The 120,769-nt window shown below is 39.3% G+C and overlaps 2 protein-coding genes and 1 pseudogene across 2 annotated transcripts; 2 read left to right on the plus strand and 1 right to left on the minus strand.

Annotated features, from left to right (window-relative positions):
* Positions 1–9,335: 9,335 nt before the first annotated feature.
* On the plus strand, positions 9,336–107,930 carry CD96 (CD96 molecule). Its single transcript, XM_055570266.1, has 14 exons — positions 9,336–9,430; positions 11,382–11,738; positions 24,465–24,589; positions 37,493–37,700; positions 41,367–41,422; positions 53,171–53,261; positions 55,192–55,380; positions 64,663–64,755; positions 91,485–91,562; positions 92,085–92,156; positions 101,695–101,760; positions 102,544–102,627; positions 105,785–105,908; positions 107,822–107,930. Exons 1-14 carry the CDS (start codon positions 9,370–9,372, stop codon positions 107,928–107,930), a joined length of 1,713 nt encoding a protein of 570 aa, XP_055426241.1. The 5' UTR covers positions 9,336–9,369.
* Positions 47,762–48,415, minus strand: ZBED2 (zinc finger BED-type containing 2). Its single transcript, XM_055570267.1, has one exon. It carries the CDS (start codon positions 48,413–48,415, stop codon positions 47,762–47,764), a length of 654 nt encoding a protein of 217 aa, XP_055426242.1.
* Positions 97,843–98,722, plus strand: LOC129644833 (cytosolic 5'-nucleotidase 3A-like; annotated as a pseudogene).
* Positions 107,931–120,769: the final 12,839 nt, after the last annotated feature.

Below are 120,769 nucleotides of genomic sequence, written 5' to 3' on the forward strand. Positions count from 1 at the left end.
GGTGGTATCATTTGCATATCTGAGGTTATTGATATTTCTCCTGGCAATCTTGATTCCAGCTTGTGCTTCTTCTAGCCCAGCGTTTCTCATGATATACTCTGCATATAAGTTAAATAAGCAGGGTGACAGTATACAGCCTTGACGTACTCCTTTTCCTATTTGGAACCAGTCTGTTGTTCCATGTCCAGTTCTAACTGTTGCTTCCTGACCTGCATATAGGTTTCTCAAGAGGCAGGTCAGGTAGTCTGGTATTCCCATCTCTTTCAGAATTTTCCACAGTTTATTGTGATCCACACAGTCAAAGGCTTTGGCATAGTCAATAAAGCAGAAATAAAGGTCATAACTCGTGGTAGATCTGGTGGGGGTCCTTACAGTAGTCACCCCTCTCCTTGGTAATGCTGAAGACACATCAGGGAAGAGAAAAGGTCCTATATCTTTGTTCTGTAGATCAGTCCTAGTGCCGGACAGAGCTGGAGCCCAATATTTGATGAGATGCTAATCAAAGTGAAGGCTGTATCTTATTTTTAGGACACCTTTACTAGCTTATTTCAGATTTCTGCACGTTGTAAGATGAATATGCAATATTGTCCTCATTGATGGGAAATGATGTTTCTTAGTCAAGAGAGTTTCACCTACCTAGAAGCATTCATATAGTTTCCATGGGGGCTGGAGAAAGAGCAGGGAGTAGGGAGACAGACTGTCTCCAAAAGCACAACTGAGATTTGGGCCTTCTTAGTTACTTGAGGATGATATTCTCTGGAACAGGAATTGGGGACTGAAAAAAATATCATAAAGAAGAAGGAAAAGGCAGTTCAAGGGTGTATTATTAAACAACTGACATGGTGGACAAATGTGTCTGCGTCCCTCTGGGTGCCTTCTGAAGAGTCGGGTAGAACATTTTCATGTGAAAATCACCCAAATGAGCGTCAAAAGAGGAGGGATTTATGCAGCAGCTCCTGCTCCCCCTGGTCATGTCCCCCGACCCCCTGCCTTGGGGCATTAACTCCCTGTACTTTCAACATTGTGCATGTGTCAGAGGGGATGAGGCCCTGTATCTCTTCCCAAGAGATGCCCAAGTCAGAAAGTAAGAGGTGTTCAGAGAAGCTGGGGAAGGGTGCCTTCAGGCTGCAGATGGTAGCTGCTGGTTGCCTCCACAACAGCTGGAGGTCAAAGGTGGAGAGAAAGGATGTTTGACAAGGCACAGATTCCCTGTACTCACAGAGCTTACACATACTAATGCAAAGTGATGGTGTATTATACCAATAAGAAAGTCAGAAACTTAACTTACAGTGATGGGCATGACAAAGGAAATACAGCTTTTGGTGTGGCAGAGACCCACGGTGGGAGGAGGTGGGGGAGGCTTAGTCACAGAGGTCAGAAAAGGCCTCATGGAGGAAAGGGCACTTGAACAGCCCCAGAAATTGGAGAAGACTCTTGAGAGTCCCTCGGACTGCAAGGAGATCCAACCAGTCCATTCTGAAGGAGATCAGACCTGGGTGTTCTTTGGAAGGAATGATGCTAAAGCTGAAACTCCAGTACTTTGGCCACCTCATGAGAAAAGTTGACTCATTGGAAAAGACTGATGCTAGGAGGGATTAGGGGCAGGAGGAGAAGGGGACGACAGAGGATGAGATGGCTGGATGGCATCACTGACTCAATGGCCGTGAGTCTGAGTGAACTCCGGGAGTTGGTGATGGACAGGGAGGCCTGGCATGCTGCGATTCATGGGGTCGCAAAGAGTCGGACACGACTGAGCGACTGAACTGAACTGAACTGAAGGATCTCGTGGAAGGGTGTTCAAAGCAGAGAAAATGGCAAATACAAACACCTTGGGGCTCAGTGAACATGGAGAGCCTGAGAGACAGAAAGGAAAGAGTGGGCAGGACTGTGGTGAGAGAGGGAGTGTGGAGTTGGTGGGGGGGAGCCTTGGTGAGCTGCTGTGTGTCTGACCTAGGGTATATGCGGAAAGGAGCTTGGACATTCACAGAGCTGACAGTTGAGGTCTGCACCTCTCTCAAGTATCTCTTGGAGTCTCTGAGCAGTTGTCCATCACAAAGGCACACATCTGAGATATGTGTGCTGTGAGGCTGATATGGCAGGGGGTGAATTGCTTTGTTGGGGGCTGAGTTTGGTTGACAACCCAGCACCCACATTTCAGCCTGCTTCTGTTGTCCTTCACTCCTGGCCTCATACATAGCAACATCTGTCATATGATTGATCCTTCCTTCTGTGGAGAAAATAAAGTAGCCCAAGGTAAAGCCAAACCCTTGAGTTCAATATTTACAGTATAAATAACTCTTGTGACCTCAGGTTCATCATTTCCCTTCCCTGGACACCAGAGTCCTTATTTTTAAAATAAGGGAGCTGATTCTTCTGAGGTTTCTTGGTTCTATAACTGTGCTTACAGTGTGAAATTGATACAAATACTTCTAATTCCAAGTAGACTCTAACTTTCTCAGAAGCAATGAGCCATGATTCTCTTTTAAGGGGAAAGAAGGTTTTCTAACATTCTCAAAAGTGACAAAACATGATTTTGTTTTAGGGAAAAAAAAAAAAGGCCTTGAGGATTTTCAGCTTGTTACGGAGGACTCTCCACACACAGCATTTTCTTTGTCGTTTTGTTTACACCAACATCTCATGCTCCCAGAGATGTGCCTTCCCAGCCAGGTGCTGGGTTCCCCACTCAGCTCTAATTGTGGGTACTGGGGATAAAGGGGAGACAGAAAAGAGAAAAAGAATTGCTTGGAATTGTAAATAAGAGACCTATGATGCCTTCTCTGAGCAAAACCAGAGGGGAAAAAAGATAAATGACTAAAGAACAGTGAAAATAGGATAAAACTGATGCTGAGTTATAAACACCCGGGTGAGGTTAATTCAATAACTTCCATTAAAATATAGCATGCCTGGTTTCACCCAAAGAAATAGTCAGAATTCCTCCAGGAAATTAACTTGAAAAGCAAGCAAGCAAATGCACAAACAGAAATTTTTCAACAAGTATATATACATGTGTTTACATATGTTGAGTATGACTATATAAATATACCTGTACATATACAAATCTATACATATAAATCACTCACTGTTGTTTCCTCTGTAACATACAAGTGCAGGTTAGTAGAGAAAAATGTCATAGGAATTTTTTAAAAACCTATGTTTTCTAGATTATTGCTTCATTGTCAAGATACTGAAGGCAATTTGCATGTTAACTTGAAGAATGGTTATTTTCAACTATTGAAAACATAAAACTGAATTTTTTAATAGTGTTGAGATAAGACCCAGGTAGCGCTAGTGGTAAAGAACCTGCCTACCAATGCACCAGACCTAAGAGATGCAGGTGTGATCCCTGGGTTGGAAAGATCCCCTGCAGGAGGAAATAGCAACCCACTCCAGTATTCTTGCCTGAAGAATCCCATGGACAGAGGAGGCTGGCAGGCTACAGTTCATAGGGTCATAAAGAATCAGACACAACTGAAGCAACTCAGTATAGCAAGTAGTATAGAATTCTTTATAAAAAAATCTTTGACCTTGGGCAAGACAATCTTATCTTTTGTGCCTCAATTTTTTTATCTGTAAGATGAAGTGTTCTGTCTATACCAGATAATCATACAATTGCTTCTAGCTCCAACATTCTCTAGATCTTATCAGAAAATATTCATGTTTTGTGTGCAAACACATTTGTGCCTCTATTTTTGACCCTTCCACAAAAGACAAATCTTTGAAAAGTTAGAGTTTTCTGGAAGTAGGGAGTATGTTTATTCACAACTATCCTCTATGTTCTTTTGTTCCACTCTGGGGTCTGAGGTTTAAAACAATATTCCTGGTCTCTGTAAGAACCTGAGTCACCAAATAAAATGAAATAATGTTCATTACAAGGTTTTTATTGATCCAGAAATGAGAAGAAATACCTTTTAAAAAGATGTTCAGCAATGAGGACTTTCTCTCTGACCATTTCCTCTCCTCCTTACAATCCTTCCTCCTCCAGGGGAAAAAAAAAAAAAATTGGTTTAGCTCTCAGTTACCCTAGAAATCTATTAATCACATCTCCTATTTCCTTATAGCATTATTTAATTAACTTTGCATTAGGTTCACTACAAGAAAGAGAGAAGGAAGGAAGAAAGAAAGAAGAAAAAGAAAACTGACATGGTCTCTTTTTCTCTCTTTACCTTTCTCACTTACTCTCAAACTTAGAGCTTCATTTAAAGCAAATTATTGGGGAAAAAGAAAAGGGGAATTACTGACAAAAGTCAGATCCAGTGCTTGGCAGACTTTCCCTAGTCTATTGTTTTTACAGAGTGTAGTAGCACAGTATCTCTATGTGAATCTGTAGCTTGTAAAAAGATAATGTGGCTAAGAGTTTGTTTGTAGCAGTCTACAAGAGCTGACTCATTGAAAAAGACCCTGATGCTGGAAAAGATTGAAGGCAAGAGGAGAAGGGGACAACAGAGGATGAGATGATTGGATGGCATCACCGACTCAATGGACATGAGTTTGAGCAAACTCCAAGAGATGGTGAAGGACAGGGAAGCCTAGCATGCTGCGGGCACGGACTTGCAAAGAGTCGGACATTACTGAGTGCCCGAACAACAACAACAAAAGGATCAGGGTGTGTGATTTTGTTTCACGCTTTTTTTTTTTACGCTTTAAGATCAATTGAACACTTCTCAATTTTTCAAGGTGTTTTAAAATTTCTCCATTGAATGTGAAGAGACATTTGAAATAAATTTCATTGCTTTGAAACCAGATAGAATGTAGAATTTAAAATATTTCTTCTAATTCTGTTTATGCCAACTTCTACAAAAGTCAAAATTATTGAGTTATTGAATCATTAGCTTCCCAGGGGTTTGGAAAAATCAGGAACCATCTCTCTCTCTCTCTCTCATTCTCTCTCCCTCTCTTTATTTCAACTTGCCACTGAAAAGAAATATCCAAAGATTAGTTATTATAATAATTCAACTGAACTTTGTAATTCTGTTTCTCAAAATGAAAAATATTTTAATTTTTACTTAAAAACAGTTTCTGGACTTCTGTAGAATAATATATTATGCAACTATTTTAAAAAGAATAAGTTTATTTTTGTTGTATAACATATATCTGTGTCTGCAATATAGTATGATGTAAAAAAAGCACAGGTTAGAGTGCATGTAGTAAAGTGCATAGAGAGCACCCATTTTCTTAATATATACATATTTATGTGATTGTCTAGAAGAATATAAGACAAAATATAAGTACTTCAGTTTGTCTTTGGGTGCTTAGAATGCCAACTGATTTTTATTTATTTATTTTTATCCTTTTAAAGTGTTTTCTTATAATGAGCAGTTGTCATTGGAAAAACGGATTACATTAAAACTAGTCCTCAACAGATGGATTGAGCATGATAGAAATGATGGTGATAAAACAGATTGTTGTGTGAAAAGTCTCATGAAATTCTTTCTCCTCTATTAGATGATAATTCTCAAGATTCAAAAAATTTGAGTGAAAACCAAAAGGAGGACCTTCATTCTCATGGAGGCAGGGCCACTACCTGTACCTAACTGGTTCACTTCCAGTTGGAAGTCCAGTGATCCCTTGATGATTACTCCTGGGGAGGGCAAGGGAGTAGGACCCATTCTTCCAGCAGGAATCCAACTGTAGGTGGTTTTTCTTTCCTTGTATTCGGGTGCATGAAAATTCAGAGGAGATTTTATTCCATGTGCAATTGGATACCAAGCCTTACCTCCTCTTTCTTTGTAATGTCCACACCCCCATCACACGGTAGTAAGTCAACTGCGAGGAAAGCTCTCATCCTGAGGTGCCTACGGAAGTACAAAATTCCTAAGAGATCTCCTGCCTTTTTTTTTTTTTTTTTGCCTTCTTTTTTCAGTCTACACATGTCTACCTACTAATTCACTTGATTTATCCTACTAAAATGCTACTCTTAAGTACAATACTCTTTTGTTGAAGATCCAGTAACTCTCTCTGACATGAAGGAAAAAATCTATAACCTAGAATTCAAAGCTCTCCAGAACTTAAAACTCATCCTAGTATGACTTTGCTTCAACACCCCCAAGAAAGCCTTTGCTTCATGATAACAGCTAACTCATTGCATTGACCTTGAAATTCAATACTCCCAAGTGTTGGCTCTTCCTGTTTTCTCTCTATGGAATGACTTACCTCATGCTTTCCCCCAGATTCACTTCTACAATATAAAGCCAAGTTAAGATTCACACTTGATATGTTCCTAGCCCACTGATCTCTAAGAGATCACTCCCTTTTCTAAAGACCTGTGCCACCTACTCATTCACTTCTGTGCTTTATGTTACTTGACTTCTTTGGTGAGTGTGGAAGTTTTCTCCCCAGCAAAATGATTAGTTGTCTGAAAGACGTGGGCAGCATTTTATCATCTGTATTTTAAAATCACCTAGAACTATGCCTCTTCAGTAGTAATCCCTTAAGAGTTGGCACTAAATATATGTTTTTTTGATGGACTGAAGCATTAATTAGACTGTGTTCTAAGCATTTGGGTAAAGAAACTGCACATTCCTGTTTTTTTATGTAAGTAGTTAAAGGGTGAAATCTAAGACTAATCAGTCATATTTTGAGTTAACCTCAGTGAAAACCACAAGAGGAAGATTATCTTTTGCTCAGTTCCTATTTCTGAAAATGTCCTTATCTTGTTGAGGGTTAATGTTTAGATGAAGCAGTTAAAAACTTTGTCCAAAACACACAATTATGGCTTGCCTCTAGCAGAAATAATGGGTGCCCCCACTTCTCTCTGTCAATAATTGAATTTGCCTCTGAAGTTCAAGAAGTTCAAGATTTCCTTTTGTGTGTAAAACTGGCTGCTTCTGTTTTCTCGGTATATGCAGCAGACCCAAATCTAAAGCAGAAGAAACACTGCAGTGGGGATTTGTGAGCAGGGACGATAATAGAAGAGATTGACATGACTTCACAGAAGAGTTATTTTTAAGTGGAGAGAATGCCTATCCTTATGCTGAAAGGGCCTTTAGAAAATATTCCTGGGATTGAAAAGCAGGGTGGGGGCAATTCCCAGCACCGGGCTAGCAGTGTTGGTCTGCGGGGTGTTGCTGCCACCTGCTGCATGCAAACAGCCACGGAGGGGCTGATGCAGGGCTGGCAACTGCCGGATGCCAGGCGTGCACAGTTAATGTTCTGTGGGCATCCAAAATTTTTCTTCTCTTAGAGCCTGATTGAGTCTTAAAGGAAAACCTGTCCAATCTGTTGACTCTGGGCCACAGAAGTATAAAACAACACCCAGGAGGGAGCTTTGCCCGGTAGCCACTATATGGGAACCCTGGGCATCCCAACCCCAATGAGAGGCAAATATTTCATTAACAGTGAGTGTGTAGCTCTGGAAAATAAATGAGAATTTCCCTTTTTCTGAATGAGGGATTTTTTTTTAAAGAGTTGCTTCACTTTACAACATTAAGAGATAGGAGACCTCTAGAAACATTAAGGGGAGGATATTTTTCTTAGAGAATTCAATAAATTTAGATTCTTATTGGCATCCAGTTAGGTAGATTTCTCTTAATATGAAAAGTAGAGCAGGTAGCTGAAATCCCTCCCCAGGCTTGTAATGCGTCTCAGTTTAATAGGGACACTACCCTACAGATCAGGGTCTTCGTACTGTATTTTCTGTTTTTGCTACTATACTCCATCACTGTGATTTACTGGAATTTCTAGGAGAAAAAGGGCAGAGATGAAGGCATCAAGATCAGTTATATTTCTTCCTGCCTTTCATTCAAAGACTTTTAACTCCCTATCCCTCCCTGAAAATACCTGTCAGCCCCACCTGACCCAACAACTCCAGGGACCTGAGACTTACTGATGAGTTGAGAGTGGGGAGTAAGAATAGAAGTCTGGGAGTCCTGGACTAGGAAATCAGTAACTCTGTTGTCTGGCCTTTGCAGGAAACATCATTAGCTGAGTAGTAATGAGTAAGTATGACAGTCGTCATAGCAAATGTTTGTAGTGGTGCTGTAGGGGGTAGCCTGGACGTCCAGGAAGACAGTAGCCCTATTTCATCATGTGAAAAATCTCTTCTCCCAGGTAATTCTAAAATCTCCTGAATGGCAGGAGTGATGCTCTATATCTTAGCATCATCCATATCCCCCTAAATCCTTGCATGGGACAGATCAGTACATGCATAATAATAGGATACTTGATGACAACCTAGTCAGAATTATCTCCGCCTGACCTCAAAAGAGAAACCATTAAGAACACAACTCAGCCTCCTCATTTGTCTTTAGGCTTGCTGGGTGTTTCCTACATTTCAGTAATCAGATTAGGGTCACAGAATATTTCACCAATTGTTCATAAGATGGTATAATTTTTATTCTAGGTTCATTAAACTCATTCTGTAATTCCAGCCTAACATTTCTTAATGTTGGAAGGTAAAGACATCCTATTTTACCCCAAGCTAGAAACCCAGTACAGTTGTATCTGGCAGGGAACAGTCATCATGTCCTTCTGTGAAAAACCACACGTCTTTACCAAGGAGTCATTTCCCTGAAATCTAGTCTCTGTCCTCTGTAAATGGAAGTTAGTGGGTGGATGTTAACAGGCCTGGGAGCCAGTTGAGGTGGGAGATACTCGGCCTTTGGATTCTGATTTTTTTTCTCTGTTTCTGTATGGTGTTTGCTGAAGCACAGACATGCTTTTCTGTCATCATCAAAGCAGACCTCCTGCCCTCATGGTGGGAGACTTTCCTCCCTGACCACCAGCCTGTCCTGGATGGAGTGGAAAAGGAGCCTTCACTTCTCCACCTTCAGGGAATGTGGGTTTCCCTGAAAGAAAGGAGATGTTAAAATTCCGTTTCCTAGCAGGAGCTGACCTCTGTTACTTTTCAGATTTTATTAAAATTAAATGTGTTAATTCTTTGTCCTTTCACCCTGAAGTAATTCTGGAAAGAAAACATATTTTAAAATTGAATAGAAAGACTATTATGAAAGACGGTGAGCTCACATTTGTTAAACGACTTTGTGCTCTTGCAAAGAAATGCATGAAAAGCACATTATGAACTGCTCTGCATGATTTCCTTTGTTTGGATTTTAGAAGCAGTTTGACTGACACAGAGATCCTGAAGGAGAGAATCTTTGGATACTGAAAATGCTTTTAACGAAGGTGATGCACAAGACTTCAGAGAACAATTTCAACATTGTTCTGTTGAAGGTTATACTTAGCTGTGAACCACATTACTTTCCTGTTGACGTCTCATTTCCTGGGGTCTTGCCAAGTGATAAACAGACACAGGCGTGTGGTGGGTGTGGGGTTTTTCAGCACGAATAGGGTGTCTGGAGTTTTCTTAGTTAAAGGTGTCTATTGACTTCCGTGATCATTATGAAAATGCTGGTGTGAGGCCTTCAGGAGACAATGGAGAAAAAATGGACATACTGTGCTGTCTATTCCATCATCCAGATGCATTTGGTCAGGGGTAAGGCTTCTGGTTGTCCTTTCTTGTCACACTGGCTGCTTTAGGGAGGGAACGGGGCCTCTGGTCATTGAAAATGCCTTGTGACTACTGCTGGAATTGATCACCAAAGGCAGATTGTTACTAAAGTTTTCAGTTATGTATTTAAGTGGCAGCTCTCAGAGAGATGTAAGGATCTAGAAATGATTACAAATGAGCACTAAAAACAAGAAAGGAATGGGTGGTTTGTGCCACTGCTCTGAGACATTTTCACCCATTTCCTTCCTAAGAGGGTCTCTGGAGTAACTGGAAAACTATGCTTCTTGAAAATGAAATGCTCTCCAAGTGGTTGTCAGAACAACTCCAGAACACTTTAAAAAAAAAGAAAAAATCACAATGCCATCAAGGCTCAGAGCTTCTTGCTCAACTTTTTCTCTCTCTCAAATACTTTCTCTTTTGGATTTAACAAGCATTTCTCCTCCAAATACTCAGATCTTTGGGAGTTGAACATATGCTGAATTTTAATGAGGCATGTATAGGTATGGACCTGGAAGACAAAGTAGACTCCTTGTGACAGCAGGGACCAGCGCCTAAAGGGCCTGTTTAAAATAGCAGGAAGAAAGGTTCATTCTGCATTCCCTAACATGAGGGTATTACTGTGAGCCTGAGTGTCTTAAGAATTAACTGTGCTTTTCAGATATAGCTACAAAGATTTTAAAGAGGATTTCTAAATCAAAGGAGACATTGGAATATAATGCTTTAGATAGGATAAGAGGTGTATTATCAGGCAAAGCCGAGCTTACAGGCAGCTACATTAAACTGCACTAACCTCTGCCTACCCAAACTTCTGCATCCATAAAAGTGTAGTAATTCCCATTTGTCCCCTTTTTACCTTTGAGAGCCTGGTTTTTTCTCAGTTGCTTGTCATCTTTTTATCTTTTTCCTTTGTGAGCTTCAGTGGTACTTGTCACAATAATAGATCATGCCTGAAACAGTATTCCATGTTAATTCTAAAACTGAGACCTACTATGAAAGGCATGTCAAAGGCTTAACATGTCTGAAGTGTCTTGTACCATTTGGTCAAAGAACTGATGAGAGGGAATCTTCTTTCATGTCTAGTATCTCAGGGTTGATTATAGATGATGCTGCTCAATGGTTTGTTTTTAGTGGAAACCTCTACCACCGTTTTCCCCCTTTTTACCTCAGAAATCCTAACTATAGGGAGATGATGGCCCTTTTGACTCTCTTATATTGAATGTCAAATTTCTTATTCTTCTCAACCAATTTGGAAGGGAGTTTGAAGGTCCTGAAGGTTATAGAAAGAGTGCAGACCCTAGACAACTGAATTCATGTTCTTTCACTGAAGTGTGACTTTAAGCAAATCACTTAGTCTCTCTGTGCCTTAGTTTCCTCTTTGATGAATAGTGTTAACAGCATTACGCTTTGATGTGTGTGGAGGATTAAACAAGATAACCTATATGTAAAAGCCACCTGTAAACATGTATTTTTTAAAATTGTTATATGCTCATTAGTTACTTTTCAGCTTCAGAAAATAATATTTGGTGTTATTGTGTGTTATGTGCTATTAACTCATAAACAAAAAAGCCAATTATATTCATTGTAGGAATAGCTGTCATAATAAATTTACTAGTGGACTTCAATCTTCAAATAGGCTTAATTTTTTTCATAGGTATTCAGAGACCTTAAGTTGTGTTTTGGACAGACCAATAGACCAAGAGATATTCAAATTTTACTAACTTCTTCTAGTGTCTTTAAGCAAATGTCTTCTCATTTCTGTTTGAGTTTTATGCTTCTCTCTCTGAATCTGGCACAAGTTCCCTCCAAATGCTAAGGCAGCCAGGAAAGAAAGTTCCAGCTGCTCCCTCAGTTGCTTACCAGAGTAACCAAGGTCTTTCACCAAGGAATTCCTCTCTGTGAATCATGCAAACTGATGGCTCACACCCTTCCTTTTCAGGAGTAGTGGAAGAAACATTTGGTGCAGAAGAACACGTTTACGCTTCACCTGGCTCTGATGTCAACCTGACCTGCCAAACACAGAAGAAAGGCATCTTGGTGCAGATGCAGTGGTCCAAGGTCACTGATAAGGTGGACTTGCTTGCAGTTTATCATCCCCAACATGGCTTCTACTGTGATAGCAAGAGTGCCTGTAGATCACTGGTGGCTTTCAGAGAACCTCCTGGGAATGTGTTTGAGTGGACTCTGTTCTTGAGGAATGTTTCCTCCTCGACCACCGGGAAGTATGAGTGTAGCTTCACTCTGTATCCAGAGGGCATTCAGACGAAAATCTACAGCCTAAAGATCCAGACAAATGGTAAGTATGACTGCAAGTGGGAAGGAAGCATGTGTTGAAAGCATTCAGCTTTCAACAAGTATCTATTCTGAGCCAGCCGTGTGCCAGGCACAGTGCCTAAGTACAGAAAGATTGAGTGGAAAGAGGTATTGCCTGGAAATGAAGACAGAAATTGATCAAATAATGCCATGAATAAATGTTAAATTGAAGCAGTGATAAGTGATAAAGGCTAGAGTGGTTTTGTGAGAGTATGTGATAGAAGCCACGGAAATGGACTCTGAGAAAATGGCACCTGAGCCAAGGTCTGAAGACTGTGTAGATATTAACACTATTTGGGAGGCGGGAGATTTATGACGGATCCAGAGACAGGAAACTGCTGTTGTGAAGGGCTATGCAGTGTTTGAGGACATGGGGAAATGCCAGTGGGACTGCAGTGCAGAATTAAGGGATGAAGTGGGAAATACAGTAAGGACCAGATCATACTGAACCTTGTCAACCATGTTCAAGGCTTTGATATTTATCTAAGCACCTTGGGAAGACATCGAAGTATTTTCATCCAAAGGATGGCATAACATTTAAAGCCTGATTGAATTTATGTTATGAAAAGATGGTGCTGGCTTCACCAGCACCAGTATGAGAATGAAGTGAAAGGGGATGAGAAGAAAAGGTGGAGAGAACTAAGGGAACAACCCCAGTAAAGTAATGCAGAGGAGACAGAGTGGTTGTTTGGATAGATATAGAAAGAAGATGACAAATTTGATGCTTTGGGCATTAAACAGGTAGGACTTCATAATAGAGTGGATCTAGGACAATGGCAATGGCACCCCACTCCAGTACTCTTGCCTGGAAAATCCCATGGATGGAGGAGCCTGGTAGGCTTCAGTCCATGGGGTCACTAAGAGTCGGGCACGACTGAGCGACTTTACTTTCACTTTTCACTTTCATGCATTGGAGAAGGCAATGGCAACCCACTCCAGTGTTCTTGCCTGGAGAATCCCAGGGATGGGGGAGCCTGGTGGGCTGTCGTCTATGGGGTCACACAGAGTCGGACATGACTGAAGTGACTTAGCAGTAGCAGCAGGACAATGGCAGTGTGAGTGAAGGAGAGAGAAAACATGCATGTGTCTGGCATGTACACCTGAACGGTGGTGCCATTCACCAAGATGGGAGACTAAGGGATCATAGCAGATTTGTGGGGGGAATTTATCAAAGTGGCTTTGGATATATTTCTTATAAGGCAGGGAAAAGTACCAAGGAGGCTGCTGAATGTGTAGCATTCACTCATACTTGCTTTATAGGGCCACCTTTGGAGGCAGGACTCCTAGGTTGAAGTTCTAATTCCTTTCTGGCTGGAACTGAATTTCACCTGGGGATTGGCATGTATGCTGTCTGAGCCCATCTGGAAAATGATGATAATAATGGCTACCCTAAATTAGTTGGTCCTAAAGTAAATGATCTCTATACTAGTGGAAAAAATGAAAACGAAAGTCAACAAATGGCAAATGCATACAAAATGGAATGTTTTAACTTAGGGGCAAAGTGACCTGGTGGTATAAGGAAAAAAACACAACAAAAACTAACTCACAAAGGCCATGCTTAAATAAGGCAAGGAGCTGCCCAGGACAAACAACACACATGGATTTATTATCTCCTCTCCACTTCTCATCAAGAGATAAGACCATGGTGTCGGCAGTCCAGCTACAGAGCAGGACCTCCTCTACCTCTGCCTTAACAGTGCCCCAATTCCCATTGCTGTTTTCCAGGAAAAATACTTCATTTGGGGATGGATTGGGGTGATAAGGTAGAATGAAGAGAAATGAGAAGATCTGTATAGAGTTTATCTGCATAATATATATTTTGGAGTTAGGTAGTCTGGATTTGAGGAGAAGACAACAGCACCCCACTCCAGTACTCTTGCCTGGAAAATCCCATGGACGGAGGAGCCTGGTGGGCTGCAGTCGAGGGAGTCACTAAGAGTCGGACACGACTGAGCGACTTCACTTTCACTTTTCACTTTCCTGCATTGGAGAAGGAAATGGCAACACAGTCCAGTCAGTGTTCTTGCCTGGAGAATCCCAGGGACGGCAGAGCCTGGTGGGCTGCCGTCTCTGGGATTGCACAGAGTCGGACACGACTGAAGTGACTTAGCAGCAGTAGCAGCAGCAGTCTGGATTTGAATGTTGGCTCTTTCATTCATTATATATTTCATCTTTACCATCTTATTCTAAGTCCCTAAGTTTCTGTTTCCTAATGTAACACATACAGATAATTATAGGACCTCCTTCATAGGTACCATGATTTTGATGATTAGATGAGGTAATCGCTGTAAAACACTTAGCATAGTTCCTGCCAAAGAGTAAGAGTTTGGAAAGTGGTAGTTTTTATTATGAATAGTAAATATAATCATAATGAGTGAGCTCTATTTCTCAAGTCTTATTAAAAAATTAGTCCATCCCCCTCTCTTTTTGTATTTGCCTAATAAGGGTGGCTCAGATGGTAAAGCGTTTGCCTGCAATGTAGGAGACCCAGGTTCGATCCCTGGGTTGGCAAGACCCTCTGGAGAAGGAAATGGCAACCCACTCCAGTATTCTTGCCTGGAAAATTCCTGGTAGGCTACAGTCCATGGGGTCGCAAAGAGTCAGACAGGACTGAACGATTTCACTTTCTTTCTTTCTTTCTTTTCTTTAATATGGAGCCCAACAGAACATTTGCCATACTTTAGCACAAGTACATGTTGAACTTCACTTTAGACAAAGATTTTTTTATCTTCTTCTTAGAACTGTAAACTATGCTGCTATATATCTGAGAACCTAATGTTTATTCCATGGAGAATTGACAACATGGATAGGAAATAGGAGGTGGGAATGACTCGACATAAAGACAGCCAATGGAAAGGAGATACTGTGTCATTCAGAAAGGAGAGTGGTGCTGTCTTGGAGGGGAAATGTATTTCTTAAAGGGCCAAGCTTCTAGCTGCTAAAAACAGCAAATCACTGGGAAGAGAGAAGTCATGTATACATGCTTTGTGCTTGTCAGTTCCCAATTGTCTGATTATAATTTGCTGTTCATCAGCTGGACCAGAGAGGAGGAAAATGGCATCAGTGTTAAAAAAATGTTCTGGTGCTGTGTATCTGGGTATAAAGGGAGAAAAATAGGAAAGAAAAAAAAAGGCGGGGGGGGGGGGGTACTCTTTCACCATGCAGTGATCAAAGATGCGTGTGCTCAGTCCCTCAGTTGTGTCTGACTCTTTTCAATTCCATGGACTGTAGCCCATCAGGCTCCTCTGTCCATGGGATTTCCCAGGCAAAAATACTGGAGAGGGTTGCCATTTCCTCCTGGGACTGAACCAGTTGTCTCTTACATCTCTTACATCTCCTTCATTGGCGAGGAGGCTTTTTACCACTAGTGCCACCTGATCAAAGATGTGAGCCTGGTATTTGAGCCTTAGGTTTCTAAGGGACAGATACTTAGATGGGGCCTCTTGTTACTCAAAAGCCCTGTCAAATTCCCCCAGATCAGATCAGATCAGTCGCTCAGTCGTGTCCGACTCTTTGCGACCCCATGAATCGCAGCACGCCAGGCCTCCCTGTCCATCACCAACTCCCGGAGTTCCCTCAGACTCATGTCCATCGAGTTAGTGATGCCATCCAGCCATCTCATCCTCTGTCGGCCCCTTCTCCTCCTGCCCCCCATCCCTCCCAGCGTCAGAGTCTTTTCCAATGAGTCAACTCTTCGCATGAGGTGACCAAAGTACTGGAGCTTCAGCCTCAGCATCATTCCCTTCAAAGAAATCCCAGGGCTGATCTCCTTCAGAATGGACTGGTTGGATCTCCTTGCAGTCCAAGGGACTCTCAAGAGTCTTCTCCAACACCACAGTTCAAAAGCATTAATTCTTCGGCGCTCAGCCTTCTTCACAGTCCAACTCTAACATCCATACATGACCAAAGGAAAAACCATAGCCTTGACTAGATGAACCTTTGTTGGCAATTTGCTCACTTCTCCTCTCACTTGTGCCACTTCCCTCTCACATCCCTGGGAGACCTTCAACAGGTTGGTTGGGTCGGCAAAGCACACATGAGTGCAAGTATGGGCAGTAGGTGAACAAATACAAATTGAAGTGGTGTGTAAGAATCTAAATATGAAAATGCTGAGGGACCAGAGGTGGTTGTGACCGCTTTCCGTTTCCTCTCTGTCATTTGTGGGGTCAGTCTCCTCCCTGGCTGTTCACAAAACAGTGTGAAGCCTGCCCACCTGCCCACGTTCCTGGAGCCTTTGAGGGAAAAGCTGAGAAGCTGAGGGAAAATGCTTTGAGAGAAAAGCTGAGAAGGGACTCTTCTAACTGTACCTGTTCCTTTGTATGAACTAGTGCTCTGAGGCTGTGGAAGAGGGCAGAAATGTTACACACTGTTTGGCATTTGCTTCTTTTTTCATTTTCATTTGACAGAGCTTCCTTTTAGATTAGCATTTGATTTATTCCAAGAAACACAATTCTTTGAGTCAAGCCTTGGTTGATTGTAATCCAGGTTTCCTTCATTTGATGCTATTGGATCACACAATGCTTCAGACTATTAAGACTAATGCGTTTAAAATACATAGTTTTTAGGACATACACATGTGGCTTTAATTTCCCAGATTACAGCAAAAGTCTTAGGGGGGAGGGGTATTCATGCTTTTAGAAGCATTAGTAGGAGAAAAAGGAGGAATGGTAGAAGGAGGAGGAGGTGTGGGAATAAAGTAGTATAGACTATAATAACAGAGGGGTAGTACTGGTAATAGAAAGGAATAATCTTGATATATAATCTTGAAAATCTTAGTCTAACTGCATGCTGTTACCCTGCCTAAAGGCATAATTCATTCTTCAACCTTTTTCCCCAGTTTCATTGAGATATAATTGACATGTAACTTTGTATTCACTTTAGGTATACAACATGATGATCTTATGTGTGTGTGTGTGTGTGTGTGTGTGTGTGTGTGAAGTGATCATCACAGTAAGTTCAGTTAACATCCATCGCCTCACACAGTTACAAATTTTTTTTTTTTATGATGAAGACCTTTAAGATGTACTTTCTGTAGCAACTTTTAAACATGAGGTATGGTTTTTCACTTTAATCACTATGCTCTACATAACATCTGCAGAATTTATCTATCTTGTAACTGGAACTTTACACCTTTTTATCATCTTCATTCATTTTGCCCACTTCCCACCCCCTGCCTCTGACCAGTCTATTCTCTTTTAATCTGAAGGCTGTCTGACATTTCTTATTTTTCTTTGCCAGTGCATCTGTTGAGCAAATTTGATTATTTGTCTTGTATAATTACCCACAGCCTGGATTTTGCTTTTACATCTCATGGTATCTCCATGTTCTTCTTTCACCTTTTAGTTAGGTATACATATTTGATCACATTTATTTTTATCTTCTGGTAAGAATATTTCATAGATGATGTTGTGTAGTTACATCAGCACTATATAATGTCTGGTTGTGTGATGTTAACAGCCATTGATGGGTATTGCCTTAGATCCATTCATTCATTATTGGCTGCTGGATAGTGATGTTCTAATTTTTCATTCCTTCATTTATCAGCTGAAATGTTCTTATAAAGAGAAACTTCCTCTCATGAACCAATTGTTTATTAGATATACAATTTGTTAAAAAAAAAAACACAGAAAAGACACTTGATTCTTTCCCTTTACCAGTTTTAAAAATGAGTTTGTTCACTAGCATTTTTAGGTGACAAATAAGTATTTGTGTTCAGTATCAAGAATCTATATGAACTTAAGCATATTAGTGACTTTTAATTCATTATCGTTATTATCGTTATTAGGCTGAAAATATACTATATATAAAATCTATTAACCTTTTGTGATATTAATTGCAAATATTTTCTCAGTTTTTCATCTATCCATACTTTCTTATGGTATTGTTTCCAGTGCAGCATAATTCTTACTTTTTGAAATAAAATCTATCACTTTTTCCTTAATGGTTCTAATTTTGAGTCATACTTAAGAAAAATTTTCCCCATTCCTAGATTATACAGAAATTCACTCTTTATTTCTAACACTTCTATGTTTTTAAAATTAGTATTTAAACTTTTGATGTTAAGTTTCTAGTGTTAAATATTATATCAAAACATATTTTTATTATTTCTAGTACTTTTTTGGTATTTCCTACTTCTTTTCCTCTTTGTGGTTCAGTTTGGAAATTTTCTATTGACGTATTTAACACTTAACAAATAGTGTTTTTCTTGATACACAGTAATTTTTCAATCTCATCAAATTCATTCTTAATTTCTGATATTATATTTTACAGTTATTGTTTTTGATAGACTTTTAATTCTTTGATGAACTTGTTCATCTTTTCATCTATTCCCTTTATCTTTTTTTCTATTCTTGAATATGTTAAAAAGCTATTTTAATATCCTTATTGTTAACTCCAATGTTTCTATTTTTCTATGTATGCAGTTTATTATATGTATTACGTATATAAAGAAGACATATTGTGCTGTTAATGACAATAATAACAAAAGGAAGGGATGTGCTAGAGTAAGTTGTGAAAAAAAGAGAAAAAGTAGACAAAAAAACAGGCACATGAACGATCTCATATAACAGACCCAACAGAACAGTGCTATAATTAATGATTTGAAGAATTTCATGTTCTTAAAAAAAACTGAGAAGAAAAAAATAAAATATATATAAAACCTTATATTGACCCATATAGTTACCATTTCATATGCTCTTCATTTCATCCCATGGAGAGAAGTTACTATTTGGTATCATTTCCTTTCAGCCTGAGGGCCATAGTTTAGAATTTCACATAAGAAAAATCTACTTGCCATGAATTGTTTTGTCTTTTTTTCTCATTTTTATTTTTGAACGTTAGTTTCACTAAGTGTAAAATTCTTAGTGGACTGTTTCTTCTTTCAGTATTTTGAACATGTCTCTGATCTTCATTGTTTCCAGTGAGACATGAGCCATTGATTCTGTTATTGGTCCATACGTGTGATAAGTTTGAGATTTTTTCCTTGCTGATTGCTTTCATAATTTTCTCTTTGCTTTGGCTTTTGGCAGTTTGATTATGATATGCTTAGGTGGGTATTTGCTTATATTTGTGTTACTTAGGTTTTAAAGTTCTTGAATGTGTAGATTAATTTGGAGAAATTTTTAAAAAATCAAATATAAAGTTTTTGGCTTTTGTTTCTTCAAATATTTGTTCTGCCCTCCTCTGTTTCATCTCTCCTTCTATGAGTCTAATTACATATATGTTAGAACATTTGATTTGTCCTATATGGTTCTGAAACTGTTTTCCTTCGATCTTTTCTCTCTGTTCTTCAGATTAGGTAATTTATATTAATCATTATTTAGGTATGCTGTTTTCTTTTTTCTTCTGCCATCTCAAATTGGCTGTTGAGAATCTCCAGTGAATTTTTTAATTTTTATTATTGACTTTTAAACTCTGGAATAATCATCTGTTTCTTTTTATCTTCACTAAAATTCCCTATGTATTGAATCATTGTCACCATATTTTGCTTTAATCCTTTGAACATACTTTTAATAGCTGCTTTAAAGTCTGTTAAATCTAATGTATGGTCTACTCAGTGAATTTCAATGAACCACTTTTTTCTTCAGTATGGGTCACACTTTCTTGTTTCCTTCATACATCATCATTTTGTTGTTGTCGTTGAAAGCTAAACATTTAAAAAAATAATAACATGACAACTCTAGATTCTGTGGGTTTTTAAAATTTTTAATAACTTACTCATATTTAAATTGCAAAAATCTCTCTCTTTTGGCTGTACACTTATACCTCTGCTTAGCTTTTCACTATAATTCTTATGTCTTTAGTTTTGTTTCCAGGGAATTGCACATACATTGTCAAATTCCCTTTGTTGGTCCACAAATGAATTTGGTAAAAATTGTGCTCAAATACCTCAAGCCCAATAGGCTTCCACCCTCTACACATAGACGTCTGTATGGGAGGGGATTAGAGACTGCGTTCAAAGTTGTGACAGCAATACCTCCCTTGGCCTCCACTTTTCACTGAGCTCTCAGATCCCCTTATCATGTATGTTTTTCCCAGTCAGCCTGGGATGTGTAAAGAATTTATGTCAGCTCTTTTATGACTCTCTGATTTCTAGAATCTCTGTCTGGTCTGCCACTCACCCCACTGGGACTGCACACCCAGGCTAACCAAGCCTCAGTTTTTTTCTGTTGGCTACGAAGTTTATCCTTGCTAGCTGACAATGTGAAGGATTATCACGCTCAGACCTAACTTAAGTCTGTCCCTTTTGGAAGTAAAGCTGCTGGGTTTTGTAGCCAGCTCTAAGATGGTGAAATGACCTTTCTCCCTGACCTAGTTGAGAAAGGTGATGCTGCTGCTGCTGCTAAGTCGCTTCAGTCGTGTCCAACTCTGTGCGACCCCATGAACAGCAGCCTACTAGGCTCTCTGTCCCTGGGATTCTCCAGGCAAGAACACTGGAGTGGGTTGCCATTTCCTTCTCCAATGCATGAAAGTGAAAAGGGAAAGTGAAGTCGCTCATTCGTGTCCGACTCTTGGTGACCCCATGGACTGCAACCTAGCAGGCTCCTCCGTCCATGGGAATCTCCAGGCAAGAGTACTGGAGTGGGGTGCCATTGCCTTCTCCAGAGAAAAGTGATGGAAGGATCCCAAAGCAAGCAGGCTGAAGACTCCTACTGTTCTTACTGAAGCTCTGGTGGCTTGTCAAAGAAGAAATGTTTATCAATTAAATGTTTGTCTTTGGCCAATTTCCAGGGCCCTGAAAATGCTGATTTTTAACACATTTGCTCAGTTTTATATGTATCTTTTTTTCACTGACCTCTTCATGGTCCCAAAACAAGAGGTCCCTCAATACCCACCCAACCCTGTTTTTGACACTTTTATTGTATCTTCATTTAAAAATATATATTCATTACTACTCACTTATAATAATTATTTATTCTTCGTGCTAAAGGTAAATACATATTCAACACTTACCCTCAGCCTTTATGTAAATGTCTCTTCAGTTTGAAGTATATTCTGTTGGGTGCTCATAGGGCAGTATTCCCTGAGCTCTTGTATGACTTTTAATAAGTTTTATTTTTATAATCTTCATGTTAAAGATTGAATATAATATCCTTAACTCATATTTTCTTTCCTTGAGTATATTAAATATGTTGTGTGTAAGTTGTTGCTTAGTCATGTCCAACTCTTTGCAAGCCCATGGACTATAGCCTGCCAGGCCCCTCTGTCCATTGAATTCTCCAGACAAGAATACTGGAGTGGGTTGCCATTCCCTTCTCCAGGGAATCTTCCTGACCCAGGGATTGAACCTGGGTCTCCAGCATTGCAGGGAGAGTCTTTACCATCTGAGCCACCAGGGAAGCCCATTAAATGTTACTATATTATTTTCTGGCGTAAAGAATTGCTGTCCAAAAATTAATAACAATTTGATTTTCTTTCCCCAGAACTGATTTTGTTTAACATTTTTATAAAAATATGCTTAATATCCATTCTGAGAGTATTTTCCTACTGTTGAAGTATAATCTTTTAATATATATTTTCTAGTCATTTTAAGAAATTGTACTAGAGTTATAATTTCCAGTGTTTTTCTATTGTTTATTTCCTTGCGTAAGGTTTATTAAACATATTCTCCATCTTATTGCCTATCTCTTTAAATCTCTTTTACTTCTTTTTGCTTATAAAATCCATTATTTATTAACATTTCACTTAAAATTTTCCCTCATTCTATTTTTTATATTTCTTTTAATGCATTAACTTTTGTATTAATACATTCTTGGTTTTTTTTCTAGTTTGCTCTTAATTTCTGAAATGATTTTAAAAACTTATTTCCAACCCTTTCCTGAATTTTCTCACTTATCTTCTATAGAATTTCTTCTCTCCAAATGACTCATTTAGAAGTCTTTCTAAAATTTATCATAGCTTATATCATTTTCTTTATTTCTTTTAGTTCATTTTGAATAATTGGGCTATAGTTTTTATTTATTTTGAAGTCATGTCTTTCTAATATGCTGTTATTATTGTAGGAATATTACTTTGCTCTCTATTCTCTTTTTTTCTTATGGTATCTTTACATGTGATTCCAACCCACTTTTTTCTATTGCTCTAAATATGTTTGTTAAATTGACTTTTATCATGGAAAAGTACACCAGGCTATCTTTTCTAGAGTCTTCAGTGTCTCTAGAGCTCTCTCTTCTGTTATTTTCAAAAAAAATTATATGCCATTATACTTTGTAAAATGCACTTCCTTTCCTCCTATCCCTCACTTTTATCTAAATTGCCTCTTTGCTTTCTCCTGTTGGGCCTGTCTGGTATAATTTGGATTGTACTCCCAGGGGTTTTGTCTCAGAGTGGGATTTCTCTGAAAAGTCCCCTCTGGTCTAGCACTGACAAGCCTTTTCATTTTTCCCTTGAAGGCTCTGGTAGTTTGGTGCCTACAAACTTCTTTCTCTATTTCTGCTGCTATTCTCAGATTAGTTTGCCTTTCTTTCCAGTGATTGTCTGTTGACTTTTTTCTGGAAGGTACGAGGGGTAAGTTCTTAGTTCTAAAGGCCACTGATTTTCCTGTTTCTTTTTGCACAGTTGCTTACACCACAGTGGTTTGTTGATTTGTTCCCAACTATTAATGATGTTATATTGTTATTTAGTGTTCCCATAGATATTGCCTATAGTTTTACTACTCTAGTTCATCTGTTTTTATTAGGAATCTCAGGGATATTAGAGTTATGCCGCTTGTATTGCCAACTTCTCAGAATCTGGACAAACTTTACAAAAATTTACTACTTATGTGTTTGGGTAATGCACATTAAAATAGAATTAGCATATCAAGTAGATTTCATAAACTATACAAATATGTGCCTTGGTCAGTTCTCTGTTTAAAATAAATGATGTAAGTAGAACAATTATAATCTCAAGAATAAAATTAAATAGTATTAATGGTGGTATGCAAATATGGCCAAAAAATTTGGTGGTGATATACATGTAACTCCATTTGGGAGTGCTGTTATAGTAAATGCTTTTAACCATAAAAGGCAGGAATTTTGTTATTGTTGTTTTGTTCTGGTTTTTAAATTCTGAGGTTGGAGTAATATATGGAAGCAGCAATAGAGAGTAAGAAAAGCCCTGTTCCAATCCTCCTGATCCTGAGGCAATAAGGATATAGGAAAATAAACAACCACTATCTGAGAATGATGCAGGGAAGATGGGCCCTAATGGGAAGGCCTGGCTTCAATTAAGAAAGCAGGAGGAGAGAGTTATCATTAAAGGGGACAACTGATATTGACAAGAGCTTGAAATGCAGCAAAACTTTAAAGGCAAAATACAACATCTGAAATAGTCCCATGTGTTTTAAAAATGTGCTGTTGATAATAAGGAGAATGTTCATACCTCATGACCTATTAATTATACTTCTGAGAATGTATTTTAAGTAGCTAAATGGTCAGAAGAAAGCTATTAGTTTAAGGATGAACCTTGCTATAAAGATTGTAATAGTTTAAATAAGTTAAAAACTGAAAAAGCATATGATTCAATACTTGAAAATTGCTAAACAAATTATGATGTATATATGTAATGTAATAGAAATTTCAACCACAGGTAGCTTAAGAATCATGCAAAATCTTTTAAGTAAAGCTATAGGTAACACTTGATGGTAAATAAAATTGCAAAGTATGAAAAAAATACTTGCACACAAACAAGATTTGTATAAATACAGGAAAAAAGAATAAGATTTTCAGGATATTAAGATGATAGAATTGTTGTCATTTATAAATTATTTTCTGATATTATAGTTTACTCACAAATGTATATATATATATATATATATATATATATATGTGTGTATGTATATAACTTTCCCCAAAAGAGAGACTATAAAACTATTTATCTCATATCACTTTAAAAATGAAAATAATTCATTAGACATGCTTCCTTGGAGTTTCCTGATGTGTTTTTCTGTGTGATTTCTTCTTTGGAGAAATATCTGTAAGCTCTAAAAAGACAATCAGGTATAAAAGCAGTGAAAAGATCAGCATATGTCAGAAGTTTGGTGAAAGGAAGGGATGAAAAGGCAGAGCACGAAGAATTTTTAGGTCAGTGAAACTATTCTATATGATATTACAAGAGTGGATATATATCAGACTTTGGTCAAAATTCATGGAATGTACAACACCAAAAGTGAGCCTTATGTAAATAAAATATGGACTTTGGGTGATGATGTGTTTGATGTAGTTTCATTGATTGTAATGAAGGCATCACTGTGGTTAGCGATGTTAATAATGGGGGAGATTGTGCATGCATGAGGGCAGGGTATATGTGAAAACTGTACTTTCCACTCAATTTTGCTATGTACCTAAAACTTCTCTAAAAAAAAATTGTCTACTAAAAATTTTAAGACAACTGAGGCCAGATTATAATGTTTTATATTCTACCTGATCCAGGAAATATGGTCTAAAGACTAATGCACCAACTTGAAGTTAAAGCAGAAGAATGTACTGAACTGTTGGATTCTGTTAAGGGAGTTTTCCTGTAGTTATTCAGTGATACACAACCCTGTGCTTCTCAGTGACCCTGTTACACCATTTACACAATGAGGACTGTAGGCGGTGGGGTCCTCTTCATAGGTATACCCTGAAGATGGTTGAATCTCTATACTAAAACTATTCTCATTTCTTGGATTAAAAATACTTTATAGACCAATCATAGATCCATGTCTTTCCCTCCTTATGTTTTGTTACAGTTGCACAAGAAGAATGGAAAAACAACCATACAATAGAAATAGAGATAAATGGGACTCTGGAAATACCATGCTTTCAAAACACTTCCTTAGAAATTTCATCTGTGCTCACCTTTACATGGCTGGTGGTAAGTGTTGCCCTTTTCAGTGAATAATGGCCATGATCTTTAAATATTAATGAAGTGAAGATGAATAACAAGTAATAATAGGGAAGGAAGCACACTGGATAAGAGACAAGCATTATGTGAAGGTTGAGTTAATGTCTGGAGGAAGGAAGGAAGGACACTATGGGATTCCTTCCAACTCAGCAAGCCCCCAGGTCTTTGAAGGCAGTGACTTAGAAAATAGTTCCTAAAGGTTAGTTTATATTTCAAGCTGTATACTCAACAATGATAACAGAAAGAAAAAAGTGTGATGGTGCCCTGGAGAGGAGCCACATCCAGCAGAAGCCCCTACTCATCCTTATTTGTTTACACACAGCACATGCAGGGGCATAGACTCCCTTTTTCCCCAGAACCCTACTACCACATCCTGGAAAATACACAACATTGCTTGGACCAGGAAACACAAACTCTTAACACATATCAAATACAAATAGAAAACGCCCATGAGAGAAGCACTATGTCTATACAAAACACCACTGCCTGGCTCCATCACGGCCACAGGTAATGACAGGCCTATAGCAGCTATGTTTTCTGACTTACAAGAATAAAACAAAACAGAAATATGGATTTTTATGTGAAATTTTCCAAAACAAGTCAACCAAATGGCATCCAGCTATTAACCGATATATAGAGTGGATTCCTAATACTACAGTTAAATCAGTTGATAACACAAGCCTTACATAATTATAATTACCATAAACACAATTTTGAGAATCATGAAATGGGTGGGGTTATTTAGATGATCCAGAATATGACTGTATCAATTTTTCAGGTCTTCATCAAAATGAAAACACAAGATTTTAAAATTCTTACATAACTAATAAATGTCCATGAGTATAGCAGCTGATACCATCTGCAAAATACTGTACTTGCATGGTTGATCATTTATGTTACAAGTTAGTAGAGTTTTGTGGACTGTCTTGGAAACTGACCCTTCGTGTAAAAAGATTTCTCTGAGGATGTGCCAAATCCAAAATAACTGACTTTCAAGGAGACTTTAAAATATAACCTACTAATAATTTTTTATTGTCTAGATATTTTTTGGATAGTTAGTATAATCAAAAGACATTATAAAATGCCTTTCTCAAATTGTTCTAAAAGCTGCAGTGTCTGTTTATAATGCTGAAAAACGTATGCTCCCCCTTTTTATGGTTTGGTTGCTGAAATGTAAGACTTCCTGCCTGACATTATGCCCATCATTAAAAAGTCAGTTTTTCTTAACTAATGTGATACAAGGTGGTTCTTAGAAAAAAGAAAAATTGAGAATACAGATTTTCTCAAGAAGACAGAAACCTGATGTACTAAAAATTACTGTAATGGAAATACCGTATCTATACCTAGTTTACATTATTAATATTTCCACCAATGGGCAAAAATTTTCCACCCTAATTATCACTAATTCGCTATCAATAGGGGTACTAATATTTAATAGTAATCAAAAAGATTAAGATTTAATAAAGCTTTACTTAGAGATTTTTGTGGGCTAAGTTGATTTGTAGTATCCTTTTCATATCTGAAGAGAGTCTAATCTGTTTTTCCAAGAAACTGTTAAACTTTTCAGTCAGCTTGTATCTTTTCTGTGACACTGAACTTCTCCAGAGCAAAAAGCTGCATTACTCGTTTTAAAAATCCCTAGATCTAGTATATTGCCTTGATTATCAATTCAGTTCATTTCAGTTCAGTTGCTCAGTTGTGTCCGACTCTTTGCAACCCCGTGAATCGCAGCACGCCAGAACTGTCCATCACCAACTCCCGGAGTTCACTCAGACTCACGTCCATCAAGCCAGTGATGCCATCCAGCCATCTCTTCCTCTGTCGTCCCCTTCTCCTCCTTCCCCCAATCCCTCCCAGCATCAGAGTCTTTTCCAATAAGTCAACTCTTCGCATGAGGTGGCCAAAGTACTGGAGTTTCAGCTTTAGCATCATTCCTTCCAAAGAAATCCCAGGGCTGATCTCCTTTAGAATGGACTGGTTGGATCTCCTTGCAATCCAAGGGACCCTCAAGAGTCTTCTCCAACACCACAGTTCAAAAGCATCAATTCTTCAGCACTCAGCTTTCTTTACAGTCCAACTCTCACATCCATACATGACCACTGGAAAAACCGTAGCCTTGACTAGATGGACCTTTGTTGGCAAAGTAATATCTCTGCTTTTCAATATGCTATCTAGGTTGGCCATAACTTTTCTTCCAAGGAGTAAGCGTCTTTTAACTTCATGGCTGTAGTCACCATCCACAGTGATTTTGGAGCCAAAAAAAATAAAGTCTGACACTGTTTCCCCACCTATTTCCCATGAAGTGATGGGACCAGATGCCATGATCTTATTTTTCTTTTTTTCACTAGTTTGTTGTATTTTTAGATTATACATATAAGTAATATTATAAAGCATGTGTCTTTTTCTTGACTTATTTCACTTGACTTATTTCACTTATTTCATTATGCCATGATCTTAGTTTTCTGAATGTTGACCTTTAAGTCAACCTTATCACTCTCCACTTTCACCTTCATCAAGAGGCTCCTTAGTTCCTCTTCACTTTCTGCCATAAGGGTGGTGTCATCTGCATATCTGAGGTTATTGATATTTCTCCCAGCAATCTTGATTCCAGCTTGTGCTTCTGCCAGCCCAGCGTTTCTTCTCATGATGTACTCTGAGGCACTCTGCTGCTGCTCAGTCGCTTCAGTCATGTCTGACTCTGTGCGACCTCATAGAGGGCAGCCTACCAGGCTCCCTGGTCCCTGGGATTCTCCAGGCAAGAACACTGGAGTGGGTTGCCATTTCCTTCTCCAATGCATGAAAGTGAAAAGTGAAAGTGAAGTCGCTCAGTCGTGTCCGACTCTTAGCGACCCCATGGACTGCAGCCTACCAGGCTCCTCCTTCCATGGGATTTTCCAGGCAAGAGTACTGGAGTGGGGTGCCATTGCCTTCTCCGAGGCACTCAGTAAATATCTAATAAATAATTGAATGGATTTGTTTCATTTCTCTTTGTCCTCTCCCTTCATAGTCCTATTTGTTGGCTTCCTATTAAATGGGTGATCACTAAACCTCATGCTTGCTGTGGGATTAGTTAATGAGAAGCTCATTATCAATGACTAGATAACTAATAAGACATCCTCTAACAGTTGTCTTCAAAGAAACTAAGAAGGCTCTGTAAACATTATCTTTGAATCCTGCCAAGACATCTGAGATAAATAAGGGATGGAGAGATTGCATCTAAGGTCATAGTGAGAGAGTGAGTCCTTAAACTTCTACTGAAACCTCTGGCCGTACTCTCACTTTAAAGAATGCATCATAATTGAGACAACTTGAGGAATCTTTTTGAAAGAAACTTCTTTTCAAAGGGAACATTGTATTGGCAAATATGCTGATTAAATTCCAACTGTGCATTCCCCTTTTAAATGTCGAAATCTTTTTGCTCCTTTGATTTACATTCGTCCTCCACCCTACCAGCGCTGTGGGATTCAGCAAGTCTGAGATGAAATCATCTAATCTCCCATTATTAAGGAATAAACTACAGCTCTTTATGTCATGACTGTTATAAGTCTGCAGAGGATATAAATATCCCCTCAATCCATATTTTAGTACTTTAGTCTCTTGTTAAGCCAGCAGTAATAATCATAATGATAACCAATCATTCTTACAGATATGATATAATGTGACTTTTAGAAAAGGTTACAAAGAGATGATGAAGATGAGCTCAGGAGGGTAGAAACCCAGTATATCGGTGTATTGAACTCAGTAACTCTGGGGAGCTGCAGAATGTTCCCCACTTCAAGAGCTGCATTAAACCCTGGAAACAATTTGACAAACTAAAATTAGTTTAATCTAGGTCACTGGAAAACAAAAGCCACACTCTGTATGTGGAATTTTATAAAATCTAATTCAGTTAATGACCTTCACGGGAAAGGTAATTATTGGGATTGTCAGTTATTATAAAAATATTATTGACTGTGCTTCCCTGATTCCATGCTGAGACTGTGTGAAATGTGTCCATGGAGCAGATTCCTTGCATTCTGGAATTTTGCATTCCAGGATCACGACTACACTGAAGTAGAAAGGCATCTGGTGCAAACTGTGTATCTGACATTTCTGTAGCACAAGAGGTAACCAAGGGAGCACAGAGGATGTCAGTTGAGGGTCCGTGTGCATGATGTGATGACTAAAAAGTCATAGAATGTGTGTTTTTAGATGGAATGCAGTTTGAAAAGGACAAATGATATTCTTCCCAGTTTATGTCCTGGGGCGTGAGCTTGCAGTCATCAGGGAAATTCTGCAGGGTTATTCTGGGAGCTTCTGAATTCCCTCTAATGTTCTGTGTTCATCCCAAACTATTGTCCTGATTTCCCACAGCATAAATTTCAGTTCAGTCGAACAAACATATGTGAATCTGTTTTAAGTGCTAGGTCCTACAGGGATAGGAACCTGTATTGGACATGTTTCCTACCATGAAATACAACTTTAATAAAAATGTAAAACAGCAACATGGAGGGAAAATAGTTTGATTCTGACTAAGTGGACCTGGAAAAACCTCTTAGGTTATTTTTGAGCTGGATAATTAAAGTCGACAAGCAGCAGACATGTATTTCACCAAGACCCTGGGACCTGTGAGCACAGGTTGGCAGCACCCACTTTGTCAGGGTGGGAGAAATGTTGAGGGATGGTTGTTCCCAAACTTGATGGATAAAGAGAAACCCATGACTCTTCTCTTTAAAATCAGGAAAAGAAAGTGAGAAACATATCAAACAGTTCAATACCAATGATAAAGGCATACAACTAGAATCTAGATGCTTATTTCTTTAAAGTTTTCTCTATAAATGTATCTTTTCTGTACTCTCTTCTTTTTTATTTGTAATATTTTACATGTAAATGAAAATCAAAATGGGCTTCCCAGGTGGCACTAGTAAGTGCCACCTGCCAATGCAGGAAACATAAGAGATGTGGGTTCGATCCCTGGGTCAGGAAGATCCCCTGGAGGAGGGCATGGCAACCCACTCCAGTATTTTTGCCTGGAGAATCCCTTGGATAGAGGAGCCTGGCGGGCCACAGTCCATGAGGTCACAAGAGTCGGACATGACTGAAGCGACGGTACGCACACACTGTAAACAATATTGGTCTTCCATGCCTATGGGAAGCCTAGCTATTCAGAAAAAATGGCTGTCACCTTCTATCTGATGGCAGCTGACCCTAGCTACCTTCACCATAATCAAAACTGAAGTGTTAGCCAACCTGCAAAATGTTGACAGCCAATTGTGTTGATTGGAAAAAATATTGTTGTGGATTTCTATAAAATGGACATGGGGAGCTTTGCAAGCAGCCTGCTTTGATAGCACTGACTGGATGGGGAATAAATAGAGCAAAGTGAAGATAAGAAACAGTTAGGAGATAAAGAAGTATCAGTCGATGCAGTTCACAGAATTTACTGAATGGGCTCTATACACTCAGCACCTGCCTGGTGCTGTGGCGCTACTGCCTGCCCTGGCATGGAGCTCAGGGCAGCCCAGCGATGAGGTAGCCTCACTAAATCCAATCGTACCGTGGTCTCTTTTCTGCACTGAAAATTCTGATTCCAGTACTAAAATAGGAACCCTTCTGCAAATTATCTTAGGGTTTATCAGGTCATTAAGAGACATTGAGGAGAAGTTTTCCATGATTCAATATGACCCCTCCCAGCCCTCATCATGCTAATTATTTTATCCAACTCCTGTTTATTATTTCCTTATGTACTTATTTTCCTTCTATGGATCCTGATTTTTTTGTTTTCCTTGTGAATTTGTTCTTCTCCTCAAACAGACTCTCAGCAGAAATGTCAAGGACTGTCGGTTCTACAGACTTTTTGAGGCTCTAGGAAGCAAAGTCATTAACAGCATGGCTTTTAGAGGGAGATTGTTGCATTCAAATCCTGTTTTCAAATCTGCATTTGCTAGCAGTGTGACCTAAGAGCTAGGATTAGGGTGAAGTGAGTAGGGCCTTCACCTTGGCTGCAAAATTTAAGGAAGTTCCCCCAAGAAACCAGTAATCACAATACTTTCAAGCATCAAAATTTATGGAAAATCCATGATAAACAAAATGCCAAATTTTTAAATAAAGGCACGATGTCTTCTGTTTGTTATGAGACCCTGCTATGCTCTTCAAGGAACAGGGTTTTTCTCAATCAGCCTGTGGTTCCTGGGTCTTTGTGGCATGGTGCCCCCTTAGGGCCACAGGCATGAAGGTTGACAAGGACAGGAGAAAAGATTGAACAATGCATGACTTTATGAAATCAGTTTTCAAATGTTAAACTGTAGAGTTTTTATTAACTTTTTCCACTGTTAAATATGTCAAAATATGGGAGGATATTTTGCTAAGTGCACGTAAGGACACATATTTTTCCTTTTGTCTCAGAATTCTATACAGCCTTGGATATGTTGCCCAGCCTGATTTTAGTTCTGTCATCCACAAAAAGGGATAATTATATAATGCAATTATAATTTTATTGTAATTATATAGTTATAGTACCAGCCCCATGGTGGTGTTGTGAGGTGGTGATTAACTTAACACAGTACCTATGCTCAATACATATTAAAAAGTAATTTTTAAAGAGTTCATTTTAGTACTCTCCATAATTCTTTAATTTAACCATGCAGAGAGTAAATACTCATGAATTCACAGCAAGCTGATCCAGTTCAGGTTGTAAGACAGTGATTTAGTATTAATTGAACATTTGTTCAGTGTTAGGACTCATGTAGGTATATCCTATACACTAGCTAATTACATCTACATTCCTCATTCTATTGTAAGGGTCCATCAAGTTGTAAATTTCATGAAGTTTTAGAAATATTTATTAATATTTTAGGGATTCCCAGGTGGCACAGTGGTAAAGAATCCAGTTCGAACCCTGGGTCAGGAAGGTCCCCTAGAGGAGAAAATGGCAACCCATTCCAGTGTTCTTGCCTGGAAAATCCCATGGACAGAAGAGCCTGGTGGACTATAAACCACAAAGAGTCAATTATAGGTCACAAAGAGTCAGACATGATTAAGCACTCACACACATTAGTATTTTAAAAAATATCAAAAGAAAAGAAAAACAGCCAAGAACAAAGATTCTGTGCAAGATCACCTACCAGTCTTTCTTGCAGAAAAAATACCCTAGAATCATTCTTATCAGGTGGGAGTTGTGTATTCTGGGACACCTGTCACCAAAGGTAGGTCAGTTCAGTTCAGTTTTGTGTCCAACTCTTTGTGACCCCATGAACTGCAGCACAAGAGGCTTCCCTGTCCATCACCAACTCCCAGAGCTTACTCAAACTCATGTCCATCGAGTTGACGATGCCATCCAACCATCTCATCCTTTCTGTCCCCTTCTCCGCCTTCAATCTTTCCCAGCATTATGGTCTTTTCAAATCAGTCAGTTCTTCACATTAGGTGGCCAAAGTATTGGAGTTTCAGCTTCAGCATCAGTCCTTCCAATGAATATTCAGGACTGATTTCCTTTAGGATGGACTGGTTGGATGTCCTTACAGTCCAAGGGACTCTCAAGAGTCTTCTCCAATACCACAGTTCAAAAGCATCGATTCTTCAGTGCTCAGCTTTCTTTATAGTCAAACTCTCACATCCATATATGACTACTGGAAAAATCACAGCTTTGACTAGATGGACCTTTGTTGGCCAAGTATTGTATGCTGTCTAGGTTGGTCATAGCTTTTCTTCCAAGGAGCAAGCCTCTTTTAATTTCATGGCTGCAGTCAGCATCTGCAGTGATTTTGGAGCCCCCAAAAATAAAGTCTGTCACTGTTTCCATTGTTTCCCCATCTATTTGCCATGAAGTGATGAGACCGGATGCCATGATCTTAGGTTTCTGAATGTTGAGTTTTTCACTCTCCTCTTTCCCTTTCATCAAGAGGCTCTTTAGTTCTTCACTTTCTGCCATAAGAGTGGTGTCATCTGCATATCTGAGGTTATTGATATATCTTGGCAATCTTGATTCCAGCTTGTGTGTGCTTCATCCAGTCCTGCATTTCTCATGATGTACTCTGCATATAAGTTAAATAAGCAGGGTGAAAATATACAGCCTTGACGTACTCCTTTACCGATTTGGAACCAGTCTGTTGTTCCATGTCTAGTTCTAATTGTTGCTTCTTGATCTGCATACAGATTTCTCAGGAGGCAGGTCAGGTGGTCTGGTATTCCCATCTCTTTCAGAATTTTCCACAGTTTGTTGTAATCCACACAAAGGCTTTGGTATAGTCAATACAGCAGAAATAGATGTTTCTCTGGAACTCTCTTGCTTTTTCGGTGATCCAATGGATGTTGGCAATTTAACCTCTGGTTCCTCTTTTCTAAATCCCCTTTTCTAAATCCAGCTTGAACATCTGGAAGTTCATGGTTCACGTCCTATTGAAGCCTGGCTTGGAGAATTTTGAGCAGTACTTTGCTAGTGTGTGCTGCTGCTGCTGCTAAGTCACTTCAGTCGTGTCCAACTCTGTGCAACCCCATAGATGGCAGCCCACCAGGTTCCCCTGTCCCTGGGATTCTCCAGGCAAGAACACTGGAGTGGGTTGCCATTGCCTTCTCCAATGCATGAAAGTGGAAAGTGAAAGTGAAGTCGCTCAGTCGTGTCCAACTCTTAGCGACCCCATGGACTGCAGCCTACCAGGCTCCTCCATCCACGGGATTTTCCAGGCAAGAGTACTGGAGTGGGGTGCCATCACCTTCTCCTGCTAGTATGTGAGATAAGTGCAACTGTGCGGTAGTTTGAACATTCTTTGCCATTGCCTTTCTTTGGGATTGGAATGAAAACTGATCTTTTCTAGTCCTGTGGCCACTGCTGAGTTTTCCAAATTTGCTGGAATATTGAGTACAGCACTTTCACAGCATCATTTTTTAGGATTTGAAATAGCTAAAGGTAGGTCAATATATCAATAAAGGCTCCTTTCAATCAGCAACCTATCCACACCTCCAGGATCTCCCATTTATATAAAAACCTCTGGCTTCCTGGAATTTCTTTTAAATTTTTCATTCTAGATAATCCACAAAATTGTTTTATTTGTATTGTGATGGTTTGGATTTATTAAGATGTAATGTCTCAGAGATTTTTTTGTCTCTTTCTTGGTGCTGTGACTTAAGTATCTTCTCTCTATGACATTTGAGCAAGTTACGTAATCTTGGTTTATTCCAGATTGTTTTAAGGATTAAATAAGACTTAAAAGAACTTGGCAAAGCACCTAAAAGTAGGTGCTAAATAAACTTAAGCTATGACTAATAATGTTAAGGTTTAGTTATGGTCATAGTAATAGTATTTAGTAGTAATACTAAATAGTAATAGTATTAGTAATAGTAATTTAGTTGTGGTCACAATAATAGTATTGTCTCTCCCTCTCCCAGAACTAGACATTTCATTGTTTGCCTGCGTTTTGTCACCTCTCTTCCCATTTGCTCCATGAAAGCAGGTGCTCACATCCAGGTTCTTGCCCCATCCCCTTTATATCTGGGGCCTCTACAATCTCTCAGGATCTCCTGATGTTATAGGTTGCAGGGACACTTTGCAACCAAATCCATCTTTCCCAATGAAGGGACAAATCCTTCCTCTATAACAGTCGAACTCCCGAAAAACAAGCAAAAAAAACTAAGCCTGATTTCTTTAAAAAATATCTTTTCTCCATCAGTTAAACTACTTCGGCCAGTCACTCCCAGATGCACAATAAGTAAAAAGCCGTATTCTCACCAGTCTCCAACCTCAGCCTCTGAGCACGTATCTTCCCACAACAAAGTGACAGTTGGAAACTTTCCAAATGGCAAGGCATTTACTAAAAGTTCAAGCATTTTGAACTTCTGGATTCTCACAAAAACAGTCCCTTGCATAAAACAAGAACCGTGAAATAGCTTGTACTGAAGGACCTGCAGGGTGAGCCTGCTTCCTTAATTATAGTAAGTTCCCTACATATGAACAAGTTCCATTCTGAGAGTGTTTTCGTAAGTCCAATTTGTGAGTCCAGCAAAGTTAACCTAGGGACCCAACTAACACAATCAACTATACAGTACCGTACTATAACTTTTCACACACATTAAAAAAAAAAAAAATTTCAATCTTACAGGACAGCACCTTGAAAAGTGCAGCAGTACAGTGCAACAGCTGGCACACAGGGGCTGGCATCAAGTGAACAGCCAAGAAGAGTTACTGACTGGAGAAGGGAGTAGAGGGGGGAGATGACAGACCTGAAGGATTGTCAGCAATAGGAGATGGAGAGAAAGCTGCAGTTTCACTCACGCCTGACGATGGTACAGTTTCTCGTTCTTGGCTGGATTCAATTCTATGTACCCTCTTGAAAAAATGATCCAGTGATGTCGGGTAGCAGCTCTTTTTTCCTGATCATAGATGACACGATAGCCTTGGATTGCATTCTAAATGACCGCTGCAGCCTTTGCATACTGTTCTACATTTGGGTCCTGTGCCTCAAAAGCTAACAGTGCCACCTCAAATAAAGAACGTCCCCTTGCTGTGTCCCATGTCATGAATCTCTTTGGCTCTTTGGTTTCTTCTTCTTCCTCTGGTCTCTCTTTGTTCTCTCTTTGGGCCTCCAGTTCCATCAGGTCTTCACTAGTAAGTTACACAAAGTAAGTGCACAAAAGCACTACCCCTTGTAGAGAATGCATGCACATGACAATGTACACCAGACACGTGAACTAATTTACATGATTAAGCATGCAAACACATGTTCCCATCTTTGAAAGTTCACAGCACGAATGTTCATATATAGGGGATTTATGTACTGGCCTCCAGATCACAGAGGCTGAGTGAAACGCCTTCCTGTTTCTTCTGCTGTCACCACCCAATAGTTAGGGCCCCTTTTGGGGCTCCTTCTCCAGAGCATAATCGGAGGCCCCTGTCTCCCTTTAATTTTCTGTACTCTTTCTTGTTAGGAGTACAGCAACCCAAAGTATTAGGTCCATCTTTATGTGGGTATGTACTTTGCTTCAGGAGTAATTCTGTGATTCTCTGCAGGCAGTACTATCTGTCTATTTGCAGGTAAAGCTGTTACCAAGAAAAATGGTGCCTTATGTAAGAGTTTCTACTAAGTGTATTCTGGAAATACCTATACAAACCATAAAAGAAGTCTGTCTTCCTGTTTACACTTCCTGTTCTGCCCCCAGCTCATACTTGAATTCTCTCTCTCACCTAACTTCCTTTCTTCTATACAGAATCTAATTTTTTGAACTAGAGATTCCAAGTCACAGACCTTTGTTTTCATTGTTTCATGACTTCTTTCCCATCTAATGCATCCCTGTTCAGCTTTCACCTTTTCAGTTCCTTGCATTTTCCACCAGCCCCTACAAATAATGATTCATCTATTGTTTGGCATTAGACCAGTGGTTCTTAGCCCTGGCTTCTCCAAGGACCTTTTTATTTTTTTATTTTATTTTTTTTTATTTTTTTATTTTATTTTTTAACTTTACAATATTGTATTGGTTTTGCCATATATCAACATGAATCCACCACAGGTATACATGTGTTCCCCGTCCTGAACCCTCCTCCCTCCTCCCTCCCCGTACCATCCCTCTGGGTCGTCCCCGTGCACCAGCCCCAAGCATCCAGTATCCTGCATCGAACCTGGACTGGCGACTCGTTTCATATATGATATTATACATGTTTCAAAGCCATTCTCCCAAATCATCCCACCATCTCCCTCTCCCACAGAGTCCAAAAGACTGTTCTATACATTAGTGTCTCTTTTGCTGTCTCATATACAGGGTTATTGTTACCATCTTTCTAAATTCCATATATATGCGTTAGTAACTGTATTGGTGTTTTTCTTTCTGGCTTACTTCACTCTGTATAATAGGCTCCAGATTCATCCACCTCCTTTTTAAAAAAGTGCCCTGGGATGAGGTTTATCCCAAAACAACTGCACTAGAATCTCCAGAGAAGAAGCTGTGCATCAGAATGTGTTCAAAGCACTCAGTTAAAAATGCTGAGTTATAAAGGAGTATAAATATAAGGTCATAACCTTCCTCGACATTTATGCCCCTCAAGAGTCCCTTCCTCATTAGACCCTTAGTCAGCACATGTACTGACACTGACCAACACTGTGACACCTTGTCCATGAAATTCAGGGTAAGGCAAGAATGATGGGAGCATTTTTCATAGACCTATAAAAGAATATGGACTAGAGGAACCAAGTACTCCAGTTAAACTCTGATCTCCAAATTCAGATTAGCATTTACAGCCTAATCTTTATGTGTCCTCTTTGAAGGTCACAGGCACAGAAATAAGAGCAGAGGCTAGAAGATGCCAAAGGGCACAGTATTTAAGGAGGCGCCCCCTTTCAGTGCCCTTCCTGCACTTATAAGACCCTGAGAGTGAGTGCCTCCTTAACCTTTGCATTTTAGGAGTCTCTCTTTACCTCATCCTAGTCCTCATTCCAAGTGGAGCTAAAGTGAGAGCTTTTCTAAAGGAATACTGGGAAGAAAGAATGATTGTAATCATCCACTTCAGTGAAAATTTAATGAATAAAACTGATACAGCCCCCTGAAAATATCCTAGCATTATGATTTCAGAAATTGAAATGAGAATTATGACCTGACATTAATTCCCAGGGCTGTACCCTCCCCCAAATCCCACTGTCAATAGGCAGCTCATGGAAGGTGATGAAGGAGAAGTTTTAATCAGAAGAGCAGCAATTTCTATTCATGTTAGGAGAGAATGACAGTATATTTAAATTGAAAGTTGAGTGTAATGATACTTTCTCTAGTAACATACTCAATATCTCTTAATTTCAATTCTTCATTTATCATCTCCATTGTCACAAAGTACAACTGGATTACTCCGTGTAAAATGCCTAGTCCAGAGCCGGCACGATTGAGCGCTCAAAGCTGGTAACCATTTTGTCTCATCAGGAGGATAATGGAACTCAGGAAACACTTACCACTCGAGGTCACCCCATCAGCAATTCCGCGTTATTTAAAGACAGAGTCCGGATAGGTACAGACTACGGGCTCTACCTCTCTCCAGTCCAAATCCATGATGATGGCCGGAAGTTCTCTTGCCACATTGTAGTCAGGCCTGACAGAGTCTTGAGGAGCTCCACCACAGTCAAGGTTTTTGGTAAGAGTTTCTGTTCTCTGGAGTCCCTGCCATGCTCCTGTTACTGTCTCCAGATTCTTCCCCCGCCAAAGATGAAACACTCTGTTAGCTAGAGAGCAGCCACTCAAGAGTTTCTATTCTTGAGTTCTGTTTGTCTTGACACTTGTCATTCATGTTGGGGGTGGGGATGAGGGAAGGAAGCTAAAGAATGATGATTCAGCTGCCATAGATGATCAGTTTCCTGGTGACCACTAACCACTACCTTACGAGCACTACCATATGGTTTTCCTTATGACCACTACTTTATGGTTTTAACATCTCCTGAGAATACAGGAAGTCTCTTTCATTATAACTGCCAAAATTTAATTGCTTAGTTGTCTAGTTGTATTAGTTGCTTGCTGGAGCAAGGTGGAATAAAGCCAGTGTGAGAAAAGGTAGTGACACACAGAGCTCCAAAGAAACTCTGCAGGAGTCCTCTTGCCCCCACCAAGGCCAGCTGGGGTGAGAGACTGTGCAGCTCCTCCAGCAAAGGAACCTGCAGGGCTGGCCCTCTGACCCTGCATTTGCAGGAGAGTGGGGCTTAGCTGAAATATCCACTGTGGCCTCAGACTGCAGAGACTCTGCAGGTTGCAAATTTAAGGGAAATGGGAAAATTCTGTTTTGTTCAGTGATGCAAGGAAATATTAATGAATAGAAACTTGTTGGCTTTAGATATTTTTCATTTTTGTGACCAAGAACTGTGTTTCTCAAAACACCATTTTTCTGTTATTTTTATTTTTTGAATTTATTTTTTATTAAAACATCATTTTTAAATGAAGGCCAAGAGGAAAGCAGTGATGTGGATGAGCAATTCATTGTTTTTGAAAATGAGGTAAAAGAGAAAACAATTCACAAAACGTAAGAGCAGGGACTGGTAGATTTTTTTCTCAGTTAACCGAATGATAGGATAAGTGAAAAATCTTTGTTTTTATCTAGAATCTTATTGAATTACTACTAGAGATCACATAATCCAGTATTTTAAAGGAAATGAAAACCCTTTAGTTCATAAATAAGGAAATAGCTGCAGCCAAAATGTATTTAGTTTGAAGTCTCTTGCCGATAGCTTTTCCTATGTCTTTCTTTGACTCACACTGTCTTTCTCTTGCCTTCCTTCCCTTGCTCCTTCCTTACCTCTGTCTTTCTCTGTCTCGCCTCTGGGATGGGTTAGGAAAGAATCAATTGCCCCCGTGATCAGGTTCCCTATGGGACCTAGACAGTGTCCTGTGATGAGTTGGAAAGACTGTTCATCTCTTTGATTGATAACACCATTCTCTCATTTATGGGGTGTGACTGTCTTAGCCCAAACACAAGACTGATTCATCTGGCCTCACTATTGGCAAATCGATGGAGGCAGTCATCCAGGATGTGAAAAGAAATAATTCTGTGTTAGGCAAACTGTGTCCCATTTGACCAAAAATTTTTGTACCATAACTCGATCTAATTGCCCTGTCAACATTTAAACCATGTCCTATATCTCTTTGCTGCATTAAAGTATCTTCATCTTGGTCTAAAATGCTTTTCACTCTTCTCCATCTCATCCTTATGCCCCTCCACATCTCTCTGCCTCTATATTTTTGTTTGCTTCTTCTTTAAACTCCTTTCAGTGGATACTTAAAAATACAAGACACTGCTGACTTGTTCAAATAACTAGACTTTTCTGCTTTCTGATTTTCTCCTTTAGCAAATGAGCCAGATAGGTTGTGTTTGGACAGTCTTATCCAGTCTTTAATCTATTTGGGGTGTCACCCAAGTGTATATCATAGTGATCCTGGCACAGAGTTATACTGCATATCTTATTCAGGACCTACTCTGCGTCCCCAGGTGATTCCTCAAATAGAATAAGCCAAAAATAAAAACACGAAAACCTTGAAATAAATACTCATATGTGTCACTGAGCCATTCTACATGCCCTTCATCCAGTTTATTTCTTCTTCCTGAACACCTTTGTTCTCTACCAGACCATAAACCGGAAGCTTCTCCTCTGCCACTTCCTGGATCCCCCTCGCTAGTCTCCTATGACTTGACTTTCCTTATGGGGAGTCCCCTGCCATCACAAGTTTGTTCTCCCACAATCTTGATTCCCCCCGAATAATCTGTCTCTATCACCCCTGCAACTTTTAGTATACTTGTTCCTGCTTTCAGGCCCTTCATTCTACCAGCATTTGTTGCTAATAAGAGGTCAGAAATAGGCCTCCTCCCTTACTATTGTATCTTGGTTTGGTTTCCCCTAAAAGAAAACTTTGAGACAAGGATTTGAATTAGTTTATTAGAGAGATAATCCTAGGAAATATAGGAGTGGGAAAAATATGTCAAGGAAGGGAAGGAAGATAATAAAATGTACATAATCAAGCCAGTTAGCGATATGGGCTTAGAGCTCACTCCCACTGGGACATCATGGAAGAACACGCATCAGAGTTATCCATGACAAAGGCTAGGAAGCCAGGGCATTATCCACAACTCCCCACCTACTACCACCATTAACCCTCTGGGACTTCCAGTCTGCCCTGTTTGTGGACTGAGTGTGTGTCCATAACCCCAGTAAATCTTCAGGAGAGAGTCATAGGTGTGCCCAGCAAGAGGCTGTATGGATGGAGCAGAAGCTAAGTGGATGTAGCAGACACTGATGGTAGCCGTGACAAGGGTCTTAATATTTTATCCGCTGGTTCATAGAGGACTATGTCTGTTATACTCAACTTATCTTGAGGCTACTTCAGTTCAGCATGATGTTCTCAATGTCTGTTTTATGCTGTGCACTATCAATGCTATAGATGGAGAGATGAATAAAGCATTCTGGCTTTAGGAACTTACAGTTTAGCAGAACAACAAAATCAGTGAAATAGTCCCTGATCTTTTATGATGCCAAGCAACTAAATAAGAACCAGGTGTTTTCCCAGTTCCCTTCAGGGGCCTTAACTTATGCTTTATTTCTAGACCTGTGGGCACATAGAGTGTTCCTCTCTTCTCTCTGCCCACTGCCTGTCTCCTCCCCTCCCTCACATTCCTGCTTTCACCTGCTCCTCTTGTTGTAGTTTAGTTGCTAAGTCATGCCCAACCATTTCACAACCCCACAGACTGTAGCCTACCAGGTTTCTCTGTCTGTAGGATTTCCCAGGCAAGGATACTGGAGTGGATTGCCGTTTCCTTCTCCAGGAAATCTTCCTGACTCAGGGATCAAACCCTCATCTCCTGCATTGACAGGTGGATTCTTTACCACTAAGCCACCTGGGAAAGCCCTTTTCACCTGACTCACCCATAATCATCTTTAAAGCATCAAATGTCCCCTCTTCCAAAAGCATCCTCTTATTCCCCAAGATTGGGTTAGAAGCTTCTCTTAAAAGCTTTCTTCAAATCCTACATGTCCCTAAAAACAGTTCTTATATCAATTCTAATTTCTAGTTTTTGTACATGCATTTTCCATGTAAATGTAAATTTCTCAATGAATATGATGTGTCTACCTTTGTTTCCTTGGCATCTAATATACTGCTGGAACACAGTGGGAGATTAATAAATATCTGATGAGTTATGAATTTTTCACACACATGTGCACACGTGTGTGTGCGTGCGCGCACACACACACACACACACACACTAGTGACCAGGCAGGGTATCATTCAGGACCACTAACTAACTGTTTTATTTGCCTTTAAGCTAAGCCGGAAATCCCCATGATTGTGGAAAATAACTCCATGGATGTCATTGGAGAGGTGAGTCACATTAAAGCCTTTGAAAACTGACAGTATAATATGTCAAGGTGTGTTCATTTGCCTCATTGCTCAGAATGTTTTCTCAAAGGACCTTAATCCAATTAATTTCTGATAGGAATAAAGGTAAGCTAATTTGATTGGTCAAGGCTGTATATTGTCACCCTGCTTATTTAACTTATATGCAGAGTATCATGAGAAATGCTGGGCTGGAAGAAGCACAAGCTGGAATCAAGATTGCCGAGAGAAATATCAATAACCTCAGATATGTAGATGACACCACCCTTATGGCAGAAAGTGAAGAAGAACTAGAGAGCCTCTTGATGAAAGTGAAAGAGGAGAGTGAAAAAGTTGGAGCTCAACATTCAGAAAATGAAGATCATGGCATCTGGTCCCATCACTTCCTGACAAATAGATGGGGAAACAGTGGAAATGGTGGCAGACTTTATTTTGGGGGGGGGCTCCAAAATCACTGCAGATGGTGGTTGCAGCCATGAAATTAAAAGACACTTACTCCTTGGAAGGAAAGTTATGACCAACCTAGACAGCATATTAAAAAGCAGAGACATTACTTGGCCAACAAAGGGATGTCCGTCTAGTCAAGACTATGGCTTTTCCAGTAGTCATGTATGGATGTGAGAGTTGGACTGTAAAGAAAGCGGGTGCTGAAGAATTGATGCTTTTGAACTGTGGTGTTGGAGAAGACTCTTGAGAGTCCCTTGGACTGCAAGGACATCCAACCAGTCCATCCTAAAGGAAATCAGTCTTGAATATTCTTTGGAAGGACTGATGCTGAAGCTGAAACTCCAATACTTTGGCCACCTGATGCAAAGAACTGACTCATTGGAAAAGACCTTGATGCTGGGAAAGATTAAGGGCAGGAGGAGAAGGGGATGACAGAGGATGAGATGGTTGGATGGCATCACTGACTCAATGGACATGAGTTTGGGTAAACTCCAGGAGTTGGTAATAGACAGGGAGGCCTGGCATGCTGCAGTTCATGGGGTCACAAAGAGTTGGACATGACTGATCAACTGAACTGAACTGAACTGGATTCTAGAAACCAAAAAGGAATCCTTATTTTCTGCCTTAGGGCTGTCAGAATGTATGATCTTGTGATCCTTAGTCCTTAAATTTCCTGGAAAAATTGTCTCAGTTGTTTACATTTCTGTTGACTAAAAATTGAAGTAGATAGTGAAGGAAAAGTAGGGTGGAAAGCAGTGTGAATACTGATGTAAGAAGGAGGTTTTGCTCAGCTGACATTAGTTTGTTCTAATTCATTTCCTATATCAGCTTTCCCGGTGTTTTTATTTTTAAGTGATAAGAGGAAATGTGCCCATCTGAACTTTTTCAGAATTCTGGCTATTTTTAGGCAATATAGGAAGGGAAGGAGGAAAAGGAAATTGGAATCTGACTTTAATTTCTTGCAGGTAGTTCCCAGCCTCTAGTCTTTGGGATCTGGTCTCACTTCTCAGCTCTTCCTCCTATTGGCTGTGACCTTGTGCTAATTAATTATTACATCTTTGTAGTCAGGTTTCCCATCTATATGAAAGGGATGAGGAGAGTTTTGGCATATTGTTGTTTTTAAGATGGCTTCCCAGGTGGCATTAGTGGTAAAGAACCTGACTGTTAATGCAGGAGATGCAAGAGACATGGGTTCGATCCCTGGGTCAGGAAGGTCCTCTGGAGAAGGGAATGGCAACCCACTCCAGTATTCTTGCCTGGAGAATCCCATGGTCAGAGGAACCTGGTGGGCTACAGTCCATAGGGTCACAAAGAGTTGGACACAACTGAAGAGTCTTAGCAGCATGTTGTTTTTAAGAATGGAACAAAATAATGTGTGAAAAGTTCTTAGTTCATTGTTTGATATAGAGTGCTTAATAAGCATTTTCATTGACTATTATGTGTTGTTACTCAGCTGTCTTGTGACATTATGACTTCATTCAAACTTTTCAAAACCCCAAGTAAAATGAATATTCTCCATTAATTTTCAAACATGTCCTATTAAATGGGATTAGAGAAAATTATACTCCTAGTTTCTTCTAGCCCCAAGAATATTAAATAACTTATGATGTCTTGTCATATTTTCACTGAATATCAGTCATTTAATTTGACAGCTGCATACAAATCATAACTCAGGCTCTGTGGTATGATTTTAGATGAGTGTATTATCCAAGTCTTTGTATCTCTTGTTGATTTTATGGATGGGTCTCTTAGATTGTTATTGTAATCCTGGGTACATACAAAAGGTTTCCATTTTTTGGTTCTGCCACAATTAATGTTCAAGTTTATTAGTGTACTTCATTTCAGTAGTTTAAATAAAAGACATAATCTCATGATATAATGTTTGGTAGGTGTTTTTGTTTCTTGTGAGGATTTTCCTGTAGTTTCTTGGGCCAATGTTTACAAGTAATGTGGACTCAGTCCATGTATTGTTCTAATTCATTTCCTACACCACCTTTCCCAACTTTTCAATCACAAGATTGGATCTAAGAATTTCAGTTTTTAAGAAAAGTACTTTGTCTTACGTGTCATCAGATTTTCTCTTCTGTACCCGTACTTCTCTAGGCACTAACTAGAAAAACCAGAGAATGTTCCTTCCTGAGGAATTAGTGAATAATCTCTCACAACTCCACATAATCAGCTGCAGGACACAGCTTGTCCATGGATCTTTTAAGACCTTGCCAAACATTAGTAATTTCTCACTCTGATATTCTTATAATCCCCATTGTATTTTTAATAGCATATAAACTCTTCAAAGCCCTTTCACATACTTTTACCACGTGATATTTTAAGCCTCTGAAATAGGTAGAGATCTGTCAAATCACAGATGAGAAACTGGGTTTGGAGAGTCTAAACCACCGGCTAAGCCACTAACAAAAGGCAGAACTAGGATGAGAATTTAGCATGCCCATACCCAGGCAGGACTGCATAGCAAGGAGATCATGCTTCAGGGGCCAATAGAAATGAGGTCAAATCCTGATTCGACCACTTTACCAGCAAGATACCCTCATCAAGTAGTTAAGCTCTATGTGTCTCAACTAACCCATTTCTAAAGCCAGGATCATAATAAATATTATGTTGGGTTCTTAGGTACATTAGGTTTGTCCACAGTAATGAGTAAATAGCACAGAGTCAATGTCTCAGAAATGTCTTTTTTCCCTGCCACTATTTATCATGCACTCACTCTCTTTCGCTTATTCCTTCCTCTGTATGTATATTCATAAATCTACTGTGTGACTGATTTTCAGAGACAATGGGGAATAATGAAATGGCAGAATATAGATTGTGGAATTTGATAGATCTTGGCCTGAATTCTCCTTCATCACTATTAATTCTGGGCCTTAGACCTCAGATTTTTAGGTTCCTCATCAGTGAACAGGGACAATGATTCCAACCTCACAATGGTGACCTAAGGACCAAATGAGAGAACCATATGCAAAGTATCTACCATCTGGCAACCACAAGTGCTCAGTAATGGTAATTTCCTATCCCCATTCCTTCATCTCTTAGAAATTATCATGCACCTATGGAATGCCTTACTAGGTGCTACACATTCACTACACCAGGAGCCCTGTGTTAGAACAACAGGGATTTGAACTGTGTCTTCCAGTGTCACCAGTTAAAGTTACGAAGTGTATGGTTAATTTAGTTTTCCTGTAGAAGAGAAAAGTCCCCTGATAATTCTAACACTGAAGCCTCTCAGGCTTGGACATGCTAGAGAGTGACAGTGACATTGTCACATCCCCTATCGATGTCGTGTTCTTGCATGTTTTCAAGGGCTTGGCTTTGCCAGGGCCCCCAACATGGCACACAGCCTTGCTGCCACAGCTCCACGGAAAGAAAGGGAGTCTTTAACCTAAATTTCAACAGCTACCCCCACCCCCCGCCCATGTAGCAGATTTTTGCTCTAGAGCAAAAGATACTGGGCTGAAAAGCCTGCCAACACAGCCCATAGCCCTCTATATCCACTCTGATAATGCAGCAAAAGAAGACACAGGAGAGATACAGGAAAACTACTCAACAGGGCAGTCTTTCCACGATGTCTCTTTCCACATGGGTCTCTTTTTGCTGCCTGTGCTTTTACTTGACCATCTCCATGGGGTCCTCTCCTTGTCCCTCTCTATCATGTTTTATAAAATTTAGGGAAAAAACTAGAAAACAAACAAATAAAAAACTACTTCACATGAAACAGGAAGCAAAAGCAAATGGGATTAAAATGCCTGAAAAAGGAAGAGAGGTTAAAATAATAAGACTCATGGAAAAAAGACACTGTAATCTTAAAACCAAACATCAGAGTTTAGCAGGAGAGCTCCATTAGCTATTGACAGAATTTGATTGTTCATGTCTATTTAATTTTGGTTTTACAACACTTGAGTTTCTGCGGATTTCTTGTCCTTCTTAAACTCTATTCCTTGTGTGTGTGTGTTTTAGATATTGCAGCCTCTTTTTCCCTCCTAGCTCTTCGTGGCATAATAAGGCTCCTGAGTTCATATCTCCAGCCAGGTGATCACCAGCCGCCACCATCATTTGCAGCAGTGAGCCCTGAGCTTTCACCACAGGTGGAGACAGTCCTCAAAGGGGCAACACACTTTTTGGGGGGAAACCACAAGGGAAGTGAAAGCTTTAATATCAGGCACATTTCTAGAAAAAGAGGGAATTACAAGACTCCACTACAGTGTGCGTTTTTCACATCTGGTGTTTGGACTTGTGTCTTTTCCACAAACAGCTCACAAGGAAGACAAGATATTGCTGTTAGAGCTGCTGACAAGTCTAAGAACAAGCAGTAGAAAGGAACCACGTAGGTAAGGACCGAATGAGGCAAGATGCCATTATTATACCAACATCTTGTCTGCTTTAAGGAGATGAGTGACTGAAAGCACTCACGCTATCTACAAGATGAGATACTGGCTTAGTCTCCACTTGTCTACTTGTCTTCTGCATCTCTCACCATACCCTCCTCCCCACTCCCAACCCAGTTTTAAATATATGTAAATAATAAGGTTTAATAGGAATCATCCAAAACAAATCAGCTCCAGCACAAAGACCAGAGTGGTTTCCAGGTTGATCCTATTCAAATCCTGTGTTAACATTTTAAACATGTTCTCAGCAGCCCAGGGAATTTACCTCTCCTTATGGACCACTGGATTCCTTTTTTTCAAAGCATCTCTGAATACTTAAAGATGAACAGCTTTCAAAAAATTAGAGAACAAAGCATTGGCACGTAATGCCAATAATCTGAGGCATATAATCTGAAACCTACTGTTTGAATGAATGAGTGATCCGTGTGGTCTGTGGATACAAAACAAAAGCAACTTTACTCATTAAAACTGACCTCAGAGGTGAAGAAAATGTTCTCTGTCCTTCATTCTCCCAGACAGTCAAGGTCTCTTACCTTTCCATGGTGAACTTTCTCTGGGGAGCTGTCTTTCTCATCTTCACATTACTTCTCTGTCCCTTTTTCAGTTTTCTGCCTCTCTTCGTTCTTTCTCCTTATATAGCCCATCTCTCCACCTTTTTCTTTTTCTTTCTGAGTTTCTGTCACCTCCTCCTCACAAACTCCTCCTTTAACAAAGCTTAATATGAAATTGAATTATGTTTTTAAAATATGAACAAATTTTTATATGCTCTATTCTTAATGTTTAATTCAAGTAAATTGGAAAGTCTTTAATTCTATGTGCTAATTATCCATTAATTACTTATCTGTTAGATTGCTGGAAGGACTTACAGGATTAAGATGGGTTATTCTGATAAAACAGCTTTAATATAAGACTGCAATAATGGGAGAAAGATATACATTGAAAGAGTCTGGATATCTCAGGCCCACATTTCTTTTTTTCTTCCACTGCTGGGTCCCACAGAACCAGCTTTACATCCAGTTCTTAAATCAATACCAGAACGTGTGCAAACACCTTGTCCCAGGAAGCCTGAGCTCTGCTCATCGTGGGATCTCCAGAATGAGCTGGCCACATAGGCATATCCCAGCCACCCATCCAGTCTCAACCATCAAAACCTTCAGCTCCACCAAAACCAAGTGCTAGGCATAAATCCCATTATTTCCACTCATTGAGGCTGACAGCCCAGTACATTCTGCCCCCAAACAACTCACAGACCCATGGTTAGTATATTTTAAAGTTTTTGTGAATACTGTTCTAAGGAACCTTAGCTAAGATAAGCATTTGGCCAATTCAGACATGCTGAGAATAACCCATACTATTCTTTCTCTTAAAAACAAAATCCTACCAAGCTCCTTTCCTGTATATTTAAGCTGGAACTAAAAGGACTTTTTTGCTATGGGTCTAAAGTCAGTGTTTTCAGAATAAATTTCTCCCAAGCCCCCGTTTAAACAAAATGAAAGGGGTGAGCTGCCCCAGACTGGTCTTTCTCTCTCTGGCAGGCCTCCTTCTCAGCCCTCACCTTCCGCCTCATCTCTAGGATGGCCCTTTCCACCTCCTCCAGGGCTCGTTCTCTCCTCTCCACCGCCCGCTCCCGCCATTCCACCGCCCTCTCCCTCCTCAGAAGCTCCTTTTCTCTTTGGCTGGCCCATAAAGCCAGGGCCCCCATCTGCTCCAGGAGCCTGGCCCAGTCTCCCTCAATACCCGTGGGCAGCTGCGACCCTTGAGGCCTGGGGTCCTGACGCTGCCCAGCTTGACCATGGCCACTCTTCTCCAGCTCGTCTTTGTGCATGCTTTTCAGATGCTTCCATAGGGCTGTGGTGCCCACATTAACCCCAGGGCCCCGGCTCACCTGCCTGCCACACAGGCGGCAGGTGGCATATTGGTTGGGGTGGTGCCCGGCACGGGCAGGGGCCAAGTGGAAATATTCCCAGGCCTCAGAAAACCGAGTCCCCTTGTTGTGGGGCATCGGGGTGGGCGTGGCACCAGCAAAAGGGGCTGCAGGTTCTCCCGCCTCACTGATCTCCTCCTCCTCCTTCACTTCCAAGCGCCCTTTTGCCTTCATCCTGTTTCCGTCCTCTTCCTCTTCTTCCCGCCTCATCCTGTCTCCACTTTACAGCTTTCCTTGAGCCAGAAGTCTCTAAAGCTAAAAGTGTACTTGGGAAGGGACTGAGTGACTCTCAGGGATTTGCAATAGTGGTCAAAGGCTGGCCACACCTGGGTGGTGTGATGTTTCCTCCTTTCTGCTTCACTGGAGAGTCAGGGTGAGTCAGAGCCAAGCAAAATGGCCTTTGGGGCTCGCCTGTACTTTCCCTCCATGACCCGGATACGTGCTGATCCCTCCTTGGCTGGGCCAGAAGACAGGATAACTCAGTGAAGCAATTATTAATACAAAGCTTTCCAGTGAGCTCAGTGTTCAGTACCTCAACCAGCACCACAGGTGTTTTTGAATACTGAGAATTTCAGGTATTCTCTTGATTCTTCTCCTGGCTGCTTCCACTGCTTCGGTGCTCCCGGAGACCTGTGTGATGCACTTTGGAGGCAGGAGGAGCAGCCTCAGGGTTCAGGCTGTCCAGGATGCCAGAGCGAGGGCCTCACTGGATCTCCCTCAGTGTGGGTAGAAGCGAACAGAGACTGATGCTAATGTAGGAGAGACTCGCTGTTCCTCTGAACAGATGCAGAAGTCAGTCCAGAAGCTACAAAGCCTGTCAGGGTCTGGGAAATACAGTTCCCAGTGTAAAGTCAGCTTGCCCCTAGAGAGGTTCCTTGGGGGCTGGGATTCTAAGAACTCCCAACAGCAGGCTTAGCTGTTTTCAGTGGGAGGAGCTGGCATACCTGGAGGAGAGAGCAGGGGAGCACATCTCCACAGCCTGGTTGTGTCGGGGAGACCTCAGCAAGCAGCTCACCACACTCCACCTTCCCCAGCACCATCACCTGCAAAGCCAACAGTGGATGAAATCTTCTTGATGGCAACTTCCTCCAAATGTTTGGTGTAGGGACCCCCATTTTAAGGATAAATTAACACATGGAAAGTTATGGTACATTTTAAAAAGAGCCTGACTGCTCTCTCTTAGATCATTTTTAAAATGATTGAGAACCTTATCCATCAAGCTTTGCCACCCTGAGCAATTCGGAAGTACCACCCAGCCCCAAGTGGGTACGTACTTACCGGCAAGCAAGGCTTAGGACTGGTCTCTGAGGGTTCCGATGTAGGGAGTGCTCCTACCACGTTGGAAGGTTGTTAGCTGCCTGCTGCCACAAGGAGGAGGGCACCTCCACTTCCTGTTCCCTCCCACTTCCAGAGAAGCCTTGTTTCTACATGGGTGTGGCCATACCTGTAGGGGTTTTCTGCAATAAATGCAGACCTTTTCTCCTTCTCCTTCCACCACCAAAAAAAGTTGTCCCTGGCAAATGTTGTGAAATAAAACAATAAATCAAGCACCTACAAGTCTTAGTTGTTTCCAGAAGACTAGATCATCTGGCCTCTCATCTCAAGCAAAGAAGATTTAAGACACGGGAATGGTGAAAAATGGGCAAAAAAAGAAACCACATGCCTTGAGGATACCTGTGATTTCAAATATTTTGTCCAGTTGTCAGGCCGTGGTCTCCATTGTTGGTTGGAAACTATTGGTATTATAAATAAAGTCAGTAGAAAAGTCAGAGAACTTGCAAAAAGGGAAGATTAAATAAAAGGACCCTTCTCCCGCAATTTAAAGAAATATAGAAAATTTGGGATTGATTTCTATTATATTATGTAACTAGAATTGGAAAAGCTGAAATCTGTTGGCTTCTACTTTCAGTTGAAGTGAAATAAAGGGATAGTCACAACTTAAGCAAAAAAATATAAATTTACAGATAGATAGATTTTAGAAGGAAAACCTACTAAGAGGAGACAAGCACATTTTAAAGATATCCATGGGAGGAAAAACCTTGAGTTACAGGAAGAAAATACAGAAATGGTAGAATAGAAAACATGTAGAGACTAAAAGTTAAATTTCAAGTGAAAAGTTAATGTGTGGGGCCTGGAGAGACTCCAAATAGAAATGAAGAGTTGGTAAACAAATAGGGGAATTTATTTTAAGGATTTTTCTTTCTAGACTAATAAGCTAAATATTTTCAAACTGATTCTGTGAAAAGTCCTTTGGAAATGGTCCTGTCCAAACTTAACCAAACTGAATATGGGATCATTTACAAATGGTCACCATTTCAGTATTTCATCTGTGGAAATAAGGGAATGATCAGTGTTACAGCCAGATTTGGATTTATTTTTCCTGACTTGTCAATCTCATCTTGCTCCAGCCTCTGCTTCCAACATCCCCAACTCACACCCAAGTCCATGAACCAATCCATTGCCCATCTTTTGTGAATTTCCCACTACTTTCCACCTGTTGGTTCCAGGCCTGACTCTTCCTTGTCCATAAAATATAATCGTGCCAAGTTGTTTCCAGATTTCATCCTTCTCTGCACTCCCACAGAACTCTCCAAATGCTTTTTGGCACTTTCTACAGAATTCTTTGTGGTATTACTCACTTATACCATATGTACTTAGAATAATGTGCTGGAGAAACCAATAATTTGCTTGTTTCATGAATACTTCATAAACAGACTCACACTGAGTGAATGATTTTTGACTTCTCAGCAGAGAAAGGTGTGTGTGTGTGTGTGTGCGTGTGTGTGTGTGTGTACGTGTTTGTATGCATATGTACATAAACTCTTGTTCGTATTTATTTCATATTTTTTTCAAATCTGACATGTTTTTCTTCTTAATCCTTTGAAAGTTAACAAAGAAATACAACTTGGCTTGCTCAGCAAAATCACATATGCTTGACATTTCATAACCATGTTAATGTTTGACTTCAGTTTGAACTGGTTTAGTCTGAAGTTTTTCAATTTTAGAGACCAGAGGAGTTTCAGGACAAGAACCATATTCCTAAGAAAAATCTTAGAACACTGTCTGGAGATGGTATAGAATATTTGAAACCTGAATCATTCCATGAAATCTGAACTTAGAAAATTTACAGGCATGAAATCTTTCTAATATTTTATTGAGTTAACAAGAGATTTCTTCAGTGAGCCGGTTGCCTTTATAAAGTAATGGAACTCCTACTCATTGCTGATATTACCATATCATCATCTTTTGGTAGATTAGATGAGCATAAAGAAAATGAATCATGAGAGGGACTAAAGGTATTGACATTAATACAAACATTTACACATTTTTAAAACATTTTTTTTCACTATAGATCCTACACAAATCACCTAGATAAAATCAGTCTTTGGCATTTTGTTGGATTAAATAAACTGAATTCTCTTTCCTTTACTTAATAAGAATATATTTCAGGAAACCTACTTTTGCTTTTAAGACAGAAAGAGACAGAATTTCATGGATCTGAATTCCTGTCACTTGCCTGCATCCCCATTAAGCGCTGAATGGGTGGGAAATCTGGGGCTTTAGTGTTTGCTATCTACCGTTTTGGATACAACAAATAACCTCCTCTGAAAGTCTCAGTATTTCCTTGGGGGTTTTACAGTGATGTTGTGAGGGATGTTCATTTGCACCTTGGTGAGATCTCACCAGAAAGATGGGACTTAGTATTAATCTTAGATTTGGTTTCTCAGCTCTGCTCAAAACCAGACTTTTTGGGCATAACTCGTCTGCAGGGAAATTGGCACACCAAGCATTACATATAGGTAACAGTTCTTTACTAATTAGCATATTAATCAATTGTGAAAAATATCTGAGAATTAAAACTTAGGGCTGGCCACATATAAAATACACATATCTCTTGACAAGAAAACAAAACTATAAAAAGGATTATAATTTTCTAGTGTCTCAGATAAAATAATGAAGATCAGATAATACCTTACCGCATATTTTCACCAGGCTCTTGAAGAAACCATCATCTCACAAAAACAAACACAGTGTTGGGAGAAAAAATAATAATAATAAACTAACCCTACTGCTAAGCTCCCTGGTTTTGTAACATAAGCTATCTCCTCTTCTACTTGTTTCTTATTTTAATGCAACATGTCTTACCAGGAAATATCTTTTACTGAGATTAAGGTAACACCTCCAGTTTTACCATCAACTACATTCCATTTCCTTTAACCATTCGGTGATTCTGTGCCCTGACTTCCCCATCAGTCAAATGGCAGTAATAAAGTGGGTCCTACCTAGCCTATAGGATTGTTAAGATGATAAAAAATTAATTAGGTAAACTCTTTACAAGTCAAAAGTGAAATATTTATATTAAATGGTTTCTGTAGTTGTTGCTACAAACAGTACTTTACATTATTTGAGGAACAAAAACAACAAAAGTCTGGGTCTCTTTTAGCTTTTGGTCTGACAGAATATGCTTCCCTGGCCTCTGCCTGTTATAACCTCTTCCTATTCTTTGGTTTCCATTTATGCTATTTTATTCTGCCTATATAGAGATGTAATCTTCCTTTTCCAGAACTCAGAATCCAGATTTGCAACATTAGTATAGTTCTAGATTCTTCTTAAATTGACCTTGAATTCTAGCTGTTAATTTGTAACATATCTATAGGCGATTGCCTTAAATAGGCAATAGTTCACATTTTAAGCAACCTCTTAAAGGTAAACACTGCCTTGTTAAAAGTGGAAAGGACTTCCCTGATGGTCCAGTGGTTAAAACTTTACGCTTTAACTGCAGGGAGTGCAGCTTCAATCCCTGGTCCAGGGAGTTTCACCAATAAATAAATAAATAAAGTAATAAAAATGGAAAAAGTAATTTTGTGCCAATTTGCCTCATCTGAGGCCCGGTGGAGATGTATGTGGCACCAGTTTCTTCTGAATTGGCAAATAATTCTTTCCATATTCTGTCTCTAACCCTAGAGAATTTTTACCTGCTCACTGAGGAATGTATTTCCCACAGCAAACCTCACCTGGTTTATACAGAGGAGCTTCCCTCAAGGTGAAAGAGAAGGTAAGGAAATCAGTTAATGGAAGTGGGTTTGGCAAAGAAAGAAAACAAATAGAAGTTGCCACTACCCAGGTCGATCTTGACATTTAAGAAAAATTCTTATTCCAAGAAAAACATCATCTTGCCTACCAAATGCCATCTTCTGACACCTCATCTGGCTCCTCCAAGGAGCAGGGAGGTATTTCCCAGAATACAAGAAATGCAGTTGACTTGGTCCATTCACATATGAACAGTACTGTTATTATTTAACTGTTCGTAAATGCAGATTTCTTCTATGAGAGCAAGCAAGTTTAATCCAATGTACATGTATTAATCATGTCATTTAGTTCCAATTAACTTAGCATCACTACCTTAAATCAACAAACAAATAATTTCTATTTTTCCTTGCAAGGATCTGGGTAGGGTGGGGGTGGAGGACTGAAGGAAGTATATGTAAATAAGTTGGCTCCATGACAAGGAACAGGTTCATCAGGAGGATTAAAAGTTCCTGGAGCAGAACACACATGGAGACAAGCTAAAGTGAGAATGTACAAAGCCATGTTTTCATGGTAAACATGATAGACACTGCCAGAACAATCTGGGCCATCTCCTGCCTGGGACAATGGCCCTTCTCCTTTCTCCAGAGTCATTTTTCCTCAAAGCTCAATATATTTTCAGCAGTAGCAGTCACATATTTCTTGCTGCATTATCTTTAATTGATAAAGTTTTAAGTCTTTGTTGATGAATGATTTTATTGATCCACTTGACTCATGTTGAATTACTGGTTTTGTTACTGGATCACTTTAAAAACAATTCACCCACAATAATGACGGGATGCAATCCTGCAAATATCTGTTAAGGGTCATTATAGATTTGTTCATCATAGACATGTTAGAAGGGTCATTATCCTTACAACCATGAGGCCAGGCACTGTGACCAGAATTTTACCACACACAACTGCATGTAGTTATTACTTTGGCAAGTGCTAACTTTAGAATTAGCATTTAGAACCTTCAGTGTCAAGAAGCTGTGAAACAAAAGTTCTGAGCTACAGGGACAGAGTTCTACATTCATGTCCTGCTGCCATGTATGCTATTTGGAGGTGGTACCAACAGCAGCGGTTAAACAGGATTCTATTTCTAAAGAAGACTCACAGGACCCCAAATGATAGTGTTATAAATAAATAACAGCTTATTTCAGGAAAAGGATATAATCTAGCAACAATATCCTTAAAGTAAGGATATGGATCTCATGTACACATTTGAAAGTGAAGTGAAAGTGTTAGTCTCTTGGTCATGTCTGACTCTTTGGGACACTATGGATCATTGCTGGCCAGGTTCCTCTGTCCATGGAATTCTCCAGGCAAGAATACTGGAATGGGGGCCATTCCCTTCTCCAGGGGATCTTTCCGACCTAGAGATTGAACCCAGGTCTCTTGCATTGCAGGCACATTCTTTACCATCTGAGCCACCATCCGTCCCATGTACACATTCACAGCACCTCAAAGTGGAGGACCCAAAATGGAGTCTCAGCTGAGGTTGTTTTATATTTTTCTGGCCACTTGGGTATATTCTTGCTACTACTCACTCTCCACAGAAGAGACCTCCCAGGATCTCACTCAGGCCAGGGACAAATTATCAGTCTCACAGTTATCAGCAATGCTGATGAGCTGGGAAAACTTGCCTCCAGACCCACTAGACCGCTGGTTATAAATAAAGCAACACCTTTAACCAATACATTCCATACCTTGACCACCGATCAATGCCATGTAGGAGCTTGAACAAAACAGTTCAGTTTAATTTCAGGCCTGCCAGACAAATGGACAAGAGCTTCAGTTTGACCACCTTTAGACTACACCACTGTAAGCTGAACTGTCTCCAGCCATGCCCTGGCATCATTTTACAGCTCATATGGGAAATGTTGGTGATGAACCTTGTTCTTATCTGTCTTGTAGAAATGTATACCACTAGTGAAAAAAGAAAAAACAAAGATGGATTTTGGGAACTGAAGTCTGTTTTGACAAGTGTATATGATAATAAACCAGCCCACTCAAACAACCTGACCATCTGGTGTATGGCTCTGTCTCCGGCCCCTGGACACAAAGTGTGGAATAGCTCATCTGAAAAGATCACATTTTTCTTGGGTGAGTTATCTATTTAATGAGGTCAACAAGCGGGTGGCCAAGACTGCCATAAGTTCAGAACATTTCTAACTAAAACAAATAGAATACTGATTGTTTCCATGATATTTTAATCTCTGAAAACTCTCTCTACACTACTCAAAATTATTCGATTTCAAAGTATCAAACTTTTTTTGACTAAAGGGACTCTACTGAAAAGAATTTCTTCAAATAAAAAGTACCTAATTCCTGTTTCCAAGAATTTCTGGTGAATACAGTGAACTTTTTGTTCAGATTCAATTAATAATAACTCAATTAACTAGCATTTTTGTTAGTCTACCATATAATGAAATTTAACACTGATATATTGATAATCAAGAGAGTTTTTAAAATCCTAAAATTACTTCTGAGTCTATAAAAGCATTCATTTATATATAGCATATTTCATTCTAATTCTTAGGAATGGATAAGTCATGTTGTGTATGTGTGTTTGTTTAGTCATGCCCGGCTCTTTGCTACCTCATGGACTGTAGCTCACCAGGCTCCTCTGTCCACAGAATTTTACAGGGAAGAATACTGGAGCAGGTTGCCATTTCCTCCTCCAGAGGATCTTCCCAACCCAGGGATCGAACCCATGCCCCTTATGTCTCCTGCATTGATAGGCAGATTCTTTACCACCCTACCACCAAGGAAGCCTGGAAAAGCCATGTATACCATATCAGGATTTTAGTATACCTAGATTTGAAGCACAGAATCTCACACAGAGGATTTTTATGACTTCAAAGTTGATATGTGAGATCATTCTACTTATTGCAACATTTGATTAACCAGAATACATTACTCTGAACTGGATCAAATAATAAAGATTTACTACAAAAAAGGTGTGAACAAATGTCTTAACAAATATAGTGACAACAGATTGCCCATAAAAAACTGAAGTATGAAGTGACAACTGTCAACTGTTCTTATGTAACAACAAAGTAACACCTATAAAACTTAATTTTGCAAGTCATTATTACAACTCTGCAGAATCACTGACATCTTTTACCACCTTCCTATTTTCAGAGATATTATAGTCTATAACTTATAAAAACCAGAATAATTTATGAGGGAAAATGTTCCCTTTGTTTCAAAGCTACAGTCTGCATACTGGGTCCTTCCCAGCCCTGACACCAATGCCAGTGGTTGGTTCCTGTGAGCCTTGGATGGGCATGTGGCTCTGTGAGTGCATCCCCACCCTGCAGAAACAGGTGCCATTCAGACACCAGGACAGTAGCATCGTCGCTGCATCCCTGCCCATTCACCTTATTCTGTGAACTTTGAATTAATTATTCAGGAATGGTCATGAAATATCCATACTCAACGTGACCTAATTCCCTCAGAAACAAGTGCTCCTCCTTTCCAGAACACTGTACAAGGTTAGGGCTACAGTCTTGGAAGAGGGTAAAGGTAGATCGTTCTCACATAGATTTCCCAGTAGCTTTGGCAGAATCCTAAATCATCATAGACAGATTTTGTTGTTCTTGTTTAGTCGCTCAGTTGTGTCTGACTCTTTGCAACCCCATGGATTATAGCCCACCAGGCTTCTCTGTCCATGGGATTTCCCAGACAAGAATACTGGAGTGGGTTGCCATTTCCTTCTCCATGGGATCTTCCTGATCCAGGGATTGAAACCACATCTTCTGCATTGGCAGGCAGATTCTTTACCACTGAGCCACCAGGGAAGCATCACATTTGAAAAATATTTTATGATGTTAAGACTGTCTTTTGGTTTTTTGTTATTGTTTAAAGGCTATTTTTTAGAGCAATCTTAACTTCACAGCAAAATTAAGAGGAAGGTACAGTGATTTCCCATATGCCCCTTTCCCACATGTGCATCTTCTCCCTCGTTATCCACATCACCCACCACAATGGTGCCTTTGTCACCACTGATGAACCTACACCAACACAAAACAATTGCCCAAAGGCCTTAGTTTACTCTAGGGCTTCCTCTCGGTGATGTGCATACTACGGATTTGGACAAATGATGTACTCCTCATTATAGTGTCATAGAGCCCTAAGTTTTCACTGTCCTAATATAGACTCCTTTCACTTAATCGTATGCATTTAGGATTCCTCCATGTCTTTCCATGGCTTGATAGGTTTTTTTTTAGCACTGAATAGTATTCCTTTCAATAAGTATACCACAGTTTATATATCCATTCATCTACTGAAGGACACCTTGTTTGCTTCTGAGTTTGGGCAATTAAAAATAAAGCATTTATATTCTTTTCCCATATAGGCCATTCACTTTACTATACACCTGAAACTAACACACATTATAAATCAACTATACTCCAATAAAAGTTTTTAAAAAGTAAAGCTCCAATAAACATTCATGTGCAGGTTTGTGTGGGTCATGTGTTTGCAAATCCTTTGAGTAAATACCAAAGGGCACAATTGCTAGATTGTATTGTAAGAGTATGTTTAGATTTATAAGAACTCAACAAATTGTCTTTGAAACTGACTATATCATTTTGCATACCCACCAACCAGCAATGAAGGAGAGTTACTATTGCTCTACATCCCAGCCAGCATTTTGTATTGTCAGTATTCTAAATTTCAGCCATTCTAACAGGTGAAGCAATATTTCAGTTTTGTTTCAATTTGCATTTTCTGATGATATATGATGTGGAGTACGTTTTCATGTGCTTATTTGCCAAATGTATATTTTCTGTGGTGAGATGTCTATCTCTGGCCCATTTTTAAATCAGGTTATCTGTTTTCTTATTGTTGAAATGTAAGAATTCTTTGAATATTTTGATAACGGTTCTTTATCAGATGTGTCTTTTGCAAACATTTTCTTCCAAGCTTGCCTTCTCATTCTCTTGAACTGTATTTGACTTTAATATCAGAAAATAGTGAATATTTTTAAGGTAATAAGGAAGAGCACTGATTCTGGTACTCAAAGCACACCATAATTTCAATGTTACAGGATAGCCCTGCTCTAGTATAATTTTAGGCTCTGAGCAGATGGTTAATTTTAAATTGTCAAATGAGTTTTCATCCTTTACAATAAAATATTAAAGATAATCAATCTTTAACAGTTCAATTTCCCAAAATTATAGCTTGTATTCTGCTCATGTTCTGATATCTAGCTTCATGAATGATTTAGAAGATACAGTTGAGGCTCCACACAGCACTGTCATTGCAATATCATATTTTCCCATTTGTTGTAAGTCCTTAAACATTTACTTGCAAACATGCTTTCTTCCTGCAGTAGTACTGCTGGATGCTTCACAAACTCTGGAGAAAGTTCTGATGCCTTGCGCAAGGATCATTGCCTTGCGGAAGAGTCAGACTATTATTGTAGACAGATATTGAAATGAAAACGCAGGAGATAAATCTGTCTCTCAGTGCTAAAATAGAGAAATTCTGAGACTATTATATAACAGAAAGGAGATTTAGGGAGAGAAGGGGAGGAGATTTTGCTCTCTTTTGTTCCCAGAAAAGAGTAATAATGTTGGAAGGCTAAAAGGTAACAGCCCTCTGAGATGCTTCCTTCCCCACCTACCCCTATCTTCCAGGACATTCAACTGCTCAGTGATTCTTACTCTAGAAAATTCAGGAAAGGGAGAGGATCAAAGTGAAGGTGACTTGTCAGGGAGCTATTTAGGTACTAAGGCCTAAAGAATTGTCATGATTCAACAGTAGTTTAAAAAAAAAAGACTCTTTATAAAAATATTCTAACATGTCAACCTAGTCTATGAGAATGTCTAATATTGTAGTGCTGCAGAATCAATGTTTTGACATATGCAAGGAGTTATTTTGTTTTGGGGCAGTAAAGGGACTATCTTATATTGTTTCAATTCAAAAGTTAAGTGCAGATACCTCCCCAGGGTGGGTAATATTCTGGCTATCATCAGCCTCAACAGAGATTTGTTGATTAAATTGATTTCCAACTGTAACAGCTGAGATCCAGACCTTTGGGATACAAGAGAGTTAAGGATTGATGAGTGGTTCACTGTGTGTAAGGGAGAGTGTCCATATGTGTTTGAGGATGTGGGAAGAAGATTCAAAAGGGATAGCTCAATAGTGGGATGAGAGGACTAGTGAATATGAAGGTGACATATGCCAGCCAAATTCTCTGGTTTCATGGTTTCCCACATACCTGTGACTGATCCCAGGAATGTTGAGTATATCAAGAAAGGACTTTAGTATACATACAGATCACCTAATGATCTTCTTAAAAAGCAGATTTTGATTCAGTAAGTTGAGGGATTGGGAGGGGCCTGAGAGTCTGCATTTCTAATAAGATCCTAAAAGTTACTATGGAGCACATTTTGAGAAGCAAGGACCTCCTCATTAGCTGAGTGAACCAGCTAATGGCTGAGTCAAACTCTGAGGAAGCTCTAGAATTGACCCCACTACCCTTGTGGGACACACATGGCCACTGCTGTCCATGAGGGTGGTCCTAAGAGCCCTGCTAGGCCTGTGCAGAGTGGACACACTCAGAAATGGATGAAGTGTTCAGCAGCCCAGCCCTTTACAACATTATGGTAAATGTAATGGTCTGAAAACTAGCTGACATGTTTCTGTTAAATTCTGTATTTGATTTTGGGAAATAAATTTTCTTTGTTAGGTTTTAGCCCCTCCTTTTTATACCCACTTAGTTTTGTTTCCCGGAGAAGGCAATGGCACCCCACTCCGGTACTTTTGCCTGGAAAAACCCATGGATGGAGGAGTCTGGTAGCCTGTAGTCCATGGGGTCACTATGCGTCAGACACGACTGAGCAACTTCACTTTCACTTTTCACTTTTCACTTTCATGCATTGGAGAAGGAAATGACAAGCCACTCCAGTTTTCTTACCTGGAGAATTCCAGGGACGGGGAGCCTGGTGGGCTGCTGTCTATGGGGTCTCACAGAGTTGGACACGACTGAAGCGACTTAGCAGCAGCAGCAGCAGCAGGAGCAGTTTTGTTTTCACCAGGACAGAATTTCTACTTCATAGGCCAGTCTTAAACTAGAAACTCTTGAGAGCCTCAGCAAAGCTGTGCATCATTTTTGTCATAGAGCGAAGAGCTTATCTCAAAATGCAAATCTTGCAGTAATAACATCATAATGCACTGTGAAGCTAAGGACCCTGCAGCTTACAAAGATATTTGTGATGAAACCTGGCAAAATAATATCTTAAAATAGAAATAGGCAACAAATAAAAATTAAATGCTTCTTTCCTAATTTGGAAATCTAGGATTGAGCATAACTTATCAACAGCTTTTGTTCCAGTTGGCAAACATTTTCTGTTTTTAACCTGCCTGATAGTAAATATATTGTTTTGTGGACCATGTGGTCTCTATCACAATTACTCAGCCCTGCTATTGTAGTACAAAGGTAGCCATAGACAGTACATAAACAAATGGGTATGGCTGTATTTCAATAAAACTTTATTTGCAAATATAGACAGTGAGTGGAATTTCACCTTAGCTATAGCTTGCCAGTCTCTATTCTAATCAATCTACAGACAAAAACACCTGTGCATTATTTTTCCATACCCATGTTCCATCTCATTAAGGTTGCTATTTCTGTAAGGTGTTACCAAAAAAACCCAAACAAACTTTCTGGCCAGCCCAATAGTTTGGAAAATGAGGCTTATGCCTCATTCAGGGAATCTACCCCTAAATGAAAGATCAATTTTAAATATGTATCTGACTGCTGTTGTGGCATAAGCCTCATTTTCCAAACTATTGGGCTGGCCAAAAAGTTTGTTTGGGTTTTTTTGGTAACACCTTACAGAAATAGCAACCTTAATGAGATGGAACATGGGTATGGAAAAATAATGCACGATCTTCACAACCCAGATAATCACAATGGTGTGATCACTGACCTAGAGCCAGACATCCTGGAATGTGAAGTTAAGTGGGCCTTAGAAAGCATCACTACGAACAAAGCTAGTGGAGGTGACGGAATTCCAGTTGAGCTATTTCAAATCCTGAAAGATGATGCTGTGAAAGTGCTGCACTCAATATGCCAGCAAATTTGGAAAACTCAGCAGTGACCACAGGACTGGAAAAGGTCCGTTTTCATTCCAATCCTAAAGAAAGGCAATGCCAAAGAATGCTCAAACTACCGCACAATTGCACTCATCTCACACGCTAGTAAAGTAATGCTCAAAATTCTCCAAGCCAGGCTTTAGCTATATGTGAACCGTGAACTTCCTTATGTTCAAGATGGTTTTAGAAAAGGCAGAGTAACCAGAGATCAAATTGCCAACATCCGCTGGATCATGGAAAAAGCAAGAGAGTTCCAGAAAAACCTCTATTTCTGCTTTATTGACTATGCCAAAGCCTTTGACTGTGTGGATCACAATAAACTGTGGAAAATTCTGAAAGAGATGGGAATACCAGACCACCTGATTGGCCTCTTGAGAAACCTATATGTAGGTCAGGAAGCAACAGTTAGAACTGGACATGGAACAACAGACTGGTTCCAAATAGGAAAAGGAGTACGTTAAGGCTGTGTATTGTCACCCTGCTTATTTAACTTATATGCAGAATACATCATGAGAAACGCTGGACTGGAAGAAGCACAAGCTGGAATCAAGATTGCTGGGAGAAATACAAATAACCTCAGATATGCAGATGACACCACCCTTATGGCAGAAAGTGAAGAGGAACTAAAAAGCCTCTTGATGAAAGTGAAAGTGGAGAGTGAAAAAGTTGGCTTAAAGCTCACCATTCAGAAAACGAAGATCATGGCATCTGGTCCCATCACTTCATGGGAAATAGATGGGGAAACAGTGGAAACAGTGTCAGACTTTATTTTTGGGGGCTCAAAAATCACTGCAGATGGTGACTGCAGCCATGAAATTAAAAGACGCTTACTCCTTGGAAGGAAAGTTATGACCAACCTAGATAGCATATTGAAAAGCAGAGACATTACTTTGCCAACAAAGGTGCATCTAGTCAAGGCTATGGTTCTTCCTGTGGTCATGTATCAATGTGAAGAAGGCTGAGCACCGAAGAATTGATGCTTTTGAACTGTGGTGTTGGAGAAGACTCTTGCGAGTCCCTTGGACTGCAAGGAGATCCAACCAGTCCATTCTGAAGGAGATCAGCCCTGGGATTTCTTTGGAAGGAATGATGCTAAAGCTGAAACTCCAGTACCTTGGCCACCTCATGCGAAGAGTTGACTCATTGGAAAAGACTCTGATGCTGGGAGGGATTGGGGGCAGGAGGAGAAGGGGACGACAGAGGATGAGATGGCTGGATGGCATCACTGACTTGGTGGACGTGAGTCTGGGTGAACTCCGGGAGTTGGTGATAGACAGGGAGGCCTGGCGTGCTGCGATTAATGGGGTCGCAAAGAGATGGACACGACTGAGCGACTGAACTGAACTGATATATAGATATAGATATAGATATAGATATATACACATCCACTTGCATTTGCCAGGAACCAGGAATACAGTGAGAAACAAAACAATTACTTTTCTTGAGAGACATAGCAATGAAGTAATGAGGCCTTTGCTAGGATAAACATTGAGTACTATGAGCACATCACAAAGAACCCTAGGGTTCTTCAAGTTTGAGAGGCATGTAGTAGAAAGTTTGGAATGGGAAAGTCTTAGGGAACAGCAAACACAAAGATCAATAAGTCATAGAAAACATATTATATTTGGTAAATTGGGTTGGATTGTGGGTATGATTTTAAAGAGATGTAAAAGATAGAGATTCCCTGGTGGTTCAGTCAGTAAAAAATTTGCCTGCAATGCAGGAGACCCAAGTTCAATCCCTGGGTCTGGAAAATCCCCTGGAGAAGGGAATGACTACCTAGTTCAATAATCTTGCCTGGAGAGTTCTATGACCAGAGGAGCCTGGAGGGCTACAGTGCATGCAGTTGCAAAGAGTCAGATATGACTGAGCGACTAACACTGTCAAAAGATAAGAGGCAACATCGGGAAATGAAGATGGAAATTTAATGTGGGATTAAATCAGAATTAGATTTGTGTGTCATACTGAGGAGTTCATACTTGCTCCTGATAGCATGAGAGGAAGAGGATAGTCACCCTACTGACATATTCACATACTCTTCCTGTAACTACCCCTCAGAATACTTAATAGCAAGTGGTCATTTATGATAGCAAGTCACAGCCAACTGTGAGCACAACCTATAGTCAACAGCAATAACAAATTACCAATGAAAATAAAGCAGAGATGCTTTTAGATTACAAAAACAAATTCCTTCCAATATGCTATGTGCTATCAAGTGACATAAATTATATATACCTATTCCTTAAAGAATAGAAACAATGATATCATTTCTAACTAAATGTCCAAATAATTGATTCAGATCATCAGATGTTTAATACTATACTCATTATATATAGATATTATATCTATATATTATATATATAGATATATATATGCCATTATATATAGAAAAATCACAAAATTCCCTAGCCTTAAATAAAAATAACTTCATTTAAATAAAGTTAATTTAAATATAATTAAATACTTATATTTAATAATTAAATATTAATTCTATTAATCCACATATTCCTAAAGTCAATAGGTCCTTCTGACATTTGTAAATTGTTTTAAACTGCTGGTAGAATTATTTTATAGTATAACAATGAACTTTAAGGAACTGACCTGAAGGTATTATCATAAATGAAACAACATATATCAGCTTCTCTTTCATCCCAGAAACCCCCCCCACACACACACATGAGAGAGAGAGAGAGAGAGAGAAAAAAAAGTTGTAGCCAAATAAAAATTGATGAAAAAAAATAGAAATTTTAGTCAGAGCACAGTAATACCATCAATCTTATGTCCATTGATGTCATGTCCTTTTGGAGAGCTGTATCATTGTTTCTACTCTTAGTGATGAAAAATATTTTTGTGGGTCTATGGATTTGTAAACTGTATGGTTACTTGCCACATGCCTCAAAACATTGCTGCTATAATTGTTTTTCCAGGTCTTGGTTAAATGCAGTGTTCTCCAGGAAGCTTTCCCTGACCTCTCAATGTTGGTTGGTGCCCCTCCTTGCATCCTCCTGGCATCTTGCACTTCTGTTACCGTAGCACTCAGCACAGTGCCTGGCTACCTACCTATATTCTAGGCTGTATGCTCTTTAAAGATAGTCCTGTGTCTTTACCGTTCACCATTTTACTCCACTGCCTAGCCCATAGCAAGCAATAATGATGACTTTTAATCAATAATAATTTCTTAGATGAATAAATAAAGGTTTGGCGGGAGCTAAGCTAATATTTTATCTTCCTGCCACAGTATTTTGTTCATTACCAGTGTCTGTTTAATCCTTCCAGGCTCAGTGAACCCTCCAATAGATTCTCCACTCAATGCTACAGAATCTACCCTTGGCACCCGACCTTCTCTAGCCAACAGCATATCTCCTACAGGTAAGAATGTTTTTATACTGTTTTACTTCCCATGAACTATTAATCCTTTAAGTAGATTGATAAAAAAATTTCAGAAAATTTGTATGATTCATGCCCCATTCTTATCTATGGAGATTTTAAATAAATATATTAAGTACTATTTTCATGGATTAAAAGAATTAGCACAACTTCCAAAGTCCTTCACTTTGCTGCTGCTGCCGCTAAGTCGCTTCAGTTGTGTCCGACTCTGTGCGACCCCATAGACGGAAGCCCACCAGGCTCCCCCGTCCCTGGATTTCTCCAGGCAAGAACACTGGAGTGGGTTGCCATTTCTGGCAAAACCAGGGTCAATAAATATTCAATGAGAAATTTAAATTCTGTATTTATTATTAAAGACGTTAATAAATTGACAGTGCTCCTCTACAACTGTGCTCTTAGTAGGGTGTTTAAGAAATTGTTGTAAGTAGGGATCCTGTGGGCCATAGGTAGGTAGATAGTTTTAAATTCAAATCTGTTCTTGTTCAAATTAATTTTGACAAAATTGACTGGGATGAGGACTTGAATTCAGCCTTCCAATGGCATTATTAATAATGGAGTTCAGGCTGGGTCAGTGTTACTATGGCAAAGGGATAGCAGTGACTTGCAGAAGTTGGCATTGATGCAAACAAATCATAAATTTCCATGTCTGTGGCCTTTATGTTTAATAAAGAACCAAGGTGACTTTCTCGAGCACAGAAAAGTATGTTCTACATAGAGTAGAAGTATGCTTTTTACTTCTTCTTTAATTAAACTATCAATTTTAACTCAAAACGAGAACTGAAAATGGAATAAAACAAAGCAGTCACCTGAAATGAACACTTTGCTTAGCCTGGAGCCTTTGACAGGCAGCCTGCTGTCACTGTCACAGGTTGATGGCGCTCAGAGAAGGAAGCATGCGGCAGGGTGAGAAATGCCTGCAGACCACCCAGTACAAGTTTTGCACCCATCTATTGTTTCCTAGTTCTTAAGACTTTGTAATTTTCTCTCTTCTATGCTTCTTTTTCTTCCTCTTCTAACTCATCATTCAGCAATAAACCATAGTAAATTATGATATTCTTCATTCAACAAGCATTAGCATATTCAACAGTAATACCTTAAATCTCTCTAGTACTCTATGTGTTAGTTATCCATCGCTGTATAACAAATCACCCAAACAAAAATAAACTAGGTTTAACATATATATTGTCTCATGTGATTTTACACGAGCAGCTTAGCTGAGTGTGTGGCTCAGGTTCTTTCATGAGGGTGGAGTCAGGCTGCTGGGCTCCTGTCATCTGAAGGCTTGACTGAAGCTGAGGGCTCTGCTTCCAAACTAGCACACGTCAGCAAGAGGTCTCAGCTACTCACCACACGGACCTCTCTACAGGGCTGCCTCTCTCTATGGCAGCTGTAATCCCCCAGACCAAGTAATTCAAGAAACAGAGTCACCAAGATAAAAAACCCCTGCCTCCTTATGACCCAGTCTACAAAACTGTACACCATTATTATTGCTATATTCTATCTGTTAAAAGCAAGTCACTACGTCCAGCTTATACTCAAGAGGAAGAGAATTGAGCTCCACCTCTTGAAGGAAAAAGTGTCAACGAATTCGTGTACAAAGTAAAGCAACCAGATTTTATCACTTAGAAAATGTTTGCACCTGGCAGGTTACAGTCCATGGGGTTGCAAAGAGTCAGACAGGACTGAAGTGACAGAGCATGCACACATTCATAATGGGAGGTAGCCGGAGTAAGCATCACCATTCCCATTCCCATTTTCCAGATGGGGACGCTGAGATACTGAGAGCTTAAGTGACCACATGACTAATAAGTGGCAAAGTTAGTGTTCACACCAAAGTCTTCTGAATACAAATCTAGTTCTCAATACATTAGATGCCATGTTTTTTCCAATTGGTCTTAAAAACTTCATGAGGACAAGGATATATATGTCATATTTGTTTTGCTTCCTCACACATACCTAGCACAGAATTGGCATGCAAAAATATTAGTTGAATAAGTGAATGAAAAAGAATAAATGAGAATAATGTTCCTTCACTATGTAGATATCATGTAATAGACTCTGTGAAGATAATTTGCTTCTGCCTTCAGAAAGATTGCTGTGTGCTTGGAGAGAGATGCACATATGAAAATAATAAGTCCAAACAGTAAGGTGAAAAGTGCCATGTTTTATAGAATTACAATACTGAAGGAGAGGTCATCGTTGTCGAGCTTGGTCACTCAGTTGTGTCCAACTCTTTGATACCCTTTGGACTGTAGCCAGCCAGGCTCCTCTGTCCATGGAATTTTTCAGGCAAGAATACTGGAGTGGGTTGCTTTTATCTTTGAGTATGGAAGGGTGTCTATGAGTTCATGAATCCAGGAAATGTTACAAAGAGAGATGAAATAAGCTGACCTTAAGCACATATTATATTTATTTGACAAGTTAAGAGCTTGGAAAAATATTTTAAACAAAAAAAATTGGGGTCACAAAGAGTCAGACATGACTTTGCAACTGAACAACAATAAACGAAAAGAACAGACTGAGCAGTTGTGCGCTGGTGAAGATATTCATGGGGATTTGAGAAAATATTGGTAGGTAAGTTCTGGTTAAAGGAGTGGGATTGTGTAGCAGAGAAGCAAGGATGAAGATTGGAAAATGCAGAATAAAGAGAGCCTTAAGACCAATCTAAAGATTCTAGTTATTATATCTTAAGAAATGGGAGGGACCTCATGAAACATTTTTAGAAAGGAATCTACATAATTCGTTCACCAAATGTTTATTGAGCACTTACTATGCACCAGATACTCTTTTAGGTGCTACAAATTCAACAGTGACTTTTTCTCTTTTTCAAAAGAAAAAGAATCATGATGATATATCATGGTATATACAGTTTGGCAATTGAAAGCATAAGTGAATTTCTTCCAGCTCAGTTTTCTACATGGTTAGTTGACATACACTACTAAACTGTTCCATCCGTTCAAATATCATTCTTATTTCTGTGAAGAAATTCAAGGAAAAGAAAAGGACATTTGTTATTCTTAACGAGTCTACAATCTAATATAGCTCTAGTATTAGAGAAGTTGAAAGAGCACAGGCAAAGAAACATATTTGGTTAAAGCAGGAAAAATGCTACCTCATCTACAATCATACTAAGGTGATGTAGTTGGGAAATTCCTGAAAAATAAATATAGAGGCCAAGGATGCTACAACACAAGACAAAGATTTAATAGGGTCCAAAAATGTCAATAGTGCCAAAATTGAGAAACCCTGTTTACTTTCAGACTCAAGTAGCTCAAGTATAATAAGAGTAGCTATTTCTCACTTTACAAAATCTAGACCTCTGTCAAGATAGTAACAAGGTTATGTTTGATATATTTTCAAACATTAGTGGTTTTTATATGTAAAAAAAAACCCATGATTTAACATGGCTGCTTATATCTAAATGAAACTCACTTGCTTAGAATAAACATTGAATTATAACTGAAAAATCTAAATTTCATTTTGGCTAACCAGAGGGTGATTATGAAATCACATGATGACTGGCTTCCTCAGAAGCTGGTAAGGTTCACCTTTGCGTTCTTTTAAGAAAGGAAACGGGATGGAACATGTCATGAAAACCAACTTCAAAAGGCTATGGTTTCATTACAAATTCTAAGATCTAGTGAACTGTATAATCAGTCATAATTATTAAGCTACAGATCTTGCTGCAAACATCCAATTCATAGTCCTTTTCTCCCTAATGAAATTATATTCTTTAAACAAATGTAGAAAGTAATGAAAACAATGGAACTTCATAGCCAACGGCAAGAGTTACTTAGGAAAGCCCAGCTCAATACAGCCTGAATTCACGTGTTTTCTGAGTCCCAGCTGCTTTCTCAGTACTGTCCTAGGAAAACACAAGAGGCTGAAAAGCTGAGTGGTAAAATAGGCACATGCCTGCGTGGAATCATAGAAGACCCCAGACAAATTTAGGATGAGACAGTACTGGCATAAATCCAGGTCTTCCAGACAAGAATACTGGAGTGGGTTGCCATTCCCCTGTCTAGGGGATCTTCCCAACCCAGGAATTGAACTCAGCTCTCCTACATTGCAGGCAGATTCTTTACCATCTGAGCTGCAAATGGTAAAGAAACTGCCTGCCAGTGTAGGAGACATAAGAGATGTGATTTTGATCCCTTGGTCAAGAAGGAGAAAGGAGGAGGAGGAAATGGCAACCCACTCCAGTCTTCCTGCTTGGAGAATCCCATGGATGGAGAAGCCAGGTGGGCTATCGTCCATAGGGTCTCAAAGAGTCAGACATGGCTGAAGCAACTTAGCACATGCATACGTAGCCTCAGAGAGCAGACCTCAGAAATGCCACCCCGACACTGAAAATCATCCGAGACCTTCCTTCACTAAACAACAAAACAGTGAGTGCCAACAATGAGCCAGGAATTTTTGAGGTGCTGGGATACAGATGTTCAAGCTGGATTTAGAAAAGGCAGAGGAACCAGAGATCGAATTGCCAACATCATTGAAAAAGCAAGAGAGTTCTAGAAAAATATCTACTTCCGTTTCATTATATCTACTACTGCAGGCAGGAACCCCTCAGAAGAAATGGAGTAGCCATCATGGTCAACAAAAGAGTCCAAAATGCAGTACTTGGATGCAATCTCAAAAACGACAGAATGGTCTCTGTTCGTTTCCAAGGCAAAGCATTCAATATCACAGTAATCCAAGTCTATGTCCCAACCAGTAACACTGAAGAACCTGAAGTTGAACGGTTCTATGAAGACCTACAAGACCTTTTAGAACTAACACCCAAAAAAGATGTCCTTTTCATTATAGGGGACTGGAATGCAAAAGTAGGAAGTCAAGAAACACCTGGAGTAACAGGCAAATTTGGCCTTGGAATACGGAATGAAGCAGGGCAAAGACTAATAGAGTTTTGCCAAGAAAATGCACTGGTCAGAGCAAACACCCTCTTCCAACAACACAAGAGAAGACTCTATACATGGACATCACCAGATGGTCAACACCGAAATCAGATTGATTATATTCTTTGCAGCCAAAGATGGAGAAGCTCTATACAGTCAGCAAAAACAAGACCAAGAGCTGACTCTGGCTCAGATCATGAACTCCTTATTACCAAATTCAGACTTAAATTGAAGAAATTAGGGAAAACCACTAGACCATTCAGGTATGACCTAAATCAAATCCCTTATGATTATACAGTGGAAGTGAGAAATAGATTTAAGGGCCTAGATCTGATAGATAGAAAGCCTGATGAACTATGGAATGAGGTTCGTGACATTGTACAGGAGACAGGGATCAAGACCATCCCCATGGAAAAGAAATGCAAAAAAGCAAAATGGCTGTCTGGGGAAGCCTTACAAATAGCTGTGAAAAGAAGAGAAGCAAAAAGCAAAGGAGAAAAGGAAAGATATAAACATCTGAATGCAGAGTTCCAAAGAATAGCAAGAAGAGATAAGAAGCCTTCTTCAGCGATCAATGCAAAGAAATAGAGGAAAACAACAGAATGGGAAACACTAGAGATCTCTTCAAGAAAATCAGAGATACCAAAGGAACATTTCATGCAAAGATAGGCTCGATAAAGGACAGAAAATGGTAAGGACCAAACAGAAGCAGAAGATGTTAAGAAGAGGTGGCAAGAATACACAGAAGAACTATACAAAAAAGAGCTTCACAATTCAGATAATCATGATGATGTGATCACTGACCTAGAGCCAGATATCCTGGAATGTGAAGTTAAGTGGGCCTTAGAAAGCATCACTATGAACAAAGCTAGTGGAGGTGATAGAATTCCAGTTGAGCTATTCCAAATCCTGAAAGATGATGCTGTGAAAGTGCTGCACTCAATATGCCAGCAAATTTGGAAAACTCAGCAGTGACCACAGGACTGGAAAAGGTCAGTTTTCATTCCAATCCCAAAGAAAGGCAATGCTAAACAATGCTCAAACTACCGCACAATTGCACTCATCTCACATGCTAGTAAAGTAATGCTCAAAATTCTCCAAGCCAGGCTTTAGCTATATGTGAACCGTGAACTTCCTTATGTTCAAGCTGGTTTTAGAAAAGGCAGAGGAACCAGAGATCAAATTGCCAACATTTGCTGGATCATGGAAAAAGCACGAGAGTTCCAGAAAAACATCTATTTCTGCTTTATTGACCATGCCAAAGCCTTTGACTGTGTGGATCACAATAATCTGTGGAAAATTCTTCAAGAGATGGGAATACCATACCACCTGATCTGCCTCTTGAGAAACCTATATGCAGGTCAGGAAGCAACAGTTAGAACTGGACATGGAACAACAGACTGGTTCCAAATAGGAAAAGGAGTACGTTAAGGCTGTATATTGTCACCCTGCTTATTTAACATATATGCAGAGTACATCATGAGAAACGCTGGACTAAAAGGAACATAAGCTGGAATCAAGATTGCTGGGAGAAATATCAATAACCTCAGATATGCAGATGACACCACCCTTATGGCAGAAAGTGAAGAGGAACTAAGGAGCCTCTTGATGAAAGTAAAAGTGGAGAGTGAAAAAGTTGGCTTAAAGCTCAACATTAAGAAAATGAAGATCATGGCATCTGGTCCCATCACTTCATGGGAAATAGATGGGGAAACAGTGGAAACAGTGTCAGACTTTATTTTTGGGGGCTCAAAAATCACTGCAGATGGTGACTGCAGCCACGAAATTAAAAGACGCTTACTCCTTGGAAGGAAAGTTATAACCAACCTAGATAGCATATTCAAAAGCAGAGATATTACTTTGCCAACAAAGGTTCATCTAGTCAAGGCTATGGTTTTTCCTGTGGTCATGTATGGATGTGAGAGTTGGACTGTGAAGAAGGTTGAGCGCCGAAGAATTGATGCTTTTGAAGTGTGGTGTTGGAGAAGACTCTTGAGAGTCCCTTGGACTGCAAGGAGATCCAACCAGTCCATTCTGAAGGAGATCAGCCTGGGATTTCTTTGGAAGGAATGATGCTAAAGCTGAAACTCCAGTACTTTGGCCACCTCACGCGAAGAGTTGACTCATTGGAAAAGACTCTGATGCTGGGAGGGATTGGGGGCAGGAGGAGAAGGGGCCGACAAAGGATGAGATGGTTGGATGGCATCACTGACTCGATGGATGTGGTTCTCAGTGAACTCCAGGAGTTGGTGATGGACAGGGAGGCCTGGTGTGCTGCGATTCATGGGGTCTCAAAGAGTCGGACACGACTGAGCGACTGATCTGATCTGATCTGATCTGTTTTATTGACTATGCCAAAGCCTTTGACTGTGTCGATCACAATAAACTGTGGAAAATTCTGAAAGAGGTGGGAATACCAGACGACCTTAACTGACTCCTGAGAAATCTGTATGCAGGTTAGGAAGCAACAGTTAAAACTGGACATGGAACAACAGACTGGTTCCAAATCGGGAAAGGAGTACATCTAGGCTGTATATTGTCACCCTGCTTATTTAACTTATATGCAGAGTATGTCAAGAGAAATGATGGATTGGATGAAGCACAAGCTGGAATCAAGATTTCCGGGAGAAATATCAATAACCTCAGATATGCAGATGACACCACCCTTATGGCAGAAAGTGAAGAACTAAAGAGCCTCTTGATGAAAGTGAAAGAGGAGAGTGAAAAAGCTGGCTTAAAACTCATCATTCAGAAAACTAAGATCATAGCATCTGGTCCCATCACTTCATGGCAAATAGATGGGGAACAGTGGAAACAGTGTCAGACTTTATTTTTCTGGGCTCCAAAATCACTGCAGATGGTGACTGCAGCCATGAAATTAAAAGCCTCTTGCTCCTTGGAAGAAAAACTATGACCAATCTAAACAGCATATTAAAAAGGAGAGGCATTACTTTGCCAACAAAGGTCCATCTAGTCAAGACTATGGTTTTTCCATTAATCACGTATGGATGTGAGAGTTGAACTATAAAGAAAGCTGAGGAATTGATGCATTTGAACTGTGGTGTTGGAGGAGACTCTTGAGAGTCCCTTGGACTGCAAGGAGATGCAACCAGTCCATCCTGAAGGAAATCAGTCCTGAATATTCTTTGGAAGGACTGATGCTGAAGCTGAAACTCCAATACTTTGGCTACTTGATGCAAAGAACTGACTCATTTGAAAAGACCCTGATTCTGGAAAAAATTGAAGGTGGGAGAAGGGGACGACCGAGGATGAGATGGTTGGATGGCTTCACCGACTCAATGGACATGAGTTTGAGTAAGCTCAGGGAGTTGGTGATGGACAGGGAAGCCTGGCATGCTGCAGTCCATGGGGTCACAAAGAGTCAGACATGACTAAAAGACTGAACTGAACTGAACTGGGGTATAATGAATGAGACAGGCAGCCCCCAGCTCCACAGAACTTACAGTCTAGCCAGACCACTTGCTTAGCCTCCCATTTCATTGACCACTAGATCATAGACCTTTTGCCTCTACCCCCTATTTTTATGTTTGAGCACAACTCTTGATCTGATAGCATTAATTTTTTATTTAAGCCCTCTCTAAAAAATTAGCTAATTTTTACAGTCTGGATCTTTCTACTCTTATAAGTTTTGAAAGAAATATCAAATCCAGTCTGTTTCTAATCACTGTCCAAGCTCTGCATGTGAGCACACCTGATCCTTGGTGAGCGGAGAGTCAGACATGAAGGGTACAGACTGAAGGAAGCATTACCCAGGGGATGCAATGAAACTACTAATTTATGAGAAAGCATGTCAGAAATGGATGGGGTCAAACTGGAATTAGATAAGATTAGTTTAACACAAATACAGGGCAAGCAGATCAGATCAGCTGTGGTCTGGATATTGGATTCTAAAGTTAAGAGAGGAGGATCCCTGCAAGCCAATGAGAAGCCTCTGTGATTTGTTTGTGATAGCAACTTCTGACACCTTCTGTGGCCATGACATACCTGGCTTTAAGGGTCAGGACACCTCTGTTGCTGTCTGGGAGTTTTATCATATGTATCCAAGCACTGAAAATTAAGAAAAAGAAATGAGTTCTGGGAGCAGGAAGAGTAGAATCAGAAAAGTTGCCCAGGGGATCTGGAAAGAAATATAGACACATGTGGAAAAAAGATGAGAGACAGATCTTCAGACAATAGTCTTGAGCAAAGACATAAAATGCATACAGGACATGGGAAGACAAGCGGGATGAGGCTGACAACTCTTGTTGGGGAGGGGGCCGCAAGTTGCTCAGGTGAGGTGGAACCAGGTGGGAATGAACTTAGGTTGTTTAGTTGCTAAGTCGTGTCCAAATCTTTTGCGATCCCATGGATCTAGCCCACCATCCTCCTCTGTCCATGGAATTCTCCAGGCAAGAATACTGGAGCGGGTTTCCTCTCCTCCAGGGCACCTTAGGTTAATGGGATGTGTATCTGGGCTGTGATCTGATCATCAACAAACAGCCACTATGGCTATTTTAATATAAGAAAAATGTAAGTAAAACAGAAGACCAAATGATGTAAATTGAAAGAGATAATGGTCTAAACTAAAATGGATGTATGTAGAAATGGAAAGTAATGTGTGTGACAGATGTCTCAGCAGGGTTGTCTGCCTAAATGTGGGAGAATAAATTAAACATTTTTAGTAAAACTATTGTACAAGGGTCTTCCAGGCTTTTTTCTACTAATTTTCCCCAATTTTTACCAACCGCTCTGATTGTATTGCACTACTAAGCAATAATTTTAATAATGTTTGTTAATATTTGGGTGCCTCTGGTGTGCCTGGCACTATTCTAAACTAGTTAATGTATTATCTCATTTGTTGTTGTTGTTGTTTAGTCACTGAGTCATGTCCAACTTTTTTGTGACACCGTGAACTGTAGCCCGCCAGGCTCCACTGTCAATGGGATCTCCCAGGCAAGGATGCTGGAGTGGGTTGCCATGCCCTCCTCCAGGGATCGAACCCAGGTCTCCTCCATTGCAGACAGATTCTTTACTGTCTGACCGACTCTTCCCCAAAAAGCAATGGTATAGGTACTATCATTAACCCATTTTACAGATGAAGATACCAAAGCACAAAGAGGTTAATTAACTTACCCAAAATTGTGCAGAAAGTGAAAGAGCCAAGATGGAACCTAGACAGTTAGCTTGAAAGCCTGAGTCTTACTGCCTCTGAGAGTACATGATGGGTGCTCAATAAATGTCACTGGACATTCAGTAAATCCCTTCTAGTATGATGTTGGTATTGTTGCTGTGAAAAGGTCAATATGACAGCTATGCCTGTATTAATCTTTCCCTTCTCTAGACCAGTGCTTTCTGAGAAATGCAGCCTCCAGAAGTGCAGCTAGCCTTTCCTCAGTTGGAAATAAATTGGAGAAAAATCTCCTTCTCCATTTGTTTTCCATTTTCCTCTCCACATCATTATACTATAATTCTTATTGCCCAGAGATATGTACAGTATCCAAATAAAATTTCAATGCTTTCCATTGAATTCTAGGAAATTCTGGACATTCGCTCTTTGTCACCAACATTCACCTAGGACACGCATTACAGTTCATTAAATAATTTCTCAATTCTTCCCATAGCTGTTGCACGTAAGTCAAGGGTAGCCTCCTTGATGACTGATTTACCTTGGGTATTTGTTTATTCAGTTTTCCCCCCTTGGGGTGAGTTACCTCTGGGGAAAAGCTATTGGAAATTCTTCAGTTCATTTACTAATTATTGAGTGTCTGTGAATGCACCACATAATGTGTGATGAGCTCTGTCCTGCCTACTGGCGTCTTCCCCCATAGGGGGAAAATTCTTTCTGGACCAGTAATCCAGCAATACACACTGCCTTCGGTCCTTCAGTGAGCACATGTTCCCCCTAACTATCTGCCTTCCATGGAAAAGAGTTGTATGTAAAAATTAAGATTTCATACCACATATCTTTTTTTGTTGACCTGAGGCTCAATATCCGCCTTATCCTGGTATCAGGGGTTAATGAGGCTGACTCAGATGTATTTAGATGTATTTGCTGACCTATATTCTTTTAAGTTCAATTGTCCAGCTAATGCCACTGTGGGTTTAAAAGCTCTATTTTTATGCTGCAAGTAAATTGATGGAATATAAAATTACACATTTGTCAAGGAGACTGGGTAACTATGTCAATAAATGCTATGTCAATAGAGTGGAAGGTCAAGTGAAAATATTACTATTTGAGAAAATAAGTTAGATTTTTAGCTTTAAGTCTACATAAAATTAGGCAAAGTCACGGACAATTGAGCTTAATGAACCAGATCACTATGACAGTAGCAGCCTAAACTTACAAATAAATTGTACCTTTGTTTTTAGTTGAATAAATAAGGTAAACTGAGTAGCTTAGCAAAAAGAATAATTTTCTTTTTTCCTATCATTCCCTGTTCAAATGAGCACTGTAGAGTTTCTGCCTAGCTTCTGAAAGAAATTTTAGGTAATTTTTTTCCTTGGCTTTTTTGGTGATTTTTGTATAATAATTATCCGGTCCCTTTCGGTCACAAGAACAGATTTGTATCCATAATTTAAAAAGCAGGTCAGTGTAATGTCAAAATTTGAAAAAGTTAATTCAGAACTTCTGTCCTTCCTCTCCACCAAGCTTGGGTCTACTTCGACTGTGGAATCCTGGACTGCCAGGTTCTATCTTTTATGTGTGCGGTGGGGAGCGGAGAGATGTAGCAGGTATGGTTGAAATTTCCTGGATCCATCCTCTTCTCCACTCTTACTTTTTGGCTTGAATTTCTCTTTGGAGATCACAAAATGCAGAAAAACGAGGAGGGGTAGGTAAGGAAAGATCTTCCTTGTCAGCTTTACTGTAATGTCATTTAGGTGCCGTAAGGATGAGGAAAATAAAAATAGCTATCTTGATTTCGTGGAGGCACGTCATCAGACTTCTCACTAAGCCGTGACTGGCCTGTGGATGCTGTCCCCTATGGGCCATGCTGTCCTTCAGTCTCCTGCTTCCTGCGCCCAGCACCGCCTGCCCTCCTCCCCACCACCAGTTAGTGTCTACTTGGGGACTTTTTTGTTCCTCTCAGTATTTTTCTTGGGTGAGATTTCTTTTTGTCGCATCCTGTTTTGTTTGGGAAAACATGTGCCTCAGCTTCTGTTTGGGGAAGTGCTCCTCTTCCTCAGCATAGCTGTATCTCTCCTCTCTATGCCCATTTAGCACTCTCACCCAAGCACGGACTCCCAGTGCAGCCTCTTTAGCCTGGCACCAGTCTTCTTTGTCCCACACTCCAATACACACAGGTCAAGAACTCTGAGTGGTCTCTTGAACCCACACTTCACTTGGCTAAGGTAAGGAAGCATATTCTTCTTCCCTTCCTCCATGAAAAGGGACTTGATTCACAGCTCCCTGACAACTCTCTCCAAAGAAATGCTCACCAGGACTGCTTCCATACACCTACACGGCCTTGGGGTGCATGATGGAACTGACAGAGCCCATTCTGCTCTAACTTCGCATATCCTTCATAGCTGGTCTAGAACTCTACTTTAGAAGTGAAGATGACTTGCCATATAATATCATTCTTAGCCTTTGGGACCTCTCCTCAAACCGGGGTACAAAGAGTTCCATTTGAAAATTCTGCTCTGCGTTATATGTTAAAATTAAAAGAAATTCAGTGACACCAACAACAACAAAAAAGAAAGAAGTCCTTTCTTTTTTGAAGAAAACAGTCTTATTCACAATAGCATCAAAATAGAGTAAAATACTTAGGAATAAATTTGAGCAAGAAAGTAAAATACCTGTATACTGATAATTATAAAACACTGATGAAATATGCAAGCACATGAAAAGACATCTAATGTTCATGGATTGGAACAGTTAATATTGTTAAATTGTCCACACTACTCAAAGCAATATACAGATTCAAAAATTTATTCAGTCTCTATCAAAATTCCTGTGGTATTTTTCACAGAAATAGAAAAAAAAAAACCTAAAATTCATATTCACAAAAGACACCAAATAGCCAAAGCAATCTTGAGAAAGAACAGAGTTGGAAACACAGAGCTGTGTTTCATTGCTGAGAACACAGAGTTCTCAAGTGATTGAGAAACCACACCCTGATTTCTCAATATACTACAAAGATGCAGTAATCAAAGCAGTATGGTATATGCATAAACAGACATGTAGGCCAGTGGAACAGAATAGAGAGCCTAGAAATATACCCAAACTAATTCTCAACAAAAGTACCAAGAGTACACACTGAAAAAGGATAGTCTCATCAATAAATGGTGCCTAGGAAACTGGATATCCACCTGCAAAAGAATTAAATTGGACCCTTTTCTTATACCATATACCAAAATCATCTCAAAATAGATTAAAATTTAAATATAAGACCTGAAACTATAAAAATCCTAGAAGAAAACTTAGGGGAAAAGCTCCTTGACATCAGTTGGCCTCATCTATGACTTCTTTGATATGACACCAAAAGTTCAGGCAACAAAAGCAAAAATAAACAAGTGTCCTACATCAAACTTAGAGAAAAAAACAAACTAAAAACCTCTTGCACAGCAAAGGAAACAACAACATGCAAAAGCAATCTATGGGTTGGGAGAAAATATTTGTAAATCATATATCTGATAAGGGGTTAATATCCAAAATATATTAGGAGCTCCTTCAATTCAATAGCAAAACAAGAAACAACCTGGTAAAACATAAAAGACCCGAATGGACATTTTTCTAAAGGAGATATACAAATGGCCAAAAAGTATATGAAAAGCTGCTCATCGTCACTAATCATTAGAGAAATTAAAATCAAAACCACAATGAAATATCACCTCTTACCTGTTATCCAAAAAATTAAAGGTATCCTTGTGTTGGCAAGGGTATAGAGAGAAGAGAACCCTGACACTGTTAATGGGAGTATAAGACACAGATAATGGTCATGTATGGATGTGAGAGTTGGACTATGAAGAAAGCTGAGCACCGAAGAATTGATGCTTTTGAACTGTGGTGTTGGAGAAGACTCTTGAGAGTCCCTTGGACTGCAAGGAGATCCAACCAGCCCATTCTGAAGGAGATCAGTCCTGGGTGTTCTTTGGAAGGACTGAGGTTGAAGCTGAAACTCCAGTACTTGGGCCACCTGATGTGAAGAGCTGACTCATTGGAAAAGACCCTGATGCTGGGAAATATTGAGGGCAGGAGGATAAGGGGATGACAGAGGATGAGATGGCTGGATGGCATACCCGACTCGATGCACATGAGTTTGAGTGAACTCCGGGAGTTGGTGATGGACAGGGAGGCCTGGCGTGCTGCGGTTCATGGAGTCACAAAGAGTCGGACATGACTGAGTGACTGAACTGAACTGAAGATGCAGACTTTAACTGCAAATAGTATAAAAAACATGGAAAATGGTTTATGAAGTTCCTCAAAAATTTAAAAGTAGAACTACTATTTGATCCAGGAATCTCTCTTTTTACTATATACAGAGAGGAAATGAAATAAGCCACCTTTAAGAGATATTTGTGCCTTCATATTCACTGCATTATTCACGATAGCCAAGATATGAAAACAGTCTAAGTTCCCACTGACTAAAAAATATATATGTGTGTGTGTGTATATATATATATATATATATGTATATAATTTGACCTTAAAAAAAGGAGATCCTGATGTGCAACATGGGTGAGCATGGTGTACATTATGCTAAGTGAAATAAGCCAGACACAGAAAGCAAAAGGACTATATGATCTCACTTACATGTGAAATCTAAAAAGAGTCTACTCTGGAAGCAGAGTATAATGGTAGTTACCAAGGGTGAGGAGATAGGAAAATGGGGCACTATTGGTCAAAATGTACAAAGTTGGAGTTAAGAAGGTTTAATAAGTCTAGAGATCTAATGTATAGCATGATGAATAGCTAATTATACTGTAATGAATGTTGGAAATTTACTGAGAATAGATTTCACGCATTCTCATCACATATACACAAAATTAACTGTGTAAAGTGATGATATATTAATGGGCTGAGTGTAGAAGTCATGTTACTATGTATATGTATATCAAATCATCCTGTGTACACATTCAGTTCAGTTCAGATCAGTCGCTCAGTCGTGCCTGACTCTTTGCAACCCCATGAATCGCAGCACGCCAGGCCTCCCTGTCCATCACCATCTCCCAGAGTTCACTCAAACTCACGTCCATCAAGTCGGTGATGCCATCCAGCCATCTCATCCTCTGTCATCCCCTGATCCCCCTGCCCCCAATCCCTCCCAGCATCAGAGTCTTTTCCAATGAGTCAACTCTTCGCATGAGGTGGCCAAAGTACTGGAGTTTCAGCTTTAGCATCATTCCTTCCAAAGAACACCCAGGGCTGATATCCTTTAGAATGGATTGGTTGGATCTCCTTGCAGTCCAAGGGACTCTCAGGAGTCTTCTCCAACACCACAGTTCAAAAGCATCAATTCTTCGTCACTCAGCCTTCTTCACAGTCCAACTCTCACATCCATACATGACCACCGGAAAAACCATAGCCTTGACTAGATGGACCTTTGTTGGCAAAGTAATGTCTCTGCTTTTCAATATGCTATCTAGGTTGGTCATAACTTTCCTTCCAAGAAGTAAGCGTCTTTTAATTTCATGGCTGCAGTCACCGTCTGCAGTGATTTTGGAGCCCAAAAAATAAAGTCTGAGACTGTTTCCATTGTTTCCCCATCTATTTCCCATTAAGTGATGGGACCAGATGCCATGATTTTCGTTTTCTGAATGTTGAGCTTTAAGCCAACTTTTTCACTCTCCTCTTTCACTTTTATCAAGAGGTTTTTTAGTTCCTCTTCACTTTCTGCCGTAAGGGTGGTATCATCTGCATATCCGAGGTGATTGGTATTTCTCCTGGCAATCTTGATTCCAGCTTGTTCTTCTTCCAGCCCAGCATTTCTCATGATGTACTCTGCATACAGGAGACAGGGATCAAGACCATCCCCATAGAAAAGAAATGCAAAAAACCAAAATGACTATCTGGGGAGACCTTACAAACAGCTGTGAAAAGAAGAGAAGTGAAAAGCAAAGGAGAAAAGGGAAGATATAAGCATCTGAATGCAGAGTTCCAAAGAATAGCAAGAAGAGACAAGAAAGCCTTCCTCAGCGATCAGTGCAAAGAAATACAGGAAAACAACAGAATGGGAAAGACTAGGGATCTCTTCAAGAAAATTAGAGACACCAAGGGAATATTTCATGCAAAGATGGGCTCGATAAAGGACAGAAATGGTATGGACCTAACAGAAGCAGAAGATATTAAGAAGAGGTGGCAAGAATACACAGAAGAACTTTACAAAAAAGATCTTCACGACCAAGATAATCATGATCGTATGATCACTCACCTAGAGCCAGACATCCTGGAATGTGAAGTCAAGTGAGCCTTAGAAAGCATCACTACAAACAAAGCTAGTGGAGGTGATGGAATTCCAGTTGAGCTATTTCAAATCCTGAAAGATGATGCTGTGAAAGTGCTGCACTCAATGTGCCAGCAAATTTGGAAAACTCAGCAGTGGCCACAGGACTGGAAAAGGTCAGTTTTCATTCCAATCCCAAAGAAAGGCAATGCCAAGGAATGCTCAAATTACCACAGAAATGCACTCATCTCACACACTAGTAAAGTAATGCTCAAAATTCTCCAAGCCAGGCTTCAGCAATATGTGAACTGTGAACTTCCAGATGTTCAAGCTGGTTTTAGAAAAGGCAGAGGAACCAGAGATCAAATTGCCAACATCCGCTGGATCATCGAAAAAGCACGAGAGTTCCAGAAAAACATCTATTTCTGCTTTATTGACTATGCCAAAGCCTTTGACTGTGTGGATCACAATAAACTGTGGAAAATTCTGAAAGAGATGGGAATACCAGACCACTTGACCTGCCTCTTGAGAAACCTATATGCAGGTCAGGAAGCAACAGTTAGAACTGGACATGGAACAACAGACTGGTTCCAAATAGGAAAAGGAGTACATCAAGGCTGTATATTGTCACCCTGCTTATTTAACTTATATGCAGAGTGTACACATTAAGTATATACAATTTTATTTAAAAATTAAAGCATGAGTAGGTACAATAAATTCAGTGAAAATGAAGCAAGCATGACGAGGTTATGATTTACTACTGAGATGGTCCACAGAAAGCTGTAGTTCTTGGCCACAGTGTGATGGATTGACAAGTAATAAACAGAATTCTGAAAAGCATGGCGATGGTGAGGATGCTTGAAGAAAATGGGGAAAGAGAGACAAAGAGAAAAGGAAGAGTGTTAGCATGGGTTGTGCCTTTCTCAGTGGGTTACTAAAAGCAACAGAGGAGACTTGGCATAGAAAACAATTAAAGTACCTGGTTCATAGCATCAAAATGTTACATTTTATTGTTAGTTCCCTTAAATCTCTTTGAGGGCTTGCCAGGTGGCTCAGTGATAAAGAATCGACCAGCAAAGCAGGAGATGAGGTTTAGATCCCTGGGTCTGGAAGATCACCTGGAGAAGGAAATGGCAACCCACTCCAGTCTTCTTGCCTGGGAAATCCCATGGACAGTGTAGCCTGGCGGGCTACAGTCCATGGGGTCGCAAAAAATTCACACAACTTAACAACTAAACAACAACAATGGTAAATCCCTTTGGGAACATGATAGGAACCCAAGGTAGGAAATAGAGTGGTTGATTAATTAACCAGTCTGTCTTTGTCTAAAGTGTGTGACTGTGTTTTAATTAAAAAAAAAAATCTAGAATTGTGTGTGAGATAGATTTGGATGTCAATGAAGATCACCAAGATCATGTTCTCATGAGTGAAGGAGGGAAGTGGGCGTGAGAAAAGGCAGATATCTGTAAAGTTGGCCTGAAAGGTCAAATGTTTATTATATTCTCACTACTCTGCTTTCCCCCTCACTCCCTGTACTTCACCAAGTTCGGCCCCCTTGCTGTCCCTCCAACATGCCCTAGTCACTCCCACATAAGGTCTTTTCACCTGTTTCCTCTGCCTAGAAATTCTTCCCCTGAAAATCTGCATGGCTTACACATCATCTTCTCCCAATCTTTGTTCAAATGTCACCTTCTCAATGTGGCTTTCCACGACCAACTCATTTCAAACTGCAGTACCCTCTCTCTCACTTCCTGTCCTCTTTCCCTGTTTTATTTTTCTCCTGACTGTCTTTTCACATCTTGTATAATTTACTTGTCTGACTTTTCCCCACAAGAAAGTAAATCCCATGAGGACTGGATTTTGGGGTCTGATTTGTCTCTGATAAATCTCCATCACCTAGAACAATGATAATGCATGGTCATCAGTAAGTATTGGTAACTCAATAAAGCCTGGGGGGAGGGGGAGTTAAGGGTATTTTCTAAAGTGTGAAGGAGAAAGTGATTAAGAAAGGAAGGGTTTTAGAAAGGGAAGAAGAAGGCTGTCTAAAGGAAAAAGCACCTGGTCAGGACCTGAACACTGAGTAGTCTCATGACAGGAAACTAAGAAGTGATGATGGGAGACAGGAGAGAAGCCGAGGCTATAAAGGTTTCCGTTCTGGGTGGTTGTGTGTTAGGGACCATGACCAAACACGTCCATGACTAAGCCCTGGTTCTGATAACATGAGCTGCAACAAGAATCTCTGCACTATAAAGCCACCAGAAAGGAATGAATGTGATCTTTGGTGTCAGACAGGCTTGGATTCAATTCTTATCTCTGCCACCTACTAGCTCTGTAGCCCAGGGAAAGTTATTTCACTTCTCTAATACTGTTTTCTTATATTAAAAAACAGTCATATTATCACATAATTATTAAGAGTATGAAATGTGAAAATGCATAAAGAGCAAGTCTAAAGCTAAGGCTTACACATTCCAGGCCAAGAAGGATGCTGTGATCATAGGAAGAGTCCAGTAAGCAAAATTAATCTTAAAATAAATCAACACCTTTACTTGTATTTTTTAATTACTTGAAGAAGAAAGCAATGACCAAATCAATATTCCTTTTTGTTGTGATCATTGCCATTTTATCCTTTTTCCTCCACTTACCTCACATCACAACTGCTCACCTATCTTTTATATGGCACATAGTTATCCATGTTAAATAATTAAATTGTTTGGAAAATATTTCAGACTTTTCCCAAATTAGTTCACCATAAGGCCTCTAGCATTTCCCTGCCCTTCCCTCTCTGGCAATGAGAGGGACAGTCACTGGGAAGATGGCTAGAGTCCAGGTTAAGAGGTTGGGTTTTGCTTTCTAATGTCACAAAGAGCCAACCAAATTGGTTCTTACAGAACATGTTCTGTCTCCTCCATTCAACTCAGAACTGACTAGAGTTAACTTCTGACTTAATTGAATTTCTAGTGATAACATAAAGGGTAATTTTTAACCTCAGTGAAAAAACATTTTAAGTTTTAATAGAAATGGGCTTCCAAAAGTTTCAAATCTCATCTAACCTCATGGCAGTTCATGAATTAATATAGCAAGACATTTTCTATAAAGCGATGTTTTCTTCTAAACCCCTTCTTCTTTCCTAGAAACCAAGGATCATGGTTATGTATCTCTGGACATGTACAAGGTTAAATAACAGTAAATATTCAAACTGAAGAAATGAACAACCAGCAAACAATATCTAGCCCTCTAAACAAAGCAGATAACTGTCTATCATGGGGTAATACTTGCTGTATTACTTGCCTACAAAATATGTCATAATATAAGGCCAACTATTGAATGCTGAAGAGGATTTGCCATGCTGTGAATGCAAACATAACCTTGAAACAGAAAAGACAAAAAGCAAGTATGACTTATTCACATGCCAGACTATATAATACAAATCTTTTATAAAGACTTGACTGAAAGGAGTATGAAGACAAGTCTTTTAAAACGCCGTACTTGATGTCAAGAGATTGTCAGATACACATGTCCCCTTAAAGTTACAGAATCTCCAGGTCAGGCTCTAGGAAGCGATTGCTTTCAGAAACAGAGTTAAAATAAAACAACTGAGAAACAAGCATTGCTGGCCACCACCAATGTGCCACAGTTTGATCACTGTCCTACTGATGCTGAGGCCACGAGTGTGCATGGGGACGACACTCAGTTCAGTTCGACACACAGAACAAACACTGAGGGCTTGCAAAGGCGCAGCCCTGGAACAGACCGGTACCACCCATTGCTGTTACTAAACCACTGCACATGAGGCCATCGCAGGGCCTCTGCACTCGCTGTGTCCTTGGCCTGAAAGCTCCCACAGCCCTTCCCCTGTATCCATTCTCCCTCTACATCCCTAGGGCAGCCTTCCTGAGATGCTGACTAGGCCTTCCCTCCTTCAGTGTTCTCATATTTGGATCGATTTATGTGAGTCTCTGGTTAATAGCCATATCCTCTGTAAACCTAAACCCCAGAGAAACTGATCACTGTGTCCCCAGTGCTGAGCAAAATGCCTGGAAGACAGAGGATCCCAAATTCTGGGTGAATAAATGAAAGAACATGGACAGGAAATGGAAAGAGATACCAATGCTGAGATTGTTGAAGTTGGGTCATGTAATGCCAAGGGGCCTTAATCTTGAACTGTTGTGTAAAGCCATCTCTGGATGGCTTCAGCTCTGACTTCTGCATGGTAAACAAAGTCCTAGAGTAAAGGGGTCACTCTTTCCATAACCCATGCAATTTGATACAGACCCTTAGGCCAAGATCAGAACAAAATTTAGCTGGAGATGTGTAAGACTGAAATGATCTTAGGCCCCTTCAAGAAAGTAATAGGTGCCATTGATCTTTTTGTTCCCAGAAGCTTATCGGCATGTATTCAGCCTTCAACAAACTCCACAGGCCTGCTCATGACAGGACACAGAACTGTTCCCTAAACCAGGCAAGAGACACAGTGAAGCGAGGATCAAGGCAGCGTGCATGCCTTGGCAGTGTTCCTCTTTTCAGTAGTCCATGAACAACACTTGTTAGATGGAGTCGAATGAATTCTTCCCCTGCAGTAAATCTGCAGTAAGCAAGGATTTATGTCATATTATTTTTTGACCTCCAGAAAAGAACATTTAATCAGTCGTTTTAATACAAATGAAATTCCTAGTTATCATACCCAGCGACTCCTGCCAGAGTTAAATCATATGTTACCAATCAGTGCCAGCACCCAGTGTGGGCAATCAGAAAATGTCTGTTCATTGTAAGTAAGAAGTATTTTCAGAGATGGCTGGCAGTTGTTTATTAGCCTGAGATTTCTAGATGATGGTGGTGAAAAAGAAGTGAAAGTCATTCAGTCATGCTTCCTCGTCCTTTATCTTCATCGTCATTACCATTGTTATGATCATATCACCAATGTTTCAGCCATTTCTTTCTGCCTTCACTTACTAAGTCACTTGGTGAATACTGGGAAGGTCAGCTCTCAGAATGAGAGGGAGAGAATGAGGGAGGGAGGAAGAGTGGATAAATGAATGAATAAAAGATCCTGGTCCATGGGAGGGGAGATAAGAGACTGCGACTGACAATGAAAGCCATGTGTTTTCCCATGCAAGGAACAGAGTCCCAGAGTAAAGGGATCACTCTTTTCTCATCCTTCTGAGAATTGTCTAAAACATAGATAGTCTTTCTTGTTTTTCCTTTCCCCTCCCCATTTCCTCTTTTACCTTTTCTTCCTATAGTAATTAGGAGGAGCAGAAGCACATCATATCTTTCAGTATTCCACAGTATCCAATGATTACTTATAGCTAGTTATTTACTTCTCTGTATTTTTTATCTTGTTTTGTATGGTTATGAAAAAAAAAAAAGTCTGTTGCTAAGTTGCATCTGACTTTTTGTGACCCTATGGACTGTAGCGCACCAGGCTCCTCTGCCCATGGGATTTCCCAGGCAAGAATACTGAAGTGGGTTGTCATTTCCTTCTCTAGTGGCTCTTCCCTAAACCTGGGTCTCCTGCATTGGCAGGCAGATTCTTTATCACTGAGCCACCAAGGAAAACACATAATCACGCAAAATTTTAAAAATAGATAACTGAAGAAATTACTGCAAAGAGGACAAAGATAAAGCCATCTTGATGAGAGAGAAATTCAAATTCACTCTTTGATCCATAGGTTCATAAAATCATAATGAACCAGTTGTGGAGCCATGAAATTAAAAGACGCTCCTTGGAAGAAAAGCTGTGGCAAACCTAGACAGCATATTAAAAAGTAGAGACATGACTTTGCCAACAAAGTTCTGCATAGTCACAGCTATGGTTTTACAGTAGTCATGTATGGCTATGAGAGTTGGACCATAAAGAACGCTGAGTGCTAAAGAATTGATGCTTTTGAATTGTGGTGTTGGAGAAACTCTTGCGAGTCCCATGGACTGCACGGAGATCAAACCAGTCAGTCCTAAAGGAAATGAACCCTGACTATTCATTGGAAGGACTGATGCTGAAGCTGAAACTCTAATACTTTGGCCACCTGATGCGAAGAGCTGACTCATTTGAAAAGACCCTGATGCTGGGAAAAATTGAAGGCGGAAGGAAAAGGGGACGACAGAGGATGAGATGGTTGGATGGCATCACCGAGTCGATGGACATGACTTTGAGTAAGCTCTGGAAGTTGGTGATGGACAGGAAAGCCTGACGTGCTGCCATCCGTGAGGTTACAGATTCGCTCACAACTCGGGTGACTGAACAAGTTGTGGAGGAGACGCACAGCTGCTCTTCACGCAGAGACTTCCGGATAAGTCCACTAGAGGGCGCGGTGGAGCACAGTCAGCAGAAAGCTCGTGGGGAGTGAAGAGTGACTGACCGCCCCAGCAACCTTGTCAGGATTGGCCAATGGGTGAATGCCAGTGCTCAATTTCCTATGTGTCCAGAAATGTGATCCCAATACTCAGTTTGAGACAATCTGAGCTTACTCTGCAAATACTTCATGTATCCTGTAAGCAGTCTTTTGGTGTGTTTTTTCCCTATCACTTGATGAGTGGTGGAAGGCAATGAGGTAGATGTTAGAATGACTTCACAGGTATGTGAACCACTAGGGACTCAGTGAGGTGAAAGAGGAGAGTTGCAGATGACTCTGCCAGGAGAAACGACTACTCCATCATAGAACTAGTGCCCAGTAGGCTGCCGTTCTCTTCTCCCCGGACAGGCAGCCGTTTTCTGGTACAGCCTTTTGAAATGTAGTTCTTGGGCCAGCCTAGGGAAGGAAGGATTGGTTACCTCACATCAGCCCCCTTCTAGAAGGACTGGGGAAATGGGAGCAATGGTAGAACTCATCAGGAGATTCAAGTCATCTATTGTCACGATATGCCTGTGTTTTCAGCATCTGAACTAAACGGCAGATGAGCTGTTGTATAGCTTCTAAGATTACTTTTTAGTCCTTACCTCACGCCAGGCATTCTTCTAAGTACTTTATACACTCACCGTATAGAAAAGTACTGTTATTTTACATGTGAGGAATTTGAGAAAGAGAGAAAGGTCAATAGATTCTACCAAGATCACACATCTAACTTTGAACTAAGGCAGGCTTCAGTTCATGGTATCTGGTTCTGGAATTGATGCTTTTAATAGCTAAGCTACACTGCTTTTGCAAATCTCTAAATGATTTGCAAAACTGTCTTGTAGACTCTGGATGCAGTATGATGTGTCTAATGCAATGGCTTCCTAGCAGTTAAGAGCCAGATGGAAATCTGTTTTCTTCGCAGCATTTGACTGCACTGACCCAACATCTGGCACACAGTCTTCCCTTACAAATATTTGCTGAGTTGGGCTTAATGGCCCTGCTTTTGGAAACCCTCCGTCACCTTGGCTTCTCTAATAACGTAGCCCCTGACTTTCTTGCTGCCTCCCTGGCTCCTCCTTCTCAATCTCCTTTTCTCCTGCCAGTATGTTACATGAAAGTTTTCCCCATCATTCCATCCTAGGCTCTGTCTTCTCCCAGGACCCATCCTCCTTGGAGCTCTCAGTTACTCCAATTACTGTCTACACACTGATGTCTCACAAATATTTATTTGCAACCTAATTTCACTCCTAAAATTCAGACTCACATGACCAGCCCTCTGCTGGAAGTTGATATCTCGTATGCAGTCAAAATCAATCTGTCCAAATTTTATTTCATTTTTGTACCTCCGGGCCTTCCAAGGTTATTTTTCCTGTTTATTTGCTCAGATAACGACACCTTGATCCAAACACCTGCCCAAGCTGGAAAACTGGGAGTTATTCTGACTTCTCTCTTTTATTTATTTCCTACATTCAGCTATGTACCAACCCTGTCGGGCCCACACTTGAAACCTTCTGACTTCTTTTCTTCCCTACAGCCTTCACCCTAGAGTCCAGGCCACCTTCCACTTACCCTGGGGCATAGCATCTTGTAAGGACCAGCTGGACAGTATCCTCATCTCTTTACTGCTCACAGAGTGCCTTCAACATTCTCACCAGACTTCAGTTGTCTCCCCCATTTTCTGTCCACACTGCTTGGAACATTCTGCTTCTTGATTGCTCTCTTTCTCTGTGTCTTGCTAATTCTTGTCAGTCTTCAAGCCTAATTGTTAAGTCACTTCTTCCAGAAAACCTTCCCTGAGCTCCATGCCTTGGTTACACGTTCCTCCTCTGGAATCTCACAGCACTGTGTCTTTTCTCCACCAGAGTACTTCCCATCTTATACTGCAGTTCTTTTTCACTCTTTATGAGGGAAAGGAAACAACCTGCAATAACAACAAATTCCAAAATTGCATTTCTTCATTTATACTTGATATAAATTTATTTATCCTAACAGAGTCAATATAAGGCCAAGCTAGTAGCTGAGTGCTCTGCTCCACAGTTATTTGACACCCCAGGCTTCCAGCTTTGTTACATGTGATGCTGACTTCCAAATCACTCTGCATCATAATATCTGGATAGCTCATGAAGAAAGATCATGTAGGATCGTGTGTGGGATGTTTTCATATGACAAGCCTTGAAGCAACAGCCATCACTCTTACTCACAGTCTATTGCCTGGGACTTGGTACATGGCCACCACATCGAACTGCACAGGAGGCTGGGAAATGTAGTTTCTCTGTGCCAGAAAGAAGAGAACTGGGTTTGGTGATCAACCAGTAATCTGCCACAATGACCTTTTTTCTCACTAAATTATATGCTCTGTGAGGGCAGGGGCAAAAATTCTCTTTTTCTGCACTTTATCCTCAATGCTAGTACACAGTGGGAACTCACTAAGTATTTGTTGAATAAATGAAACTGTGTGTGTCCTGTCTTTAAAAGACATTTTTTCTGCCCATCCTGATGCTGGCTGCACATTTTTTTCCTCAAATGGCATCATCTGAAGCAACATCTAACATGTCTGACTGATTCATGGAGCTGGGGTATAGTATGTCTTTGGTGTTCATTGGTAGGCTGTGTTGCAAAATGATGCTTGTTGATCATCTCCTATGTGACCTGCAACTGGTGCTAATGGTAAAGAAATCACCTGCCAATGTAGGAGACATAGGAGACGTGGGTTCAATTCCTGGGTCAGGAAGATTCCCTGAAGAAGGATATGGCAACCCACTGCAGTATTGTTACTTGGAGAATCCCATAGACCGAGGAGCCTGGAGGGCTACAGTCTATAGGTTGCATAGAGTCAGACACAACTGAAGTGACTTCACACACACACACACACATGAGCCACAATGCCATTTTATTTATTTATCTTATATATACTTCTTTCAGAGATTCAATTACCCTTGTTTTCTATTTAAGGCATGCCCTTTCCAGGAACTGAGATATCTGGGAAGTTGCCAGGCTATTCACTACTAATTAAAGCTTGAGGGTGAAAGAATATATTGGCTGCCATACTGTAAAGATATTATTGAGAATATTGTACACATTTTACAGTACCCTTTTTATACAAACTGGGGAGAAAATTCTTTCTAATCATAATAAAAAGAATAGCAGTAATTTTCTTAAAAATTGACTGTTTTTTATCTTATAATGTTCATCAGTGGTATAACAAATGCTCTTTATTTCTTAACATTGTTACTAGAACATTCTGACCAAATGTGCAGTCCATATCTAAGAGAATATTACATCGAGAAATACATTATGTAATATCCCCAGCTAGGTTTTAACAACACTCAACATTCTTTATCTAACTTTATTTTTCCTACCCTTATTTTCCCTTTCTATCCACTTCTTTTATCTTCTTGTATTTGAATATTTATGTAAGCCACCATGAATATGTTTTGGAGCAAAGGAGAAATACATAGAAATAAAATCTATTAAACATTTGTCTTCCCAAGAGACATAACATGTTTCAGTGGCTGTAGTTGAGTATTTTTGTATTTCAATCTACCTTGCTTTATCTCTAGAGGTATTTTCAAATGAAAATGAATTAGTCTTTTATTTTGGGGGGAAGGGAAGAAGGAAAAATGGGAAATTATGGCTTATGAAGATTAAGATGATTTAGAAAGCTAAGAATTGAAGTAAACATGAAACCATATTTCATATGTGAAAATATTATATATAATTGTGAAAATTCACTACAAGATAATTTCCATAGGGGTGAAGATCTTGTCTTCATTGTTCAAACTGCATGTGAATCATCTTGCACATAGTAGACACTAAAATAAAATATTTTGAAAGTATGAATGTAATACACTTGCACTAAGGAGAACTGGGTTAACACAGAATAAATAATATTAAGCATTGGGTGTGCAACCACAAGCATAGAACTTTTGGACTCTGTTTTATAATTTATAAAAGGAAGCCATCAGACTATGTATGCACTAAGATTCTTTCTAAATCCAATACTCCATGTTCTACATGTCACCTTTGTTAAGTATAGTGGCACATTTAAACATATGAAAGTAAATTCCTATGACAGTTTGGAAATTTTGTTTTCAAAATAGGTTATCGAACTCCATCATCAACAGCCCATGTAGATGTGAGCACATCAACTTCAAACGTCACCCCTCCAAGTGTTCAAAGTGAGTAGCAAGACTCCTTGTGTGACTCCAAAGAGACAATACAACCACAGATTTTATTGCAGCTATAATATTATTGAGGTTTGGGGGGAAACTGTATTTTTCATTTTATGTTGATACTTTGCTTTTGAGTTATTCTGTGGGAAATTGTAATCCAGTGACTATATATTGATGTGACAATTACTATAATCTTAAAAATATGGATTGGTGATTTGTTATTCTATTGTACCTGTCATTTGTCATGGGATTTTTAGAGTAATATTAAAGTAATTTTGAGAGTACTCCCAGTGATCTGAGTTGGTGACAAGAAGAGAAAAAAAAAGAAAATCTCTGCTTTCTTTGGGCATTAAACATAAACTACAGACTTTAGCTTAACACGAGCCAGCTAGCATTCTCTGTGTCAGGAAGCATTATTTTCAATTTCAGATTTCCCCAAAGTCATACAGACTAAAAATTCAGCACATCAAAGTAAAATTAAATTGCAACTTGATCAGAAAATAGAATTCTGAAATTTTTGTCTTTCAGCCAGTAATTCCGATGTGCCTACCCGAGGCTTCAACTACTCCTGGACTTCCAGTGGGAAAGACGCCAAACACTGTGAGTGAAATGTGAGTCCCTGGAGTCCTCCGGGCCTCACTCATTTATCCAACACATATACTGAACAACTACTGTGTGCTTTGTTTATTATCGCATTAACAAATATTTACAAGGCATCGACCATGTTTAAAGCATTGTTGTGGTTGCTGGGGATACCTGTAAGCAAAACAGGTCTAAGTTCCACAATCGGGTGCATGAGAGACAGACAAATAATGAAAAGTGATATGGAGAAAACGAAGCAGAGAAGGGAGACAGCGAGAACCAAGAGTGAGGGGGCAGTGCCCTTCTAAATAGGGCAGTCTTGGAAGGCCTTCCTGAGCAAAGTGACATCTGAATAAAGTGGAGATGAAAAAGCAAACTATGAGTAGATCTGGGGGAAAAGAGAACTCGCTAGAATGTGCATATCACTAGAAAAAGGAAAAAAAGAAGCTCAATGTGAAGCACAAAAAATAGTTTGTTACTTGCCATGTGACCAAGTAGCAGCGGGGTCTGTTGATGCTGCCTTAGCAGGTATTGACAGGGTCTAAAAAGGAAATACACTGCCTGTTAGTGGTCAAGACAAAGATGAGTGTGGTCTTAGTGGCAAAGGATGTGGCTGAAGCAAAGAGAAGTGAATCCCCTGGGTACCACAGGTTAGGACTCCGAATTTAACTCCTGGGCGCTTTGCCACAGAGTAAATGTGCGTGTGCCTTTTAAAAAGCATTTAAATTATACATTGAAAACCTCCAAACATCTTTTATACCCACTGACTCAGTCATCTCACTGATGGGAACTTGTCCTTAGGAAATAAATCAAAGAGGAAAAAGGAACCTATATAATATTTCTCTTTGAGCATTATTTATTTATCTTTTTTATGGACTTCAGGCCTCCCAGGCAGCTCAGTGGCAAAGAATCTGCCTGCTGATACAGGAGATGAAAGAGACACAAGTTTGACCCCTGTGTTGCGAAGATCCCCTGGAGTAGGAAATGGCAACCCAGTCCAGTCTTCTTGCCTGGAAAATTCAATGGACGGAGGAGCCTGGCAGGCTATAGTCCATGGGATCACAATGCATTGGACACAACTGAGTGACTGAGCTCGAGCTCGATGGAGCTCAGGTTCACAAATTTAGGTTAATCATAATCTTCAGTTCATGATACTTTCATCATTAGTCTAGGCATGACCCTCTGTATTTGAATGTAATACATATCTCTCAACAAATATGTTGATAACATAACAGACACCTGTGAACATAGTACCCAAATACAAGAATGAAAAGGAAGAGAGAGACCACACAGAAGAGAGGAGAAAAAGCACACAAAGAGATCACCAGGCAGCATGACCGTGATATATGTCAAAGGTGGTGTCCAGAGTACTGTGCAGACACCATTCAGCAAGTGGACCCAGGAATGCTGATTTTTTTTAATAAGAAAAACACATTAAAATGCACCCCCACCATGTACATTACACAAAAATAAACTCCATATAGTTTAAAATATTTACGTCAAAAAGCCAAATATTAAAACATGTAATAAAATCAGGGTGAATTCCTTCCCAGCTTCGCAGTAGGGAAGGGCAGAGGAAAGAAGAGACACTAGACATAAAAATGACTGAAAAATTAAATTAAGAAAATTCTTTTCATTACGAGTCCTTCAAGAAAGTTTTTAAAAAGGCAAGCTAAAATCTGGGAGAAGATATTTGCCACATGTTTGAAAAAGGATCAAGAATATATAGTTGACAAAGGATCAAAACTTTAAATCAAGAATATATAAAGAACGTCTACAAACTAGTTTTTTAAAAGACAAAAAACAGTAGGAAATGAGCAAATAGGCACATCACAGAAGGCAACATCCAAGTAGCCAGAAAACATTGAGAGATTCTAAGCCTCTCTAACAATCAGGACATGCCAGTGAAGACTAAAGTCAGAAAGTTATTTTAGACATAACCAATTTGCAAAAATGAACAAGTCTGAAATTGCCGAGAGTTGTATAGGATGCAGATCAATGCAATTTGTTATATGTTGCTGGTGAGAGTATTAATTATTACCATCTCTTTCCACTACTTAGGCATTATTTTTTATAGCTGAAGAGTTTTATACCAGACAGTCCAACACTTCTACTTCAAGTATTAGTCACTCAGTCATGTTTCAGCCCCATGTACCATAGCCCACCAGGCTCCTGTGTCCATGGGATCCTCCAGGCAGGAATGCTTGAGTGGGTAGCCATTCCCTTCTCCAGGGACTCTTCCTGGCCTAGGGATCGAACCCGCGTCTGCTGCACTGCAGGCAGATTCTTAACCGTCTGAGCCACCGGGGAAGCCCACTCCTATATAAATACCCCCCCAAAAAATAAATTATTACATGTGTCCAGGAGATTTGTATACAAATATTGGTGAGGGGATCACTGCTTATAATAACAGCAAAAAATAAAACTGTAAATAATCTATAGTTAGGAGTGTAGATAAGTAAGTTGTAATATAATCATAAAATACTATGGAACAATGAAAAAAGAGTGCATGTCAGTCACATATGGCAGCGTGAATGAATTCTAATAGCACTATGTTGAATCAAAAAAGTAAATGCCAAGTGACAATATATGGAATGATAAATTCAAGTAAAATTTATTTTTTTAATTTAAAAAGTTTTTTTTTCAGTTTGTTTTGAAATATAGTTGATTCACAATGTTGTGTTAGCTTCAGGTATACGGCAAAGTGATTCAGTTATACATGTACATAAATATATGTCCTTTTTTTACATTCTCTTTCATTATAGGTTATTGCAAAATATTGAGTATAGTTCCCTCTGATATACAGTAGGTCCTTTGTTGATTATCTATTTTATATATATTAATGTGTATTTTAATCCCAGACTCCTAATTTATTCCTCCCCTGTCCTCCCCTTTGGTAACCATAAGTTTCTATGTCTGTGAGTCTATTTCTGTTTTGTAAATAAGGTCATTGGTATCATTCTTTTAATTCCACATATAAGTAATATAATATGATGTTTGTCTTTCTCTGCCTAGCTTACTTCACTTAGTGTGATACTACTTAGGTTTAAAACAAGTATTAATATAACCAAATACTATATGGCTTAGATTTAATATTTGATGAAAATTTAAAATATGTAGACAATATTCAGACAATGTTTGCTTTTGAATGGACATACAAAAGATAGGAGAGGGAGTAAACATTTATAATATTATTTATATAATTCCAAAATCTGTGTATGAGTTGGAGAATTATTAAGGAAAAATATGTTCAATAATAAGAGAATGTGGAATAGGATGAAATAACAACTCAGTGAATATTATGAAGCCAAACAAAACAATTGCCAGTATGTACTACAGTGAGAAGAAATTATCTGCTTAATTGAAGGTTTTGAATTTTTCACTTACTTGCTTTATTTAAATTGTTACATTAGCATCTGTGCCCATACTAAAATCCTTTTCATCCAGTGCATCACAACAGTATAAAGTACAGAGACCACCCAAGGTACTTTTTGCCCTAGAAACTAGAAAATTGAAAGGGTCTTATTTGTAAGTGCTTCCTAATTTACACAGGAATATTTTTATTCTTTTTAATAGATTTCATAATGAAATAAACTATTGTAATCCTTCACAGTTTCTGTCCTTCCCCACTTGAAAACTTCATTTATCCTCAGACTTCTCTTTATCATTCTTATCATAAAAATAGCCTTAGAAACTGTGACATCTAGGAAGGGACTCTAAAACCCAGCAAACAATTTTTTCCTGGCAGTGAAAACTCCCTTCTTACTTATGCAAGAAGATCTTGTTAACTGGTTGCCATTTTTCATCTATAAGCTTAGAGAAAAAATTCCCTGCAGTGAGTTGCTCTATTTATAATCATTCACAAAAACACATTAGGGTCCAACAAGTTAATATTGATTGCTCACTCCCAAACTGTTTTTGAAACATGTTTTTACTCGTTGGATTGGACTGTAATATGACATCTAATATTAGATGATGCATTTGGCAAGATTCGTGGCAGGCATTGGTAATGGGAATTTTTTCTTTCAATATGTTTATTTCAATTGATTTATGAAATGCTCAGAGGCAGAAAAAGAATGATAATGGATCGATTTCTAGTGAAATAAACCCACTAGCAGTGTTTCTAGGGCCCTTGCTCTTTGTGAACACATTCTATGAGATATTTGCTTATACACACACTTTGTATAGTTCATGTATATTAAATGTCACTAGAAGATTCTGAGCACATTGCATTTACACTAATCTCATACATGTTTTAATATATTCTTTTGTTGTTATTTTGTTATTTATTAACTTGAAGAGGTCTAAACTGGAAATCAAGAATATTAGAATCTTAATCCCAGTTCCTGTAGTCTAGAAGAGGAATGCATATTTTAGTGTAACCATCTATGAAATGGGGATACCAAAACTGACCTTCTAAATACCCAAAGTGTATGACCTTAATAATGTCCTGGGACACATTTTCATCCTGACACTCAGGTGATCAGGCCATGGAGCAGAAAATTGAAGCTTAATTACTTTTTTTTTTCCCCCTGGGTTTTCCAGTCATCAATCTGGCCCAGTGGAGCCTGAAGCCACTCTGAAATCAGTCTGTCTCAGACAAGCAGAAAAATGATATGAGTCTCCATGGGTCCTTAAACACTCCAATTTACCCATTATCAAATCATCAAGTTTATTTATGCATGCGCACACACACACACACAAGCCTCAGGATACCTCTTATTGCTCTCCCATGAGGTCTTCATTCTGTTCTTTGAACCTGGCATCCCTTATTCTTCAAATTTTACATACTCTTCTTAACTCTTTTTTATTTTAAATTTATTTGTAAATAGAAATATAATTGTTTTACAGAATTGTGTTTGTTCTGCCAAACATCAACATGAATTAGCCATAGCTCTTCTTAACTCTTACAATTGTACTGCTTATCCTGCCCCTGGTCCTGGCTATTTCTCCTCAGACTCCTGGTAATAATTTCATGAGAACCCATCTACTTTTTATAGGCAGAGGGTGATATAAAAGCTGGAACTAAGGAGCTGAGGATCAATGGGAGGGACCCAGCAATGCCAGGACCTGCAACAATGCTGGGTCCTATCGCAGGCTGCACCAGGATCTCTTCAGCCCCTCTGTTCCCTGTTGGTCAGGATGCTGACTCTTTGAGTAATAAACTCACCATTCTTACCCTCAAATTCTAAAAATCTTACATGCCTCAGGTCACATCTCTTTCCATTTTCTCTTCTCTAAAACACTGTTCTGCTCCCGTTCTGTCACCTAATTCCTCATTAAGTCAGCCTCAAATTATAGATTTATTCCTCTGATTTAAAATTCTCTCCTTCGTTAAAATACCATGGGGATTCCATGGATTTCTACACTGTTAGTACACAAGCCCCACACTTCCAAAGCTTGTGAGTATCATGTTTGTTTTGTGGTCAGGAAGAGCATAAGGGTCCCATTTATAGATTAAGTGATCATGGCAAGAGTGGACAGTAAGTAGCTGGTGCCCATTGCATCTGATGGAAGGGGTGATGCTGACCCAGTACCTTGAAGAAAAAGATAGGGCAGAAGACCAAGATCAGTGAGGTCTCTATGTCATAGCCTTGATTCTGTGGCTATTACTTGCCACCCTATGCCTTTGCTCTAAGGACAAAAGTAAGGGCAGAAGTCAGAATGTCTTAAGGAAGATTGGTTACCCAGTAGAAAGTCTGTACATATAAAAATTATGCCAGAATTTTAGAGAAGTTCACGTTGCCTCAAGAACCCCAAAAGAGTAACAGAAATTATCTGTGATGTTGTCAGAAGAGGGTCTGCCAAATCAGATAATCTTGGGCTTTAATATGACACAAAATAGATCTTCCTGCAAAGGGAAAGATGCCTAACATGTCATAATATTATTGAGAACTGTAAGCTGGTTACAGATGAATGTCAAAAAATGTTATTGCAACTCAAGGAAAAAGACAATACTATCAAAGTTGATCTTGTTTTTACTATAGAAGAGAAGTACCCTTTTATGGTAGAATGGTATGCTGAGTAACGTAGTCTCCTTGTCAAATAATGTTTATTTTATCAAAAGCTAAATTTAAAAGAACTGTGGAAGAAACTGATGCTATGCTAAAGGAAGGATATAAAAATTTATTTGAGAAACTCTAACAACACAGTATCCCTGTGTTCGTATTTTCGGTTGATAATGGTGATGTACGAGAGGACGTTATCCATCGGGCTCATGTTTATCATCCAAATGTCAAAGTAGCGTTCATTCTTAGATGTAGATGAAAATGTTCCCAAAGGACTTAAAGGAGAATTAACTTATATATTTAACAAACGAGATGATACCTTGAGAACACAGAATATTTCAATCAGTTAGAAAACAACAGTAATTTAACTCTGCTGAGAGACACACGAGGAGCCTTAAGGACGGCAGATGGAGTGTAGCCAGTGTTTAACACATCCTATATCTAGGATGTTGGATGGATATCTAGGATTAGATGGATATCTAAATGATGCATTAGTTGAGCTTTTAGAAAAAGTATTCTTTAGTGAAAGGTAAATCACTGGAAATGGCCAGCTCTGTCTTACTGAGGATTCTGTAAACAGACATTCTGCAGGAAGACCTCTCTCCTGTGGAAGCAGCTGATACAAGATCTGCTATCTCTTCATCTTGCTCAAAGACTAAACTATGATATATTCTTGTTCCTGAAGTTTTTCCTTTACATTACTTATATATTTTCAGACATGTTAAATCTATCAACTGGAAACTCCTCTTTTTCACTTCTTTCAACAGTTTCCACTTTTTTTTAACAGATTTTGAAAAATCTCAGACAAAATCAGAAAAATAACTCCCTAGGTTTCCAAAGTGTATTTTTTATAGCTCAATTTTTAATTTATTATTTTTAATTGAAAGATAATTTCTTTGCAGTGTTACATTCGTTTCTACCAAATGTCAACATGAATCAGCCATAGGTTTACCCATGCCCCTTCCCACTTAAACATCCTGTAGTTCAATTTTATTGCACATTTTTTGAGATCTTTTTATACTTGCAAAGTTTTCAGAAGGCCAAAGGAAGTTTTATAAAATGGTCAAATAATTTACATCATTTTAAATATTGCCATTTTTGCAAGTTGGATGTATCATGCTAATGATACTAACATCTCCTGAAATTGTATTATGCTTGGTTCTTTTGTTTGGAGAAAATCAATATTGATTTTACAGAAAGGACTGGCACTCTATTTGATGAAAAAAACTATTGTTGTCCACATGTCACTGATCATTACAAGTGTTCTGTATTGACTTACTGATTATAAACATAAAATAGAAAATCTTTTTTTAAATACCCATTTCTCTCAAAGTGATAGAACTTGTTAAACCATTTGTATCTTAGCATAATTGAATTTATCATATCCTTTCTTGATAGCAGATTTTGAAAAGAAAAGAAATAGAGGCATTGGGACTTCCTTGGTGGTCCAGTGGTTAAGACTCTGCACTTCCAATGCGGGGGTGTGGGTTCATTTCCTTATCAGGGAACTAAGATCCCACATACCATGCAGCAAAAAGTTAAAGAAAGGAAGAAATAGAGGCATCAAGCCCTAAAAGTAGGAAGTAAAGGAGATTCCATATTAAACAACAACAACAACAAAATGCTAAGGTTATTCAGAACAAACTGCCTTCTTCATAATTTTACCTAAACCTAGGCTTGGTTCCCGTTTCTTTTTAGTTGATTTTTGCTCATTGTCAATAAACTCCTAGCTTAATAGCTTAAACATTAAAACTCAGTGTTAAAAAGTACCCAGTCTGTTGTCATCTATAGATCTTAGCATTTTGTCTAGAACAAAAAGTAATCAAGATCACATGCACAGGGTCATAGAACTATATTGAAGATAAGAACATCTCCCTGACCTCAACAAATTCAAAATAGCTATATACAAAATCAGCCTAACCTTGGGAAAATCCCAAGTGGAGTAGCTATGACAGACTGTCCTGGGAGCAGACCCCAGAAAGCACTGACTTACAGCTCTACTGAAAGGCCTGGTAACATGCCTTTGTCTGCACCAGCAACTGCCATTGGCAACTAGTGAGAAATCAAGAAAGGGTCAGGCCAAGGGGGGTTTTAATGTTTGTTTTATTTTGTTTTGGCTTTGTCTACTTGTTTTGGTCTTGATATGTAAGAAAGCATTCAACTGAGAAAATCACATATGCCAATGTTTTAAATAAATGAGTATAATATCTTTTTACCGATTATAACCATATACTACTGTAGCTATTTTACTTTACATTACATTATAGGCATGTTATCAAATACAGACATGTAGAGACTGCCAAGAAGTGGAACTCTTCTACCAATGATGGAGAACTAAACAAAATGAATTGATAGGTCTATTTCAGAAGCCATATGTGCTTCTGGAATAGCTACCATCCATTTAAAGGGGAAGGTTTGCCTCTGAGTGGATCAAAAGGATTCACCCAGCAGCCAGCAAGGCCTGTAACCCACTGCTGCTGCTAAGTCACTTCAATCATGTCTGACTCTGTGCAACCCCATAGATGGCAGCCCACCAGGCTCCCCATCCCTGGGATTCTCCAGGCAAGAACACTGGAGTGGGTTGCCATTTCCTTCTCCAATGCAGGAAAGTGAAAAGTGAAAGTGAAGTTGCTCAGTCGTGTCCGACCCTCAGCGACCCCATGGACTGCAGCCTTCCAGGCTCCTCCGTCCATGGGATTTTCCAGGCAAGACTACCGGAGTGGGGTGCCATTGCCTTCTCTGCTGTAACCCAGGGGTCTCATAATTCACTATAGATATGTCATCTTACCCACAAGTACAAATTACTCTGTTCACTCTTGCAAGTTTCACCAAGGTTTTCAAAGTCCTGTTGGCATCTTCTCTTGACTGAGGCCGCTATAACACACGTAGGCTTTCCTTCTCTCTCATTCTTTTAGTTTATCTATGGGACAGACATAGCACACTTTCTGTGGCTGGAGAAACTGCTCCTAGTGTTTTCCCTCCCTTTCTTTTTCCTGCTTTAAATGGCTATAATCATAAAACTTCCCTATGGTTCAGATGAACCTATTTGCAAGTCAGGGATAGATACCAGACATAGGGAATGGATGTGTGGACATGGGGATGGGGGGTGGGGTGAACTGGGATATTGAGATTAGCGTATGTTCACTGCCATGTGTAAATCAGATAGCTAGTGGGAACCTGCTATGCAGAGCAGAGATCTCAGCTTGGTGCTCTGTGGTGACCTAGATAGTTGGGATGAGGAATGGAGTGGGAGGGAGATCCAAGAGGGAGGAAATATATGTATACATATAGCTGATTCACTTCGTTGTACAGCAGAAAATAATACAACACTGTAGAGCAACTATATTCCAATTTTAAAACAAAAAACAAAACCTTCCTTATTAGACACATCTTCAGCTCTCACTTTATTTTAGGACATTCTGAGGTGTGCTGCAGAGTACTTTGCTGATATTACTTGAAATGTTCATTAATATCTCTTTTTCATAATAATTAGACTCAATTGAAGGTCAAGAAGAGACAATAAATGTTCCAATATCTTCTTCCTTTAGCAGCTCCATGGATGCCCAGTGAAACAAACAGTTCGCCCTCCTCGGGTGCAGGTTCAACACTTCCTGGTGAGCACTTAGAGGAGGGTCTTGAGGGTCAGGGAAGGTATTAGTCTGCTTTATTTGGGAAGAGTTGGAAAAGAACTGATACAAAGCCAATCCCAGGTATTTAAAAGTGCGTCTTGATGGAAATGACAGTGAAGATGAAAATGACAATGAATGAAGGCAAAATTCTTCTCAGTCACTCAGAAAAGTTAGTCAGAGATAAAGTCATAGATTTGCCTCGAGATAAAGTCATAGATTTGCCTCTATTTTATTTCAAGATGCATTTTGGGACCAAATAAATCCATTAAAATGCATTTTAAGCTTTAATTTTCCATTGTAAAATGGAATGATTTGTCGACACGGATTTGTCTACTCAAATGTTGCACAGGAATTTTTAATAACCTTATCAAACACATTAGAATGGGGAGACCTCTAATAACCTGGGGCACTAGAGATAAACCTCTTCTCTTCATGACCCCAGCTTCAGACCTTTTCCCATAATCATTTTCTCCTGGAGATTGTTTAGCAGATATTATTTTACTGTATGTGCCGTATTGTTTCTCTTTTTTTTTTCTTTAAATCCATAGGAAGCTTCACTCCTTTGGTAACTATTAGATCCTAGGATACTAACCTTGCATAAATTGGTCCTTAATAAACTTTACATATAATATTAGTATTTTAGGAGCATTTGAGCCATTCAGATGAGCTCTTTCTAATAGCAAGTGAAGTCCAATCATCATTTTACAACTTTTGACCAGATGGAAATGGTCCTTAGGATTACTTCAGATATTCCCTCTGTATCCCTAGGTGACATCTTCACTAGCACAACCATAGCATCTTCAGAAGTTCCCACACCTGCAAATGTATCTACTAAAAATAATCACATCACTGGTGAGTCATTTACCATTTTTAAAAATTTTATGTTTTATTTGCTCTACAAATATTTATTGCATGCCTATCATTTGTCAGGCACTGTGACAGCTGTTGAGTATTGAAAACACTGGCTTCCTGAAGAATATAATCTATTATAGAGGATACATAGTAAATAAATAATCATTCAATTAAATTTATTTGTGACAAATCCTATGATATAGTGCAAGATGTTGTCAGAGTCTAACAGAAAGATTTGATTGCAATTGGGGAACTAGAAAGGATTCTCTGGGGATACATTTAAAATAAAATCTGGAATGAGTAGGAATTAGCCAGGTGAAAAGTACTGAGAGATATTTCAGCTTTATGAAAGTATAGTCTGATGATTGGAACAAAGAGTATTCCTATAATTCAACTAATAAAAGTTTGTCAATGCTAAATATAATCCTTGTTTTTTATCATAAGAGGTCAAGGTTTTCAATAAAGTTACAACCCTCCCAATGCAGATCTTGATTGTAAATTCAAGGCATAATCAACTCTTTATATTCACTTAACTGGTGAACTCTACCTGGGGATTCAATTTATTTCATATTGAAGTTCATATAGCCCTCAGTCACTGGTGCATCATCCATCCTCCACACAGCATGGCAGCAGAGCTGCAAACTGACATCCTACCAACATCTTTAACTATTGGTGCCCTAAAGAACTAGCTACAACTTCCCTGGTGGCTCAGTGGAAGAATCCACCTGCCAATGCAGGAGACACAGGCTCCATTACTAGTCCAATATCCCACAGGCCACAGAGCAACACAGCCTGTGAACCACAATTAGCTGAGCCTGTGCTCTAGAGCTGGGGAGTCGCAACTACTGATTCCCCATAGTGGAATCACCCACGTGCTGCCAGTACTGCAGCCGGCAAGCCCTAGAGTCTGTGCTCCGCAGCAAGAGGAGCCACTACAATGAGAAGCCTGCACACCGCAACGAGGAGGAGCCCACGCTCTTTGCAACTAGAGGAAAAAGCCTGTGCAGCAACCAAGACCCAGCGCAGCCAAAATAAATAAATAAAATTATTTAAAAAGGAAAAGAACTACATACTTGAGGAATTGGGGCAAATTGGAGCTCTGCTTTTCCACCAGGACATTGCTGAAGCCAATGGCCTCATTTTCTATATTTGGTTGGGAGAAAATTAGTAAGCATTGATAGAAGATCTATCTAAAACCTGTTGTTCTTTCATTTCTCAGAAACTTCGGAGGTAAAATGTTATAGTCCACCATATTGCCAGTGTAGAGTAAGTCAGTCTTGACTTCACTGAAACAGAACTGTGTGTAGTCCTAAATTGATTTCCTGTGTAATTGTTTCTTTTGTGATCGTGATACTCTAGTACTTTGAACTACTGTGAACTCTAGCCCTTGTGCATCAGGGAGCCCCAGGGTTACTTAGTATAGGACTGTGTGAGCTTCCAGAGTACTGTCAGCATCTGCCTGACAAAACTAAAGTAACACGAGCACCAGGAAGACCTCCAATCCCTGGATATGTGTTGTAAGAGGAAAAATCTTCAGCACTGGTGATCAGTGTTATGACAGAATCGTATGGCTGCCGTCCAAACTATGTAAAATATAAAAAAGATGTGGTAACAAACATTTTAAATCCAGATTTTTTGGCTTGTGTGTGTTTTATTTTTTTGAGACTTCACTTAATGAAAAGCAGTGTAATAAATCTGAAGCAATCAAATAAATTTAAAAAGTCTACACATGGTTTATAATCTATTTAAAATAATGAAAATATTCTTTTATTAATAATAAAAATAAAGCAAAAATCCACTTTTGCCCAAATGATTTCTGTAATCTGAAGAGCTAAAGATCTATCTATAATCTATATCTATATCTATAATGTATAAGGAATTTCATTGTAGTGTTATTAGAAATAAGAAAAGCCTGGAAGCAATTTAACCATCCAACATTAAGGCCAATTAAATAACCTACAGTAGATCCACACACTGGGGAACCATCCAGTCATTTAATCATATGAGGTAAACTTCTATGCACTTCTGTGAAAAACATTCCAAGATTTTTTTAAGAGAAAGAAGCCAAGACCAGAGCAGTATGTACAGTATGCCCCCATTTGTAATATGAAAGGATATATATTCATGGTACCTATATTTGCTTATATTTGCATTAAAAATTTCTGATAGGAATTAACTATTAAATAGTTTACATAATTGACTATTAAAAGTTATAACCTCTAGTGTGGGTAGCTGGCATTTGAAGAAGTAAGGATACTTCCTTTTCATTGTAGTTTATATTTCTGTACTGTTTGAATTTTTAACATGAGCATAAAACACTTTTTAAAAGGAAAAAATTAAGTAACTCTACAATTATAAACATTCCCTTTTATTTTCTGCCAGGCAGAACCAGACAATCTTATTTCCTAAGAGAGTTCATTTACTTAATTTTTCCTTCATGTTACAGAAAAAGTAAGACAGTCCAGAATATTGTATTTATATTGCCTCTGGCCTTCTCAGCTTCATACTTTCAGACCTTTAGAATGTTATAATGCCTTTTACTTTTTCTTCCTCCTCCTAACACACTAATATTTCATAAAGCATTTTAATGACTCCTTAAAGAAAAAGAATTTAAAGATAGACCAGTATTTCACACATAAAACTCTTACTTTACTGGAGTGAATTTGGAAAACAAATTTACAGATTAGCAGTTTTATGTGTTCATTCTTTTTTAAATTTTTTATTTTATATCAGAGTATAGCCAATTAACAATGTGATAGTTTCAGGTGGACTGAAAAGGGATTCAGCCATACCACACAGGTGTCCACTCTCCCCCAAACTCCTTTCCTCTTATAAATCACATTTCATTGGCCACCCTGTGCCAGGAATTGTCCAGGGCCTTGAGAAAGTGAAAGAAAAGAAAAGATTAGGTCTGGAACATTCTTACAAGAAAGGCATTCATGTAAAAAAAAAAAAAAAAAAAGAAATGCAATTGTATAAGTGCAAAAACGATATGAGAACAAGTCATAGAAATGATCCCAGAGCACGATTGTGATCAATGAACACCCCATGGCCCTTGGAAATGCATGTTGCAGGTAAGCAAACTAATTCAATTCATCCTGCTTCCCAGTTGCCAAACTTTGGCATTAAAGTTCATCTCTCTTTATGCCCTTTTCAGGTACTGTGATCAGTAAGCCCAAAGATGGAATGTCCTGGCCGGTGATTGTGGCAGCTTTGCTCCTCTCCTGTTTCGTATTGTTTGGTCTTGGAGTGAGAAAATGGTGTCAGTACCAAAAAGAAATGTGAGTACAATATGGAGACATGTAGGAGCAGTTACTTTTTTCAGCAGAAAATATTCACTCAACACTTTAAATATCATTCCTAGATAGTAGTGTTTCTCTCCTATGTAACTGAGGAAATAAGGCTTAGAGAAGCTCAGAGAGGCTGCCCAGCTTCCCCGGTACCACACAGTTGGAATTAGATGCACAACTTCAGACTTGGTGCCCCTCTACCTGTTCAGGCTGGAGCACTCACTGGATGGAACATCAGTGGGCATGAAATGAGAATGGAGGCTCACATCACCTCAAAACTGAAACTGATTTTTCTTTTTAATCTTTATTATTCTTTTCATTTTCATGCATCTCTGAATTGCCTGGGCCCAGGTGAGCCTAGATACTGAAGTGTGAAATTGAGTAAGAAAGGTAATTTTAAGAAATTTCCAGCTGCTTTTCAGCAAAATGGGCTTTTACTGCCCTTATCCTTTCTCCCCATGGGGAAAAGAAAGCAGTCTTTTTGTCTTATTGAAATGGTTTCCAGAACTCTCCTCCCTCCACTGAGAAGTCTGAAATGGCGTGGAAGGTTAAGGCTCACTTTTCTGACTTGGCTGTTTTGGATCTGTCTGGTTCAGGCCATGCTTAGAGGAGATCTTCAGAATACACAAAGTTGACCCTCCACATATCTTACTACTGCTGTCTCAGATAATATTGACTGTGTGGCCTGCCTTCTGCTTAGTGTATCCTTGAAGACTCTATAGCCACGTGCAGGGGATGTTTCGTGGTGAATAAAACACCAAACCACAAGTCAGAAATTCTGGACTTTTGTCCAGGTACTACACTTTGGCCACCATGTGACCTTAAGAAATTCCTAATTCCCCAGAAAAAAACAGAATTGCAAATTTCTTAGAATGCTATCCACCTTTTGATATATATTGTCACCACTAAAGCACCAGAAAACCAGGTAATAGGTGTTGGGGATTTTTATATTAAAATGACAAAACAGGAATCTGAAAATCTGAATTGATTTTTTTGTTGTTGTTCTATATTCAAATGTCTGTGTTATATAGAGAAGAAAAACAACCCCCCTCTGTTTTTCTCAGGATCTCTCCTTCTCTCTCCCTCTAAGGAAAAATTAAGGTACTGTTGATTGATAGACAAGGGGTAGAGGTTTTTGAGTCTGCCCACAAATATGCCTCTATTTCCTGATAGCAAGAGAGCTGGAGCATTTGTACAGCTAAATCCCACACCCACCTTATGCTTATGTACTTCAGACAAAGAGATGAATTGTGCAAACATAGACCAGTACTTTCTTTATACAGAGATGACTCTAAGAGTGTTCACTGATACAAACAGAAAGGATGCGGGTGCCATCCATCAACTCAGGGACTCAGGCAAGTTCCCTTCCCACCCCCAACCTTCCCCCTGGTTCACACACAATGAGTGTGTGGTGAGGGCTGAGGGTAAGGTTAGCAAAGGGACTCAGAAAAACTGCCATCTTTGGTCCCAGAATCTGAAAATTTTTTCTCTGGAGGAATGCTTTAACCCACATAAGAGAAACACTTCCTCTATTAGGAGGCAGTTGCCATGGAGAGTGTAAGCTCTGTTTAAAAGGCTTGACTTGCTGGTCTGCTTCTCTTAAGCAAGTTGCTTAAAACCTCTGAGCCTTAGTTTTATCTGTGGAATGGTGGCAATAATATTCAATTCCTAAATGCAAATTATATAACTCTATGATAAAAATGGTTTAAAATTATAAAATATCACAAAAATATTAATTAATGATACTAACAGGACTAGCAAGCAGGTTATGCCAGGGGAAAAAAAACAGAGAGCCAGGGAAGCATGCCTCTTTCACTTTCTCTTTTCCCTTCTAAAAATATATTATGCATACATACATCACCCCTGACCTTCTTAGCCTTGAATGAGCAATGTTTTGTTCTTAGCATGCAAAGACCTCCGCCTTTCAAGCCACCTCCACCTCCCATCAAGTACACCTGCATTCAGGAGTCCATTGGAAGTGATCTGCCTTGTCATGAGCTGGAGACACTCTAGTCCTCTGAGGCTTTGACACACAACAAAATTCTGCTAGAATCTTGTCGAAAAAGTAGATGTTGTGCTTTATTAATATAATCGCCCTCTAGCCAAGCCTCTTCTGCAGCTGAAATGGATATCAGAAGTGTATGACCTGTTTTCCCAAAAGCTCACCCTCTTTCATCTGCATATGCCAGAAATTTAAACAAGACTGAGAGGCGATGTGAAGCGTTCCCCCAGTGCAGTCTACAAAGATTTTCTTGCCTATGTAAGAAGTGTAAATTAGGCTGCTGCATTAAAAAAAAAGAAAAAGAAAAAAAATGCTTGCAGTGTTTTATTTTTCACTTTTAATTCCCTGAGGTGATGACAAGGGTTTTAAACTTATGTCCATACCAGATCTGCTCTTTGGGGCATCTGCCAACATTCTAAACTATTAGCCAAAATTATGTTCATCTCTGAGGGAGGGCTTCCCAGGTGACTCAGAGATAAAGAATCCACCTGCCAATGCAGGAGACACAGGAGACATGGGTTCAGTCCTTGGGTCAGGAAGTACCCTGGAGAAGAGAATGGTAACCTACTCCAGTATTCTTGCCTGGAAAATCCAGATAATACACAGAGGAGCCTGGCAGGTCACATGGGATCACAAAGAGTCAGACATGACTGAGCAACTAAGTACCTGGGGTGTATTGCATTTCCCAGGAAAATTATATGATGAAAATGTGAAAGTTTCAATGAGAGTTCCATATAATGGGAAAATACAATTAGTCTTTGTACTGAAATCCAGTTGTTTATTTTCACTGGAGGAAAACAGAATACCTTGCATAAGCACCCCAGTTCCAATCTTCCTTCACTCTTCCTCCCATCATGCTCAGCCCAGGCTCTTGCCTATAGGATGGGGAAAAAGCATAAGGATAACAAGCCAACAACCAGATATCTAGTAGCTAAGACAGTCGGGGTATAAAATTTAAGGAGCGATTCACACTCGGAGTCATAGACTTGCACTATCTTGTGAGTGAGTACCAGTCTCAGGCCTGGTATAACCAAGAAGATAACTGCAGAAATGACTAGAATATGCCTTCTAAGATTAGGTCATAAAATACTTTGTAGCTTCTGCCTTGGTCACTTGCTCTGGAAGAAGCCAGCTGCCATGCTCTGAAGACACTCAAGCAGCCCTACCAAGAGGTCCACCTGTCAAGGAATGTAGACCTCCTACAGCAAGTAGCAGGCAGCCAGACTTGATTGAGCGAGGTCGTTAAGTCCATCCTCCAGCCCCCACTCAAGTCTTTAGGTAACTGCAACCTCACTTGATGTTTTGGCGGGGACTTAATGAGAGTCAGAGCTACCCAATTAAACCCCATCTGAATTTCTGACCTGCAGACACTGTAAGATAATAAATACTTATCGTTTAATAAGTTTGGGTTCCCAGGTAGCTCAATGGTAAAGAATCTGCCTGCCAAGCAGGAGACCCAGGTTCAATCCCTAGGTTGGGAAGATCCCCTGCAGGAGGAAATGGCAACTCACTCCAGTATTCTTGCCTGGGAAATCCCATAGACAGAGTAGCCTAGTGGGCTACAGTCTATGGGGTTGCAAAAGAGTCAGATACAACTTATCAACTAAACTACAACATAATGTATTACAGAATAATAGATAACTAATACAGTCCAATAAATGGAGAAATAAACTAATGTTTGCCTGCCTTAATTACCCTCAATTTCTCATTAGTTCTCAAGAAAGACTAACTTCATATATACATATATGACTATTGCTTCATGAGTAGTTATTTTTAATACAACTTAATCACCATTGATTTGTATAAAAGTCATTACGGTTTTATTTTTACTATTCAATTAGGAGACATGAATACAAGTAGTAGAAGTATTGGGGTAAAAAGTGGCAGAGTTGGAGGATGTTTATATCGTTTTGGTAAAGGGATAGACAGTTGTACAGTACAACATAAGTCATGTAATTTTCAGTCTATCATATAACAATTGTCTTATGCTGTTTTTGTCTTAGCCATCTCTTTGAAATATTCTCTTCTGGTTTTATTATAAATAAGTTCTGGTCAACATTTGTAAATTCATCTCCAACTTGAATAGAGTGAACAGTTGCTTATTCATGGAGGGATACTCATTCTGTGATTTAGAGGAATTTTTCTGCAAAACAGAAGGACTCTAGATGCTTTTCAGGCCGTGTTATGATCTTGACCTCCCTCATTTGACTAAAGTGACACTTTCAGCTGCACCTTAAAATTTTTAAGTTCAGAGAGCCTGTCTCAAACCAGCAGCTCCTCTCTCTACAAGTGGATTTAGTTCTGTCTCACTGGAGAAGTAGCAACTTTGCACTCTAATCCCTAAGATTTCTGAATGCCTTCATTATTGACTTAATTTTCACTAAGAAGAAGCCATACATAAGCCTTTTAATCACTCATTCCCAAAGCATGGTGTGTTAGATAACATTGTTGTTCAGAAATATTCATTTCTTTACTCACCTGCATCATGAGCACATCTTGACCTTGGGCTTGGCCATATGACTTGCTTTGGACAATGGAATATCATGGACCTGACTTACCCAAGACTTGAAAGTTGCTTGTGTGGTTGGACTCACTCTCTTGTTCTCTGCCATAATCATAAAAAGAACATTTTCAGGATAGGCTGTTAGCTCCAAGAAGAAACACTCAAACCAGGCCCAGTTGAGACAAACCAATCTCCAACCTAACTCAAATGTGCATTATTAAAGAGTGTGATGGTTACACATCATTATTATAGCAAAAGTTAATCTATACACATAAGTCCAGAGGTAGACATATTTTAGGTCTTTCTCAGGCACTAGAGTAAGAGATAAAGTCAAACTTAATTCAAACAAAATAATCATTTTCCTTGATTCAGCATAAATTTTGTTTTAGCTAATGAACATATGGTTGGCTTGACCAAGTTAACTTTGCAGTGTAGATCTTTAAAATCATAAAATATATGATCATGTTGGGCATTAGAGGTCATACTATAAATAAAGAGTTACAGAGTATGTGAAATCGACTTCCCAAGGTCACATAATTAAAAGTGGTAGAGTCAAAATGATGAGCCAGCTCTCTGAATTCCAGTCCAGAATGTGATCAGTCTCCGTTATATCATGATATTTAATTTCTTTGGTATCTCCTTTTACTATAGACAAGAGCTATTTTCTGTGCACTTAAGTAAATATTGATTTTTTTCTAATGCCCAGGTAGTATATTCTGAAAATTGTTGATAGGAAAAAAAGAAAGTAGATATAATTGGGTCCTGGGGTAAGATGGCCAGGAAAGTGTGCAAAAAAAAAAAAAAAAAGAAAGAAATGACTAGGAAATGAAAAGAGAAAAGAAATAATCAAGATCAGAAGCTGGAAAGAAGTTTAAAGAAACTAACCAAGGCTGGAGATCAAGGAAAGGACCTTGTTTCAGAGGCTCTGAGCAGGGGGAGAGGTTCTTGAAGGCAGCCCTCTCGGCACTCTGATTTCGGAGAATGATTTGGGCTTGAACTTTAAGGTTGAATCAGCAGAAACACAGAAACTTCGTTCTTTGTGAGTTGGCAGACATAGCCTGAGTTTTTGAAGATAGCAACCATGGCTGTGCCCACCAGATGAAGCTTGAGTGTCCAGCAGAGACATCTGAAATGGTGAGTAGAAGTTACCACAATGGGAGAAAAAGACATTAACTCGCAGAAATGAGCTGAGGTTCCAGCCAAAACCACACAGTAAAATGATGGGAGCAGAACTCTTTATTTTTCAACTTTTTTTTCCTGGATTCTCTGATTGCTAACAAGGCTAAATGCTACAGCCAGGAAGATGCAACTAGACAGCAAAAGAACATGACTTTAGGTCAGGACCAGGGAACACTTTTGAAATTACTCTTAATCCCTGTCTAGTGCTTCTCTGATGGCTCTAGTCATTGGCTGGGTGCAAATTAACAAAGGAATGAGAACAATAGAATCTAAGTTTTTCTCCTCAATCAGCATCTTTATACTCTCCTGAGATCCAACCAGTCCATTCTGAAGGAGATCAGCCCCGAGATTTCTTTGGAAGGACTGATGCTAAAGCTGAAATTCCAGTACTTTGGCCACCTCATGCAAAGAGTTGACTCATTGGAAAAGACTCTGATGCTGGGAGGGATTGGGGGCAGGAGGAGAAGGGGACGACAGAGGATGAGATGGCTGGATGGCATCACTGACTCAATGGACATGAGTCTGGGTGAACTCCAGGAGTTGGTGATGGACAGGGAGGCCTGGCGTGCTGTGATTCATGGGGTCACAAAGAGTCGGACACGACTGAGCGACTGATCTGATCTGATAGGTTCACTGATTGTAACAAATATACTGCTCTGATGTAGGATGTTAATAATGGGGGAAGACTGTGATAGTGAGGGGCAGGGGTAAGATGAGAAGTCTGTATTTTTCACTCAAATTTTGCTGTGAACTTAAAAGCTCTCTAAAAAATAAAATCTATTTTTTAAAAAAAGTTAAGTTCTTTGTTCTGTACTTTCTCTCTTGAAGACATAAATACATGTTAATACTGAATAGGAAGAGAAATGAGAATTTGAGAGTTTTATCTATGGTAGAACCATTTTTGTACCACTAGTTTGGGATCAGCATAATTCCACTCTTGTAAGTCATTGGGTTGAATTGGGTTTTTCTTATACATAAAGCTGTTGTACTGATTCGAAAGAACATATTTTGATGCCTAACAGATCTGAACATCACATAACTATAAACAGGACATTATTTCTGTGGCCAGTTAATGGAAAAGTGTGACAAGTACCACTCCTGAGTAACTCCTTTGGATGGCCAGTTTAGGGTCTAGAGATTTCACACTCAAGTAACTGATATAAAAAATTCCTTAAGAACCACTCCAGTGGTTCAGTGAGTGTAGAGTTTAATGGGAGAAACAGATTCTAAACAAATAAATACAGTATAGTGTGATAAGTCTGAAAATAAAAGTATATTCAAAGAAGAGAAAAGAATAAAGAAGAGGGTATTATTTCAGGGACAGAGTGTGAAAAGTATTTTTTAAAGGCTTCAGAGAGGAGAGTATTGATAGAGGCACTTCAGTAGAGACCTTGACATCTGAGACATAGTGATGGGACTTAAAATCTTACCTAAGGATTATACCAGGAATGCAAGGAGGGCTCACTAATAGAAAATCTCTTAATTTACCATATAAATAAGGCTTAGGAGGAAAGATGTAGGATTAACTTCCACAGATACTTTAAAAGTCTTTGGCAAAATTGAACAACTATTTCTAATAAAAACTCTTCAGAAAATGAGATACTTTCCTAACTCCATATATACATAATATATCTGTGCATATCTATATTTATCCATTTATATGTAACTATATCTATATTTATATAATACATATATAGACTATTATTATAATGTATATAATGTATAATGTATTGTATAATGTTACTATATAGTTAAATATAGTAATAATACAGTAATAGTATATATTACTATATAGTTAAATATATACACACATATACTATAGTATATATACTTGTATATATACTAATATATATAGTTATAGTATAAATTACTATATAGTTAAATATATATATATACACTATAGTATATAGTCTATATAGTATATAGTGTATATAGTGTATATAGTTACATATACTATATAGTTATATATATATAACTATATAGAGTTATATATACTATACACTATAGTGTATATATATATATATACACTATAGTAAATATATATATATACACTATAGTATATATATATATTTAACTATATAGTAATTTATACTATAACTATATATATTAGTATATATACTTGTATATACAAGTATATATACTATATACTATATATATATACACACATGTCCTATATCACTGTTATATACATACTACTGTAACTATGTCTGTGTATGAATATATATATATATATTTCCAGATGCAAAGAGAAGAAAATCAATAAATTTGACTACTTAAAGAAAAACAATTTGCAGAGAATAAAGAGGAGTGAAAAGGCAAATGATAAACTGGGTGAAGATATCCACAACATAAATCACAAATAAAGAATGATAAATAATTTGCAAAATGATAAAGAACTTACAAATAGGATAATAAAGCTGAAAAATTCTGTGGGGAAAAAATGGGTCAAACATATGACACCAATGATTCACCAAAAAAGATATGTAAATAACACTTAAACACTTGAAAAAAATATCAAATTCATTCATATTAAAAGAAAGGCAAATTAAAACTTCATTGAGACGTTATTTCTTCCCATTCACTTGTCAAGAATTGGAGAAGTTTGACAACATGCTCTATTGTCAAGGCAGTGGGGAAACAGGCACTCTCCTGTGTTGCTGAAGGGAATGCAAAATGGAACAACCACTGTGGACAGGAACTGAAATATCAAAGCAAACTACATATTAATTTATCTTAGACTTGGCAGTTTCTCTTTAAGAATTTATCCTGAAGCTCAACTTCCAACAATATCAAACTATATATACACAAGATTATTCTTGACAGCATTATTTGTCATTGCCAAGTACTAAAAAACTATCTGAATGTCCAAACAGAAGATTGAAAGGATAAACGATAGTAAATTTTTAAACAAATGGAAACTGTACAGCTGTAAAATCAAGAAAGGCAATCTCTGTTGACTAATACGAAGTGATTTCCAGGAGACATCATTAAGGGAAAAAAAGCAAAGAGTATATAATATGCTACCTTTGTGTAAGAAAGAAGGAAAAATAAGGGGGGAACGTGTCTGTATAACTATTTATGTATACAATTTGTATATTAATATTATGATATCCACCTGGCCCTATTGGTGGTGGTAATTTTGATTGTGCATGTGTTGTAAGTAGTTATGCATGCCTGTCTTTCCCACATTTGTCTTCTGAATGAACCAAGAAGCAAAGGTATTCTAGTAGCACATCTGACACTCAGATCTTGTTCACTATAATTTCATGCTGAAAGGAATCAGAACTTTCAGAGAAATGTTTGCTTAAGGGCAAAATAGATGTAATGTATGACTGGTATGTCTTATATCAGAAAATAACACATTCCAAAAAAATGTTGGAGGGTATGTTAGAAGGATGCAGGAGTCAGCTTGAAGTCTCCTACTCCTACAGACATAGGACAATTTGAATGCCAATATAATTAAGTATACTAATGAATTAGAAGCCACTGAAAAAAGTAAGAATTCATAAATCCTTATAGCAGATACATAGGAAGAGAGAGATCTAGAGAGACAGGAGGAAGGGAGGGAGGGAGGAAGGAAGGGGAAAGAGAGAGCTTTTGCCTACAGTAGAATGCTGAGAACTGATTGGTAAATATAGAGTGCTGGAGTTGGAAAGTCATTATTTTGTAATCATTATAGTAAAGATCAAATCAGGCTAGATTCATTGACAAATACTAAATAAGGAGGATATTTTCGTGATAATCAAGGTATTTGCATGGCCTCAAAATGGTCTCCCTGAAGTATGCTTATTAGTTACAAGAGAGGAAAAAGAAACAGCAATTATGTAGTGGAGAAATTAAACAATTTGACCAGTGATCAAAATTAACTTCAGTGAGGGACAGATGAACATCTGCTCCTTCAGATTTGATACCCTTGGGGGGACATACTATTCCCTTTGCAGCATTAAGGCAGAGAATGAATAAGCTGAATCCAGTCACAAAGCAATATCAGATAGACACAAAATGAGAAATGTCTAAAGGCCAAAAAAGGGGCTTTAAAAATATCCCAGAATAAAGGTTAAAAGACATGGCAATTCATTGCCACCAGGTGGCGCCAGTGGTAAAGAACCCGCCTGCCAATGCAGGAACACGAGACCCAGGATAAAGATCCCCTGGAGAAGGGAATGGAAACCCACTCCAGTATTCTTGCCTGGAGAATCCCATGGACAGAGGAGCCTGGTGGGCTATAGTCCATAGGGTCGCAAAGAGTTGGACACGACTAGCGACTGAGCATGCACACACAACTTTAGCCTGGATCCTTTTCTGGAGGGGTTAAAACTACAAAGGAAATCTGGAAAATCAGAGCTGACATTTGCCAGATCAGCTGACAAAATTGGAATATGGGCAGAAGACTAAATAAAAGTATCAATAATTCTACTCTGGTTATGTAAGAGAATATTCCTATTCTCAGGAAATACACACTGAAGTATTTAGGGTAAACTGCCATAAAGTATATATAACTTACTCCCAAGTGGGTACGTGCATATGTATGCATATATCCATAGATACATGCATGCATATGTGCATATACATGCAGAGATAGAGAAAAGCAGATGATAAAAATGTTAACAATAGATGAATCGAGGTAAAGGGGATATGTGGTGATTTTTTTTTTTTACTCTATTTTTGCAAACATTTTTGAAGTTTGATTACATTTTCAAATATAAAGTTTTAAGAAAAAAGTGCTTAAGTAAGACCCTAATAAATGATCAGACATGACTGAAGTGACTTAGCACACATAAATAATGCTTAATTTGACTCAAAACCAGCCTATTTTTTCAAACATGGCAACCCTTAGACAGTATGACGAGATGCGAAGATCTGTTTATTCGAGGGAGTTTTCTTTCTCTATTCCTAAGTGTTGCTTAATCTCAAAGTTCAGGCAAATATCAATGAGGATTCATCCTGCAAATTCAGTGTTTTTGTTGCATTTCTGGGCTTGCTTATTCTGCCTTAGGTACTGGCTGGGACCCACCAGAACTTCAATCAATTTTTCTTTCTTAAGGAAATGAATAGAATTCTTTGATTTCTCTAGAACTCCAGGGTAAACTTTTCCTCTCACCATTAAACCACTTTATATCAAAGTATACTAAGCTGTCTCTCCCAAATTCACCTTGAAGAATTCAACTGAAGAGAGAAACTTTGGTTCCTACTAAACCCTTGAGCAATGTTATCTGTTGACACCTCAGCAGAAATCGTGGGAACAGTTCAAAGTCAAAGCAGTCCCTGTGGCAATATGCCGCACACAAGGCAGTGAGGGATGATGCAGGCTCCCGTTCAGCCTTCCTACTGGAGGCTCCCCAAGCAGAAGACCCAGCAGTCACTTCCCCTTCTTCTACTACAGAACTTTATTCACATCTCCAAATTTTCAGTAAATAGCTGGACCATTGTATGTTTAGTCAATAAATACTTAAAGATACTCTATCTCACCGAGACCAAACTTTCTAGTCTGTTGTGCTGCTTTGGTGGCATGTTCAAATCGAAACTCGCAGTCAAGGAAATGCAGGCCGTGAACTCCTCTGTTAGACTGGAATGTCCTCAGGAGTGTGAGGTTACTTGGCACAGCTCAGCAACCCCAGAGCGAGGGCAAGGTCTGGGACAAGTTAGTGCTCAATTACATATGGTATGAGTAAGTGACAGGAGGTGGCAAATGAGCGAGGAGGAGAAAGAAAAATGTCAGCTGAACAGAGAACTAAGCTAAAACAAGTGACAGTCTCTCACTCAATCTGGTGGGCAGAAATTTATGGGATTTTTTTACTCCATGTCTCACACCATCCACTTGAAAAATACATTCTTCAAAACGTTCTTATTGTCAGATTAGAGGAGACCAGAGCCTCAATCTGGGTAGTTTGGCTGATGCTTTAGATTGAACAGGTTTCTGGGTCAGTTTTAAAGTTTCTCTTTGGTGTAATCAGTCAGATTATCCACAGGTGCAGAGAAAAAGCCAGATCCAGGGAACCAGTGAAAACTAAAATAAGTATACAGACACCAAAATAAGTATACAGGGGAGGGAAGGGGCGTGGAAGGGGAGACGTTTGTCAAAGGGCACAAACTTCCAGTTTTAAGAGGTGTAAGTTCTACAGAATCTAAAGAACAGCAGGGTGACTATGCAGTGCGAGCTAAGTCATTTCAGTCATGTCTGACTCTGCAATCCCATGGACAGTAGCCCACCAGGCTCCTTTGTCCATGGGATTCTCCAGGCAAGGATACTGGAGATGGTTGCCATGCCCTCCTCCAGGGGATCTTCCCAGCCCAAAGATCTAACCCTCATGTCTTCCATCTCCTGCATTGGCAGGGGGATTCTTTATCACTAGCGCTACCTGGGAAGTCCAGTTTATGTAGTACCATATAGCAATTTCATGTTTGAAAGTTGCTAAAAGAAACTGATGTTAAAATTTCTCACCATAACAACAACAACAAAATGTAATTATGTGAGGCAAGGGATGTATTAACTAACCTTATTGTAGTGAACATTTTCCAACATACATATGTATCAAGTCTGTACATCTTAAACTTACACAATATTATATGTCAATTATCTCAGTAAAACTGGAAGAAGAAAAAGAAGAAGAAAAAAAGAGAACCAATTAGCCAGGTGAGGATCCATGGTCTGAACAGATCTCAACAGATCAAAGAATAGTCCTGGGAATTCTGCAAGTGAAGATTTTTCCTGATCAAGAGCAAAGAGTTAAGTCTTAGGTAGGAATTTTTGGTCCTCTCTTACTTTAAGAAGATAGTCCTGTTTCTAATGGCCAGAGAAATTCGGCCTATGTCATTGATTCTCCAACTGCTGTTGCTCCATGTTGCCCACAGTTTGGGTGGATGGATACTATTTCCAGTTTTGTCTGAAATCCACGCACAGTCTTCTACCTTGCTGAACTGGATCAGAGCATGAGGGAACCAAGAGCTTTGCTATGTCTAATAAGACTCTCCATGCCTTTCCCTCAGACCTGAGACTCCCGTGTTAGGGGTCATGAATGCCCATTGATACGGATGTGTGCCGGAGGGATTCAAAGTCACTGGAGAAACTAGATCATCAGTTTTATTCAAGTGTAATAGATGTACAACAAAATCAGTTTTTTATTCAAATGTAGTTGATTTACATATTATCTTAGTTTTGGGTATATAACAAAGTTATTCAGTTATATACATATATATAGTCTTTTTCATATTCTTTTCCATTATGGTTTATTACAGAATTTGAATATATTTCCCTGTGCTATACAATGGGACCTTGTTGTTTATCCCTTCTATCTGTAATAGTTTACATCCGCTAATCCTAAACTCCCAATCCATCCCTCCACCACCCTCATTCCCCTTGGCAACTGCAAGTCTGTTCTTTATGTCTGTGAGTCTGTTTCTGTCTTATAAATAAGTTCATCTGTTTCATATTTTAGATTCCAATATATAAGTGATATCATGTGGTATTTGTCTTTCTGACTTAGTATGATCATCTCTGGGTCCATTCATGCTGCTGAAAATGGCATTATTTCATTCCTTAATATCAGATCAGATCAGTCACTCAGTCATGTCTGACTCTTTGCGACCCCATGAATCGCAGCACACCAGGCCTCCCTGTCCATCACCAACTCCCGGAGTTCACTCAGACTCATGTCCATCGAGTCAGTGATGCTGAGTAATATTCTATTGTATATATATACACACACACACCATATCTTATTTATCTATTCATCTGTTAGTGACATTTAGGTTGCTTCATGTCTTGGTTATTGAAAATTGTTCAGCAGTGAACACCAGGAAGCATGTGTATTTTCAAATTATGGTTTTCTTTGAATATATGCCCACGAGTGGGATTGCTGGATCATATGGCAGCTCCATTTTCAGTTTTTTGACACATCTCCATGCTGTTTTCCATAGTGGCTACACAAATTTATACTCCCACTGACAGTATAGGAGGGCTCCCTTTCCTCCACATCCTCTCTAGCATTTGTTATTTGTAGATTTTTTAATGATGGCCAATCTGAGCAGTGTATGGTGGTTCCTCATTGTGATTTTATTTTGCATTTCCCTAGTAATTAGCAATGTTGAGCATCTTTACATGTGTTTATTGGCCATCTGTATGTCTTCCTTGGACAAATATCTACCTAAGTCTTCTGCCCTTCTTTTTTCATTGAGTTTTGGGCTTTTGTTGTTGTTGTTATTGAGTTGTTTTAGCTGTTCATATATGCAAAATTTGAATGAATTTGTAAGAAAAAAAACATTCAAGTTGAAAGAAATGCCAGGATGAATGATTGCCACAGGGGCTCTGGCAGTATGAATATACCCTTCTCTAGGGTCAGGGCACCTCAGGTGGAAGAGTTGAGGAGTTCTGCCCTCGGACCACACACACACACACCAGTCCCACCAGGATGGAGGTGCTGGAAACACCAGAGATGACTCCTATCCTGGCCATTCATACCCCCCATGCTGAGAACTTCACTAAGTATTTTCTAGGACTGGCTTCCTGAGGTCAGAGCATTTCATCCTAGGTGCTGAATATGGGGAAGGAGTAAAGAAAATTTTGAGTTTTGGCCTTGAGCAGAGGCTAGAGTGTATAACATAAAGGCTTTATTATAAAACCACTCCCCAAATCACAACTCAAGTTTATGCTGGTAGCAGCATGATTTTAGAACTTTGGTTTCTTATTTCTAGAAAAGATATTCCAGTAGTCTCAGGTCCAGCAAAAGAAGTAAAAGATTTGAGTAAAACAGTGTAATAAAGAGGGGAGGGATGAATGGCTTCAGTGTGTAAAGATACAGCTTTATATTCAGAGAAGGGAAAAAGCAGAATATGGTTGGAAGGAGCATAAAGCTCATGTAGTTCAATCTTCCATCGAAGCTTTCACCACCTCCCTGTCTTGTTAACAAACTTGGCTTGGATGCTTCCAGTCTTAGGGGCTCATTTCCTCCCTACTTCATTATTATGCCTAACTCTGACTTCTAGAACATTCTTATTTATACTTGGCTGAAACAGAAAGGGATTTCCCAGGTGGTGCTAGTGGTAAATAATCCCCCTGCCAATGCAGGAGACATAAGAACCTTGGATTCAATCCCTGGGTCGGGAAGATCCCCTGGAGGAGGGCACACGGCAACCCACTCCAGTAGTCTTGCCTGGAAAATCCCATGGACA

The sequence above is a fragment of the Bubalus kerabau genome, chromosome 2, assembly GCF_029407905.1.
Source record: "Bubalus kerabau isolate K-KA32 ecotype Philippines breed swamp buffalo chromosome 2, PCC_UOA_SB_1v2, whole genome shotgun sequence".
Lineage (NCBI taxonomy): Eukaryota > Metazoa > Chordata > Mammalia > Artiodactyla > Bovidae > Bubalus > Bubalus kerabau.

Bases quoted from the DNA above. Each gene is read 5' to 3' on its own strand.
- CD96 (XM_055570266.1), top strand. From the start codon at position 9,370: ATGGAGAAAAAATGGACATACTGTGCTGTCTATTCCATCATCCAGATG. The intron at 41,423-53,170 runs GTGAGTCACATT...CTCTAACCCTAG, and splicing joins CCATGGATGTCATTGGAGAG to AGAATTTTTACCTGCTCACT. The intron at 92,157-101,694 runs GTGAGTGAAATG...TTCTTCCTTTAG, and splicing joins TGGGAAAGACGCCAAACACT to CAGCTCCATGGATGCCCAGT.
- ZBED2 (XM_055570267.1), bottom strand. From the start codon at position 48,415: ATGAGGCGGGAAGAAGAGGAAGAGGACGGAAACAGGATGAAGGCAAAA.